Source organism: Trachymyrmex cornetzi, unplaced genomic scaffold, assembly GCF_001594075.2.
Source record: "Trachymyrmex cornetzi isolate Tcor2-1 unplaced genomic scaffold, Tcor1.1 scaffold121, whole genome shotgun sequence".
Classification (NCBI taxonomy): domain Eukaryota; kingdom Metazoa; phylum Arthropoda; class Insecta; order Hymenoptera; family Formicidae; genus Trachymyrmex; species Trachymyrmex cornetzi.
The window spans coordinates 1,224,617-1,356,958 of NW_017295773.1; the positions used below are offsets into that span (position 1 = coordinate 1,224,617).

The 132,342-nt window shown below is 35.3% G+C and overlaps 7 protein-coding genes across 12 annotated transcripts in view; 4 read left to right on the forward strand and 3 right to left on the reverse strand.

Annotated features, from left to right (window-relative positions):
• The first annotated feature begins 3,526 nt into the window (after positions 1-3,526).
• Positions 3,527-8,977, forward strand: LOC108767357 (uncharacterized). Of its 2 annotated transcripts, XM_018517215.1 has the most exons (7): positions 3,527-3,721; positions 3,856-3,980; positions 4,521-4,910; positions 5,805-6,785; positions 7,267-7,886; positions 7,971-8,515; positions 8,711-8,977. In XM_018517215.1, exons 2-7 carry the CDS (start codon positions 3,919-3,921, stop codon positions 8,918-8,920), a joined length of 2,808 nt encoding a protein of 935 aa, XP_018372717.1. In that variant the 5' UTR covers positions 3,527-3,721; positions 3,856-3,918; the 3' UTR covers positions 8,921-8,977. The 2 variants fall into 2 exon arrangements, with proteins under 2 accessions (XP_018372717.1, XP_018372709.1); XM_018517207.1 differs by having other exon boundaries at positions 7,267-8,515.
• Positions 8,978-25,874: 16,897 nt separating this feature from the next.
• On the reverse strand, positions 25,875-27,574 carry LOC108767512 (zinc finger protein 813). Its single transcript, XM_018517428.1, has one exon. The coding sequence runs from the start codon at positions 27,339-27,341 to the stop codon at positions 25,875-25,877; it is 1,467 nt and encodes a 488-aa protein (XP_018372930.1). The 5' UTR covers positions 27,342-27,574.
• Positions 27,575-43,447: 15,873 nt separating this feature from the next.
• On the reverse strand, positions 43,448-49,479 carry Art3 (arginine methyltransferase 3). The gene is given in 8 exon segments (XM_018517252.1): positions 43,448-44,451; positions 45,181-45,540; positions 46,501-46,727; positions 46,806-46,987; positions 47,564-47,722; positions 47,796-47,971; positions 48,194-48,520; positions 49,393-49,479. Coding segments are annotated over 8 exon segments (1,554 nt in total). The 5' UTR covers positions 49,406-49,479; the 3' UTR covers positions 43,448-44,341.
• Positions 49,480-50,029: 550 nt separating this feature from the next.
• DNApol-eta (DNA polymerase eta) lies at positions 50,030-53,712 on the forward strand. 3 transcript variants are annotated; one of them, XM_018517662.1, is made up of 8 exons: positions 50,030-50,160; positions 50,279-50,419; positions 50,657-50,791; positions 50,987-51,195; positions 51,279-51,442; positions 51,536-51,759; positions 51,866-51,989; positions 52,081-53,712. In XM_018517662.1, the coding sequence occupies exons 1-8, from the start codon at positions 50,147-50,149 to the stop codon at positions 53,521-53,523; spliced, it is 2,454 nt and encodes an 817-aa protein (XP_018373164.1). In that variant the 5' UTR covers positions 50,030-50,146; the 3' UTR covers positions 53,524-53,712. The 3 variants fall into 3 exon arrangements, with proteins under 3 accessions (XP_018373164.1, XP_018373155.1, XP_018373169.1); XM_018517653.1 differs by having other exon boundaries at positions 50,095-50,160; positions 51,276-51,442; XM_018517667.1 differs by lacking the exon at positions 50,030-50,160 and adding an exon at positions 50,187-50,204 and having other exon boundaries at positions 51,276-51,442.
• Positions 53,713-55,133: 1,421 nt separating this feature from the next.
• On the forward strand, positions 55,134-120,228 carry LOC108767665 (SLIT-ROBO Rho GTPase-activating protein 1). Its single transcript, XM_018517644.1, is given in 14 exon segments — positions 55,134-55,642; positions 92,097-92,280; positions 97,829-97,994; positions 99,694-99,921; positions 107,116-107,244; positions 107,831-108,052; positions 109,243-109,518; positions 110,215-110,810; positions 110,889-111,110; positions 111,295-111,365; positions 111,455-111,635; positions 113,531-113,813; positions 117,993-119,088; positions 119,091-120,228. Coding segments are annotated over 14 exon segments (3,945 nt in total). The 5' UTR covers positions 55,134-55,563; the 3' UTR covers positions 119,303-120,228.
• Positions 120,229-126,381: 6,153 nt separating this feature from the next.
• LOC108767439 (bolA-like protein 3) lies at positions 126,382-128,985 on the reverse strand. Of its 2 annotated transcripts, none has more exons than XM_018517347.1 (4): positions 128,758-128,985; positions 127,599-127,786; positions 126,762-126,850; positions 126,382-126,651 (listed from the first exon to the last, which is right to left on the reverse strand). In XM_018517347.1, exons 2-4 carry the CDS (start codon positions 127,777-127,779, stop codon positions 126,586-126,588), a joined length of 336 nt encoding a protein of 111 aa, XP_018372849.1. In that variant the 5' UTR covers positions 127,780-127,786; positions 128,758-128,985; the 3' UTR covers positions 126,382-126,585. The 2 variants fall into 2 exon arrangements, with proteins under 2 accessions (XP_018372849.1, XP_018372856.1); XM_018517354.1 differs by having other exon boundaries at positions 126,385-126,651; positions 127,599-127,725.
• Positions 128,986-129,386: 401 nt separating this feature from the next.
• Positions 129,387-132,342, forward strand: part of LOC108767821 (Kip1 ubiquitination-promoting complex subunit 1) — a 10,615-nt gene continuing 7,659 nt past the window's right edge. The window contains exons 1-2 of one of the 2 annotated variants that reach the window (XM_018517898.1): positions 129,387-129,753; positions 131,359-131,684. In XM_018517898.1, coding sequence (XP_018373400.1) covers positions 129,650-129,753; positions 131,359-131,684 — 430 coding nt within the window. In that variant the 5' untranslated portion in view covers positions 129,387-129,649. The remainder of the gene's footprint in view (positions 129,754-131,358; positions 131,685-132,342) is intronic. The other variant, XM_018517890.1, reaches the window with a different exon arrangement.

Below are 132,342 nucleotides of genomic sequence, written 5' to 3' on the forward strand. Positions count from 1 at the left end.
ATTATTTTTGTATATTCCATCCTTTTGTGGAAAAAGCTATGTAGATATGCGCAAAATTTCAATACGCAAATTTATACGCACGTATACACTCAATATACACTGCTGACTAAAAGTTTAAAATTATTAATTGAAAATGTCTACTGTATAAAATAAAATTAAATCAAATTTATGCATTCTGATTTTATTATTTTACTCATTGTAACTTTTATATAATAAAATAAAAATTCATGTAAAATGTTTGTAAGTTCTGTAAAAAATATTTTTCATCAAATTCTTTACAAGAAAAGCAATACAAAATTTATCTTTTTTTTTTTTTTTTTTTAAAGTAATCACTCTTCTTTTAATCACTTTTATTACTGATTTAAAATCTACCTATTGACATTAATATAGCAGAGATTTTCAAGAGTAGTCTTAAAGATGTCCAAAAGATGGTCTACGTCTTAGGATATCTCTTGAATAAAGGTGTTGTGTGGATAGCTACAAGTTTTTTTTTACCGAATAGACTTCCACCTTAATGTATTCGATGAATATTCAATTATTCGAATAAATAAACGAATAATGAATATAAGAATTAGAGAATTTTTTTTATGAATCTCCTCGGGAAACGCAGCGACCTTTAAAAACGTCCGCAGGGGAATGGCGGACGCGGAAAACCAGATCTGAAACAATTGTCGCGTGTACAACCTTTGACTGTAACCCAGATTGCACTAATCGAACGCGATCTGCACACACGCGCGCACACCGGTATTTACGTTAGTAATTTCATCGCTCGCGCGATCAATTATCGTGAGATGCGTTTATGCGCACGCTTCTTTCGCGTATACGTATTTTTGCGTGCTCGCGTCTTGACTCTCCTATTATAGATATAAGCAATCAACTGGGTATTGTTTATCGGCGGAATGAACACTCGAGATTGCTGTGAATTCACTGCATTCAAATTTCGGTGAAATCAAAGTCAAAGATAGATTTCATTTATACGAGAAAAATTTCATACAAAATCACAACAATAGGGGTAATTTTGGGATCTCTCTCTATGAAAGTATTATACATACACTTCAACACATAAGTAAAGTTATAACTTACAAATGAAATTATTTTTATTTATAGCCATTAAACAATTTGCAAAAGTGAATTTGCATTTGAAGTTAAATTTACAGAAGCTTAAATTCTTATTTATGTAATATTTGCATTTGTCAATTTATATATAATGTACAATTTTTCTAATTAAATTATTTTATCGATGTATGTTTTGAACGTAAAAATATAAATGTTATAGGTATATGCATACGATATTACCATCATGTTATATATATTATATGAAATATACTATTATTATTGTAATTTCCCATCTAATATATAGATATAAAGAAAGGCTAGATGTATATATGTATAGATTCAAAAATAATTTTTTGTTACCATCAAAATAATTATGTAGAACGTTTAAACGTCGATGACAATATGGAATAAAATTTTAACATTCTATAGCAACTGGTTTAAGTGTTCTACATAATTCTTTTGATGGTCTACACAAAATATTATTTTCAGATCTGTATCTAGCTAAAGTTTTAGATATTTTAGCAAAACCGTTCTTTCTGTTGTGTATATTTACACAATTAGAGATAAAAGTATTGATTTCTGTAAACGCTCAATTTTATATATTTTTATTATAAATTATGTAATTCTTACATGTACTATTTATGTAATTTTATATATAAAATTTAATATACTTTCTTTACAGTGTAGGAAACAAAACCGAGTAAAATAGTATTTAGCGGTTAAAAGGATCCCATCGACACAAATTATCCTCATCGTACGTATAATCGAGAGAAAGCGAGTTATTTTAAGCTGAAAGAGATCGAGAGAATCATACGACTCTCCTCCCGTCGATCGATTTTCTTGTGGCTTTAACTTTCAAAGACGTCTCGACAAGCATTCGGAATTTTGATAGTAACGATCTCTCGATCTCTCGATCTCTCTCGAGGGTGGACGCGGGCATGCAACAAGTGCTCGGAAGAGGAGGCGAAACGCGGTTAAAAGTGAGAAAGGAGGGTGGCAGTAACAAGAGTCGGAGGGCAAGGGCGGGCAGGGTGGCGAAGCGACGAACTTGACACGAAAGCGACCGAACCACGCGAATGTACCCTAATGTGACGAAAGGTCTCTCGGAATATCCGCAGCAGGCACACCGACGAATTGCACACCGTCCGATTAAATCTTACACGCGGGTGAATTTGATCGTGGCGTCGCGTCGGTTGTTCGTATTCTTATTAATCTTTGTAAAGTTTTACAGTATTGTGATTAATTTTTTTACATCATTATATTTTTCAGCTCGCGGCGCATTAAATTAAATTAAATAACGAGTCAAACTTTCGAGATACGTTATAAATATTATAGGTGTCACACACGTTTAGCATAGGTATCTTTTATCAGAGATACCGCTAACGCAGCATTCAAAATAAAAAGTAAAGTTTTCAATTCTTTATCTTTTTTATAGTTTTAAAAGTGAAGTTGTAGGTTGACCGTAACATTGTGCATTGACCTACGACTACGATTCACGTTTCACGACTTAGTTATGACCATCTTCGTGCTGAAGCCCTAATTAATGACTTTGAATAGACGATACCTTGCTATCTATATAGGCAATGTGTCACGGGTGTCACGGTCTATATCTATTTTATCAAAGCGATACAGAGAAGAGATATAAGGAAAGTTATATTTAATATGTACCGCGATATATTTTTAATAGGCAAGTTACTTCAAAAAAATTTATAATCTATAAAAATATTAATTTTTAAGAATCCTAATCTTATAACAGTTGTTTGGATCGAACATAGAAAACAGATGATAGATTATTAGATTTTTTAACTATAAACTTTCTCCAATATTCTGAAAAGTTTTCAGCTTGTGCTTGAAGCGCCTAGAAGCTGTGAGCAATAATAATGTGTCATACATAGAGGAGGAGGCAGTCTTTATTAAATGCGTAGGCTAATTAGCTCGGCTGTATAATGAAACATTCCTTTGCACATGACTTAACACTACGATGATCGTAGATGGTTGCACAGAGAATTTTATAGCAATCTACACGCTTACTCTGCCACGGGGCGTCCCTTTCAATCGCATTTTAACGAAACATTCGATTTCACTATTGGTCAAAATTTAACTCTTTTCTTTTTTCATGAAAGAAGAAGCATCAGGATTTCAATAGAGAAAATAAACTATTCGATTTTTTTAAACTTATATTTTATTTTGTTTTTATTTTTATTTTTCTTTTTTTAAGTAAATATATCGATGCCTCTTTTAGATAAATTATTTACAACACTCTTAACAACCTACGCATATTGAAAAGCATATGCATGTATATTACGCATAATTAAACGTAACAACGTAATTTTGTCAAAACTTGCGCAGTTTCCCTTTCACGTCCCTTCGCCAAATCCCATTCCAAAACTCAGTATCACGAAATTCGTGCTGGGACAAATGAATGGGCGGCCGATAGGTATGGGAAACGCTAACTTTCGTGCAACGATCTCGTGCTTGTGTAAAAACTAACCTACTGATATGTCAAATCGAATTACCTTATATGTATTTACTCGACGATTAAAAACTCCAAACGTATCTTCACATCGATCGAATTATAATGATGTCTAAAGTGACATTAAATTGTGTTACGTTTCAGAAGATGTAGATAAAATTGTAGATAAAATTAAATAGAGTTCATGAGAAGGTTATTACATTTTTATTAGATTTCTTACCTCAGTATATTTCCACAAATGTAATAAGTACTAAGTAATCGCGTTTGTATCGAATCTGTATTTTTGATTTTATTTCTGATATTTGGAGTATTATTATATCTTTTAGTGACAGAAACAAATCATTAAAGATCGCATACACGTACACTCATACATTTGTGACTCTACTATCATGGATTTTGGGGATATTAAAAGTGAATATTCATCTTCGAATCTCTTCAACGTCGTACGTATGTAAGTTTATCAATGTCTTAATTAATCGTAAGTACTAACTGTTGAAAACTAATGATCTAAAGAAATTAGACAAAAATTCAAACATGTTTTGTTTATTATATGTATATATAAAATATATATTTTATTATATAAATATGTATAAAATATATATATTACAAATGAGAAAGCCCATAGCTGTATACTGATTTAGAAATCTAACAATTTGAGGATCCAAGAATCCCGATATCTAAAAATTTACGCGTTTGCAAATGTGCAGATGCAAATGTCCGAAACGTCATATATCTATTATTAATACTGGATTAATTCTATCTATATCATCTATTACATTTACACTAATTCTGAAAATCTGAAACTTTAACGTTTTGTGCATTTTGCGCTTTAATCTTCCAAAGCCTGTGTCACGCTACGCATGGGAGATTAAAAGTTCCGAATTGACGATTAGAATTTTATCAGTTTTATCATTTTATAAGTAATTTTAAATGTAACGCATCTCTGCGATCAGTAATTAATTATGAAAGTTGCATTCACATTATCTCGCAGACGCGAGAATGGTTTCTCTCAAGACACGCAGCATCGACAATGTAAATCGCCGCGTAAGAGGCTCAAAATAGCGCGAACATTAGCATCACTTGTGATTGACCAGCTGAAGAGTGTTTTTTGGTGTCCTGGCGATTTTCTATCATACATTCGAATGCGTCAAAACTGGCGTCCAGAATTCTTGATGCTGTATCTTTACGATAATCAATGTAGTTGTAACGACAAATGCGACTCGGTATTACGATATGATAAAAGAAATTTGGTCCCGGAAGTCCCAAAGATCTATTCCATTGGTTTGCATTGTGGCGCGAGAAATTTGGGTAACAACGATTATCTCTCAAGCTCGTGTGACACGATAAGGAACTTGAAGAAACGTTTCAATATTGATCGCAGGTAGTAACATTTCTTGAAGTATTTCATATCAATTTGACACTTGAAAATAGAGGAAACAAAACATTTTCAAATATAATTAGATTTAGAATATTTAGATACACCGCCGGCCTAAAGTTTGAAATCCATTGATTGAAAATGTCCACTATATGAAATAAAATCAAACTTATGCATTATAATTTAACATATTTTTATTACTTTATTCATTATTTCATTTTGAAATAATAGATAGTATAAAATGATAGTTTAAAAGATTCACAGAAAATATTTTTTGCAAAAGAAATTTTTTATAAGGAAAATACTAAAGAATATTAAGTTCTTTTTTATCAAAGTATTTATCACTTAATCTGACTGCAAGTTCATTAATTTATTTAGTTGGTTTATTTTTTCTAACAGGAGACTCTTTCAATTATTCTTTTATAAAACAGTCCCTAGCCCTGTTTTGAAAAAAAAAAAAAAAAAAAAAAAAAAAAGATTTTATGATCGTAGTCCATTTCCTCGAAATTAAATATAATGTTATGTCAATCACGATTGTACTAAATATAATGCCTATTTATTTTCAAATTAAAAAAAAATATTAAGTGGAGCACAAATCGAACTTTTAAGTAGTCTTTTACTGGAATATTCTTAAACTTTACATTTATGTAGTTTCAAACTTTTGCTCGACAACATATGTATATATAATATATTTCAAGTGTTTCAAGAGAAAGCATCGACTTTATACATATTTTAATCGTTGCAAACATAGCTGTTATTGCATAAGTTATATCTAAAAGTAATCCTATTACCTAAAAAGATTTTGACTTATATTACATTATAAACTCTATAATTTTATCGTTAAACGCTATTATTTTCACATTGGAAAATGAAAGAACCATATTTTTGTAATAATTTCAGACCTACGATCACATCCAAAAATTGGGTCACACAATCAGCTCCAACATCAAGCTTATCGATAGATGCAATGTCTCTTAAAGCGCATACAGATCGCCAGACAATGATAATCGATTGTACAGAATCGATGGAGATCATCCGTAAATATAATCAAACCCAAGATAGTAATCATAATTCTCATTATAGTCAATTATATAAACATGTTGAAGAGAAAAAAAACACATCAGACATTTTGCGGAATGATCGTGCCATTGACGATCACTCTTTTATATCCGATGGCTCTAAGGACTCTTCTGTGAGAAAAGATTACTGCAATTATGATAGTTCTCGTATGACTAGAGACGCGCAAATTCAAACCTCGAACAAAAAGAATATGCGACGAAGAAAAATTAAGAGAAAATCGAAGCCGGCTACTGAAAGAATCTCTCATCGCAAACATTGCAATAACGAGCCGCGGATTGTCACGGATTTTCGCATTGATTCGCATAGTTCAAGCAGACAAAGCCACCACGACGAGCCGTGGCTGCGCGTTCGAGTTCTGGAGAACAAGCGCGCCGAGTATATCAATAAATTCACGGCCGTGAATCGGCAGATAGAGGAGATAACGGCAACCCTACGGGATACCTGCTGCAGTGGCGAGAGCTCGCGAAATAATCTGGAGAATTGTGACGAATACTTTTCATCGATATCCGACGACGCGAAAGTAAATTGGAGTGGCGTCGAAAACAAGTCGACAATTGTAAGAGAAACAAATACGTCGAAAGAAAAGAATGGTCTGGTAAACATTAAAAGGATCATCGGAGAATTGAAAAGTGACACAAGTAAAAATGTGTCCGAGATTTTGCACGTTAATAGCCTTAATAATAAAACAGTCTTCTCTGCAAAGGACGCTATTTCTTCTTCGAGAAATCCAAACGATTCTTTCGGACGTGACATTGTTCGAGCGATGGAGACAATTTATTCTTCAAACAGGATTTCTATACAGTAAAAAATATTTGTGTTAAAACTGGTCCTCGTTAAAATTTTGGAGTTGAACTTTTAACATATCTCCGAGTGTTAATTTAACATAATATGATTATATGATTAGTTATTTAAATAGGTTTGTGTTAAATTAATATTTAAAACTTCTTAGTCATTAAAACAACGCAATTTATAAGTGAACAAATAACATAAAAATAATCTAGTTTTAAAACGTAATTCTTAGATATATGAATAAAAAATGTATGCGTTAATTTGATTATATTGTGAATGTTAATTTTATTGAAGAAACATACTTCCGTAATTTGTTTCTAAATTTGAATCAAAATGTTACATGTTTTTTTTTGTATTAATTTTTATATAATGTTTGTGTTACACGCTAGCATGTTTATCTTTTGTTAAATTAACACAAAAATTTGATTGGACTGTTTGGGACGAATGAATGTGTAAAATTTAACACACAACAAAAAATTTTTCAACTGTGCAGGAACAAGACGAAGGCGAAATGTCATTTCATCAAACAACTGTCCCTCGATCTAGATGTAATAAAGAACGAGAACGATGAGTTTCAGGAATTCTCTATCAAAAATGAATCCTTTGATAAAGTTTATCTGAAAAATAATTTTACAATCTTAAATAGCGATACGCACAAGAAAGATTTAACTGAAAGTCCCGTCGATTTGAAAGAATCGAGATATTATGAGAAGACCTTTGAGGAGAAGGTAGGCGAGGTAGCCATTCTGAAGGACATCAAGAGAAGGATCGACAGAGACTTCGATGATCCCCCAGGCGAGAGGAGCGAGAACGACACGGAGGATTTTTTCACCGTTTCCCGGAAAAGCAGTAATTTCGATCGTGACAACGTCAACGATGTGCCCTCAGATGTGAGGGCAACAATAATCGAGAAAACCAAATCTACGCCGTTGATCGTCGCGACGAGTCTTGAGCCGACCGAGATACAAATTCACAGCTCGATGTCAGTTGATGCTATGAGCGAGTGCTCGAACAAGAACTCTGCCCTTTCCAAGTACTTCTCCTGCACGCAAATTCCGAGCCTGGTTTCGTTAACGGAGAACGAGGACGAGCTCGCTGTCAAGGCTGACGATAGTATGACTGAGTCGCATTCGAACAACCATTATTACAATTCGCATTCGAACTTTAGTCTGAATAATTATTCGCTCTCCAACTTAGATTGCTCCAGTCTCGATTGTTCCAGCTTCGAATATATCTCGCGTTACGATCCATCCGCGCAGTACATCACTCCAAATAAATCTTTAATTGGAATGGTAAACAAGTCGGACGACACGTTTGAGATATCTGAGGATCGCGAGAGTGTCGCGAAGAATAGAATTTGTAATTGGGAACATCCTCCTCTTGAGGAGAGCGGAGAGAAAGAATGGCAAACTAGGAAACAGTATACGGCCGATTCCACGTTTGAGACGTCCAAGTCTTCGAGGTACGTCGGTTCGATAGACTCGGGCGTATTCAGCTCGTCCCTAATCGATCTTTATCCGGCCGAGAAGTCCTTTTACGCCGGCAAATCGGAGTTTGAAGAGAAACGCCGCGCCGAGAAACTCGATGGACCGTCGACTGTCGTTGATTCCGGCTCGGATAGTAGTTGTACCGATGACACGCTCGATCGGAAGGTGAACGACGTTGTTAGAGACCTTACGAAGAATCTGATACTTTGCGAGAGGAGGGCGAAAATGAAACTGAGAGCGAGAGACACGCGTTACGTATGTATAAATTTTGTAAAGAAATTTTGTTATATACCATAATCACTGATTTTCTAATGGTCCAAACTATAGCCTTTCGTCATATTATTAGTAGGCGATTTTATATTTTACGATTAAAATCCGTGCGTTTAATATGTGTGATCAGGATTTGTAAGTGCGCGCCTTTAATCTAATTCGCGGTAACGTTTCCCCTAGACTCAAGACATCCTGTCGCGTGCTTACAAATTTAGCAGAAACCTCTACGACACTTGCTGCGACTTCTTCAACTCATCTCAGTCGTCCACCGAAGACGAGAAAATCATCAGTATCTCCACGCCGTCACTCTTATCTTTATCGGATTCCGAAATTGAAGATTATCAATCGAAACGTCAACGTGTCTGTCGTTCAAATTCAATTCAAATATAAACCTATAATTGAGACAAAAAGTCAAAAAACCGCGTATTTGTTTATATTACTATTGTATAATTCCATTTAGTAAACATTGACGTTTGACGTATTTCCTAGCTCGTTTATCTGTCGTAAATAATGATAAGAATAATTATAATTATGTTTATTATTACTGATAATAATAATAATATTAATTTTAATTGTTCATAAACATGAATATTATACTCAACGACACTTTAAATAAAATATCGTTTTTCTATCGTTAGACTATCGTAAAGAAAAATCTTTATATATGTATAATCATATATAAAATTATACATATATAAAATATGTTCATGTATGTATTTATTTTCTTTTTCTTGTATAATTTCTATCGATATACATAGGAAAAATAAGAAGAGAAATAATTGAAAAATAATTATATATTATTATACAGGCAATTTTTTTTTTCAAATTTTACTTTTCAGAAACTATTTTTTTAAAAACAATTACTAAAATACTTTATGTGTACAATTAGATACATATACTTATATTTAATTATTTATAGATTTTTTTACCGTGGATAATCGTATAATTTCTCGATAAAATGTAATAATTAAAATAAGTATCGAGCATTTAACATAGCTTTATCAGTAGGTATATGAATTAACGCAGTAGAATGCAATTCGATCGTATTATTAAAAAATAAATCATTGTTCTCCTTCGATCGATGTAGCACGATGATAAACTTACGAGCACGACAATCGGGTACCAGTTGATCGCAGCTCGTCTCGACACGTTCGTCGAGAGCAGTTCGACCACATCATTAGACGATACTGACCGTTTCCGCGTTGCGGTTTCCTTTGAAGGGGATTGGAAACGCGCGCGGCACGATGCGACGCGGCGAAGACCGGTGCGAGCCACCCGAGCGGAAATACATAAACGAGCGAACGGAGTCGTTTCGCACAACCGTCCATCCGCGACTGTCAGAGAGGAGGTCTCTCTCTCTTCTCTTACGTAAACGGTCCAGCTGGAAAACGAGAGGAAATGTCCGGATAAACGAGCGTCGCGAGAGAAAGCGGACTCGATCAAAAAGACGCGTCCCGGGACGGAGTCTGCGTTTGATACCTCGGAAATGGGCAATTTCGCATCAGCCTGGACAAGCGAGTTTGACAGTGGAGATACGGGATATTGCGGGAAGAGCGCGCGCGGCTAAAATCCGCGTATTGTTCCATACGTGACACGATAAACTCTTAGAATTGCTGCCATATTCTCTTTCCTCTCGATCCTCTCTATAAAAAATTCTACAATATGTTCTAATAATTTGACTTTTTTATCTTTTTCACTGACTCCACTATATATATATTATTTTAATTTACGAGACAAGTTTTCATCTTAATGTTTGGCGCATCATCTATTTTATTCTATATAATACAATATAATTTTAATCTATGAGTTTTAATTTTATCATCTTATTCTTTGATTTGCATTGGCTTATCAACTTGCAAATTCTTCTCATATTCGACTGTGATTGATTAATTGTTCACAGCTCAAGACCCTACGACCGCTATCTGTTGTAGACCGTGCGTAAAGGCCCATCTATCGTATAATGTCTATCGTAAGCTCTTTACAATGATCGTAAGGGCTGCCGCAGATAAAAAACTTGAGACAGTAAGACGTAAGCAGTAAGGAATTCAACATGTTGGATCGACATTTATCATTTAAATTATGATTATATATAATTTACAACCATAAGAAACTATTCCCTTCAGCGGACTCCCTCGATCCCAATTAGAAGTCACAAATCAGGTCCACTTTCGTCTCATGGAGTTCGGACTCCTCTCCTACTTCATAGTATCTTCGTAGTAGTAACCGTGACAATCACTTTCTTGCGGATCTTTCCTCGGATCTTATCGTCGAGATTTTGGATACGGAATTTAATCGTCCACGACCCCATGTATAGAACTGAGAATGCGGTGCTCGCGTCGAATTATCGCAGAGTACAGGCAAGGATATGTGTCCCACATTGCACGGATTCGAGATTATCACCAGGTGATACTTATTTTCTCCTTTGTGCGAGCCTTCGTGACGGCGCGGCGTATCAAAGAACTCTTGGGGAATTATAGGTATCGCGAGCTACCGAGTATAAGATGCTTTCCCGCGGCTGATCCTCCGTCATCGTGAATGAAAAGGAATTGCGGATTGAGAAGTGCGTCTCTCCGTTCTCTCTCTCTTTCTCTCTCTCTCTCTCTCTCTCTCAATTCCGTTAGGAAAGTAATTATGCTCCTTTCGTTTGTGAATTTAAAGAGAAGAACATTCCTTGCTGAAAATTTGGATAAAAATTCTTCCGAGTGTCCTCAGAGAAAAATTTAGTGCTGGCAACTATATGAATGACAATGATGCAAGTTTTATATTATATTATGTATAATTAATGTACGAGGGCTCTCTCTCTAAATATACTTGAAAATAAGACTGGCTCTGGTTCTCTTTCCACGAGGTATTTATTATATGTAGCAATATATCTGCATAGGTGTTTATGAACGACATACATTAACGTGTCTGAATTTGTAGTTAGACCGCCGTAGTCTTCAGCATTCTGTTACAGTGAGTGGAAAGGCCGCGACACAGACTTTTGCATAACGCATAACCCATATAATGCATAAGTGAATCAATCAATCAGAGTTCTTTTCCTTCCATTTTACGGAAAGACATAATTTTGATTGGCTGATTCTCTTATGCATTATGTGTTATGCAAAAGTCTGTACTGTGGCCAAAACTTTCACTGTAAAAGCACCTCGTACATGTCATCATAGTGAATGAGGTTGATGTTTCTATGAAAATACGGAAGAGATATGTGGTTGAACTTTGCATTAAGTTTGATAAGAGCGGCAATAAAACTTTGGAAATGTTACAACGTGCGTATATAGTAATAAAACGTTCAGTGCTATAGTGCATTTTGGTGATGGAAGCACTTTAAGAATGGCAACACGCGAGGGAATGATGAAGTGTGATCGGGGAAACTATTCACAGTGGTTATGAATTACACATATCGACATTGCCAAGGCTAACATTTAATAAGCTATTACTAATAGCTTATTAGTAATAGCCTATTAGTAATAAATTAGTAATAAATTAGTAATAAATTACTAATAGCCTAGTAATAAATCGGAAATCAGAAGCTAGAGAAATTAACTAATCATAATTAATTATTCTTCTCCCACTCGATTGTGATTGGTCAATTTCTAGCTTCTGACTTCTGATTTATTACTAATGTCTTATATATAGAATGTGTGTTAAGCGGGGAACACACAGTTTTACATAACGCATAAATATGATAGCATGTAATGTCACAAAAAATTTCTACCAATATATACTATTTAGAGATAAAATGTTAGATCTATATCGCATCTCCACATTTACTATGTATACACATTCAACGAATTGTTAGAGCAAAATGATCAACCTACCGGGGTTGCCGAAGGGTCAGGGTGATGAGCGGATACATCTTCTAGGGTCGGTTCAGGGCAATTTTCGTCTCAGGAAACGATTATGCATTAACACCAGTCTGACAAAATAATACATCAAAATTGCCCTCTGCGCTATTAATTCTAATTGTATTACGCTGTTACGTGTTACTAATTTTATTTTTGTAGACTAATCTTTTCTAATATTGAGAGAAGAGAGAAAAGCGGTTATACAATTATCATAATTTAACTATATTACTTTGTAATTACATTTTTGGTGTTAATATATTTATAGTTGAGGAGATATACTGCATTACGATTATTGCAATTATATTATGCATTAACTATATCACAAAAGTGATCATTTCTTTATTTTTTACACATTTATTATTATTGTTATCATGTAAGCATTGTAAACGAATATTAAGAAAATAGTGAAATTCATTATATTTGCAATTACATTTACTACATAAAAATGTTTATTTTATTTCCCATATCTTGATATTTTTGTATATTAATATTTGAAATGATCATATTTTAGAATACAATTTTTTAATATTTGGTAAAACTTTTTTTCTATGTATTTTTATAACCTTTCCAATAATTTCTTAATCGAAAATAATGATCTTCTGTGTAATATAATATTAATTTATTGAATCGGAATAAAAATTCATAGCGCTACTTCATCTATATTATGTCCTCTGTATATTATGTCATCTGTATATATGAGAGCCCACAAAGTGAGACAAAAACCCATTTTGTCCATCTCTAATTTTCTATATGTAAAAATTACTATTACTCATAGAAATTTAAAAGACATAGTGATCTTTTTTTCGAAAATAGAGATTTTAAGACGTAGGTAGAAACTTCAAAACCTTCCTTTAAATTTAAATTTTGCTCATTTTAACAAAATTACAGCTGCTTCAATTTTTAAGTTCGTAGCACTTGTACAAACTTTTCTTCCAACTCAATATTAATTAATTAAGGTAACAGATTATATGACAAAAAAGCAAATGCTTTGGATCGTTATACTACATTCAATTGTAGAGCCAGAAACACATAAAAAAATGTAAGACGCGAGTAAGCAGTAAGCGAATCGACCGATTACAATAGAGAGATAAGATTATGTTGCCTTACATTCTCTATTACAATTAGTCTATTCGCTTACTGCTTACAGGTCTTACCGCCTTACGTTTTTTTATGTGTTTCTGGCTTTACTTTCGGTATGAAATCGGTCGTGTGGGAAGGAGCACGTTGTTCGTGCAATATTGTGTACAAAAGTATCGGGCAGCAGGAGATGGACAAACAGAAAACGATGCTTTTACCACTCGGTAAACAACCGCCGCTCTCTAGCTCACATCGCCGCATCAACATCGTTCTAATCAGGGGTGGGTTAAAATATATGGCACCATTGCGTTTAAAAAAGTATCCCTTTTATTTATCATGACGTACTATATCCAAAAAATGCCTAACGCATTGCTCTCTTATAATTTACTCTTTATTTAGCATTTTTATTTATCTCCTCCATATATTATACTAAATATCACTTTAATCGTGACATATCTTTTGATAAAAATAGACTTTGATTTTCATAGAAAAAGTTTCTCGAATGTAAGAAATTACAAAAAAAAAATTATATCTAATATGATTTCGAATTTTTATATTTGTCATCCGGGGCACCAAAACTGATTGTTTCTATCCTGATTTTGATCTCTTAAACGACAAGTATCTCGAGGATAATAACGATGAAAGCTTCGGTGAGGCACGTCTCGCGGCGGGCCTTTCCCCACCGGCGACGTCCGGATATCTCGAAAGAGAAATTTCCGTCTCGAATGCGATCAATTTCCGTCCGAGAACACAAAATGTCCGGTGTCTCGAAAGGAACATTTTTATTTCAATACTTTCCAACAGATATATATATATGTCTGTTTAATAAACCGAAAATAATGCGTAAACAATAGTTTCAAATTATTCAAGTTCTAAATTCCAATTATCAGCAAGTAATAAATCAAAGCGATAACTTTGATACCTAATTTATCAAACTATCACATACTAAGAGAAAAATGTTTGATAACTATAATTGTATGGTAAAATATATATAGTTAATAGCTTCATTAATAATTATATTTATATAGTTAAAAAAAATATTATATGTGTATTTGACACTAAAAAGGACTCTCTATAATATAAATTATATCTATAGTTAAATTATATTAGAGTTGCAACCATTATAGGTAAACAAAAAAGAGCGGCGGTTTTAAGCTGGTTAATTAAGATTTTATTTAGAGAGCTATTTTCTTATTGAATTAAGATAAAAGAATAAGAGCAGAGGAACTCTCAATGAAAATATGAACTGCGCCCCAAAATTTATTTCGCAAAAGGATGTGTTCTTTGAAGGCTCTTGGTATCGGCATACTTTATCATTGTGTCAACGTAGACCGGCATCTTCCCCATTGGGTTGATCGTACAAAATGTTTGATGTCACGGAGATTACGGGGGTGGTAAGCGTACACATCAGCGTCGACGGCACGCCGTAGTTAAGGGCGTTTCGTGGTGATCCTTTCCTCCCGGACAAATATAAGGGTCGTCTTCTCGGGGGCTCGCAAGAATGTGTCAGGGCCTAGGGCCGCGGCAGTCGCTGGCATCAAACAATTATATGATTCACGCCGATTTTCTCGATTCCCCTCCACGGGTCCAGCGTGAAGCGGCAAGCAATTTCCGTTCTGCCTCTAATATAATTCGTCGTTGGCTCGCTCTGTTATATAGAATGTGCGAAATCACGTCGAAATGATTATTATTGATGGTGATATTTTCGGCTTTGAGGTTGATGGCGATTTTTTCCTCATGGAAAATTAATCTGTCGCAATTTCTCCTAATTCAATTACAATACTGGGTAAAAGTTTGAGATTGCATAAAGTTTATAATCTTCCAGTGAAAAACTTAAAAGTTCAATTCATGTTTTACTCAATATTTTTCTCGAAATTGAAAGTGAAAATGGGCACTGTATTTAGCACAATTGTGATTAATATAATATTGTTTAATTTCAAGAAAATGGATCAAAAGAAATTGTAGCTAGATTTTCTAAATTAGTTTTAAAAAAATGATTAAATGTAATGATGGTTTACACTACTTTGACGAAAAAGATGTAATATTCTTTAATGCTTTTTTTACGTAAAAAAAGCGTAAAAATATTTTTTGTAGAACTTTAAAACATTTTCTATATATATATATGTTTCGATGTTTTATTTTTTATTTTATTATAAAACAATGAGTGAAGTAGTAAAAATGTTACTGTTAAATTATAATATTTATGTTTGATTTTATTTTATACAGTAGTACAGTTTTTAATCAATATAGTCACAAACTTGGTCGGCAGTTTGATAACCATTAAGATTCCGTTATATGTGAATACCTACCTAAACTTTTTTTAAGTATGCATTCACTTTTTTATTACGTTTAATTATCAACAGCCGCAAAAAATTCATATTTTAAGACATTTCGAAAATGATGCTTATAATTCAATTAAAGTTTTGAGTTTTTATTGAGAAATTGACATGAGCTAGTGTTTTGAGAGCGCCATCGCAGACATAATACCCTCGAGCTTCTCTCTACATCACGCTGTATCGCATATGTTGTCGCCGTTGGCTAGTTAAAAATCATTCTGCATATAAATTCCAAAATTTAAAGGAATTTGTCAATAAAATGAATGAATGGATAAAAGCGTATCAAAAATTCTCTGACGAAATGACTGATCTTTCTTCGTATCATTCAAACGGAGGGGATCCTGCCTTGGACTAGATTTTAAATTAATCCATTAAATCCCAAAAGACTATTCAAGAGCAAACTTGGTTAGAAAGACTAAAGAATTTGATATAAGAAGAATCATTCTACATATCCTACAGCGTGATACTTTTAGAGATCTTACTTGAACTATAAAAGAAAGAAGGAGCTTTTTTTCAAACCTATCGAATATATGCTCTATAGACGTACACTCATACAGACGCACTTAAGACGCCGAAGGGAGATGTCTCACGGGAAAAGCGATTCTGAAAATTCTTGGAGGACACGTCGATGTAGAGGCTGCACTCGAGGCTGTCCCTACCACGCTCGCAACTCCCGTCTCGACCTGGGAAAATTCTATTTCGCCGAGGCGAATAGCAAAGCGAAGATGACAAAGTCAAGGAGGAAAATTGCGAAATTGCTTCCTGCAAGCGCGGGACTTGAACCCACCGCGCGTCCGATTCTTCGCTCGATTCGACGATATGTACTATCCTTGAAATATTCGGTACATCGGTCGGTTTCGGTGCCAAGTTGTCAGCGCGCGCCAGCGTAAAGTAAGAAAGAGCACAAGTAAAAAGGATTTGAGAGAGAGGGAGAGAGAGAAGAAGTAAATAGATCCCGCCGTACCTTTGTAGATGTTGCGTTCTTCTAGAACATCGGCACGATGTCTTTTTTTCGGACCCCGGATATATCTCTGCCGCCAGTAAATGCACTGCCAATTGAATTTCTAGTTGACGCAACGTTATGGTGAGAAATAGAGTAAAGAAAAAGAGAAAAAAGACAAAAAAAGGGGGAAAAAGAAATCTAAGAATTTATCATCAGACTTTGATTTTTCATTGTAGAATTTATTTATATAATAGTCGCTTCTTATCTCTGTGATATCCCAATTGTCTGCAGAAATTAACGATATTTTTATCATAGCACACGCATTTCACGTTGTGTGTATCCTACGTTGTACCTATATATATATATATATATATATATATATATATTCCACGTTGCAAAATATATTAAATCTATAAATGAAGATTAGAATACAAGACACAAGACTTAAATAAAGTTTTTGTTTCTTCCCCTTTAAAGTATATATATACAAGTTGTCCCAAAATTCGTGACTCACAATACTACAGCAAGAAAGTTCTCAAAAAGTTGAGTAAAAATGTAAATTTTTATTTTTTTAGCTGTAGCTTTCAAGATAATAAGGAGTTTAAATATAGTAAATTAAGGAGCAGATTTTCAAAATGCATTTTGTCCAAAATTTATAATTTTCAGAAAACAAGAAAAAAACTGCGCACCTTACAGAAAATAACAATTTGCCATTAAGATGTGAAATATTCAACAAAATTGTGCTAAACAGTTGCTACAAATATTAAACAAATACATCGTGTTCATCTCTAGTTGAAGATTAAAGGATATAATGCACTTCGAATATCAAGATTTTTTTCAACATATAAATTGATAGTGTAGAAATGCTTTCAAAACATCACGGTAGCTTAAAATATCCTTGAGTCTCTCAACACTATGCCATTCTTTAACTCAATTATGCATCTTTAACTAAAAAAATAAAATTTTGGACAAAATGCATTTTGGAAGTCTGCTCAATTATAGATGTTTAGATGATTATTTGTGAGTATTTAGTAAACGTGCTGAAGTACGCACGCGAGACTCGTAGACAGGTGGCCATCTAAACGTATGTATATCTCTAATTAACCAAACTCTTATACATCTCAAAAACTATTGCTTAAAATAAAAATTTACAAATAATCTTTTTACTTAATTTTTCGATAACTATTTCGCTATAATATTTTGAGTAACGAATTTAAAAATAGCGTATGTAAAAAAAATATATTCTACATAAGAAATTTGGTAGTATTTATTTTTTAATATATTATTTTAATATTGTATATCCCATATTTTGAATATCTCTGATCTCAACTTGTCGAGATATGTACTTAATTCTTTAAACTTGATGGGCTAACAACTATAAGTCACATTCGACTTGCAGTAAGAATTCGTACGTCAAAGACGATAGAACCTATTAGCGAACAGTTGCGGAGGATTTTGAGAAGAAATCAGCTTCTTACGTTTAAAGCTCTCTCTCTCTCTCTCTCTCTCTCTCTCTCTCTCTCTCTCTCTCTCTCCCATGGGGGTCGCGACACGTCTCTTTATTCGGACGACATACAAAGGTTTCGCGAAGATTACGGAACCGCCGATCCTTCCCTCCCTCTCCTTCGTTGTATGGATTTTACGAAGGGGCATTATGGCGACACATAGTGAAGTAATATGGAAGGGCATCTCATCCCTGGACAATACAGCGCCTGAGAATCCTTGAAGCTTTTTTCTCTCTTCCTTTGTCACTTTCTCTCTTTCTCTCTGTCTTTCTCGCTCTCTCTCATTTTTGAAAAGAAGACATACGTGTCAAAGTTCACCCCACAAAAATAATAACTTTTAAGTAGTTAAATAGTGAGGAAGAGTAATAAAAGGTATTGAAATTGTAGTGCTACGTGCCAGAGAGAAAGTATTAGAATTAATGTTAAAAAGACAAATTTAAAATGAGTTTTTGGAAAATAATGATACTATAACAAGAACATACTAATTGGATTTTAAAAGAGTAGTATAGTAGTCGTGTGAAACAGTGATCCAAACCATTATCGACGAATGGAAAGTGATAGTTAATGAAGGAAAAATGGTAGGGATAATTTTTTTGGCGTCGGTAGTCATGATTACACAGTGATCGAGAGAGAGACCCATTCTCTTTCTTCTCTCTCTCTCTCTCTCTCTCTCTCTCTCTCTATCTCTCTCTATCTCTGTGTTTTCCTCCCCCTCGATCTACTGTGTAATCATGATTACCAACGCCACAGAAAGCCCATTGAAGTAACAAATAAAATTTAAGAACCAGTTAAAAAATAAAGAAGACTAAACGATCAAGCTTGGATTTTTAATGCTGGAATAATTCCGTGTGAATTTATATACATATATACCACAAAACCAATCTTGAAAACTGTGCATTGAATTTATTTTCAGACTTGAAATGCAATCCTAACAGAACAGATTAGTAATATATCACAAATTAAATTAACAAGCAATTTAATAATAACTACTAAACATATCCACTTTACAAATTTCTTCAAACGGTCGAGCTTCAAACTGTCACAACACGCGGAATCTCGAAGTTGCTTCATGTGTGTGTTTTTGTTTAAATTTTAAATAGTCTGTTCTAAATCTCACCGAAATATCGAGGTCGTAAAAGTTGATTTGATGAAGCCAGCGTCAATACTTTGCTTTTTTTCGGCCCAATAGATACCTGACCACACACACACAACACACACACACACAACACAACACACACACACACACACACACACATGAAATCCAAATTTGAAATCCGTAATTTTAAAATTGAAATCCATAATTTCAAAAATGAAAACAATCGTAGGAACTCACTACATCTTCATAAAATTCCTCATAAAATATACATGTCGATACTCATTGATTGAAGTTTTACGTGCTACAAGAATTTGAAATCTGACCGATTGAAAGTGGAGCAAAAGATGGATATTTTTAGTTATGATTATTTTCTTTATTGTAATTGATCAATTCAATAAAACGAATATACATTCTATACTGTATTTTATTTTAGATATGAAATAAATCCCCATTTTTCTTAATAACAAAATTTATTATGGCACAATAAATCGTAAGTATAAAATTGATAACGGCGTGCCGGCTGTAATGTAAAACAAATAATAATATAAAACAAAATTATCCCGATTTGCGGACGGCATGGCTTATAAAATTGATTTACCGTGAAAGATTGAAAAATTCCTCGAAAAATTCTTTCTTCGCAGAATTATGAAAAAAGATATGAGTATTACTGTTATCTTTATTATATTGAAATTATAATATTGCTTTGAGTTATTATTATTATTATATCATTAGCATAATTATTTTCAAAATTTTCATGTGTATATATTCATTAAAAGACCAGATATTATGAGTATTGGGTATAGAAAAAAGTAATTCATTTCCTGAGAGACATGTATTTCAGAAGTCAAGACGCGTTATTTACAAGTATAGACAGCGTAACACATCCGTAAATTAATCTAATGCAAAGCAGTCGGATGCAATACAAATAACGCAAGTTTGAGATTTACCGTGAGATTTTTATCCGACGAATACAATAATATCATACATTTATACATACATATACACGCATACGTGCGTTCATTTTATATACAATTTCAAAAAACGCTCGAGTAAGTGTAACGCCTTAAACATTTATGTGATCTACTCTTTCACCGCTCTCGATAATACATCGTACTGCGCGTCCGAATAATAATTATATATATATACATATAACGTATACGACATGTATTTAATATTATATATATTTTAACAGATTAGATAGGTCGGTAAGCTGTGCTTTTACGTAATTCTATATCTAGGTTTCTACATTGCGAGTAGATTTCCATTCCATTGCAATTGAAATACGAAGCGATGGGAACTCCAGGCTGATCGTGCATTAATTTATAACATTGGAATTTAAAACTAAAATTGCATTCTGCCCGAAATTAAAACTAATTGTTCGTGTCTACATTGTTTCACGCGATTCTTTAGCGATTTACAGTGATCGGAAACATTGTGAAAAAAATGGCGCTAGCGATATTTTATTAAAAAATTTTTTTTAATATTAATTTAATAATTAAGATTTTAAAAAACGCGAGATTCCTTAAGTCAACAATAATTAAATAAAAGCCATTTAAATGGGCAATAGTAAGATCTGTTAATTATTTAAGCGCAACACTTACAGCACTGATTCCTAATTGCCCATTTGAACTTTTTATTTAATTATTAGCGATATTTAATTCGCAAGCAAGAGAGCAAAGCTTTTCTCAGAATGTTTATAATTATCTAGATTCTCTCTTAAATCTTATGTATACTTATTGCAACTAACTTAACTTCAATTTGTATTACAATTGACTAAAAATTATGCTTATTATTATTTGAACATTTGCACTGCTTTGTATCTATCGTTGCACCTATAAAGGTTCGCCTTATAAATCATGATTAGAAAGTACTCTTCCGCTCTGAATTAGCAGAACGAACGACATAACAAGAAACTTAAAATAGTTTGAATTAAAGACTGTATATAGACGAATAAAATGCATTATTGCTATAACTAATAAGAATATCTTACACGATTAAAAATTAAAGTAGGTCTCGATTAACTATGTATATGGTCGTATCTCTAGCAGGGCTTTGCTCTTATAATTAGAGTCGCAACATTTAATTGTCATTAGCATAAACGCGTTCAATAACTTTTGAGAGTCCGCTGCTAATACTATTATATTATTAGATATAACTATAGATCGGTCATCCGTATAGCTAAAGAAAATGGATAGTTTGATCTTTAGAGAAAGATATATAATATTATAGTATTCCCCCTCGTCAATTGCTCGCATGCGTATTTAGTATGTTTAGTATAGTTTTATTTATATATTACGTTTATATATCTAGCTAATATCTCAGTGTACAAATTTAAGAGCAAAGCATTCATCATCAATGTTTGCTAAGATAAAATAAAAGGATAGAAGAAGGATTATGAAATGAGAAAGGAAAATCAAAAGAAGAAGAAACTTAATTGCTAATTAATGTCTGCTTTCATCAATGTAGATTAACTTCAATCTTAAATTTAATTTACTCTTCATTTTTTCTTAGTTTTAAAAAATCCGGTATTAAAGTTAATCTACATTAGTAGAAATGGACACAAGGGATTTTATATAGGATGTCCCAGACTATCCGTGGTATCCATTTAAAAACAAAGGAAGAGGTTTCTTTAAAAAATCTAATAAATCGAGTACGCTTTAATATGATGATATCAATGGTGATATTTTCACATTCCGATTCCGAACAAAAATGGGCTAATACCGGAAATTGAGTTATTTTAATGGAACGTGGCATTTTTTTATTGCAGATTTACGTTCTATGCGAAAAAAATAAGAAACTTTTGTCTGAAAATGTCTCTATTAATCTTGAAATGATCTTGAAAGTAAATAATAAAAAAATAAACTTTAATTACTCTTGATGTAACACATAACCGCAAGTCAACGTGCAATAACCACGTATAAGTATCACATATAATGTAATATAATTTATGGATCTGAAATTTTTGATAAAAATTACTTCTCTTATTTTTAAATGACGCGAGTGGTCTCGGACACCCTGTATATAGGCTGAAATACTTTTGTAAAGTCTTTGTGCTTAAATTTTCATAACCTTCTTTAAAAATATGATAAACATGATAATCTGTAAAAGAAAAAATGTTAGACTTGCAATTTAAAAAAGTTTAAATATTATAAGTGATTCATCTATGAAAATTTTCTTGATGGATAAATTCTTGGTCTACTGTGTTTACCAATTTTGAATCCGTTAGATTTTTTCTTGAGATATTAACGTAAATCGATTACAAAATATATTTATAAAATTTTGGAATCACCTCAATTTGTGTAAGTAGTGGTGATGTAAAAAATAATATCTAATCCCAAGAATAAATGTATGTAATAATTAATTCTTTCAATTATTCTTTCAGGTCAATTTTATTATATATAAAACGAAATATTTTAAAACCGCACAAGGACTTTATAATTACTTTGTATATCTATCTCTACTATTTAATCTTTGGTTGTCTTATAACTAGCTGTATGTACGATCTCCAAGATCAATATGCAATGTACAATATTAATTAATTATTAACTCAGTACGTTCAAGAACAACCTGTGCCAACTTTTTCATTATGACGTCTTTTAGAGATCTTTTAAACATATATGCCTAAAAGATATTTTTATGACGTCTTTGCATGTTATCTGAGAAGTTATTTCAAAATATTCATCATTGGGCAGAAGTCATAAGCGTATCCGAGATTTTTTTCAAAAAACTTGCGAAAATTTTTCTTATGTACCTGTCGGACACTATATCGGACACTATCAAAATTCTAACTAACAAAAGTTCCAGAAATTTCTTATATGGTTGTAACGGAAAGAAACAATATTTTATATGATAAAAGAAAATATTATTTTTAGAATTAAAAGAAAAATTATATATTTTTATAATTAAAAATGAAAAAATTAATAACAAATTTCGGATTGAACCCTTCAAACTTTCCCTTTGGATACGCCCATGCCATTCTAATAACCTCATTTGTAATATTTAAAAGAAATTGAAAAGATAAATATAAAATTAACTGCTCCCAAGACCATAATTATAATAAATGATAAATAATATATAAAATTATAACTCTATAAAAAAAAATAAAATCATAAATAACTATTTATATTATACAAATCTACGTAATTGTAATTTATTTTAATTAAATTATGAATGAATAAACAAATTACAAGAAAATTAAAGGCCTCGGTTAAATGTCCTGTTGAAATTAACTTCTCTCTTTAAAGAGCGTAACAGATAGATTTAAACGCGAATGAATCTGTTCACCAACTTAACGTCAGACAAATTGAGATCGTTATATCAGATAGTCTATCACTTAGCTTAATCGCGTCTCGCTATATATACATCGCGCATGCTATATATATACATATCTACATCACATAAAAGATCGCTTCTGTCTATTGCCTGTTCGCGATTAAACATCGTCGAAATTTTACAGAAATTTACAAAGAATGTATACCCTCACTAAAACCTGCTTCTAATTACATGACACAGTCTATGACTAGAATTAATTATTTGAGTAATTGGAGATGACTAGAGAGATCTTTGGATTCTACAATTACTATATCTCTTTGGCAATAGTGTACTCGATAAATCCAATCTACGTTTACACGCATATCAGCTCTACTCAATCGTAAAATAATGCGACGCTTGTATTTAGCACATATAGCAATTAATTTTTTTAAATATTGTACTAAATATTTAAAACTGTATTATTTTGGAATTGTAAACAGTGCTCATCAGATTTTGCTAAAGATTGCTAAGAATATACATATATATTCGGGATATACATATACATGCCAGAATATATAATGAAACGAAAAAATAATGAAGAATGAATTTTATCAACGATACTTAATTTTTTTCCATTGTCTATAGATATTATATGATATGATTGATGACACACAATTTGTATTTGTTTCGGACAATGGTGATGTGCAACCCTGTTTTTCCCGGTGAATGTTATGAGTGAAATTTAATAACAATCTCATATCGGTATAAGAGTAACTCCAGACAAAGCAAAGCGTGCGAACGAACAAATTCGCTTCAATGTATATATACATATATAATCAAAAATCAAACATTGATAAATATATTCTGATTTTTTTCATCAAAGAAGAAATGTTCTTTACGCTTGTTCATAATTATCGTAAATGTTTGTTCGTAATTGTTCGCTTTTATTAGGTTAGTCTGGAGTCACTCTTAGAAAAAATTATTTATGATAAAATTAGCTATTCTTTTTTGAGATTTAGTTTGAAGACTTTTTGATAGTATAATGCCATGTATACATTAGTAATCTAATGGAGACTGCATTAATTTTATCGATCGAATAGGATCTCTTTACATATAGCGATCGTAATGCAGAGAATTGTGCGTTTGCTCTCTGTATGAAAAACTTAAATTCAAATAGGGCCAGAAATATCCGATTGTTATTTAACCGCTATCTCAGAAGACAATAACAAATCCCCAAGATACTTCCCAGGACAACCCGTGTAATAGGCCGTTTAAAACTGGCGTGTAAATTGTTCCATATATCTGTGCAAACTAGAAATGACGCACACCACAGATATATGTATACATAGAAAGGAGCTAATCATCCTCTAATAAGAAATTTCTTATCAGAGGATGGTTGGCTTCTTTCTACATACATGAATGGATTGAAAAGAAATCTTATTAGCAATATTTACTAATTTCTTCGAATTACTACTTTCTTTAGTATTACTAGCTCATCTTCTTTAAAATTACAATAAATAGTGTCACCTTTGTACATGCAAAGACTAGAAATAGTGCCATCTTTGTACATATAGGAATTAAAAATACTGTATAGTTAGTAATGACAATAATGTTATAGATTATACACATTAAAGAGACACTCAATTTTTTAGCCATACTTAATTTAAAGCTATTTCATTTTTAATCTTCTCGTATTGCTCCGCGTTCAAAGTTTTTTCAATTCCAACTTCTCTAATTCACACATTTTGTTTTTATCTTTATTTAATTTAAACTTTGCATTGTTATTATATACGGAAAAGAAATTTTAAAAATGAAAGTCAATATTATATAATTGTGACAACAAATAATTAACAAAATAAAACGAACTAAAGTAAGATGAGATAAAACAGCAAAAATAAAATAAAATAAAACAAACAAAAAGTTATGATAAAATAAACGGTAACGAGATAAAATATAATAAAATCATAAAACGATAATAACAAGTAAAAATCAAGTGTCCCTTCTTTAACAACAATAACAATAATGCTCTTGCTCTTTCATATTAATTTTCGATTGTTTTTCTTTTCTTATTTCTTCCCTTAAGGATAGGAGAATTTAATCATAACCCCATAAAATGAGTGACTAAGATCTCTCTTAGAAAAAGCGTACTGAGCATTTTGATTGTATACTCATTACGAAAACTGCCGAATCAAGAATGAGAACGAAAAAAATGTCATCGTTTCTTACAAATCGAGGCCGAATCTCCAGTAGAGCCCAGGTCGTCTCGGCAGAGGTCTCGCCGGAAATTGGTGTCAAGTCATCTCGTTGGTCAACTGGCTGGTCGGAACTGTCTGGACGATGTCGGATTTACCGATGACTTCCTGACTGTCGACTCCGACGTTGTTGTTATTATTATTGCTGACGTTGTTATTGGTCTCAGGATGTTGAGTGGCGAGATGTTTGCGCAGGGCAGCTTGCCTCGTGAACTTGGCCTCGCATCTGGTGCACGGGATCTCAGCGTTGTTCCCCGACGACGTAGACGACGACGTAGATGACGACGTAGTGGAACTGTCAGTGTTGGGTAGTCTGGGTTTATGCCAACGTCGATGAGACGCTAAATTAGCCGGGCAGGAAAACCGCTTGTCGCATTCGGGACAACGATACTCCACGTGGGCGATTCGGGAGCATCGGTGTTGCGCCAACTGGAAGGCGTCCTCGTGCAGCTGCCGACAGAGCTTACACTGATACGGTCCGAGCCGATTTTCGATCTTGGCTAACTCGGCGCGCGCCTCCTCCGTGACCTCGACAATGTTGAAGGCGGGATCGATGTCGCCGGTCACCACCGCCTCGTCCGGACCCAAGATGACGGTGCCCGATACCGGGCTGCTGGTGTCCTCGTCGAATTTGAGCCGCCTGGCGTGTTTCTTCTTGGGCCTCTGGGCGACGGTTTTCTCGTTGCTAAGGGTCGTCTGCTTTGGGGTCGATAAGGAAGAGTGCCCGTTGGCGGACACCCCCGAGGACGATAAGATGAGATCTTCCTCTCGGACTCTTCTCCTAGGACACTGAGGCGGTGATGGTGTACTAGGCGGGGTCATTGGCGCGTGCACACTTTGAAGATGTTGCTGCGGTGTTAAAAGCAATTGCTGGTGATAACTCTGCATCGATTGCAAGTGCGTTGGACTTGCCAAAAGGAGCTTCTGATTATGCAGGTGATACTTTGAGGCGAGTTCACTTCCGGGATATGGCGGCAATCGAGTAGTTTCTTCGGGAAAATGAAACTTGTCGACAATCGAATCGTGAAAGCGAGGCGATTCCTTATTAAGGATCAATCGTTCGTACTGATGGCTCTGATGGCTCTGATGGCTCTGCGCCGAGGAGCTTCGTAAGGCGTCCAAATCGTCGACGATCAGCTGTTGATCCTCCTCGCTATCTCTGCGAGCTTGTTCTTCGGGACGAGCTTGGACTTCCTCGCGGATCCTGAGATCTTTCTCGACACCCACTTCGATCATCTCTTCTGTCTTCGGGGTATTCGGCGTCGGTGGCGGCTTCAAGGACAGATCCAACGGACACGGCGTCGAAGATCTCGAGGACTCCCAGGATAATGATGCATGATGTTCAGTTGGTGGGATTCGTGAGTAAATCGGCGAGGATGGATCCTCCATTGGGATATGCCACGTGGTCGCCGGCGCAGCGTAAGTAGGATGAATTTCTTCGCTGTAATAGCTCATGTAATTAAGACCCGGAGCCAAAAAGGCCCGCGGTAAAGCGCCGTGTAGCATCTTTACCTACTTCTTTCTTATCCGCCCGCTGGATTTTCTTCAAAACTCGCGCTGCGCCTTTCGTTTCTCGCTTTGCGTTTCCATGTCGAGCGGCAGATTTCGCACGACACGTTGCCGAGGGAAGTTTAAAAACGACCAACTGTCACGAGAGGACACTCTCACTGGGGCAAGAAATACTGGACTTTCGACAACAGGGATACCCTCTTAAAGTCTCTGGATAATACGACGTACGTCTTCCCTCGGCTGTCGGGCGTCGTGTGGCAGAATCCGCTTCTGCTGCGTCTCGTTTATGCCCGTACGCTCCGCCCGGGCAGCCACCGCTCGTTGGACACTCATTGGTCGACGCGTTTCCACCCTCTCTCTGTTCCCTCACCAAACGCATGCGTGCTCGTCCGAACTCCGAATGCGTGACGCGCCTCTCGGCGCGGGTAAACGCTACCGAGCAGCTGGTGGGGTGGAGAGTTGCTCGTCTGGCTGACTGCTCGCTAAAGTCTACTTGCGAAGCGAGTAGAATTTTCAAGGAGATTATAAGTGATATGATTTTATAGCATCGATATGTTAGTGCTGCAATTATATCTGTTCGTGTGATATTAATCAATCTTACTGTCCTTTACAGATAATTAATGAATTATAATGATGGAATAATTGTGTAACTTTTCTACGTAGCTATCTCGAGTGCGAGCTTCTCTGATGCCAGTTCTCTAATGAATAGAAAAATACGTAATAATTAATCAGTCATTTCATTATTCTTCGAGTTGTTCGAGTTGTTTATATGAAAAAAATGTCATTATATCATTGAGACGAACAAATTGATTAGAATAATTTTTTTAATTACAAGATATTAATAAAAAAGGCATAGTTGGAATGTATAAAGTATTTATAGAATCGTCAAAACGGTCAAAATAGCTGTTATTTAGAACACATTTTTAAGATTTCTCTCCTATGACTTTTGTTACAATATGTAAAAGCTTAAATTATTTTCTCTCTTTATTTTCTCTTTTTTCAGAGATACGCGACAGAAAAATTTGTGTTAAGTTTAATACTTCATATATCCTAAATGGTCCAATCCAACTTTTATGTTAATTTAACACAAAATAAATATGTTATTACAGATTGCGGGAGCATTTCTTATTAATGAAATTAACATTTAATATATATGTAATAATATTATGTTAAATTAAATAAGTACACATACATTCATCTTTGATTCATTTATCTTAGAATTATCGGAAAATATTTAAACTCTTTTAATATGTCAAAGCAATATATATATATTTAAATAATATAGTACAAAATTATCTCTGCAATCAGTTTAGTGCGATATTGGAAATTAGGTTTGTGCCGTACTAGAGGTGCCATTCAGTCACTTGAATCTTTTTTTTTTTTTTTTTTGACAAATCACTAAAACATTACTTATTATCTTCCAAAATGAATCATTATAATCACTTTTCTTCTCGGGGATCAATTATGTAACTTTTTCTTTATAAAGGGCGCCGCGGAAACGTAAAAAGTGAAACTTTTTGTATGTATTTGTGTGTGTGTGTACGTACACAAAAATTTTCACTTTTCACTTTTCGCTCTACAGAAGAAGTTACATGATCAATACCCTGTAGCTGACTTGAAATTTGTAAAATAAAAGTGTTCTATTCTTTGGGTACTTTCCAATTGCTTTACACATCTTGAGTGCATTCGGAGAGACGCTATCGGCGCTATGAATGCAAGCGCTACCAATGCTGTTCGTAGAGTCAATAACGCGATAGAGTTACTAATGTTAGCAAGCTTTATAAATAACAAATGTAGTATCGGTAGTATTCGTCAAGTTAGTAAAATAGAGCGTAAGATGACATTTTATAAAAGAGTAGAATATACTTCTAAAATATATTTCTTGTAATATAAATAATTTATTTATACGCATTATTTTTAGAATTTGATCTGTAAATTACGATGCTGAAAAATATTTTATTTCTTAACAAAACATATAAATGATATCATTAATGATGTAAAGATTAAAAATATTGACATCTTGAACGTTTCGATTCTCTTTGGAATCTTCATCAGCAAATTTCTTAACCAAATAAAACTTCAACGATCGTCCGATATAGAGTCACTCGCAGGTTGCCAAAACTGTAGTGTTATCCACAGTTTTGGCAACCTGCGAGTGACTCTACATCGGACGATCGTTGAAGTTTTATTTGGTTAAGAAATTTGCTGATGAAGATTCCAAAGAGAATCGAAACGTTCGAGATGTCAATATTTTAAATAAAGATGAGATCAACACATCATATGAAGTAACAAATTTTATTTGTGAAGATTTATTGCGCACCTTCGCTCGCTGACTCTCATTAGTTCACATTTAGGTTATTTTTTGTTATTTTAAGAAGAGAGAATCCTTGTTTAAGATATTTATTAATAATTCACATATTTTCAATGTTTATAAATAATTTAACCCTTTTAATTACATATTAATAATTGTTGTGGCAGTAACCTCGTAACCTTAAAAAAATTAAATTATTTATTAGCACTGAAAATATGTAAACCGATTTGCACTCAATTTTACTAATTGTAATCATCGACACAACACTACGTAACTACCTAGTAGCCCTCGGGCTGAGTACGGATGTGTAGTGTTGTGACAATGATTACGGCAATTGTTGCAATTGAGTGAGGTGAATTTTTATCTACACAGTCTTTGTCACAAGAAAGAGGCACAACTGCACGAGGTTGATAGATGTTTTTTATTATCGCATCCCAGATTTCATGATAGGAATATTAGATTCATTGTTAATACGTTACTTGACAATTCTTTAAATTTTATTTTTGAAACTATAAATATAAGATTAAAAGTTCGTTTTAACAAACAGACGAAGGCACAATGTGTATCCACAGATTCTCCACAAGAGGAGTTTCCCCCATCGTGGTTTTTATTACCTTATGTTACTTTAATTTCTGATAAATTTAAGGGCATTACCAAAAATTTGAATATGAAATTGACATTTTTTTATAACATGAATAAACTCGAGAGAAATGAAGACAATTTTGACAAAAAAAAATAAGATGAGATCACTTTAAAACAATTGTAAAAATGGACGAAAGCTATAATCCTTATCCCCCTTGACTGTCAATAAATAGATAGATATACCTATAGATAAACATTTATTTCTTGTTTTATGCCCGTATCAGACATTAATGGTTGCCCGGTTCTACTTCAACCAATCACGATGTAGCGAGTCCATCGTAATTGATTGAAGTAGAACTGGGCAACCATCAATCGTAATCGTCAACCCGTAGTCTGATACTCCTTTTACACGGCTTTGAAAGGGGGTTTTACATCGATTTGATATAGACTTGCTTAACATATAAAATTGGTATAACTATTTAATCTAACAAAAGATTTTAGTTGCTTATACTTAGATTTATGTTTCGCTTTATACAAATATTCCTATAGTATTGAGTTATTCTTGTGCTATTTTTGATCTCTATACTATACAGTTTGTCGCTAAATGTTCCAATATTTCAGCTTCGCTATGGCACAGCCTACAAATATTTTTATCCTATTCGCACCAAAATTTATTAAATATAATTCTTCATTTCCACACCTAAATGTCGCGATAATTTTTGAAAATGTTTATGTTCTTGCTTTCTTAGGTGTCTATAGTATTCCTATCGTAAATTTTTAACTTCTATTCCCTTCCGTTCTTGCGAAAATACATTTCCCCCTTTTTGACTCCTATTTATTTTTCTTATTCTCCATTTCCTAAGGCATTCTTTTATTATGATCCGATTCTGTTCTTTCTTCTATAACTAACCTATCAATTTTTTCTCTTCTATATTTCCTATTGCATAATCAATTATTGAGTTCCCTCTTGCTTTTATATACGTAAATTCTTTGTTCTTGTATAATTGTTCCTGTATCTCCTATTCTAGCATTAAAATCTTCCCTTGTTAAAAGATTCTCTTCATTATCTTTGGCTACTAACGTTCTAATCTCTTTCATAATTTCAGTTATTTCTTGCTTACTATCGTTAATCTTTTCCTTTAATTACCATCTTCACTTGTACTCCTTCCATCTTTTTATTTCTTTCTTGCCCTTGTTCTCTTCCTTAATATTCTTCCTTACTTCTATAATGATTTCTCCCATTTCACTTTCTTAATTTCTCTCTCTCTCTCTCTCTCTCTCTCTCTCTCTCTCCCTCCCCTTCCATGTTTTACATATTTCCTTGGATACGTTTAATAATGAAACGTACCTGTCTATTACCTTCTCATAAAGCGTCCAATATCGTATCTATGATACAAGTTCAATATATTGCTACGTTGATGATCAATCATTCAGTCGGCTCGGATAAGTCCGTTATTATCGAGGCAACTCCCTTCAGTCGTGTCTGAAAGAAGCGCGACATATTACGTATTACGCTTAAAGAATCGTCCCTCGTGACATTAAATTTAGCCACCGCGCGACATTCCGCATACGTTTTTTTCATTGGCAGCTCTATAGAAACGAGCGGATCTTGCGGATGTCGTGGGCGATGAGACACGTTGATAACCGGGCATTACGTGCGCGGACAAAATGATATGTTTCACACGTGCAATAGAAATGGATGGTAGCACACCTGCCGAACCGAGGCGATACCTTGGCTGTAAGCGCCACATTCCCGCGACAGGATGACGACGACGACGATGATGATGATGATGATGATGATGATGATGATGACGATTATGACGACGCGGCGATCGATCGATCCCCGGATTCCGCGGAGAAACAATTCGTCGATCTTGCCTCCGCGTTCCTAGAACTTGTGGACTTACACAGTGCGGTTGGAATAAGTTTTTCGATAAAATTTATATAAAATAAAGGACATGTGTGGTAGAGAGAAAAACATTTCCAATATTTTTTTGTTCAAAATAGGGTCCTTCATCGCGCTCTGCTCTCATTTTTCAATCTTTACATCATTATTGAAACGATTACAAAACTGTTCTTTTGTTATCGTCTTCAATTGATCAATGGATCAAGCAGCAGCTTGAATTTCTGGAATATCTTCGAATGGCTCAAAGATATATCGTTTATATTATATAAAAAAGTTAATATTGATATAATTTGTAAGCAAACTGTAAAAGCATATTTTTTCAAATCAAAATTAACATTTATGGTATGTTAAATTAACATAATATTTAAAGAGGAGTACTCAACGGCGATGCAAAGATTGAAAACAAGCGGTACATATTGATTGTAAATTTTAGTAAAAAATGTTCAAAGTATTTTCCTAACGTTTTTTTTTATACAATCATTGTTTTATACAATCTTTATCTAAAAATTTATGAACTATACTGCAATGTAATTTTGGATTTGAATATACATATCGATTAACGATTAACGTTTCTTCTTCCAAATATCACCTTTTTTCCTAATAGCCTCACAAAGACATTATGATGTCATTTTAAAATAATATTCTTTGTTATTACTGTCTTGCTTTTTGTGGAACAAATTCATGAACGACACTTGACAAAAATGATCATTTTAAGATGCACTAAGCATAATGTAAAGTCGAGCAAAATATGATAACTACATGGAATAGACTGATACAGATTTCACACTACGAAGTTTACAAACCTTACCGTTAGAACGTGGACAGACATTCATTGGTATGTTATTTGAAAAGCTTAGGAATTTCCGTAGATATACATATCTTCGAATATTATACAATACATGAGCGTGTTCCACTTGACGTGAGCATCATTTGTCCTTGTTTAACATTTGATAAAGAACAAGGATGAGATAATTCCAATTTTTAAAACGTTGCGAGTGAAACATAACTCAGGTAATCATATACTGTGTTTAATTTAAAGTTCAAACTATACAAATCGATTGTGTTCTGGAAAAAGGAAAAGATAAAGCTAAAACACTCTCAGTTTTCAATCGCACTTCTTTACAATTTGCATGATGGATGAACAATGTAAAACTCTCGTACTGTAGCAAATCCCTTTTTTTTTAAGTACCTATAAACTGACACTTTCTTCGTCTTTTAACAGAAGATTCTAGCAGAGTAACTTTTCACCAGAGAATTACGTTTATCATTAAGAATAATTGATATTTGTCCTTTTTTGGATGCATTACAATGCAACATTTTTAATTAAAAATAAACTGTCTTTCTCTTTTCACGCAAAACTTTTTCTCCTCGAAATTTGTGATTAGACACACGAGGAAAAGTATTGAAATATAATTTAAAAACGAGAAAGAGAAGAGTTTCATTTCCCTTTAATTTTTCGACCAACAGATCACAAGACGTCCGTCCTGAGAAGAGACGTCTCTCGCGAGAAACGCAGCAGCGTCGTAATCCGTTGATCTTCTTACGTAATTAACAGACCGCGGCCACGTTCGCCGATTAATCGCCATAAATATTTCCGCGATGCTGATGGACGTGACCGACGTTGCGTCGATCTGAGTCCGTGATATGCATTCGTGTGCGTGGCACGTACGGGCGTATATGTGTATATATGTACGGAGGTCGGACCGACGCCGACGCCGACGCCGGCGCGACGGTCGATCTGCACCCCCGAGAGATTCACCAAGACCGTGGACAATCACGCCTGTAATTGGACGAGTGGAGCCGGCGAGAACGGCACTCGAGATGATGCCGTTTTCGCTCTCTCGAAGACGAGGAACTGATTGACATCCTACCGGTGGTTGTCGTCCGTCATTATCCTCCGATATCGCACAACTTTCGACAAATTCGAAAATTCGGCAGAAATCATTGTGAAGCGTATATAATTGAGACCTCGTTAACAAAAATAATTGAAAAAGGCAACATTTTATTTTTATGGACGTGTTATTCTTTCGTGTAACTTCTAAAATAACTTTATGGTATACTTATTTTCAGTAACGAAGGGAAAACGATGTTACATTTTTACACCATCACTACAGATCTCATGTTGAACTAGTCAATTAGTGACTAAGACAATTGGATGCCACAGTTAGTATAGTAACGAGTAACGGTAATGATTTACTTTCATATTAAAGTAACTTTCCCTAAGGCTAAACTTATAATTTTATAAAATTTCTTAAGCCTCCAGACCAAAAAAAACTGTCGGAAACACGTGTTGAATTCAATTTTAAATCCAAGAAATTGTATATTTGCAAATAATATTTGCAACTAAAAAATGTGGCTGTCGATGACAATATTATAAATAAAGATCAAGAGAACGTCGATGACTAGTGTCGTCATTGATTATACATGGACGCACATACACGTGTATACATACATAATATATTGTTTCCGTAAAACTCAATTTTAGCGTTACTCAGAATCTAATTCTGTAGGATGTGAACGTGTCGAGTGTTAAATCTATTCGGAATATTTATTTTACGTCAATTTCTTTATCCTTTCACTCTCCTTATTCTTGTTTTATATATGTGACTTTGTTCACAACAAGTACAACATATCTTAAAACGGATCAATTTGATCAGGGTTATTTTGCTATTTTCCTTTGATTTAATCTTTAACGTTACTTTCACATTAAATTTGAAGAAGACAAAATTAAATTTGCAAATAAATATTACAAAACACGATTTTGTATCAGAATCGAGATAAACCAAAACATTAAATAACTTTTAAATCGATAAGAGAACTGTGCTCAAATTTTATATAGATGCTCACGTATATAATAAAATAATAGAACAAACTATGAAATTTTTATATTTTTAGTATTGTTTTTAGATGTGACGCATACATCTTTAAATACTTTTTTCGTTTTTAATTAGTTAGTCATAGCCGCCACAGCGGCTTTTGAAATATCGAGTCTTTAACCCTACAACTGTAGTTTCAATGTTAGAAATAAGAAATAATAAGCAAGTCGAGTAAGTAGGATAGATAATGTAAGATTACGACATTTTTTAAGTTAATCGACGGTATATATTTAAAAAATGCAAGCCGTTGTGATCAACTAAGCGAAAACGATAAAAGAGAAACTGAGCAAACAAGTTATTTGTTGTCATTTTGACATATGATGATGTCATGGGTGAAACATCAGGTTAAGCTTAATTACAAGTTAATGAAAAACCTTTTTAGTAAGTCTTAAAACCGCAAAGGAAATCAACGACTTCATAGTCGATTATTCTGCTCGCGTTCGACTGTGATTGACCAATATCTTATGACTTAAAGTTAATTGCTATATATCTATTGTGTTTTTCAGGACTAAAAGATTCTATTTTAAATAAAATAATGTTTAAAATAGTTTTCTGACGTATTCTTTCTTTTGTATGATTCTTGTTTCAAAATGTATGAACTGCATTGTAAGTCTATAGTGAAATTTGTTAGAGAGACGGAGTCGATATATATCCTTAATACTTGCAGCTTTCCATATTCGCCGATTGATTAGTTATTATTTTCGATCTCTTCGATTCTAGCTGTTTCTCTCTCCCTGTATTTTTGCATTCGGCACAGTTATATTATTACACCGATCCGAGAAGGGGAAATATTGCAACACGCATCCGGAAATCCGTTCGCGGTACATTTGCCCCGTGTAATCTCTCTCTCTCTCTCTCTCTCTCTCTCTCTCTCTCACTCTCTCTACGGGCGTAAAATTTCAACGCGTATCCCGGCGTAATCATTCCGCCGGGCGAACGAAAACAAGTGGCAAATGGTCCATTATTATTCGCCAAACGTTATTCGAACTAAATACGGACGGATGTAAAATATAGGCATTAACGCGAGAGCCGAGCCGGGCGAGCCTGCAGCAGTCGGTGCGGATTTACCATGATTATTTGATATCGATGGCGAAACATTTTGCCACGTGTTGCGCTACCGCGTATGATGTACAGAATGCGTTTCGCGGAACGTATATATATGTATATATATACATATATATATGTATATATATATATACATACACAATATATATGTATATAGATTTTATATATACATGTATATGTATATGAAAATACTCGTGCGATGCATCGTTCGGATTACCCACAGGACGGGCGACATTAGATACACGTTTGCGCTTTTCGGCCGCGGAATTGTACAGTGAGCTAATGCATTATGTCCGGGGGCAACAGCGATCGTGCGCGACTGTTAAATTGTAAAAGAATTTTGTTAATGCATATTATTTCATATTGGCAGGAAGAATTACACGATTCGAGATCGAGAAAGAAGTAGTAGACGTCCGTGCAGGATCTAAGCTTTTGAGCTTTCAATATGTTAAAAATATTTTACACGCACACAACACAACACAATACATATACATGCATATGAGTGGAAAATGCCAAATTCGGTCAAGACAGTTCTTCAAGCTTAATAATATTTCTTGTTTATACAATATTCTTACAATTACGACCACTTACAACTAAATAACAAATTGCAACATCATTAGCAAATTGTTATTATAAAAAGTAATTGTAAAAGTAACGGAATAGTAACTCTTCCATTCCCAGCTGCAATTTATACAATTAATTTATACAATTTCCATGCATTTCAAGCAAACTGTGAGCCGATTTGTTGTATAAAAAATTTTAATAACTGATAGATCTAGTTGATTTTCTCCAAGTTATGTATAATCTCTTTTGCGAATTTAAAAAAACTACGAGAAAAAATCTCAACTTACAAGTCTCGATGGTCAATATTATATGAGTATGGTGCGCGATTGTGTATGCGACTAATCAAATTTCAAAATGTAAATATAATTATATACAGTTGCCAGTTGGAAAATTTATATATTAAATTTAATACATTTCACGTATTCTCCATACGGTCCACCCAAATTTTAATGTTAATTTAACATAGGATGAATCATGATGCCAGAAAATAATATATAAGTATTATGTAAAAAAATTAATATAAAAAATGTAATATTGCCTCATTTTGTAATCAAGTTATGAAAGCATATTTTTCAATAAAATTAATATTTGTGTTAAATTAACACATTTTGTTTATTTATCTCAGAATTTACGTTTTAAAATACATTATTTGTTAATTGTTAATTTACTCATAAATTATGTTACTTTAACACTCGGATATATTAAAAATTCAATACAAAATTTTTATGAGATTTTAAAGATGTATCAGGAGTAAAGTCTCTGCAAAAAGTGACTTATTGAAATAATTTTTTATCCGATTTCTAAATTGTCGCTAAATAATTTTTTCGTTACTTTCACGGACAAATAGGTATAATATTACAAAATCATATTTTTTCACAATTTTTTCATTTTGTTTAAACATACGTGTAATAATCTTTAAACACAAATACAAAATGTTTTTATATTGTGCATTTACAATTACTTGCGAATTTTATCACAAATCTCAATCTCGACTAAGATTCTCTTTAGTTTGTTGGCCTTTGAACATGTCGTCGTAATGGTCATTATAATGATTTCTTCTCTTTTCTGTTTTTATTATCTCTCCTATAAAAGGTTCTCTTTTTAAAGAATTTGAAGATTTGTAAACATAAACTTTATGAAATCCCTCTCCACGAGAATATCCATATTATATAGTAGACATTAAATTTCAAAATTTGAATCCGCAACGTGCCATTAAAGGCAAATGCGTATTGTCGTTTCGATTCTGACAAGGTAGACAAGGCTAAACTGTTGTACGATATTATTATATAGAGACATTTCCCGATATCGTGCACCGGCGACGCGGCGTCGATCTCCCGAACGAAGGAAGAGGCAAGATCTCCCAGCAGCCGTTACGGAAACGCGGCAGAGGGATCTCCTAAATATCTCGCAAAAGCGGAACGCTCTAGTGCCTCTTTCGCGCCGCGTCGAAGAGAGAGATATACATAGTACACGGCTTCCAGGACGAGCGAGTAAGCTTTTTGCCTACGCGGATGTAGGCGAGTGTACTCTCGTCCGCTGGTATGGAGGGAACGGGAGGTGGCTCTGCATATTTCATGCGATTTTAATGTGTCTCCGCTGGCGCTCCGTTCGACGAACACCCGGTAGAACCCTGGGAAGGAGAGAGAGAGAGAGAAATGAGGATGGAAGAAAGAGAGAGCGTGTGCCACCACGTTGCACGGGGCAGGAGTGACTGCTGTGATGCTCTAATCGGCTTACGCAACAAGCCACCCTTATCCCCGGCCTCGGTCGCTCTCTGTCGTTTCCACCCCCTCCTCCATATTCTGCCCCGCTTCCCCGGGCCTTCTATACCGAGGCTCCTTATCCGCACACCGGGCCCTAAACGACAGCTATTACTTTGCGGTTGCCTCACTCCCGTATATCCTTCAAGGACTTGAACAGTTCCCAATGACGAAGTGGCCGACGACGAGGGGTGCAGGGAGCCATCCCTCTGGGTTTTCCGCGGATGGAAGTTCAATTAAAAAGTAGCCTTTCACATCGACAAAGTTGCGAGGTTCGCCTCGGAAGGTAATGCTGGACGCATATAGATTTGGCGATATACACATATAACAAAATTAATACTTGCGTTGTTGCATATTCTGCTTAGGAGATTTTTCTTTGTATCGCGAAGAACGTTCCTGACTGGACCAACTATAATATTTTCGACTCCCGGCCGAGGTAATATTATATTTTTCGCAATAAGAATTAATTATTAATTACAGATTTTTAATATGCCATTCAACATTATTAAGATCGTTGATGCGAATAAGCATGTTAAATTTGTTAAATTGCTAGTCAATTTAACTCGTGATATTACTGCGGTAGTAGAGTTAGTAGAGTTTTGTTTCAAGACCGAAAAATCAGTTCTAAGGACTACATACGTAGTATATAAATTTATATAAGAATCATACAAACATTAAGATCCAGCTAGACTGTTTAAGGCTTTGATTTCTATAGTTTGTGTTATCACGGTCCTATAATATATGATATTGTAAACAAATATATAAAATCGGGCTCGAAAGAATCAGTGAAAAATATTAAAAAAAGCCCATCAGAACCTACATTTTTTTGGTTGTTCGGATGCACAGAAAACTCTTTATTTTCGTGTGAATGTAACAAAACGGTTCTGAATGAATCATGAAAGAAACGTTTCGACCCTTCAATTCGGGTCCTTATCAATATATAAAATCTAAATCGAAATTACGTAAGTAACGCAAATTCCACGATGGTGATTCCCGACAATATAGCTTGTTCTTTTTTATCCAAATGCCAACTTAGCTATGTAATGGATAGCCACATGATTATCAGAAATATTAACTTATACAATAATAATATAAAAACTTACATAATCCAAGTCATATACATTGGCCTTGGTTAATGTGTTGGCAGACTTATTTTTAAGTGCATGTTGAAATGTCGTCTTTCACAAAATATTTACTACAAATTATATAAATATGAAACATTTATTAGTGATATCACATTCCATGTTAACCATACCACCTTCCAAAAACAGAGGGAAATTATTGGCTAACCTAATATTATACATAAAGATTTACGTAATATTTTTTAATGAAAGTAAGAAAAAATAAAAAAAGTATATCAGTAGATAAAACTAATGTGATTTTAGTTTCTTGCTGCTCGGCCTTAAAAATCTTCTCAGATGACTATAATTCTTGGATTAATATCGAGATGTATTTGATTTATATATCTTAAATATATAAAATATTTATAGAATTAACCGTGGTACACGTTTCAACGATAATTTTCTGATCGACATATTCCGGGAAAATCGTCCAGTTTAATTTTAAGCTATTCTACTCATCTCCTAATCAAGTCAGCTTACTATCGATAGACTGGCTTCTTCATAGCTCGCGGTTATGACTCGCTAAAGTAATAATAACGTTATGTCAATGTTATAATTTCCAATTCATGTCCATTTCTATCAATATAGAGGGGGATTAACTTTAACTTACTCTTTATCTTTTTTGAGTTCTAAAAATTAGAAAAAGATAAAGAGACCAATTGAATCAAGTTTAAAATTAATCTACATTAGTGAAAATGGATATCAACAATGTAACTGGTACGTACAACATGTATTATATTACATATGTACTGTTGAGTGGGAAATTATAATATTGATGTAATATTAGGATATTGGTTACTTTGTGTTTAGTGAAGATCTTTCGATCTACGCGCGGAGAGAGAGAGAGAGAGAAGGGAAAAAAGCAGATTCGTAACAACAGAATAGCTTAGAATTAAATTGGACGATTTTCCCGGAATTATATCCCGACGATCGGAAATTTATCGTTGAAACACGATTAATTCTATAAATACCAAAGCATTTTATATATTTTAAGTATATATACATAAATGAAATACATCTCGATATTAATCCGAGATTAGTTATCTGGGATGATTTTTATATTCTAATAGTGAGAAAATAAAATCTGCATGTCAGTTTTTTCTCTGTCTATACTTACTTTTGCACTTCTCCTCAGTTAGAAAGTATTGAGTCTGGCGTAGAGGTATAGGAGATTATACAGGCGCGAGAGAATGCCGTAACGCTACACGGTTAAAACGAATACTTTTACAGAGGAAGATTTCTGAACGTGAACATCACGCGTGTGCAATGTCCGCCCTGCCCTACCTTCCGTGAGTGTTTGCGAGGGGATTCGCGCTCGGTCGCCCTAGGCCAGAACGTGCATTATTGGATAGAGTTACGTTAAACATGTACGCGCGCCACGCGCTTCCTCTCGCCACCGACGCCGGTATCCTCGCGGCTCGTCGAGCGCGTTATTCGCACCGCCGGAATATCGGATGAACGTGGACGAGTTTGCTGCCGACAAACATATGGTTATATGTAACATGTCATGTCGTCGTCGCCATTCGACAGCGAACGTCCGTGTATATCTCTATACACCTAACCGACGGCATGCCTCATCTCTCGTAATTACAATTGTACAGGATATACATGGTATTAAACGCGAGCGCATTTGATAACGCACTTTCCTTCGGCAGGTTATATGATAAGTACCAGCGACCGATCGTTTACTCCTTCGCTTCGCGATAAAAGAATTTAACGGAATGTCAATTTATTCGTAGAGATCTAGTTTGATCCCATCTCGGAAAAATCTTTTCATCGTTCATTTACTTAAAGTCGTAAAAATATAACTGGTATAGATTGATAAATTGTAAGTAAATTATTAAAAATTATAAAATTTACCGTTCAAAGCATTTCAACGTGCACTTTTTGCATTTTTTATTTTTAAAAGTTGTGACTACGATAACTTAAAAAAAATATGGCTTATTCAAAAAATTGGAAATTTTTAAGCATCACTTTTAATTAGGATATTTCGCATTTTGATTCAAGGAGACTTTTTTCATAACATTCATTAAGATCAAGGCATTGGAAGTTGTTTATCTTAGATTTTCATCTTTGAAAACAACTAAAAATTCATTCTTTAAATTCCATATATAATTATAAACTATATCTAATATTTTATATTTTATATATTTAATGCACTATGTATATACTTGATATTTCAAATTCTATATAGGTACATACTTGAAGGAACAAGGACGACGCATATATATGTATGCATCAATAATTTAACAAAAATAAGATTCTAAAGATTTATTTCAATTTGCATACATTTCAAAAGACCATTGACGTTTTTAATTATTCAGCAATTACACATGTGCGGGTCAAATTGGATCGAAATTTGCTATTCAGCAGATTGTACTTATACAGGGTACATTCCGATATTTATTATCAGTGCTGAAACTACACAGTATATGTTACGTACGCTACAGATTTTCGGCACTAACAGTGAATATCGGAACGCACCCTCAAAGCATAATATTGTATAGGTTGTTTTTATGCACTCTCTCAACTGATGCACACAGTGCAATAAGTTGAAGTAAAACAAACGCGTAAATTTGTTTCACTTCACTTATTGCACCGTGTGCAGGGTGCACCAGTTCAGAGAGTGTAGGAATAAAAAAAAACAGACCTTATATGTATGTGCGTATGTATATACGTACATACATTTCATCTTCGTGTGCAATGCAGACAACTGCAGAGGATATCGATTCGTCGCTCTCTCGATGAGCACACTATAAGCTAATTTTTTGTCGTATCACAGAATTGTATTAGTCGTTTGGTTGCAATTTAAATTCGGTAGAGCAAGAACGATCTCTAGGTTATTCAATAATTCGATGCGTAATCTTGTACGCACGAAAAGTGGCAGGAGAATTCGCACAATATTAATATCGGACGATCCAAGTGTTATATCTGTCGACGGCATCATTCCGTCGACGAGATATTAACAAACTCTATTTATAGAGAAAAATTCTAGCGGAAGCAATAAGAAAACTTCTTCAAGAAAGTTTTCGCCAAATGAATCACCAAATATTCCTTACAGTAATTCCATAAAAAATTGAATCCGGGCGAATTCACGTGTCCGGCGATTCTACGCGTCGTTGTCTGTGTACTAATTATGAGCTCTGCGGAAACTTTAAATTCTCTCTTCTCTTCCATCTCTGACGTTATACACGCTCGCGCAGCCAGCGTAATATAATGACTATAAGATTAAAATTCTATTGTTCATGCAAAAATTCTTAAAATTGATTTCATAAGTTTATAATTGGTTTAGTAATGTACAAAGTACTCCGAAAATCGTGGTACAATCGGGAAAGAAGCGATTCCTGATATAAAAGTAAGTCGAAAATATAAAATAAAACTTTTTATAGATATTTTCAATAATAAATTTTTCAAAATAAATACATTATTAAAATTTACTGTTTATTATTTTAAATTATTGCAAATTTCCAGAGTGACAGAAATAACGCTGAATAGTCAGATTGGATGAACCAAGCAGATTATATCAGCGCAGCGGTACACGCTCTATACAATAATTTTATTGGCTTACTTTTACATGAGAAATCACCGCCTTTCCTGTTGTGTCACGATTTCTGGAACACTCTGTGTATACGAATAGCTAAAAAGGCACAAATGTAAATGTAGCTATTAGATCAATAATTATTCTGTAATTATCACAAATATTTAAGAAAATTCTATATCTCACTTGCGAAAGAGAGAAAAAGTATTATATATATAATATATATATTAATATTATTATAGGTGTATTAATATATATTTTATGTATAAGTATCAATATAGTAATTTATGTATGTATGTACAATTCCAGCATAAAAATGAAGACCTAGAGTTCCGAAACACTTAAATTAGATTTCCGTTTAAGGGGATTCTAAAGCCGTCTATATTATCGACGTCTTCTCTCTCTCCTCTCTCTCTCTCTCTCTCTCTCTCTCTCTCTCTCTCTCTCTCTCCCCCTCCCCTCTTCTGTGTTTAGTTCTCATGTGGTGATTGAGTTAACCATCGATTAACGTTAATCAGGGTTGATGAAAGAGGCTCTAAGTTTTACGTCTTAAGTATTTTTATGTGCCAGGGCGATCAAGGCCTTTAAACAATTTTATAGTCAGGGCCTAAAAGGTTGCAACACTTTTTTCAATGGGTTTCGGAATGCAGTCTACTCACTGAGCGATTGGTTCTTATTCATGGATCGAAATAAATGAGAACCAATCGCTCGATGAATAGACTGCATTCTAAAATCCATTAAAAAAAAGTGTTGCAACCTTTTAGGCCCTGACTATACAACTCACACCGACGACGGTACTGACGCATGTGGATTACAAACATTTGGAATGTTATAACTTTCTCTTCGCACAGATGTTAGCTTCACGTTTGATACATGAATAGTATAAGCAATTCCACTTTCATGTATATATATGTTTTAAGAAGCTGTACAATCTGTACTTACGAAATAGTAGTCCACAGACTAGTAGTTTGTACGGAGAAACAACGTCAAGTTCTTAGAATTGGACATAGACGTCTAATTAAAACGTTACTATAATACAAAAATTTATGCGTATATGTGCGTGAAATACAACTAATCGTCTTTAGGATTCCCTTAAGTAAACGGACACTACAGATTCTATATATTATAGATTCAAATTGGAAACGGTAAGAGAGATAAAGCTTAAGCGAATATTTGTGGAAAAGAACGTTCAACGAAATTCAAAGCATGACAATGCGACAGCTTCCTGTTGGCACATGCGACTATCAGTCCCTTGGAACAAGCATATTTAACGTTTAATCCAGAAAATACGTCTGAGAGAAATTTTTGATGTGAATAACGACCATTAAGCCTCGGATGTCCTTACAGTGTCTTCGACAGATCAACGTGCCGTTTATAACTTCACCTATAAGAGAAAGTATAAATATACAGATATTATATTTTAACTATAATAACTGCGTATTGTGTGCATTTCGTTTCGAAATGTACTTTAAAATATCATCTGTATTTGCGTCAATTTATTTTTCTTTCCAAGAAACTTGATAAGATAACATAAAAAATTAAGTGACAATTGCATTATACGTTTCTTAATATTCTCGAAAAATAGTAAAAATTATTAGGAGAACATGTTTTCATAGAAAGGTATAAGAGATTACGCGAATAAAATCCAATTCAAATATTTCACAGTCCTCTAGATAAAGTAATTATCTATCTTATCAACAATCGGAAAAATGATTAATTATTTTACTCGAGAAGAGCATTTGAATTGAACTTAAATAGTGCTATTTTGCGACTTTTTGTATAAATATGCACTTCTATAATAATTCGGAAGATCTTTCAAAAATATAGTGAAAAGATAATGTTTCGTTTGATCTAATTATCTTGAAGAAAAATCAATATAGACATTAAAACGTTATTTGAAATAAAATATCTCTTACACAATACAATTATCATAACAAAATAATATAAAATATACAATTAAATTGTAAAATTACAATTAATATCATAATTATAAAATTTTATTTTAAATGATATTTTAAAATGACATTCACACAGAACAAAATATTATAATTACAATATTAACTATATATATATATATTAATTTATAATTGTATTAAATAAACATATAACTTACCTTCAGTTATACTAATGGGTTCGCTTAAAGAAAATACCGTCTGTTTCCAATGTGTCGGAGTAGAATAGGGACCTGTACTGAAATGAACCGGATTGTCGAGATCGAAGAAAATGTCGAAATAACCAATTATCGCGGTTAATGATCCTGTTTTCTTCACATTCAATGTGAAAGGAGACGAAAAATTGACGCAATCCGTAGTGACTTTATACAAGTCGAAGGCTTGGATCTCGGCGACGCTCGTTATCAAGTCATCGACATTACAGATCTCTATACTGGGTTCACGCAACGCTTCCGCTTTCATACAGCTCATTTTAAAACCATATACGTTTGACCAATAGTCAACCAAGTCAATATATCTCTCTACACAAAAACAACAGTAATCTATGTAGAATAGCTTACAAACAATTGAATAATATATGATTATGCAATAATCATTTAAGGTCCGTATTTATAGTCGTTTCCCAAATCTCATCTCAAGAGCGTATCAAGTGAAATACTCGGAATGAAATTTTCTGTCTCGAGATACGAACGATACAATAGTCATATTTTAATTAGAAATCAATTAAAACTATATTAATCTGAGAAGCATACGATTCTCAAACATGTGAGACTTTAACTTCAGAGATACAAGATATTGAATAAAGCTATGTTTTGTGCTTTACTGTTAAAAATTTTACGAAATTTTATATACTTTTAAGTTACACAATTTGAATTTAATTTCATTAAATTTAATGTACACGTTCATTATATTTAAGTATCTACTGTAACTTAATTAATTTTCAGTTCAATCATTCATTTAATTTCGTTCAATCATATTTTTAATTTCGTTCATAACCACTAGCTTCATTTACATGTAAAGGAAGCTCGTGGTTACATTTCTAACAATGTTGTTCGAAATAACCTTTTTCAAAATCAAATTATTGACATGTTAGGTTAATGACACATGAATTTCAAGGTCTTAAATCGCGAAAATTCAAGTTATATCTCAAAACACAAATTTCATCTCAGTTCCTCGCTTGAATCGCCATTACTAATGTGAAGTTATTAATAGGGCCCGGATGTTCGACTCACTAGCACGCAGTGGTGCTCCGCGCGCGACCCGGGATCGCGCCCGAACATCCTAGTTATTAATATCAAATCAACTTTCGATATTCATCTATTAAACTGTTTCACATCTCAGGATCAGTTTCAGATGTTCTTCAGTAGAAACACGACTATAAGTACGAGCTTAATAAACTATTTTTTAAATACGCGCGAGATCTCGTATTATATGGAGTATAACTAATATTATTGTAGTAAGAATTACACTGTAACACATACTTGTGTCACCACTTCCCACAATACTAATTGTACATCTGTTTGGAAGAATTGTTCCACCAGGCGTCAAATAATGGTCCCTAGCATAAATAACTGTGTCCAGCATTCCTTCAAACAAGAGAAAATATCCCATCCACTCGGATATTATTGCATCCACTTTGTCTACCCCTATACTAATATCCTCCAGACGACCCCTTTTTAAAGTGATTATATCACTGAGGTTGTTCTCTCTAAAATCAATTAATATATTTTATTATTACATTTTCCTCATATGGAATCTAAATGAAAATAAGAGCTATCTAATTTGCAATATAATCTTTCAATATATCACATCAGACTGATCGACACTGATAACTTTACTGCAACCAGATTTTGCCGCAAACATCGACAGGATACCAGTTCCGCAACCAACGTCCAACATTATACAATCATGGAATTTGTTAGAATTTGTTAATAATGCATCACGATAGCTCTCCGTTCGTTTTTTATCCTAATAAAATATATTTCACTATCACTTTTTCATAGATAAATATTATTAATTTAAAAGAACTTTGAAGAAATGTAACCTCAGTCAGAGTTTGATAAATTTACGAGAGTAAGGAATAACAAATAAAGAATAAAAAACCTTAAAAAAAATCTCTTTAAAAGAGAAAAAATATACACCACAAGTGCATAAAAAAAGCACTTAAATTGAATATCACATTCCTTTTAATAAAAAAAGAAATAAATGCAATTAACCAAATATTTCATAACGTAAGACACATAAGATAGATCGAAAGTGACTAAAATGGTCAACTGGATAAATAACGCCATTTAGCAACAATCCTAGAATATCAGACAGATTCAAAGATATATCCTAAGAATTACAAATGGACATCTTTAAAACCTCAGATTAGAATGTTTTTGGCAATATTTAGGACATTTTTACGCGCTCATTTGCTCCTCCAAACATTCTGAAATTTTCATCTTAGTATATTGTCCTAAATATATCCCATATATGTCCCTAAATATTCGTGGATACGGTCAGAATCATCCTGAGAATGTCTTGTACTATTAGAGAACTTACATTCAACATTTCGTGATGTATAGCAAAGTGACTGTATGTATTGAAATAGCCTTCATCGACGTTAGAATTATGAGCATTAACCTGTGCATTCTTTTCTCTTTCGTCCAAATCATCACCTAGTATTAACTTCTGAGCCTTCTCTTTCATCTCCTCCATTTGCTGAAAAAGCAATTTTTTTTCATTACCATTATGCCACGTATGGAAATATGTGTAATAATTATAACAACTATACCTGCTTTATTAGAAAACACGTTGTCTCACTTTCCTTCAGCTGAGATTTGAGCGACCTGATAATTCTTTTCATATCTTCATACTGTGCCTCTGATAAAGTCACACTGTTGTCACTTTGCATCTGTTTTACACCTCTTTCTTCACTTACATCCTTAATTTTGATAAGATCTTCAATGTCTGCATTATATTAAATAATAAAATTTGCAACTCAGTGCATAATCTGCATAACACAATACAATATTTGTAATTCTGAGCATTGACTCAAGTGTGGCAGTGTATCTTTTTCTATTTCCAAAAAAAAAAAGGAAGGCAATAGGCATGAACGCCAAGCCCAGAATTATAAATTTTGGAAAATATAATGCCATCAATAAAATAATGGCCTTGGTTCTGTATACTTGCCATACATTAGCCATGGATCATCTTCCACAACAGGACGTAGATACTCATCTTTTTCCCAAACCTCTACGTCTAATGTATTCAGTTGTTCTGGTAAAATCTCATTGCGACGAACAAAATTGATTAATTTGATATACGAGTAAGTGTCGTGAATATGTTTCTTTATAAAATCACAGAAGTCAAACTTGTGAAAGATTTCAATATGGTCCAATGCAGAGGGAAATCCATTAATATTTTCCATACAAAACAGGCACAAAATGTTATAGTAATCTTCACTATTTTCCTCCCAATCATCTCCACTGTCGCTGTCACTTGACATGTCATTATGTCCTAAGCCAAAGAAGTAAATAGGTAAGGTGAAGGAGATGTTCTTCCTCACCGATTTCGATGAAATTAGGTGATAAAATTCATTCGATGTGTTTTTTCATAGCTTTAAAAATAAAAATTCTCTCTCTGCTTAAAAAATTGCTTCAAACACTGCCTATGCAGAGAATTTGTATGTTTAAAGCAATGAATTTGTGTTTGTAAAGCAGTTTTCTATTAAGATTTTAAGGGAGGAGTATTCTAAATAATTACTCAAATTTTTTACTATTGCACTTGATTTGTTTGATTATTCTTATTCGATTTAAATTTCGCGTGCCCATTTATTATTACAGGAAAAGTACCTACTAAAACACATGCGCATGAAGTCACAGAGTATGAAAATATGATCGCAGCGCATGCTTGCACTTACAGTACAACTTTATAGCTGACAGATTTCCTAACCTCAATAGTCGTCAACTTTAATGTTTAATATCTCGATTCGCAGGACAGAGTAACACCTTTTTCTGTCAGATTTTTTCATTTCGTGCAAAAACGCGTCGAATAAGCCTAATTTCATCGAAATCGGTGAGGAAACCCGTCTCCTTCACAATTACCGTAAAATATAGTCAATTATAAATAAACAGCGTACATATGTGATTAATATAATAGCGTGTAAAAATAAAATAAATCTTTTTTTCTGTTTCACAATCAGACACCAATAAGAAGTATCAGGAGTCAGGAGACACGGCAGTGTCTCTGTCTCGGCATTAATAGTATTTACACCGCATAAATTAACTGCTTGATTTTTTTTGCCGATTGCTACGCAAACAGACTAAACATGCGATTATTGCCTGTCGCTTTGCCATTCATTGTGTGAGATTTTCAGTAATCTATTTTACCCAATTTTGCCATGATAAGCCTCGTCTTCCTAAACGATGTTAACCACAAAATTGACGCAGTCTCGTAACGTTCCAAGTTAAATCGAGCACGTGTCAACAACTGACGTAGAGTACGTAGACTTGAGCGGCTTAAGCCGAGATCAGCCGAGGCGAGATGGTGGAAGTCATGGGGCATGTGGTGCATCCAGAAGCACGACCGGTCACTGATGAGTGCTCAGCTCAGTGAGCTCTTGCATCTGATTGGCATATTTCATTAGATCTAAAAATATAGACCGACAGGTACAAGAGTTGATCTAAGTTTTATAAATGTACCCATGCACATGCATATGGCACATAACTAACTCATAAAACTATATTGTAGCATTTGTAGCCACTACTATTATACGCAGGAAAGTGTATTTGGACCTAAATTTAATTAGTTGTTTTCAGTATGCTATCAGAGAGAAGCTTGAGAGAGGATATGTGAGGACTTTTTTCCTGCAACCGCAAAATGCACGGCAGCGCACTACTGCCCTGTGAAGAAGTGGATGTAAGCTAGACAGGCAACAATATCTATTTCTTTTTGCCATTGTTAATGGAAAGAAATCGCTGAAATCGTTCAAATCTTTATTAATTTGATAGATTTTAATTATTTCAGCGATTTATTTCCACCAGAGGAGCATCGCAAAAATGGATATTGTGTAGTTTACATCCACTTCTTCAGAGGGCAGTAGTGCGCGGAGGCATTTTACGATTACAGAAAAAAAAGGTCCTCATGTCCTCTCTCAGGTTTCTCTCTGATTTAAGCAAAGCAATCGTTCGTGTAGATCGGTGTATGCAGAACGTTTACTTTTAATTAACCTTATGCTGATCAATCTCATGTGAATTAGTCTCATAAATATTTTAGCGAAATGGCGAATTCGAATAACAGGATCGTTGTTCTGATTGACATGGATTGCTTCTTCTGTCAGGTGGAAATCAAGTTGCAACCGCAACATGAAGGAAAACCACTTGCTGTTGTCCAATATAATCAGTGGGAGATGGGCGGGTAAGCGGAATTTATTAATTTTATCTAGTTTTCACTCACACCGTTTTCAAATTAAACTTCAAGGTAATTGTTTCGAATATGCCTCCCCTGAAAACTTGATAAAAATGTACTCCTTTCTGTCTTCTTTAGCTCCAAAAGATTTATCGTAGGTTCATTTCAATTCTTTTGTATAAAAGCGTTATATTTATTGACTTTAGGACCATACGATTATATCGGTAATATTTGATATGATTGCAGGATAATAGCAGTTAATTATGAGGCACGGAATTTTGGTGTAACTAGGCATATGAGAGGTAAAGAAGCTAAAGAGAAGTGTCCGGATATAGTTCTAGTCAGTGTACCATGCCTTCGTGGAAAAGCAGATACATCTAGGTAATAGTTTGCAGTTGGAATAGATTTTTATGGACATAATATGTTAATTGTTTGTATTTCATAACTCAATTTATTTAATATTTTTTCTTATTTTGAGAGACATCAAGTTCTTCTCAAAGTCTTAATATACATATAATTAAAAATTATTCGGTACATGATTGATTTAATTAATTTAATAATTTGTGTCACACACAGATATAGAAAAGCCGGTCGCGAGGTTATCCAAGTTATAAAAAAGCATTGTAATGTAACGGAGCGTGCTAGTGTTGATGAGGCATATCTTGACATTACGGATATTGTTGATAAGAGATTAGCTGCATCTAAAGTTTCTCCAAAACAACTGATATCATTTCTTGCAAATACATATGTCGTAGGATATTCGGAAATTAATAAAAATGACGAAGGTAATGTAAAAGTTACTCCTGACACTTGAAGTGAATGATTTAGATGTTACGCGTATCAAACAAATATATCATCATTCCAGAAGAGAGGTGTAAAGGGCTACAGACTTGGATACTAGACTCTTTTAAAGAACTGCACAATGATCAAGCTCAGAGACTCGCCGTAGCTGGCATAATAGTTGAGGAGATAAGAGATAGTATATATAGAGAAACCGGATTCAAATGTTCTGCTGGAATTTCACAGAACAAGGCTAATACTCTTTTTACATTCTCTGTATTTTGTTGTGCGCCATATTTTAATGATTTGCATATTAATCGAAAATGTTCTGATCAACTTGTATAGATATTAGCAAAACTAGCATGTGGATTACATAAACCAAATCGCCAAACAATTTTACCTGAAACAGCTGTTTCAAGCTTGTACTCGACGCTTCCAGTGAAAAAGGTCCGAAATCTCGGTGGAAAGTTTGGCGATGTTGTGGTCGATTCTCTTGGTTGTAAAGTTATGGGAGATCTATTGCAATATTCTTTGGAACAATTAAAAAAGCATTTTGACGAAAAGACAGGGTAAATATGAAGCTTTTTTTTGCGTAAGCAAAGTTTCAACAATAATAACTTATGATTCGTCATTTCTAACATATAATATATAATTCTCGTAATTTTAATTCTTCAGATTTTGGCTGTATAATATTGCTCGAGGTATAGATGACGAGCCTGTCACCAATAGACTATTGGCAAAGTCCATCGGGGCGTGTAAAAAATTTCCTGGGAAGCAAGCTATTACTTCATTAGAAGTGGTAAAATCATCAAAATATAATTTCTAATATTACATAAAGGATTTATAAATAGTTTATCGGATTGCACGACAACTATGTATTTCATGTTTAGTTGAAGCACTGGGCCGGGGATCTGGCAGCGGAAGTGTGCGAACGGCTTGAAGAGGATTTTGAGGAGAACCAACGACGTGCTACACTACTCGTAATCTCTTATCATTATTATCACAACAGAAGTACCATATCCCAAACGCGTTCGCTTGCGTTAAACTCGTACAAACCAGAGAAAATGGCGAATCAATGCGTGGACATTATCACCAAGTCCACCCAGTACCCAGTGGCATTCATGGGAATTTCTGTTACTAAATTTGTACCATCGAAAGAGAGCGGTAGCTTCTTAAAATTCTTTAAAAATATCAAACCGAAAGACGAGGAAGTCGTTATTTTAAATTCACATAGACATACGATGAACTCGATGTCCAATTTAGAAGCGAAAGAAAAGACGCCTTCCAATAGCAAAGAAGTTTATTCATTGGAAAGTAAAAGACAGAAGTCTCAGAAAGTCAAAGAATCAATCGCAAAAACTAATGAAGGGATGATGAAGGGAAGCAAAAGAATCATTAACTTAAATACGAGCGCTGAGGATTCGCCTACATCAAAAAGAGTTTCCAAGCTAATCCAAGTGTGCAACGAGCGCGACAAGACCAGAACAAAGAATAAACGTCTACCAGGTATGGTAATAAATAATAATGACTTTCAAAATTCCTTCTTTATGAACGTATACAAGACAGAGGAGAAAAAATGTTATAGTAATGTTGACGAAAGCACCAATACTATGGAAGAATCGAAATGTAGAAAACGATTGATTGTGTCTAATGCGAGTGAAAAAGGTGCGAATGATGAGAATATCGATGATTACAACATAGATTTACGCAGACAAGTAAATGTTTATGAAACACCTTCCACAAGGCATATACATATGCATGTAAATAGCATGAATAATGAAGAGCTTACAGAGGAGAATAACAAAAGGACTTGTGCACAAGATCCTTTGATGCAACTACGAGAAATATTTCCAGACTTGGACGATATAGATCCAGACATCCTATCTCTGTTGCCAGCCGATTTGCAGGAGGAAGCAAAATTGTATATGAAATCGCGAGGTAAGAAACAGGAGAATGTTAAGATCGCTTGGGAGTTGCCGAAAACGGGAAGAGGAAGATCCAGCAAGGCCACACTCGCTGGCAAGAGCGACAAGAGGCGTAGTCCCCTGTATAATTTCCTGATCAAGACCAACTCGGACAAGTATAATGTGCCTCTAGAGCGATGTGCTGAGTGCGATCAAATGATACCTATAACAAAGTTCAGCGAACATGTAGATTTCCACGTCGCACAAAACTTATATCAGAAGATTAATAAGCCGACATCGAGCGAGAATGGAAACGCAAAAAGGAGACTTGAGGATAATGAAGTTAATGTCTTCACGAAGCGTTTTCAGACGTCAAATGTTTGTGAACCTAATAAGGATTTTCGATCGGCAACTACGTCCCTCTCATGACTGTGAATCCAGTGTGTTTTTCGATATTTTATCACCAACAATAATACCACTCTGATGATAGTTTATCTCTTATTAATCGCGATCGCGATGACATTGTGTATCCATTGTAATTACAGACAAAATTGTAGGCTAAATATTGTATATTTGTATATATCATATAACTGCAAAAATGTACAATCTAATTTAAAGGCAGAAAATCCGTTATATATAATTAGTTGACACAGAAATTTCTGAGACTGAGTTTCAAACAAAAAAATATTTTGATACTGTTTTGATATCTGCCTTATGTCTTTAATTAAAAAAAAAAGTATATTAATATATATATATATAAAATTTATGAAAATAATTGATAAAAATGTTATTACGATATACAATCTTTTACTTAATCAGAATAGATCTTTTATTATTGAGAACATTGATTATAATATATAATTAAAAAAATATATGTATATATATTTTTAATTGGTCTTTACCCGACACCCTGTGTCTGCGCGTGGGCGTGTACGTAAATTGTGTTTTCTAATCAATGTGGCAAGAATATGATTATAACTAATAAAAACTAAACGGTTTTTTCTTCATTTATTTTACAATAGAAATTCGGCCATTTTTGACATTACATTTGTTCTCAAATGACAAGGATCTTGTCGGTAACAAACATGTGACAGATTCGTCAAATAATAAACTCCGCGCGATCTTGGGCCGGTATTCATAGTCAAATCTTATATTGAAGATTGTCCTAAGTACAGTTTTAAAATGTTACGAACCAATCAGAGGGCTGTATTAGCATCTTAAGACATTACTTGAGACAATCTTAAAATAAGAACCGACTATGAATGCCAGTTTTAATTAATATATCGAGATATAGCGAAGATAGTTCCATGACCATGAAATGAATTTTCTGCAATCGCTCGCATGCCCACGGTTTAGTACGATGTTCTTCAACGGATGGCGCCAGTGATTCCATCGGTCACTCGAGCGGAGCAATTATTTTATTGGTTGCCAGGCAACGACAGCGAGACGCGACTCGCGCGTTCTATCCGAGCACGACGATGTCGTTCGAGCGGCAGGCACCGGTGCGGTGGCGGCAGTGGTGGAGAGCTTTCGAAGTTGACTTTAATATATGTTCGTCGTCCAAGAATATCCACGCCGCGACTGCCTCGAGGACAGCCAAGGCGGCGAACCGACACCGATAGGCAGACATTACGCGGCGAGTAGCCGTTCAAGTAACGTACTTGGCGTGCTTGTGCCTCATCGCGATCGACCTCGGTCAGTCGAATTGAACGTAACGTCTCGATCGGGCGCCTGCCAAGCTGCCAGCTGCCTAGCCAAGTAGCTAAGTGGCCACAGGTTCGATTAACTCGGTTTCGGAGTAATCGCAGATCGGTAATCGCTTCCGCTTCGCCGATTGCTCGCGCAGCGCTACGCGGCGAATAAACGCGACTCGCGAGTGCACGTTCGAAGAATCGGATTCTATACATCCATACGAAAACGGCTGCATTTTACTTGGCTCTTTTCTCCTATTTAACGGCCGACTGACAGATCGGCCGTTCACCGCGTAAACCGGTTCCGGCCCGACGCGACGCGACGCGACGCACAGGCACGGCTGTGTGGAGGAGCGCCTCGTGCGGCTCGTGCCTCGTGTGAGTCGTGTGCTCGCGCTCTCGGGAGAACACTCTGCTGAACAGTCTGAACGTGGCGAGTCTCTCTCTCTCTCTCTCTCTCTCTCTCACGCGCGCGCGTTTCGCATCTACCTTCAGTTTGACTTCCGTTTGCCGTTCGCGCGCGGCAATAGAAAGACACGCAACTGGCAGCGTGCGCGCGTAGGGTAGCGTCGCGTCGCGTCGCATGTCGACATTGTCGACGTGTCGTATATAAGCAAGTGCGTGTGAGTGCGTACGGTGCACGCGAGCGCACGCGAGCGGGCGCGTTTGGCCGTTTGCCCGTGAGAAAGAGAAAGAGAAAGCCGGAGGCCGAGGAAATCAAGGTCCGCACACAAGCACGTAAGCACATAAGCACATTGCCGTCGCCGTCGCCGGGATCATGGACGAGGAGGAGATCGACGGCGTCAAGTCACCCATCAAGCGGCTTGGTTCCACGCGGAAGCTACTCGTCTTCAACAGTGAGCTTTCTTTCAATACCTCTTTTTTTCTTTGTTTTTTGCGTCTGTACTTATCAAGTATGTGCGAGATGTGAATTTCGATAGTTTCGCTCTTATCAGGTACTTTCCTAAAATAAACATTTTCCAATAATCGATCATTACCGTATTAAAAAGCTATAACGCTCTCGCGAGAGTAGTCATAGGGTACTGCAGCTTTTCTCAAATATCGACGAATTTTCGAGTCGCGGTAAATCCTGTCGGGACATAAAAGAATTGTTCTTTTATACACTTAAACGATCTTGAATATCGTTGAAACCGTGTTGAAACACCTCGTCGCACTTTGAAAGTATTACATTATTGTGAAAAAAGGGACATCGGCGTGTACAAAGTTGTTCAATCGAAATAATGCTAAGTAGGGAACATGTCTGTGATATTCTTTTTTTTACAAAATTGTCTAAGAATATTTAATTCTTTGCGATTCTACGTTGAGTTGGATTCGAACGCAAATCGATCGCAAGTTTGTTGCGGCAGCAACAACTGAAGCGTAAATTTTAAAATTGTACTTGCAATCGATTTGCGACTAAAGTACTTTTGGTATACACGGTACGATGTCAAGTTGAATCCTGTTACCTGCGTTTTTCAATTGTACTTCCGGTTTAACGTAGAACCAGGGTAAGATGCGGTAGCCTACTGCATAATTTTCTTCAAGTATTCGAGTTTGGAAATCGATTTCTTTCGAGTATATCTCGAAATATGGTGAAAGTTATGAAAATGAACAAATATTTACTAGGATATTTATAATTTTATTTATTATTATCTAGTGAATTTATACATTTTTGTAATTTTAACCTACCAGTTTCAAGATACACAATCGACGCCCTGAACGCGATTGTAATCGGCTATGTTTTTAGTAGATTACTAAATATGCAGGTACGTAACAAAATCAAACTTGGTCGCATTTATATTTTTCATTTTTTCTTTCTGTTGTATTATTATTGAAACTGACAATGAGATATGCTGTCTCGCTGCAAGAAGCAAACTTTTATCAGTGTTATTATGTGTGCATTATGTGTATTACATTATTGCTTATAATAAATTGTTTTGTTTCTTGAGGGTGGGTGAGACACTAGTTGTTAAGCCTGTTCTATACAATGTGCTTTCTGTTTCCTGTTTCTTGCTTTTTGCTATTTTTTACATCTTGTTTCTTCGCTTCTATCCGGTTTTTTGTTTTACATCGCCTGAGATAAAAGTTAACGAACTTTGAAAGAAACAAGAAATACAATTGTCGATAAAACGGTTGCAAAGGAGAAAAAAGCAAAAGATAAAAAACAAGAAATGGAAAACGAAGAGCACATTGTAAAATAGGCTTTGGAAAAAACTGAAGGAAAAACAAACGAGCAATCTATAATTTTTTTTTACAGTTAAATTATTCCTTGAAACTTTGTATTGCTATAATGACTTTATCGATTTTTATACTTGATTCACTGATTTATGGCTAGAGAAATTAATGGATTAAGCTGTACCGCTTTATTGTATTATGTATGTACGAGGACTGTCCGGAAAGTATCCGACTTGTAGCAGGAAAAAGAGATTAATTTTAATCAACAACTATATAATGTCCTCTTCGAAGTACTCCTCTTTGGAAACCACAATCTTCTTCTAATGACCCTCCCACTTCCGAAAGCATTCCTTAAAGTCAGCTTTCGGAATAGCCAACAGCTGCCTCGTCGTATTTCCTTTTATGTCCTCTATACGTCCTCAAATCTTTTTCCTTTTAAAACATTTTTTACTTTGGGGAACAGCTAAAAGTTCTATATGGAGCTACGTCAGGACTATACGGACTATTGACGAAATTACATGATGTCGTGTTTATTCATCAGGAATTATTGGACAAGAATGCAATGAATGGGTAGGTGCTTTTTGTCGTGGTGAAATATCCAGTCACCACTTTTCCACAACTTGGGCCGTTTTCTTCTCACTGCATCACGTAACCGCTTTAGAACTTCTAGGTAATACTCCTTGTTTAACGTCTGATCTTTTGGATCGTATTCATATGTCTTCCTGGCCGAAGAAAATGGTGACACACTGCTCCGACTCTTTAATCTGTCTATTACTCATAAATTTGTTTCTATAAATTTTACGAATTACACCGATGATTTCAAAACAAGAATTGCCAAGTTTTTGGCAAAATTTAATGCACACTCTTTGCTCACGATACGTTTAGTCATTATATGGAATGTGATGGTTTACACAACTCTAGCGCTAAATATTTCTGAAATATTTATAAAAAGATTTCCTAAAATATAAAAAAAGAAACATTTTAATAGTACTCTGGAATATTTCGAAATATTTACGAAATGTAAAAGCAACATTCAAAGACTGGTTAAAAATTCTACTTATACGAAGATTATTCGAAAAGTTTTCGAAAAGGCCAGACATCAGTAAAATGACCACACATATTAAATCGCTATAATTTTAGATAAATTTGATCCTGCACAGGGCTGCTGTTAAAATTTCAGATAGATGCGTTCATTAGATTCTCTGTTTCGGTCGTGTAAATGTAAAGCAACCAACTTTTTTTCGTTTCGCGAAAAACGTCAAGTTGGCATTCCATACTTTTAATTTTTTTTGCATATTTTTCTTTTTTGCATATATATTTTGTTAACATGGAAGAGCGAGATAAAAAGTCCGTGCGCATAATTTGAACTGTAAAGAAGTTGCACGTTTTATTAGTAGTATCGTGAACATGTTGTTATTGTCGCTGGCAGAACATGGTGAGAGGTGATCAAGTACAGATAGTTGCAGTACTATTGGAATGTCGGTCCATACCGAAGGCTGCAATGTGCAGCAGGCACACCTAGTCGAATCGTTCTCGGATCATACGTTGATTCAAACTCGGCTCGGGTGACCGCAAAATTTGCTCCCCTGAATAAATTAATTAGAACAACAGAGAGATTAATGTAGATTTTTCACCTGGAATGCACTATGCAATCTCAATCTTTTATACAATTTTAAAATTTCTGTTACCCTGTTCAAGTTATCTCACTGTAAACTAACTGTTACGTAAGTGTGTTACATTATTATAATTACAAAATATTAAGTATTATAATATCCATGTTATAGTACTATTAATTAGTGTCTACTGACATCATGAGACTAATCATAAGCATATAACTTTCTGACGCGTTGCGTCAGAAAAGAAGCAGGGAGTTACGTTGGAATAAATTTTAAAAAACGAACATTTAATTATTCAAGCATGTTGGAAGGATCCTCCTTAATTACACTTTCACACGTTCCTTTTTGAATCTCCCTTTTGTAGCATTTTCTCCATCTCAGTTCTTTCAATATCTTATTCCTTTCGTAAATTTTTTTTAATTTTTCATGTCATTTAACATTTCTGTTGCAGCTTCCTCGTGGCACGTGTAATAAACGGTGCGTTTCTTCGGAAACATTTCCGGATTTTGCTCGAAATTTGTATAAATACGGTCAGGGTAGTAAGATACGTTGCAATACGTGCCCAATTCTCGCCACGTTTATCGGTCTGTCGAGCTCATCTCGTAAGACTAGCGTCTAACAAGCCGATAAGCTGAATTAACCACGATTAACGCACGAGGGATGCGGGCAAATACCGCCCCAGAAAGTGGATTGCCTCGCGTCGCGTCTATCAGCCGCGCGATTTACGCACTAGGTGTGACACAAATCACTATGTGGTTTCGCAGAGTATTGTGGTTATGAAGGCCTCGTCGACGTTAGACGCGTGTTAAACGTGACACGAGATGCCGATTGTATTCGCAACGATCTCACTTGATCTCACTGTCGGTCTCGCCGGTCTCGCCGGTCTCGCGTCCGTCAAGTCGAGCATGCATATTATCGCCACTTCGTTTGTCGCTCAATCCGCACTTTTATTTTGCTCGTGCCACGAAAGAACTGCAGCAAAGGCAAAGTCGTTCGCTACAAATTGATAAGATTTTACCTGTGTAAAATGCACATGCACATACACATATTTGTCTGTGGGATAAAGAAAAATTTTTAATACTTCTCACAATACTAAATTTTTTAATTTTTTTATCCTAGTAATAGAACGTGTGCGTGTATCTTATGTAAATCATCGCTGCCGCTGCGATACCTTTTCGTGTACATCGACATCTTTCATTGATAGTGCGTGCGTGCGTGCGTGCATTCGTGTTTGTTGTGTGCACAAGGCGGCGCACGTAGAACACTGAACGGCCACCGTCCGCCATAATATCGATCTCGTTATCCAGTCAGTTGTGTGTACGCGCCGCTGATTATGCATATTATATATCTCCCGCACGGTATCACAAGTCCTCACAGTACAGACTATAGAGTAGACCTCTTGTAGGAGACGAATTTCTTTATGCTGAAATTATGGCTAAAATATGTTGCATGAATAGCGTTTTAATTGTGACATTCATAATCAGGAAAATCACCTGAAGACTCGTACAGTAATTTTTTTTTAAGGCAAAATAAAAATCTGTTCTGATATCTAACCCGATGTGTACTGTAGTGTAGTTGGGGCGCATGTAATTTTATTTATTGTAATTTTTCAATAACCAATTTTCAAAATTCGGCTCTGTACGAGCTTTTCCAACAATATAAGAAAGAATTCCCACAAAAGGTTTCATATGGAAATATTATTTTTTGGAGAAAAAACCAGCATAACACTAAACTAGACCTGCATTTACATCTAAATTTTTTTATGTTGAAACTATGGCTAAAATGTTACATGAAGCGCGTTTTAATTGAGCTTTACAAAGTTCGCCGGACCAAATCAGCAGAATTAAATCGGACCTATCGGAATTTTTAGTATTCATTTTGTACTAAATTGCACCATTAATGATAATTTTGTACCATGTGCCATTTCAAAAAATATCGTGGTGGTGCTAGCTCAATATTAAGTTGGCAGGACCAATTCAAAATAAAAGAAAAACGCAAAAATAATATCAGAAATCAATAGGATTGAATTTGTACTATTTTATACTAGCAAAAACAATTCTATATTATGTGTCATTTCCAAGAAAACAGTGGCGCTGCTAGTTTAATATTTAAGCTGGCAGGACCATAAAAAAAAAACAGGGGCAAAAATTAATACAACTGAATTTGTACTGTTGAATGTAAGTTAATATTTTATATGTTTTCTCCTTAAAATGACTTTATTAGTATATACTTAACAATCTATGAGGCATTCTGCGTCGAATCGGGCACCTTTGAAACATTGTCATTATACATACATTTTTTAATAATTTTTTTAAATTTATTATTTTCATATAAATAAATCATTTTCCATTTTTATCAACATTTTTCATCAACTCATTAATTAAAAAATTTTGTAGAAATATCATTATTCTTTGGACGACGATCTAAAAATAAGAAACGCTTGAAAAAAAAAAAACAGTTTTCTACAGTTTCTCCATTCGTGCACCATAAATACATTAGACAGCCTCGTATATATTGACTCCATTCTCGAGGCGATTCCATCGACAACGGATTCGTTTAAAAGCGTGCGTACCAAAATATTTTCTCAAGCAAACAAACATCAAAGTTTGCTATTATTTTAGGGCACATGCACGTATGTTGCGTCGCGGATTATACGGGTATTCCTTACTCTGTGGATTTTTATATTTAATCTTGAATGGGAATTTTGAATCAACAATTTTTTTCTGTGCGACATGTGACTTCAAGACGTTATTAAATATGAAAAACCTGATTTTTGTTAAGAAATCGTATTTTATCAATACGTATCTTTGCATTATTTCGGAAACACATTCTGTAATAATCTATATGCCTTTTTTTCCGCGACACACGTGGAAAAAAGTAGAAGACGCCGACGACGACGCGGCGTTTCCTGTCCTTGGGTATTTTTACAAACGGCAACAGCGGTTGTTTTCTCGAGAGTTAAAAGGGGCGGGTCTTTCGTTTAAACACGTGCATCCCTTATGGTCAGGCGCGTGTACTCAAATGTACGCCTTATACACGAATAAAGCAGAAACTGCGATGTGTAATATCGCGTTTTTTACATCAAAGAGAGAACCACTCTAATATAACTACGGGGAACCTTAATAAACAAAAGATTTTCCGCCTCCCGGTGCACTACTTATTTTCGCGCACGAGATCGAGAGGCATCGAATTTCACACTTTTGCTCCTCACATCTGCGATCACGTAAAAACGCATTGATCAGTCACTTTCTTTTGCGTTATCATGCGTTATCATGATTAAAATCGATTTTACGAATAATGATGATTTCATCTTGGCATCATTACGCGTAAAACAGAATTATTTTATCATGTATCGTTTTAATTCGTATAATTATTCCTCTCTCTCTGTGTGTGTGTGTGTGTGTGTTCTTTGAATCATTCTTAAATTTTTTTAATTTTAGCCACTTGAGATTATTTTTATTTATAACAGCGCATCTTAGCAATGAGAAATAAAATTAGTCACAGTTTCCTTTATTAAAATCGAAAATTTATTTTTTTTTTATTTCTCCTTACTTTTTTTTAGAAAATATTTAGTAAAACTATATACATAATAATAACAAAGAATTGTAATCAATAATATACAATAAAATATGTAGTTAATAATAGTTAAAAACTTCTAATTAGAGTGTAAAAATCAGTCCAATTGGAAACATATAAATCTAGCGCAAAAAAAATGAACAGTTTTCGTGTTCGATTTACCTACAGTCGCTGGCATCTCATTATAAAATTATAGTGTTTTGAAAAGGTTCCAACAAGAATTATAAGAAAATGAAAGAAAAAGTGGGGGTTAGGTCTCACTTCAAAAATTCGAGTTGACTTTGCCCTACCTTGGCGACGCCACCCAAAGTCAAACCGATGAAGCCAGCGGCTAGGTCTTTTTAAACTCTACACAACTTTTATCCAAAACATTTTTTTATAAAACTTATAGGGCCCTTAAAAATAATTACGGATATAGTACACACAAAATAGTGCAAAAGTAGAAAACGAAGGCCACTAATTTTGAAAAAAAAAGACATGAAAATTGCCATTTAATTGTTACCTCCGTTCTATGGCACAAACATCAGATATTAAATTATTACGACGTTAAAGTTTACGAGAGTGTACCAATATCATTTGGAGTTGACCTATTCACAGAGTATCCTCGAAAATCTCGTTACTTCTGGGAACAATCGGGGTCACCCGCTCGTTCGGAGTTCCGCACTTCCGGGATTTGAAAATTTAGGGCGCCTATCGGCCGACTGGCGCCGATTTGGCACACTTTCCCGACCCGTCGCAATGTATTTCGCGAAGTGCCTCATGCGCGCTGTGTTTCGCACTGAGCGAACCCTCCAGCCATAAATTCTGATCTCTTGCCCTCTAGGGAGCGGATCTTCGCCCGAATCCTAACCCGCACAACCCTCGTTATTGCAATTTTTATCCCATGGCATGATTTTTATCCCGCACTTCGAACAGGAAGTTTTAGCATCCTCCAAATTTTTTCTGTCTCCTCATATCTATACATATTTGCGTTTCTTTCCTCCTTTTCCCTTGAATTTTTCCCTGCAATCTCAATTATCCTGTTCGAAGATTCTAACTCGCACACGTCGTGATCTTCATTCCGCGCGACATTCTCTGAACAGGTCCAAGAGATGTTTGTATTCTATATACGTATTCTTAATTCTTATTCCCCTTTACTCGGAATTATTCTGGCATTCTCTGTCCCCGTCCACTGCTTTTGGAATCCTAAATTGGACAGAAATTTTCATAATAATTTTAGTTATATACCGCTTGTCTTAATATTCTTCCGGCGTCTTTCCGGCGTCCTCAAATGGTAGCGTCTTTGTCTTTGTCTTCTTCCACGGACTGTATATATGCGACTTCGTGATACAGGTATAGCACGTGTTTCTTTGGCTTTCTTCTCTTTCTCCTCTCTTTCGTCGGTCGAACGACGTACTGCTGCCGAGTGCCACGCCCTGGATGTGAGAAAGGCATAAAATTTTCTTATCTTAGCTAGATCATACAGAAGATCATCATTACTACGTGAAATATAAAATAAGATTCGAAGTACTGCCGAGTTCGTTCGTCGCTCTCGTGACACATAAATATCCAGATTGCCATGATATAATACGAGTATAAGCAGGTTCATTAATTAGTAAATTACTTAAAAATATATTAATGTCATGCATATCTGATAATTACACCACTTCTCCCTCCAATTTCTCTCTTCTCGACGAGAGTAGATAATGTGCACATTATGAACGGGGAACATTACAACCGCTGCTCGGCTGCTCGTTTTCTGTCCGGCTACAGTGCATTTTACGCCTTATCAAATCGACTGTCTCGCAAATCAGCTCTTGTCAGCTTCTTTCTCGACACTACTGACGATGGCATAATCGACTAACACAGTATATTCTTTGTTTAAAGAAATCTCGTCCGCTAAGGCTGGACAAAAAACGTCTCGACAACTGACGAGGTCAATTGTGAATAGAAGTGCTTTTACAGGATAGGCACAGATGCTGCCAGATGTTCCGCTAGAAATCGTAGTGTGAAAGACAAATCATATATTATGCTTCAAGAAATAAAATTTCCTTGCGGTACAAATATGTTACCATCTCTCTATTAAAATGAAATTCTTCAAACAATGGAAGTCAAACCTGCAATGCTACAGGGATATTCTGTAAAACGCATGAGGCTTCACAGACTGAGATTTATTTTGGAGTGCTCTTTCTCGCATGAATCTCATCTGCGAAGCACGTATACATGTCAAGTTCGACGTGACAGCAGAAAAGAAAGGGAGACAAGGACGAGATAAATGAGGAGGGCGAAGGTCCTATTTGAATGTACAAGAAAATTATTGCTACTCTTTCACACCCGGCAGGAATGATGATGCGCCCTGGCTGCTGCAGCTGTCGCCATCAGCACAGTTATCGCACGTGCTGCATCTCGATAAAACGCCGAATTTTCATCTGCGCATTCCTGTGTACGCACACACGGGGATGCGTATCGCAAAGTGAAACGAGTAATCTGTCGTAAATAATTTAATTTGCTGTTCTCCGCTCACATGCATGTGCAGCTGTTCGTGATAACGGCTTATTGAATAATTCCGTGCAAGAAATAATGATAAAGTGAAACAGCAGGTGGCGGACGGCGGTGAGAGTTGAAATAAATGCAGAACAGAACGCGATGAATTAATTAATGGAAATCGAATATCGAGATTCGATAAATATATTGTACAGAGACCCCCGCTCCGATGACCTTGACTTTGACATATATTAATATTACCAAGGTCATAACTCTGAGTGATCTCTGATAAGTTTAGCCATTGCTCGTTACTCGTTACAAAACAAAATTGTTAACAAAATAATTTTTATAAAAGAATTTTTGAATATAAGGTATATATGTACTTTATGTATATACTCTGTCAGGAGACATGGTAGTGTCTCGCGCTAAGACACGCGCCGCGACGTATCAGCGCGAGACTGGGCCGTGTACTTCACGCGAACCGCTGAGATTTTCCAGACCGCGATTATGGAATTTCAATAAGGATTGACCCGATCAAGTTCCAAGTAGATTTAATCGATAGCTTCCGTCCGAAATATATGTAATGAAAGTGTCTTTTTATTTTTTTTTCTCTGCGTGCTCTACGACCGATGATATTGCGATGCAAAGTTTTGATATGTACGACTTTCGCAATTTCTTTTTAAGAAAAGTCATTACCGTCGGACATGCAAATTAAATAATTTTATAGGATTCGAAAGAGAGAATGTGTAAGAGTTAACGCGAGTGTTGGTTGTGTAAAAAGAAGTTAATATAGATTCACATTACATTTAATATGTAAAGATGTGAGTAATGATATTTTCGTAAGTTTTATTTCCTAAATTTACATTTAAAAAATGCGTAAATATTTAATATCTTTCGGATTTAAATTTTGGGAATCTAATTTGCGAATTATACGTTTATATATTAATGTAATGTTAATTTGAATGAGTGCGAATGTATCTCGGCATATTGTACTTTAATATTTTTTATGTACGGAAATACCGGGTATATCTGTATCAAAATAAAGCGTTACAAATTTTTATCGCGGAAACACGGTATTATTGAGAAAAATTGTGTTCAGACAAAAGTTTTAGGGTTCAAAAAGATCTCTATTTACTGATCCTATATCAGTTTGACTTTGAGTGGCGTCGCCAAGGTCAGGTCAAGATCACGTCAATTTTTTTAAATGGGGAACACCCTACTTCTAATTCCAGAATCTAATAGTCGAGATGTCGAGAGCTTTCCAAAACACTATAATAACATTATTTTTTATCGAGCACTTTTCGAGTTATGATGCTTGAAAGTTACAGTATTTACCAGTACCACCCTTTCGGAACTCTATCCCGTTCTTCTTCCCTCTTCGATAATATAATTAATATTTCCCTGCTCGCTCAATGAGCATTATAGTTCAAGTTAAATTCTCAAGTGTGTTGTGTTCGACTGCGCTAATAGAAAATAAGGCGATGCACCCCAGAGCGAGTAAGTTTGGTCGTTTGTTTTAATCTGATTCGAGAGGCACAATAAAAAGGGTATTGCGCGTAAGAAGGGAGCCACGCCATGTCGCGTTGGAACATTGCGCTCGCATTTGTGTATCGTCGTTAGATTAAACGGCTCATATTTATCGTCTTATTGAGTCGTAAATTCCGATCCGTAAATGCACACATCAAGCTGTAATATAATCGACGGAACCGTTCGTTAATTGAGATAAATTAATTGAGATAAATCACCGTTGAGTGAACGAGAGAACTCCAAGGAGTGTAGTCCGGAATCGTTCTAACCGAAATAATACACCGGCTTACAAAGCGCGACAGTTGTGCTCGGGAAAATTATAGGGAGTATAAAGATTATAAGGAAATTGTACCACAAATGCAGAGAGTTCCCTCCAAGCATTTTGAAGTATTACATTGTGTATAATTACAATATCATATATAATTATTTAGTACAATTATTACGATTTATTTTTAAAACAGTGTAAATCTCATTTTGAAATACAGTGAATTTGGATTAAAACATGGATGCAAATTGTTCGCTCAACAATCTACTATTTATTTTTTGGAGAACTCAAGAATTTTCTTTTATGAAAAACATGTTGGTTTAAATGCATATACATGTAACGTGATGATAATTCTACCATTATGTTCGATGACAACGACATGCTCTGGATCCTAAATTTTTACCCTGGTATATCATGACGTTTGTCGTGGATGGTTATGGATAGTGCGGTATTTTGAAAAGCACCGAGAGCTTGACTAGAATCAGGGGAATTTTGTCATCCGATATTTCCGGGAGGAGTTGACTGAGAGATGATGTGAAGTCACGTGAACGCGGGTGGTCAGTAAGACTGACTGCAATAGTGAAGAACACTTTGGTGTGTGTGTGTGTGTGTGGAAAGAGAGTTAAGCATGCCGTTTCCGTTTGTGATCGTATACGTCGTGGGCGTACACGAAAACTAAAATCAGTCCGGAAATCTGTGCCGGAAATAGCCGGTTGGCGCCTCACGGTCTTTTACGTGGGTAGGCCGCGACGACGTGGGTAACAAAGGTCGTATGGAGAAGTTTACAGCCGCGAGAACGACGCCTATTGAATCTCGAACGTTTGCGTCTCTAATGGAGATTTAATCATGCCCTCGCCTCGAAATAACGTCTCGCGCAACCGACACCGCGAACCGTAATTTTAGATCATTGTTCCGCCTTTATCTCGCAATCGCGTTCAAGGTTGCCAAGGTTGGAGTAATCTCGCGTTGAAAGGCACATTGACGCGTAACATATCGAGTAGAATGGAAGGAGGATATTGATCAGAAATAAGAAATTCTTCAGGATAAACTCAATACGAATGTAACATGTGTATGTTTATACAACGATATGTTTTAAATATCGCAGACTAGTTCGTCTGGCCTTATTCATCTTCACTGAAGTTTTTCTAAAAGACATCTTTATTTTTTTTTTTTTTTTTTTTTTTTTTTTTTTTTTATTAAATATATACCGCAAAAGAGTGATACTTTTTCCGAATAACTTGTTACGCTTTTAAGACGTTTTGACGATAAATTATAATATATATACAAATATAATATGTAATAGCTGTAATACAAATGCAATTCGCGCAAACGAAGTTGATAATTCAGAAAGAGTCCAGAGTTTATTGGAATCTCTTGCATTAACGCAATTAAGGGTCGAAAAAATTTACGGTCGATACCGAAGGAACATGAAAAGCACATTTGGTAAGATGACCCTTAATGTCATTAAAGTGGTCGATGAAGGACTTGGACACTTGTTACCCAAGCCAAAGGGTTAAGTCTTAAATTGATGTAGAATAACCAGCGATTAATGATCCATAGATACGTAAATGAATCAATAAAAAATCTGTACAATGAAAGTAAATGAAATAAGTAAATAGATAAAATTCATACATTTTGCAGGACTTACTCACATATTAAATATATGGGTGATGCTTCCAGGTGGCGCACAGGATGGATAACACGAAATTTACCATTTAAAAACATTAGATAATTGAAAAAATATCTATTCCTGTTTCCCCAATATTTGCTTGTTATATTAGATTTTATTAAATACTTGCTTATTTAATTTTTAATTTATTATTTTATTATTTAATTTGTTGTAAGTATTTTATCAGAAATTTTTCTTACATTCCAATATACACTGTGAGTGTCACTGAGAATCTATAATATCTAAGTATATGACATGATACAACATACATTTTTAGTATGTAATCGATGCCTAATCATTAAATGTATGTCTGCTACGTTGGTTTCACCATTTTCATAGGTGTAAGTTACAAATTTCACAGTTAATGCAACCAGAAAAATTATATTTTGTTAACAAACAAGAATTGACAAAATAACATGGCCAATGATTAGTAAAAATTTGGACATGACTTGATTTCTTTCGCTTATATCACACAAAGGTACACTGTGAAAAGAAGTGTTTAATTTTAAGATATTAAAATGTTGTATTATTTTCTCCGTTTTTAAACACTGATGTTTTATTTATTGAAAATGTTTAAAACTAAAACATCTTTAATGTTTCATTTTTAGGAGATCCTAAATCTTGTATTATCGACTAAACCATATAATTTTTGTGTAACAACTTTTTCCTTCTTTACAAATTCGAAAATTCTTTTCCTGGATTAAAGTATACGTATTAATACGTGTCTGTGAGGTGGAGTTTAGACCGAGAATGTCAAAAAATGTTAAAATTGAGACCTTTACCGTTCCTTAGTTCAATATGGCGCTCTAGAGCTGTCCCATCGTTACGACATTTGCTTTGTATAAAAGAGTTGTGCAATCTGTACTTACGAAATAACAGTCCACAGATAAGTAGTTTGCACGAAGAAACAACGTGGAGTTGATAGAATTGGACTTGTAATTAAAACGTTATACATTTATATATAAAATTTATGTGTATGTGTAGCACGCGTGAATGAGATTTTGATGTAGTAGTATGTAGTATCAATGAGTATGTAGTGTCAAATTGTCTGCGTATAAGTTCTACTTACACTTTGACTAATTGTTTTTAAGGTCCCTTTAAGTGTTTAAAAAACGGAGGCAGGAATAATAATATCTTACAATTAAACACTTATTTTTTAAGTGTAGGGCTTATAAATAATGAAGTTTCTGATCATCTCCAAAGAACAAATCTGTTTGATGTTATTATGAGATTTCCACTTGGGAATGTTTCCTTGTTCGAATTTAAAGATCAAAGTTCTGTACGATGCAAACAAACGATGAAAAAAGTCAGTATTAATAATTGCAATAATTCTTTATGTGTGTTTGCGAGAAAATTTTTATACGCGCGGTCTTTATTCATTCTGATTTCGTTACGGTGAATGCATCGCGCATCACGTTACAGCGAATCGCGTTACGTGTGCAATGCATATAAAAACCGGCAGCAACGGTGGCGTCGATGCACAACGCGGACACGCGCACTTCGCTCTTTCACAGACCAGAGAGTCACAGTCACGGTCACGCTTCAAGGGTTGGACACTCGATACAGGGTGGGTACGGTGGGAGCGTAACGTTGGCGAGCTTGAATGAGAGAGAGAGAGAGAGAGAGATGAGGTCTTTGGATAGAGTAGTACCCATTGATCCCTGTACCTATCTACCTTTCCATCGCCGTTTCCGTCCTTTGCAATCTCTTTTTTTTCTCTGCAATTTCGGCATTAAGTGCTTGTGCCGATATTTGCATGTTTTATTATTATTGTATATTATTTGCAGTTTCATATCCGTCGTCACAAACAACAATTTTCTCTATAATATAGATTTACTCTTCAAAATCATTTGTTTTTCTCGTCACAGTCCCGTATTGTTATGTCCCGGTTAAATTACTTCCTTTCACTTAATCGTTATTTGTTCCTAGGGCGTACTTTCCGGAGTATATACTAAACATCTATTCTATTCTGTTCTTTCTCTCTCTCTCTCTCTCTCTCTCTCTCTCAATAAATAGCGATATTTATATCTATCTACCTCTCTTTTTTTATACGGCATTATTCCTTCTTGTGCCTTGCTGCAGATGATGGACAATCGGGGAGATTCTATCCTGTACCGTGCACCTGGACATCAATATACCAAGTTTCTCCGAGTTTCGTTTCCTCGATTCGACATTTTTTCTGCCTAAAAACCGGCAGTCTCTCGCGCCTCCAAGTAGAACGTAGAAAGTGCCGGTCAGCCAGTCGATGCTGAAAAGCGCGAATCGCAAACGATTTCTCCGCTACCGGCACCTCGCCAGTACGTTGATAGTAGTAGACATAGCTCGAAGGAGGAATTAGCTCCAAAAAGACCGGCCGAGAAATTATTGAGAGAGAGAGAGAGGGAATAAAAACTTACGCGTGTTGCGTGTGTCTAGATTTAATAAAGTTGATATAATTATTATATATAAGGGGCTATGAGAGCCTAGCAGGATGACATATGCTAATTACTCTTCGATTATTATATAGTTAATGAGACAGTGTATGACACATTGTAATATTATTAGTCAACTGAGATGAAAATCTACAATTAAAAATCTACGAGTGGAGAAACGTTGTTGAAAAATCCAAGTACTATAACACACCATCAGGATAGATTGTTCGTTAAGTAAAGTTAGCCAGTTTGCTAATCAAACTGTTTTGTTCATTCACGCACAATAATAGAAGAATAATTAACGCATGTCATCCTGCTAGGCTCTTTATTTAATTATATTAATTTCAATTATTTCTAATAGAGTCGTTACATATATCTAATACTGATTGTTAATAAAGTTGACTTAATAAAATTGTAGGTCGCGTATTGTGCAAAAGTTGCGAACTTACGAGCGAGAATTAAACGGAAAATTGTAGATTATTTCGAGTTTCACGAGAGAGGAGCAAAGTTTATTGATTTGTCGCTATTGCAAAGATTTATTAATGAGCCGAACAAGTGCGAGGATATTCGGCGAAAATATTATTTCCGGCAACAGCAACTTGGTCGCCACTGGTATGCAGTGCAATCAAAGTACGTAACAAATGTGACGTATATCTTATCTTTACCACACGACTCGGCAAATATTTATCGTGCCAAGAGTAGTAGCCCAAGTATCGAGAATGAGGAATCATACTATTTAGTTTCCGCGTGCTATTTTGCGTTGCGACCGGCCAAACTGAAAGTTGGAACAAGTCGCGGAAAATCGTTTAGCTTCTCATCGCGCATCAAGTCCAATATAGACGTCGTTAATCGCAAGATGGACAATCAATTATTTCTAACACATATTTCTAACACATAATCTCGAATAATGTCAAGCTTTCACAGATTAGGGCAATTAAAGTTAAAAGTGAAATGTGGCAAGTGTAAACAATCGAACGTCTTGTCGAACAAGACGTGTTCAGGACATTCCTCTCGTAGCATCTGTGCAGGGTTCGCGATGCGGCGGCAGATTCCGCGAGGAAGAAGTGGTGATGGAGGAGAATCCTCCGCCACACATCCTTCAGTACGCGGAGGGGGTGAGCGAGCGAGAGAATCGCAGAGGAACCGGTGTGCCACACAGGTGATGTATATGGGGTTTCGGCGAGGGGATCGGGGGAAGGTAAGAAGGAGGAGAGAACGGGCGAGCAAGTAGCGTTGCGCGGGAGGAGAGCTCGCAACTAGCGGAACGGAGTGGAATGACGAACCAGCGGGCTGAGCGGGCAAAGAAGAGAGAGAACGTGCGAGTGAGCGAGCGAGCGAGCGAGCGGGGAGTACGGGAACCAGAAAGGAGAGCGGAAGGAGGAGAGAGCCGTGTGAGAGAGACCGAGAGGGAAAATCCGGTTGCCTGGCGACGAGCCATCTAGTTCGATCCCAGCCAGCCATCCGACCAGCCACCCTCCTCTGGTCTCTCCTCGTCATCGTTGTCGTGGTCGTCGTCGTTGTCGCAAGAGCGACGATAGAGCGCCGTGCCGAGAGAAACGCCGTGTTCCGTTCGTTTCTATTCCGTTTTATTCTGTCGCCGGCTCCGGTTTTCTTCCCGAGAGCTGAGAGTCGCCATCGGAAGAGAGAGAAAAAAAAATATATATATATATATGTATATATAGTGAGAGAGAGAGAGAGGGAGAAAGAGAGAGAGGGAGAAAGAGAAGGGATTCTTCTCCCTCTATCTCTCTTAGGGATTTTCTCGCCGTTGGTCGCGTGGGATGCACTCGGTACGCGAGATCACGGATACCATTGTTAGCGCCTCCGTTTCCGATCCACGGCGAGCTCTGGAAGAGTCAGAAAAACTCTCTCTTTCTCCGCGTTGTGAAACGTCGTGAGCACGGGGCAATTCGATATTCTGGACGTGGTGGTCGTGCGTCGTCGGTGTGTAAATTTCCGACGCAGCGACATTTCCATAGGACGTTTCGCGTCGAGAATTATCCGATTGATCTCTTCTGTGGTGCGCGCGAGTGTGTGTGTGTGCTTTATCGGTGTCTGTCTGTCACCTCGACGTGACAACGTGGGAAATTGTGAGTATTGTGAGTACGCCCTCGCTCCTTCTCTCTCTCTCTCTCTCTCTCTCTCTCTCTCTCTCTCGCCTTTCCCTCCGGCGAGAGGGAAAGAAAGAGGGATCGTGGTGGCAAGTGCGTTTCCCAAGGACGTCGTCCTAGCGCATCTCTCTGGGCTGCGCGCACAGGTGGTGTCCTTCGCCTGTCGTAACAAAGCGAGAGGAACTGCGCCTGGCGTCGTTTTTGCCACAACAAAATTATAACAGCAATATTCTCGCACGGAGAAGAATGGACAGGAATCGTGGTGCGTTCTCCGGTCACGAATGATTTTCTCCCGAGAAGTAAAGGCAAAACGAAATTTATCTACTCGGAATGAAAACGTATAACATAAGTGTTGTGTAAAATTAAGACCAATATAAATGTCTAGCAACATTTATAACGTCGAGAGCATTATATCAAATTGTGTAACTAGATATGCCATTTCGTCTCACTAATTAGTCCAATTTTCATAGGCTAAGGATTGCCACAGCTTATAAAAGGAAAGAGAATAAGATATTCAATAAAGAACAAAATAAAATTGATAATTACCAAGATATCTAAATCAATTACAGAAATACGAGGCAAAGCAGGGGGATTGATTGATAAAAGGGAAGCAAAAGGTTAAGACGTCATCATTGCTTGTGGGATTAATCCGTAGAGAGAAATTAAGGATAGGAAGAACGAGGAAGAGATACGAAAGAAATATATCGGAATTATAGGAAGAGTTCACGAAGGTAATCTTTCCTCGTGAAATCGACGATTCGATTAAAGTGCGCGAGGGACAATAAGAAGTGGAAACGAGGAAGATGAGTCTGGATCATCGAGGTTCGCGGGATCGTGCAGGCAGGATCGTCTTGAGAATGACAGCGATGGAGGTGGCCTTCGATAGAACGGCGTCGTACGGTTCAACGACTTAGAGCTGTGTTTATAGAGCTCTACGACTTACGCACGAGATTCGCGTTTAATTGACCGCCCCTTTCCGGTACGTGGCGTAATACGTCGCCGGATATCGGACATCGATGGCGATATAAAACTTACCTTGACTGAACAACGAAGAGGTCACACCTGCCTCTTACCATGTAAATCCGGAAACGAATCGAAATAAAAGAGAATACTTCTTGTCGCGGGAAATTGAATTTATAGCGAATACGATCCTTTGAATGATATGGCGACTTCTACAGCAGAATCCATGACAGAGCGACGACTATCCATCGAAATCTACATTATTCGAAATTAAAATGCGAGATTTGCCGTTGACTGGCCGCGCATTTGTGTGCCGCCACGATTCACGATAAAAATCTCGTAGGTGCGTAATCTAGATTAAGTGCGCTCCGTCTATCGTGACAAGAAGAGAAAAGAGACTGCCTCATCTTCGGAAGAGAGTCGACGCACTCTGGAAAATCGATTTCTTTCTCACGGACAGAAGTCTGCGAAATTTACGGCATCATGTTTCAATGCATCATCCAGCAGAGGAACGGTTGGATTCATCCCTACACTCCCGACACCAAAGACGTTTTCCCAGGTACTACAAAACGAAATCTCTCTTAATATAAATAAGTCTTACAGATCACATTCAATTTTACAAGTCTAGAGGCTATAACAGAAATCAGGAAATACGACTTAAGTTTTGAAGAAAAGGTATATTAACTAAAAGTGATGAATCAAAATTTTATATATATAATTATTATAGCACTGTTTAGTTAAATATTTAATCTTTGAATATATTAACGTAATAAGATAATTGCTATATGGTCATATATAAATACATTATGTGCCAAATATTGCGTATTTACATTTACATTTTACACTTTCTTATACATATATCTACATTATTCAAGTGTATTACAATTTTTTAAGATGTTTATTGATATCTGTATAATTGATTCGTGATATTTTGCAATCCCAGTTTAGGATTGCGTTTCAAGACCGAAAATTATGTCAACGTGCAAATTTACAGAATTGGATATAAATTCACATTCGCGCGAAATATCGTGTAAGCATCAAGATCCCGATTGAAGCTTTCTTGTTACTTGATTGATTTTTTATTCATTTGCTGCCTAATGACATTTATTGTTATTTTAGAGTGTTTTTTGTTAAAATATAATATTTTCCTTAGAGCTATTTAATCCGAGTAAAATTTCTTTTTATATTTGAAATTATAAAAAACGAATTGTATATATATTTTACAAGAAGGAATTTTGTATCACTAGAAATGAAATTTTTTACTGCAAGTCTTTTTATAAAGAATTATCAGAACGTGTCACACAGAGAGAGCCTTATACACATAAATTGAAGGAATAGTGATGATTATTTTCGACTAAAGGCTATACAAAATCACTTTTATACTATGCGTAATGTCATTACAATTATACAATGCGAGAGATTCTACAAAAGGATATTCAACAAATTGCAGAGTGGGGATGCGGGCATTCGTTATAGCTTTAGAATTTCTGACAGCGAGTGGAATACGCGAGGGAGCGTATGACGCATAGAAAAACGCTGCAAGTTAGAAGATAACTCGCGCACGAGACGAGATAACTACCGTGGTCAGAGTAGCTAGCAAAGCGGAAAAAAAAGGGGGAAAAAATATGCTTGAGTACAGGGAACGTCGGTATGAAGAGCCCCGCGATAAAAAGAGTTTCACAATGTCCAGTCACCGATAGCTAATTTCACCGATAATTACCGGTTAGTAATCGGTAAACGCCAACAGACTCATGTTTGTTGTCGTTGACGAAAAACGCGAAGGTTCAAACAGTCGGACAGGACAACTACACTCGCGATCCCAATTAAAATGCAGACGGATCATGAGTTTCTCGATAAGACGCTTTCAAGCTTTTCGTTTCGCGTTCAATTAACATTCCATTACTTTCAGTATCGGCGATATTTAATACACTCAAATCCGATAAATAATTAGATAAACAATTGTGCGCGAAGAAGCGAATATCAAAATGCTGCTTTAATTCTTTCGATGGAGAGTTCTCTGGAAGCACGCGTCAAGGATTCTTTATTTTTATATTTTAAAATACATCGCAAAAGCATGGTTCTAATATTATTTGAGTTTATCCCGATGCCGTATGTAATTTTACAATTTTACAATTTTACAATCGATTTTACAGTAAATTTAGAGTCGCGATTTTCTTAATAAAACTGCCGATGTATGTATATCGCTAATTTGCTAAAACAATTAACGATATAATTTGCAAATTGTCACTTTAGTTTCTTGCAAAAAAAATGGGAAAATAAAAACATGAAAAAGGAAATATAAAATATATTATTGAAAAAAGAATACATTTTTATTCCTTTACAATTAATTGTTATATCAAAATTTTTATAATTCCAAAATATTCAAATTTATGTTTTGGCTAATTTAGTTTCTTCTTAATTATGTCATTGCAAATGAGCGATATATTTCGCTTGAGACTCTTAATAGAAACTTGATTGTATTGGATGAACAATGCGTGTTACAGAATTAGACAAAAGTCGTATATCGGTACACAAATTGGTAGTGCTGCTTTTTTACGCCTAAAAGTGTTATATACGATACATATTAAAAAAAGCAGTGCCGCATGTTTGTGTTTAGCCGCTCGTGTCTAGCCGCTGTATTGTTTACTATTCTTTTACTATTCACTGCTGCGTTTTTCAACGGTGCACGCATACGATACCGAGTACGATACAAAAGGGACGCGGAACATTTCGGTCGATAAACGTGCGTGCACAACGAAACTCGACGCCAAAACAGGAAGCCGTTAAATTGACACGTCGACGAGGAGGAGGGAGGTGCGTGTGTGCGGCGGGTTCCGTCGCGTTTCCTCCACGGCTGCGTGTATGCGTGTGCAACGATGCGACACATACATTAATTATACATACGCTTGTATAAAGGATTATACTGGCGCTTCTAGCTCTTAATTTTCAGGAAAGACGGAACAAGTACAAAAATTATATTACACTACTTTATTAACTGCAAGAGTCACCGTGAGAGAGACTTTTTCATACAAAATTATAAATCTCTTTCCTAAACGGATTTTTTTCAAATCTTTAAAAAACGAAAATGGATTTATAAACTATCAATTAAATTTAATCTTAATATAATCCTTAATTTGATTTCCTTCTATTTTCCTTTTTGTTCTTATTGTAAAAATTTTTTGTGTATACAGATAATGCGTGTCCTCGACTTGAAAGAGATAAAAATAAATGATTATCTTAAATTTTTGCGATAATCTTTAGCATTATCTTTCAAATATTCGAATCAGTGCATGATTACAATAAGCCAGCTTATATATTTTGGAATCTTTAAAATTTTCATGGAATTGTGGCGACTCGCCACTAGAGGTCCACGGGACTCACTCGGTTCGCGTAAGCACCGCGCGAATTCCCTTTAAATAGAATATCAGTCTGGATTCATTCCAGGCGTCTAAGGCAAGTCCTACACTACATCGCCTTACTGATGAGTCTAGTAGTGTGGGACCAGGACGAAACGCTGCGGCCGACCATAAAGCTTCGAGTCAGGCCTCCTTAGTGGACATTTCCACAGAATAATAAGACAATAAATAAACAAGAGCAATAATAAAATTTTTTTATTCATATTAGATTTATTTAAATGCATAAAATTAAATGAATCTGAATTAATTAATAAGGTCAAAATACTTGATCGACATGCGAGAGAAATAATTTGAACAGAAGGTTTGAAAGAGGGGGGAGGGGGGAGGGAGGGGAGAGAGAGAGAGAGAGAGAGAGAGAGAGAGTCCGTGCAATTTGCTGCGAGAAATATCTGCAGCGGTGCCTATGCATGCGTGCATTATCATAACGTCGCGCCGCCAGGTGCATTCGACGATGTACGATGCCGATGCCCGATGTTTGCGATCGGGCAAATCGTTGATGTGTGTCGGCCGACGTGTATGTACCTGTTCGCGCGATATATAAATAGACTGACGCGACGCGTAGTGGTGACGCAATGTGAAATTTGCTCATCTAACTCCGTCGTCAAACTTCTCATTCGATTTCATATTCATATTCATCTAGTAGCGTCACGTACAGCAGTAAAGTAGGTACATTAAAGCAATTAGTCTCTACGCTAATTTTTGTGTCTTAAAACATTTCTATACTCTTAAAAAATATTGGTGTGGATTTAATACTATACGGTTGTTTATAATTTTCACCGTGTTGGTATTAATATTAACACTATCATGGTATAAATTTAAAACTCATGTTGTTACCTTTTTAAAAAAAATTAAGGAGACGGTAAGCATATACGTGTTTCTCGAATAGAATCTAAGTGATACGTTACGTATCTTTTTATTATTCCAACTCAGGTAGCAGTAGTATTAATTCTTTTTCAAAGAGATTTGTATTGAAAGTCCTCTTATATTCCAACCAAAGTAATGATAGCTTTAATTCTCTGCTAAAAGTTATTACTTCTCGAAAAAAAAAAAAACTATTGTACAATTAAAGATTAGAACCTAAATGATACAGTCTTGACTAACCAAGTGAAATTTTATCAAATTAAAAAATAAAACCTAACATAAGTGGTACTGTTTTTGTTACTCAAGTCTAATGATATGTATCATTCGTATAAAAGATTTGATGTCAACAACTGGTGCCAAGTTAGATTCTATACCAACTACACCAAATTAAATAAAGAATATAATCCAAGTCTTCTATCTTTAACTTTTTTAAATTCTTTTTATATAAAATTTTTATCGCAATTCATTCAAAGACATTTTCTCATCTAGCCAAAGTAGTAGTTATTTAATTCTCCTTCAAAACGTGATTCAAAACGTTACAAAATTGCGTTACCTTGTCCATTGAAGTGATATCACAAAAAATTAAACTAAAAAATTTAAGTATAAACACTTGGCGCTGCTTTAGAAGAATTTATTTGAATAGAAGGTAAATATGCCAATCAGGGGAGACTGCTTCGATGAATATCCTTAATCTTGATATACGTTGTCAGAGTCATGACCCTGAGTGACCTCCAAGAGGTTTTAGCTGTCACTCGTTATTCGTTAAAAAGTTATTAACCAAACAAGTTTAAGAAATAACGTCTTATATTTCTGTTATATACAATATTAAGAACTATCCTCTCTACTAAGGGATTTTCTACGCAAAGCGAATTGCACCTCACCTCTCCCTCTATACTTATAAAGGACGCACGACTTCCACGCGAAGAGAGGTCCATTCCATTTCCCCTCTGTCTAGGGGCGTACGATTAACTTAAAAGAAATGATAACTTTGACACACCCAGTATGTACATTTGTGGTAATTCTCAGTGTTGATTTCCGATTGGCCCGAGCGTGAAGGTTGTTAACAAAAATAGTTCACGATGCGAAATCGTCAACACAAAAGCCAAGATTTCATCTGTAAATCAACGTGATCGTTCATCGTTTTCCCAGTCAAGAGTTAAAATTTAAATGATCGTCTCACTTTCTTTCAATATCGCCGAATCAACAGCAATTGCTTGGTTGATGTTTCTCTTTTTCTGCTCACGAAACACTTGTGCAAATAATCCGTTTTACTTGTAGTTTTAATTGTTTTTTTATTTTTATTTTTTTATGCTTTTCTTTGTTGTAATACTCCTGACTTGTGCATCATTAATCAATTTCTTAATAGATATTCTTTAATTGATGAATGTTAAATATATAATATAAACTTTAAAAAAGAGTGAATGGGACAGATTTAGTCTAATGTATGTAAAATGTAGTAAAATATAGTAAATGGAAAACTTTTCCAAGATTTTTAAAGCGCATTGTTGAGAATTATGTCAGTCATGGGACATATTTTAAGGAGCGCTTATGCACGATGCCGGAAACGGAAGATTTTGCGTCGCAGAATTTTATGTTGCAGAGTTCGACGCTATTCGTCAGTCGACTGTTTCTTGCGGGCACACACGGTCGCATAATCTTTTTTTCCCCGAGCATTCCCACTAATTGCTTCGTGTGCAATTGTGTCGAGTTTGAAAGCGACATTGGCGGCGCGACAAATCGAATTCGTTTGCGATCTTTAGTCGCGCACGGCAGAACTACGCGTTTGGCTCAACCGCTTAAATGCGGCGCCAATTAGGAGAATTTCAGTTTCAGAGCGAGAGAAAGTATTTTGCTAATTATTTTCCAATTTTGCTGAGAGAGGGGGGAGAGAGACGGGGGAATATCGTCATAAATGTGTGAATCAAAGAACGATCTTATCTAATTAAATCAACCAATAGGAAGTATAGGAATTAAAGGCTCATAACGATCGAAGTCGGATTTTTAATGCTTAAATAATTCAATGTGAATTTGTATATGTTATACATCATATACTTACGTGTATATACGAGTATGTATATCATATTTGTAATCATTTTGAACTGTGCGCCGAAATTTTATTGGACTTAAAAACGCAGCTAAATTACTAAAATAATATCACAATTAAATTTTGATACTCAATAGGCATCTATTAAAGAAATCTTAATATGATGGAAATCTGTAAAGAAATTTATTTATTGCAAAAAATATTCGACCGGGAATCAAACTCGGATTCTCTATAGCATTCCGTGCGAGTGTCTTAAGCTTTTAGATCACATATATCGCAAAAAATAAATTTAAAACAGGAGTTTGTTTTTCTTTTAAAAGTAGTATCCGAAGAATTGTGAGTGACACTTTCACTGATTTATACTCACACACTTGATCGATATCTGAGCCGAAAATCACAAAAATGATTTTATACGAACAACTATTTACGAACGATTCTATCGATTTATTAATTAGTACCGGTTAATTATTTATCTCGAAATTACTCGAGAGAGAGATTATCTGTTTTGAACAAATATAAAGATACAAATTTAGTTTTATAGCAAAAATATTTTTAACTATTCTCGTATGAAAATATTGGTTTGATATTTAAAAAAAAGAAAACGGTCGGCAATCACCTCTGATGATAAGATTTGCATTTGTACCGCCTTCTTCAATGTTTCAGAAAAAAGCTGAACATAAGCCTTTTTTTGAAGAACGCGTAGACTGTACCGGAAACATGCATCGTAAAGTGCATTACGGAAGTTGCTTCATAGGCCTTTTCAATGTTTATGGCTCACAAAAATAGATGGACAAAGATAAAAATTCGCAGAAAACATAATTGAAAAAATAAAACTTAAACTTCTCTTGAAACGTCAATTTAAAAGGATTTTTTTACTGCGGAATGTGTATGGACGGGAGATATGTTAAGTATGTAACAAGTGCGTAACGCTATACATGCGACATATTGTGAATTATTCATAGCTGACATCTGTGATGAATGAATAAAATATATGCATTAGCGAGCGATAGAAAACAACTTTTTAACAACATATTGAAATGTTTCAGAGTTTACATACAGAAAAGCTTAAAAGAATCCTAAAGTCGTCTGTTTTATCGACTGAATGCGATTATTTTTCAACATTATTTTTTCTAATTGTCTATACGTATAGATAGGTTTAAAAATTCTTTTCTACAATTCAAGTACAAACAATAACACGGTCGACTAAAAAAGACCGTTTAATTGTATGTTAAAAACAAAGAAAGTTGGAAAATTACAATTTTGTTATCAGCTTTTAACGTTGATTCGTAACATTTGCTTGATATAAAAGTCTAGTAAAAGTTTCGATCAGGGAACCCTGCTTTGGTGTGACCTTGAGTTATGACTTAAGTTATTAAGATCATGATGCTGAGTGATCTCCGATAGGTTTTAGTCACCGCTCGATATTTGTTCAAAAATTAAAGTCTCCAGGCAGAGGGAGGGGGGGGGGGGATGAAGGGGACCAGGTAGACCGACTAGGGGGGTAGGACTTTCCACGTAAAACGAGGAAAAAGTTTTCAACTACGGGAATTCCCGCAAAACAGGAAAATTGGATGCCCTTAGACCCTTGGGGGGGATAGACTCGCTTCGTGTGGAAAATCGACGCCTCTAAGTAGAGAGTTGGATCTCGCTTTGCGTGAAAAGTCGCAATTTCGCAAGGAGGGGAGGATTTAGGATAGCATTTAGAATAACATTGTGTAGCAGAAGTAAGACGTTTTTAAGACTATTTTTGTTAACAATTTTTTAACGAGCGACAGCTAAAATCTGTCATAGGTCACTTCGCATCATGACCTTGATAACGTATATCAAGGTGAAAATTATTTTAATTCGATATAAACAAGAGTCTGCTACTTTGATTTGTGCAAATTATTAGGAGTCTTATGATTTAATCAAGTGTGGGAATAAGTTTATATAGTAGTTGGTGGATCTTCGAGTTAAGATTATGTGCTAATCATTAACGTATGTAACAACGAGAAAGGGGCAGGAAGTCGGAGAAATATTACGCGCTTAGGCGCCACATTCATTCGTATTCGGAATTTATCACGGTCACGAATACGTACAATGATGTGGAATATACGGCTTATGAATTTAATTATTCAGCACATTGCCATTTGAATTTAATTTTTGTGGTTCATATAACGTCCAATCCTTGCTTGAGCCTTTTATTTACCCATCGGTACTGCCATTATATAATCACTTTTCCAAGAAAATTCAATTTTCGACATAGTATATATAGGTAGTCGATTCATAAGTACCCGCCCGTATTATTTTAATCATATTTTCTGTATGAATTGAATGGATGCATATTTCCATTGGCTTCGTCATTAGTAGTTATTATTTCTCAATGTCGCTTTCGCCGGATTTCTCGATTATTATTTTGAGTGATACGTTGTGAGAGAGATCGTTATAATCTAGGCCGATAAGAGATAAAAATGTATACGAAATGAAAATTTCGTATTTTTATATTTTGCTCTCCCGAAAAAGTCATTTGCGGCTCACGACGTGTGTTAATCGGTGTAAAGCGAAGGCAATTACAAGTCGTTATATGTGACAATTTTATTCTCAAGATTGCAAGTCCTTTAACGTATAGCTTTATTCTGTAAAGTACATGCCATATTTCTATTCAATGACAACGCTATCATCATCATTATTATTATTATTATTATTATTATCGAAGATTGTTTCGCATCGTTGCGCCGATTATGTACCTCAGCCTCAGTTATTGATTACTCGTTATTATGGTGGATTATACAGGAACGTTTGCTACCTATATTCCTTTATTCTTTCTCAAAACAAAATGTCAGTTATCAACCTAACATTTTGTTGCCTAGAAAAAGATAACGTTCGGGACTATCTTCTAGGTGTACTTCTAATTTTGTTTCTTTAGTCGTGAAAACTAACTCTCGATTCGAAGTTAAGGAGGGCAATGTCAAGGGCAGGGCCCTTTGAGACGTCTCGCCATGCCTGTTTTCCGCTCGCGCCTGCCCAACTGCACACTTCTCGAGGCGTGTGTGCGTGAAAGAGATACAGGGAGAGATAGAGAGGGAGAGAGAAGCGTGTGTGGGCCCCGGGAACGGTGGTAATTGTGGTTAATTTAACGACGGTCAAAGCAGTCACTGCCTGTCCTTATAGGCCAGTTTATGCGGTCGAGTCCCGAGCTCAGGCTGCATAATCGTTCGCGCGCAAAATCTCGCTCTCGTCGAAATCAGAAAACCGTGATTTCTCTGCCGTGATTTACTATAATTCGATGAGTCTACATTTGGAGACGATAAGTGCGTGTGCATTTGGCAAAATTAATTTAATCAATTAATCAAGATTTGAGGTAGTTGTTCGTGAAAGTTAATTTGGAGAACGATAAAATATTGCCTGTAAGATGAAATATAGACGTAGTAGAGGAAAAATGAATTCTCCAAAGTTTGATAATCGAGCAAAAAGTTTTCTGGAGTCTGTAAATAATGTGAAAAATTATTGGATTCAGTTATTTTAATTTTTTGTGCGTTTACCAAGTTTGTTCAGACTAAATGCATAGAGAGAATTAATTAAATACGCAGAAAATTAATTTTTACAACGTGTAACAAAATAATGTAAAATTGCTAATTACTTAAAAAAAATAACGCAAAAGTTTTTATTTATTAAAATCCATAAATAATAATGAAAATTTTCAATATTTTTATTTTCGATGTTCTAAACATAGCACGAGAAATTAAAGCATAAAATAAATCAACACACACACATCACAAAAAAATTGATTAGCATGAGTGTAAAATGATTATAAAACGGCCTTCCTATATATCGATACTCTCCGATCGAGCCTCGACTCGTCTCGGATTTCTTTCCTCACGATCGGTTATCAGTAACGGTAATCGTTTCATACCGATCGCATTTCGCGTAATCGACGCCGCTTAACACCTGCGGCCGCTGTTAAGAAATCGATTGCAATATGTCCGATTTTTGCCAACAGACGCAATCTGAACAACATTTTAGTCTTATTTTATCTTGTGGAAATCGTTTTCGAATAATAGTTGCAGAACCGAAAGATTATGGCCTGATCTATCTGTGATCAACGTGGAAAAATCGATTGGACTCGATCTGGTGAACGTGAAATAATATTTCGATGATAATTGCTCACGAATACATGATTGCTATCTGATTAATTACCATATTCTCTCTGGAAAGATGAAGATGTCTGCTGAGATCGACGCGAGGCTGAACGATTCTACTGTCACGTTGTTTTCTTTGACCTTACTTTCAACACATTCTCCTATCTTGAATGATTTTTCCATTATTAAAATCACACAAATTATATTTTTTTCATACGCTGATGTACGACAAGTGAGGCGAAGCAAATTAGTGGAGAGAATTGATCGAGCAAGTAAGATACAGTCCGATTGATTGGGTGTCGACGGATCGTCCGGCTCGAATTTTTAGCATTGAAAGTAATTAACGGATGTCGAGTGCGCGATACGCGATGTAATCAAATAATGGAAAGAAGGCGTGTCGCCCTTCCCGTCGGAATGTGAAATTATTCCCTCTTCCTGCCTTCGCTCGCTCGCGCGATCGCACGATTCCCAACTCGACAACTATTATATACATTATATAATCTACATGGCAAAAAACATCATGTATTTGTCTTGAAACAATCCACTCACGTTCTTGTTAATGTTTGTGTTGAATCTTTTAACATATATTCGAGTGTTAATTTAACATAACGTGATAATATTTATCTACGCGCTGCTGATGTCAGTGTTACGTTTTTGGTGTTAATTTTTTTAAGCACTACACCGAGAAAAATGTACAGTATTATACACTAGAATTCTAATAAACTTTATGGAAAAAAAATTATCAAGTTCAAATAGGGATACGTGCCTACTTATGTAAAATTTTCTTTACATTTCTGGTAAATGAGATTGTCGTATGATAATCATTCTTACTTTATCGACTACAATTTTTTCTTTAGCATTGACAAAATTTACTTTACTGCATAGTAAAACATGTATATGTATAAAAGTTCTGAGAGTCGTTTGTGCTCGTCAATCTTGAAAATAGTACGATTTACTTTACTGTAAGTATAATTTACTTTACTCTGAAAGTATGGTATGATTTATCTTACTATAAGATAATAATTACTTGAAATGATGTACTATAATCATTATGTACTTTTTATCTGAAATCTCCAGTAAAAAAGTTTTACTTTTTTAGGCAAATAAAATTTATCACAAATTCGGTAAAAATAGCCAGAATATTTTTACTAGTCTCGTAGGGTATCCATCTCTCAATTGTTTTTCTCCGCGTATTTGTATTACTTTCTAACGTAATTATCTTATGTTTAATTGATATAAAAATTTGGATGAATTGTTCGGGACACGTAAAATGTATTAAATTTTTCAACTATATATATTATGGTTTCTTTAAATTTCTTTTAATTTCGTTTAAACCAATTCCGTACTTTTTTTCTGTATGCTACAGCTGTTTCAAAAATTTTTATATGGAAAGATTAAGTAATTGTTTGTTAAATACACCGATTAGTTTAAAAATGAATTTTAAGCGATCTCTTGTCAAATTTTTTACATCTTTTATTTCTTCAAATGTATTACGTAAATCTCATTCAATTGAATCACGTTGCTTTGCATCGGAGAAATTGAGCAACAATTTTGCGAAATTCATATGGAATTTACTTATAATCTTTCGAATTTGTCATCGTCGCGATCGATATCTCAAATGATTTTACGATCGTCATCAGCTATTGAATTCATTTTAGTCGATAATATAGGCTACAAAAGTGATAATATTCAGGATCGACCGCTGCAAGTTCACACACGTCTTTGAATTAACCGTCAATTCACCGGGCAATCGTGTCGCCGTGCGCTCTCATAAATATTCAATCACGTAACTGGAGTGATCTAACTGATGATACGGGGTCGATTAGGTGTGTGCGAAGCGAAGGAACGTGGTGATAAAAATAGTTGTCCGACATTATCGAGGCTTTGCGCGACGTGCTTCTCCGGAGCCAGATATACGGACGACGTGTGTTAAACTCCGATAACAATCACTTAAGCGGAACTATAGCGCGTTGTATCAACAGAGTTCTTTCACTGGACATAAACGATAAATGGCGAACTTTCTCGCTCGAGCCACTCGATATTCCCGCGATCGTTTTATCGCCTGCACTCTCGTTTTGTTGAACAAACGAATCGGGTTATAAGCACTTTCCCTCTTTTTTCTAAAAAAAAAATATCGGCAAACGTCGAATTTATCTACCGCCTTACCAAGTTCCGAAACAAAAAAATATTCTTAACCAGATTTTCAAATGCCAAAGGACTGAAAAACTTTGTTCAGCAAAAGGAACACTTATATTGGCAGACACAGTAATATTTTAAATTAAAAAATATTTTTAGAATATCAAAACTGTGATTAAGTATTTTAGAAATATCAAAAATATATGTAACAAAATATTTACTACAAAATATTAAAAAAAAAAAAAAGAAATTCCAAGGAGGAGGGGCATGGCCCCCTTCCCGTGGATCCGCCAGTGATACATATCGGTTACTGTAATCGGATTTGCTTAGAACGTTGACCTAAATATAGATTGATATGCTCGAGGTTTTCACATTATAAAAGTAAGAGCATCGATGTTTTCAGATATTTCTAATTCTTAATTTGAATGCATAAGTTTAAAATTGTGTAACGGCAGTATTCATAATCATAATATTATTCACCCATAAATATAGACATTGCAAAAATGATTTCGAGAAGGAACTTTGGTTACATATGGTTACTACGTACGTGCGATATCTCCCCAATATGCTTATTAACATTGTGAAGAAGTAAATTAATTTTTAACTGGCATATTCCACGAATCGCGATTGAAAAGAGTAAACGATAAAGAATCAAGTGAAAGACAGCGTGAAAAATATCGTATTCTAATGACATCACCAATCTCCGCCACGTTGAAAGCAACGTTTTTATAGAATACGTAATGCATTTGATAGATAACTATTCACGCTAGCGCTCTTCGTCCATCACGTATCACTCAAGTGCAAGTGCAAGTATAAGCACAAGTATGTGAATAGTACTAAATCGTAAGAGTAAAATTCATCCTAGAGCATTCCCCAGATGAGATCTAACCGTCGCTCATTTAGAAAGCCGCGGTACGTTCTGGAGAAAAGGTCGCGTGATACACATATACTATATACCGGGCGGCCACGAGGAAACATCACGGACGGCACAGGCTATATACGTATACGTGTGTGAGTGCATGTTCGTGCTTAACGTGCTCGTTGCTGCATGTGCACGTGCGAGAGACAGTGGCACGAAGAGTCCCGTCGTCGTCGTTGTGAACGTGGGTGAACGAGAAACTACAACTATATATACGACGATAACAACAGGCTAACCGAGGCTCTTACTCGATAATAAATAACGTGAAGAGAAGAAATGTTCAAACTTGCCGGACGCCACGAGTGGGAGGCCTGGACAAAAGGTAAATTCAGCGAGCATGTGTGTGTAGGCGGTAAGAAAGATGAAAGGGGTAATCTTGTCCTGCGAGAGTATACGGGGTGGCTCACAAAAAAGTGAAGGAATCGCTGGTGATTGATAAGGGGGCAATATCTGCAATATTGCATGGGCGATATTGAGCGAAACAGAATCAAGAGAAACGTGCGAAGGGTTAGAAGATCAAATTTTTATGTAATAATATTTTGTTTGTAATATTTTCAGAGTCCCTCTCTTTAATAAGTTTTTTTGTATTGAATTCGTGCAGGCTGAAATGTTAGGCGTTGCTCTTTACGTTTGCCCGTTCTTTAGTTTTATTTTTATGACATTGGTGAAACTGCGATCAGACTCACAAAGTTGTGGGGATCAAACGACAAAATATTATTATAAAAAGTAAAGTCAGAATCAGATTTCTTAAATTTTGTATCTCTCGTAAAACATTATTTCACATTTAAATTTTTTATATGAATCTGTGATTAACTTAAGCCACTTTCGTTTGTAACATCTTTACGTTAAAATTACTAAAATTGGAGTTAAATGTATATAGAACTGTCAATCGTTTCCAACATAAAATCTTACATCTATGAGATTTCTCGGCAGATTCCAATACACATTTGTGAATCTTCCTTTTCTAGACAAAAAATCATTTTTGTCATTTTTCTAAACAAGAACATAAAAATTTTAATAAAGTGCTTCAATGACTATTCTCCAAATAAAAAAGAGAAGTTAGAAGAAATGTTAAACCTATATTCATTACGTTTGCACACATCGAAACAAATCTACGGTTACGTATCCAATTTCCTTACAAAGAAACAATAAATCCTCCTTTATATTTTCTCCTTTCTAGCAGTTGATATTTCAAGTTTTTATAGATCCTCCCTCCTTTAATGATAAACCTCTTTTACCTTAACAATAAAAAGTAAGTAGTTTGTAAATTTATCATCCACACCCATTCCATTCAATGCTTGTTACAGTTATAGGTGAAAAAAACTCTCTCTCTCTCTCTCTCCTTTTTACCTGTTCACAATTACAAAGAGACAGTAATTGAATTTATAAAACCTGTTATGCGGGAATGTGACAATCTTACTGTTTCTTGTATTTCACTAAGGATGCCCCCAAATGTGGCTGAAACGTTCGATGTTAAAGCAAGTCAAATACAGTTTTTATTTATAAAAATTTATGTAAAATTTGCTTCCAATTATTCAGTCTGCCGTACTCTTATTTGCCCTAATTTCTGATTAATTAACTTTTAATTTTGAGAGTCTTTTAATCAGTTTTTTATATATGTATTAAATGAAATACTGTTAAAAATTTTTATATAAACTAGATCTCTTAAATTATTTTCTTAGGAAATAGATATCATATTTTAATGGGTCTATAATTAAATTCCAAACGTTTATATTTAAAAAAAAAGGACATATAAAGATTACTATACAAATTTTATATGTAAAAATTATTGCACAATAATTGAATAAACAATTTTAAAATTATTAGCCGCTTTCAGCGCAGAACGTTTATTTTACAATTGTTGGAAGTTTTTTCGCATTGATTGGATTATACTTTCAAGTTTAGAGTTAAATAATCCTATCTTGGCAAGCTGCAGAACTTCTATCAGTTGCAAAATAAACATTTTGCTGAACGCAGTCACTGTAACTATAAAATAGTTTATTTAACAATACATACATTAAATTGAGAAAAATACTAAATAATTAATAAATATTTTTATTGCATAGTAAAACATATCGATATTATAATTCAATATACAATAATAGACTCAATAGTAAAGCAATATTGAAAGATAAGAATTAGTTCCGTGCGATAAGCAACGGCGCTTCGTGATGCATTGCGAGGAGATCCGCTCGATAGCCGTAACATTGTAAACGGGATTGCATCCAGCTGCCCGATATACAGTTATGTTTTCTCACATGTGTGTACCGTATGCACTGCTCTATAACAGATTCTCGCGCGGCGCGGCAATAATTAAATCGTGACTCGCGGCGTGTCATCGCGAGAGATTCTGTTATGCATACACATACCTTGGCATTAATCTTGACGGTGCTGTTGAATGTTCGCCCTTTCACTTATCACGTGCGATGTGCGTATGCATGAAATTGTGAAAAAATTACGATCGTGTACGAGTGTACTCGCATATATACGAGTCTCCGCGCTCTCATCATGAGATCTGAATAGTATATATCGTTGTGGCGAGCTACGTTCGCGTATGTCAAGCAAAGCGTATACATGCATAAGTAAAAACGCCATTGAATTCGGATCTCTTGAAAATTTTTCCGTTTTTATTTGATTGGTAACTTTTTGAATGACTGCATCACCTACAAATGATGCAGTTTATTGAGTTCCTTCATCGTACATGCTAGGCATCTGCTATGGGCTCCTTTACTTTAATCAGTCCCAAGTATCATAATCTACTCCATATAGTAGCAGGATTACAATATTTTTCAAAGCTTCAACATTTATAACTGGCATTATTTCTATTTCTTCTCTATATTCTTCTAGTCTGTTCTTTTCATGCACATGCCTCTAGATCTCTTACGTCAGCTATGGTGCCGGTAGATTTCTAAAAAGGAGAACACCTTGTGCTTAGGAGCATGCTTGTTGATTGATTTTGTATTAGTATCTTAAGACATTACTTAAGAAGATTTTAAAATAAGAACCGACTATGAATACTGGCCTATAGCCCAAAATAAGTCAAGGAAGATGCTAAAACTTGAGGGAGAAGAGGAGAGAGAGAGAGAGAGAGAGAGAGAGAGAGAGAGAGAGAGAGAGAGAGAGAGAGAGAAAATTGCTTCTACTCGTACCGATAATGGATTATGCGAACAATGTATTCGACCGTAATCACTCCGTGTCATTTATATTATCGGAGGCAAAGGAAGTTTCAGAACGGAAACGAGATACGCGCATGCGCGCGGTCGCGACAATAAATCATGCGGTACGCGAACATGAGACTCTCATCTAGTTTACATCGTGCATTTGATACTGGTAATAATTTTGTATTGAATTATCTTAATTTCAGTGATACGTATAAACACATATGTATATGATATGTGTATTTAATTATTTTGATGCGTATTGTATCATTTTAGTACATTTTTTTTTAAATACATTGCTGAAATTAACATAATTTAATAAAAAGTTACTTATAGTTAATACGCGTATCAAGTGCTTGGTGTGTAAAAGGGGCCTCTCTCCTCATTCTAGCAAAGTCTGACAAAGCCTATACAGAACGATAGATTGTTTCGCGTTACATATGATCGTTTATTTTTAGCAGTTGTCTTGTGAAGCTGAGATGTCGTTCCTCTTTCTTGTCATTGTCTTGCGGATAACATTAATGAAATACGGATTACTGTGGGGGAGAGAGAGTGTGTGTCGGAAGTCTCTGATGCGATCGTATCGAAGTCCTTCCTCACGACACCCGTCATTCCTAAGACGATTATTATTCCGAGCAGTGTCCGCCTCTTTGTCATTGTTATCGATGCAGGAATAAAATGATTTTGACGTGGAGTATTGCTACGATAAAGTTAAAAAAACGGAAAACAGAATTCGATCAAAATTTATATCTTAAAGTGGTTTAATTATATATTAATTTCTCTAAGCATCTATAAGCGTTAATAATGTTTATTAAGTCTGCATCCATACCACTGATCCTTTGAGCCGAGATGGAAATGAAAGAATTCCTGCAATATGATTAAAAAATGGCTGTTACCTTAATTTAACCATAATTTAACTATACGTAATTTTTTATTCTAATTATATAATTTTTTAATCTTGCAAATAGGAGCTCTGCATGCAACTATATCGTGAAAATAATTATTTTGTTTTTTTTTCACTAGTAGAACTACACTATATGTAGAGAGAGAGAGAACGAATAATTGTAGCAACTATAAATTTGGTATAATTTGAAATTATAATATCTGTAATTAGTTTTATAGAATAATAGCAACTATTATGGTACTCTCAGCACTATAAAAATATAGTTACAGCAATAATATTTGTATATTATTAATTTATAACGAAATATAATAGCGACTTAACTACATTAAGTAATTACTTAGACCTTATATACGGTGAACGTTAAAGTCACGTTATCCTTTTCTTATTTAGTTGTTAAGAAGAATATAACCTGACCTTAGCGTTCATCGTATTTGGATAAACGTTATTGCAAAAACTCCCTGTTATTGCATTAAAAGTACGCTTACTTATTTATGCAGCATTTAATAAAAAATTATGAATTTAATAATGTGTATCGTCCAAATATTCATGTTAATAATTTCAAATTTTTATTAATTGTCGATAAAAAAAATATCGTTCTTTAATTATCCCTGGACCTTCCCCTCCCCCTTCCGAACCCCATTGATAGACACGAAAATTTGCTCAGTGCCGGTCGTCTTTAATAGTATTTCTTTTGTGGGTATTGGTTTCGAAAACGATCCTGAAAACTATAAAAACTCGCGCGGAAGTCCTTTCCTTTTAATCTCCGGAAATTTATGATCTTCGAAGTATTAACAGCCCGATATCAGTTTTAACTTTGAGAAGACCAAAATTTATCTACCAGAAGACTCGTAAGCTCGATGGCGATTAATTTCCGGGGATTATGTTAAGGGTCTTCGAGCGTGTACCTCAAGACACCCGAAAAGCGTGATCATGATCAGAATATACGAGCACTGACGAGGTTTTGTTTTTTCTCTGCTTGCAGATATACGGTTACAGCTGAACGAGCAATTGAGATGTCTCGACGTAAGAATGGAGGCACAAGTCGCCCTTGTGGTCGAGCTCCAGGATTTCTTTCGCAAAAGGGCGGAACTGGAACTAGACTACAGCAAGTCTCTCGACAAGATGGCTAGGAGCATACAGTTGAGGCATAAGGAGCAGAAACAAAAGTACGATAAGTATATCATGTCTATCAATTCTATATTTTATTATACGTATACTTTTTTACATTTTTCATTATAAAAAAAAACATTTGATGAGAAGGAATGCATAAGTCACAGAAAAATTCGGCTAAAACATACAATTTCACCATCTTAGAAACATCGGCGCAAATGTGTAAGATTATGCGTAAATTTGTATTTATAGTGCGTCAAAATAATCTATTATTATTTATAATTGACATTTTTATTGTAAGAAAATTACCAGCTTAGGAGAAAAGTTGAAATGATTAATAATAATTTTAAATAGTTTATATCTCCCTTTTTTTTTTTACTAAAAATGCGATAGAACTAAATTACAACGTAGACGTTTGTTAACTGGATATAAAGGAAAATGACGAAAAGGAAAAATAATTCTACTGTAGATTACAACATTAAATAATTAATGTTACGCATGCGTCAATTAATTGTAATTCAGGCTCGTGTACCACGTGTTGCACGATGCAATGAAACGACGACGCGTATAACATTAGATACATTTGCGCTTACATTTGCAATTACATTACACATTGCGCAACGCGAATTGTTTCGCGATTATATCACGTAAATTTTGATTGAGCTTGCGATTATATATTTGAGATATAAATCTTGATCATGTATGATTATACATTTACAGTCATGAAATGTATGATAAATTGGCGCGGAGATCGATCTAGATACCTTATGTATACCTATTGCAAAACTGTTCCTACACTAAAATCAACAATGATCTCAAACATTTTATTGTATACTTAATTCCGAGAAATTGTATTTCTTCTTCTTAAGAGTTAATATTGTATTCATTAATGTTTGCGGAAGATAGAAATCCATATTATTTTTAAAACTAAATAGCAGCACTAGGACGAATAGTCTGTAGGATATCCTACAAACATCCCTTGGTTATATCCAGAGGATATCCCCAGAACGTCCCTCGGATAAAGTGTAATAGTTATATACGTATAATTAAAAATATTTATTATTAAGTGTACAACAGCTTTAATATGCATTAGTGCGACTGATTTCGCTATTATATAAGAAATGGACTGTGATTTACGTTCGCGATACGGCGTTCATTCTTTAGCAGCTGCGTGCGCAGTCCTTGTATACGCGTGCGATTCGCTACCCGCTCGCTGTCCACCCGGCGCGGTGCAGTTTCAGTGCGTTCCGCGTTTTTGGCTCACAGCGCTCGTAAGCATCATTTGTCTTTGTTTAATGCTTGATAGAAAGCAAGAATGAAGTGATGAAAGTTTACAGCGTGTGAGCGTGAAAACAGAAACGCACCCCATACTCGTATATATGATCACTGACTTTAAGGATTGTCACTTTCGGAAACAAGACTTAAGGTGGCCATAATACCGAGCACTGTGGCACCAGTGTATAGCACATACAATTAGCGAACAGGTCTAAACAGATTCGATAAACTTAAAGAGTCGCGGGGCAGTTGAACATAAAGAGTGAAGTAGTGTCATTAGTATTTAGTAAAATATACGTGTGATACTGCACGTAGACTGCGTCTTACTTAACGCTGTTAAAAGTTATAACGCATCCTCTTGCATAATTATTAAAGGTACAGACTATTATTTCAATCAATATAATTTATATCGGATTATGACATTATAATGACGCCGATAAAATAAACGTGTGATACATAAACTGCGTTTCATTTAATGCTGTTAAAAATTATAATCAACTAATTTTTATGTATAACGCATCCTTGTATAAATACAGATAATTAAAGTATGACTTTTTTCAATATATGATTGTATTGGATTTTGTCCTTTGTGCTGTCTTGTTTGGAGAGACATTCCATAATATGAAAACAATTTTATGTATCGCAAATATTTTTCCTTAAACACTATATCATTGTAAGAAAATTAAACTCTAATTACGGGTTCTTATTTAATTTGGAGAAGATTCTTGTAGCATATAAAATCGCATATAAAATCGTCGATATGACGAAGAGTTTAAAGCCACAGGCTTGGTCGTAAATATTAAGTGCCTTCAATTTATTGCATCTTCTTGGGGGGAAAAAAATGGTAATAAAACTAAATCAAATTAAAACTATTAAAATTAACATGTTTGTAGAAATAAATATTTTTTTCGCTAAAACTGTTAAAAAAATTTTTTGTATGTTAAATATAAACCATGTAAGTCAATTTGTGGGGATGTTTGATACTTGTGGTCAAGGCTGCATTTCATTGTTACGTTATAGTATCAGAAAAGTATTAATTAATGAATAAGAGAGCGTATGGTTTTAATAGAGATTTATGAATTCCTCTGCGCGTATCTCTCTCATGACGATTTATATTTCTTGTATACTGTGCAATTGATATTTTCCGCGTTCCACTTTTGCGACGGACAGACAGACGGATGGACGACGGAAAAGTAGATGGCTTCTCATTTTTTCGCGTCCTACACGCGCGTGCACATCTGCTGGCACCGTTCCCGCATTTACGACATGCCCCAGTTCCTTCTCGTCATTCAACCCTGAACGCGGGGCGCCCCTTTTATGCAGCGTATTCAACGTCCACAAAAGGGATGCCTCTCGCGCTGTACATGGTTATACACGGGTAAAATGTAATCCGTAACCACGACGACACACTCTCGTTTCCCACTTGCACATTTCCCTCATTTCGCTCCAGGAGATATTGCGAATCGATAGTTCTCTCCGTTGCGAAGGCGCATCCGGGATTACGTCGTCATATTTGTTTACCCTTTCCCAAGAAATATAATTATCGTAAAGTAAGTTTTATGGTCGATAACCGGATAACCTCTTTTCAGCTGGCCTACTTGTAGTTTTAAAAATATTGTCCGTAAATGTTTATAAAATTATCTTCTATGTGCTTGTGTAACTTACTATATACACATCAAAGAATTATGCATACTGTTATATTACAAAACAGATGTAGGAAATCTGTTTGTAATGTCAAAATAATTTCAAAATAATTTATTCCACAATTTTTGGCCATATTATTAAATGCGTAGATTTTTCGTTACATTCATCTTGTGTCGAAATGATAACTATTTTTATTTTTAAATAAAAATAGAATGACAGCTATATTTATATTTAGTATTTACATACATAAAATAAGGTTTTCTTTTTTGTTTGGACATTCTCAATTACATATAAAAACACGATTTTATTCTACATCAAATATTTATTTATTTTTGTAAAACAAAATGATACATATCGTTCATTTGTTGCAATAACGACGCAACTAAAAAAAATTGCAATTTTTTAATTGCTTGCAGAAAAAGAATGAAAACATACTTTTAAAACAATATTTTTTATTTCTTCCAAAGTCAGTTATATTACACCAAAAATGCATTTCAAAATTAAAAGTGTAGGAAAATAAAGAAAACCGGCTATTTAAAAATATACATAGGCGACCGGAATAAGTATGACAAGAGTCAGTGGAGTATCGTTGGCGTAGCACACTGAGTGCTAGGTTTGAGAAAACGAGAGATCTCGACGAGTTCTTCAAATCTCAATAGGCTCCGTTAATTTTCCCGCTGATCCCTACAACACAATATATTACAAAATTTTAATGATTAAAAACATTCAAACTTATTTTCTGGAAAACTTCACATATCCAATTCTACAAATCACGCCCAAAATCTTTTTCAGCTTTGAAATGGGTGTATGAAATTGACACCTTTAGGTTTCAAAATCGTAGTTCTTTTAAGAATTCTAGATTATTTAGAACAAAAAAAAAAGAGTTTCTCTAAAATAATTTTTGGAGAGAATTCCGTTGATTAAAACAATAAAAATAGACTGCGAAAAATGGGCGTTCTAACTTCACACCCAACATTAGCACCGAATAGCTTGATGCCTCTTAACAAATACTAGAATTTCTGATATAAAAAAATTATTTACTTCTTTAAAAAAATAAAATTGTTAAAAAATTAATATCAAACCTGAATGAATAGAATATCTGATTTCTTTCGATGAATTCTAAAGTGCCCGGTAAATAACAAATATCAAATTTCTATAATTATTTAAAAAATCGCCATTCAGAGTTACAAAAAATCATTAGCAGTGGTAAATCTTTGACGTCAAATAATTTCTTAATTATTAACCGGATCGTTTTCTATATTTATTATAGTTTCTTGCAGTGCTCTTAGAGTATTATCTAGAACTATCATCAGAGAGAGAGAGAGAGAGAGAGAGAGAGAGAATTACTGGAACTTTAAAAAATTATTTCGTTGGGACTTAATTTACTTGAATTTCGCGTAAATCGGGACTATAGTTTGTTAATTACAGATTTCATCATTACAATTTATAATAATATTCATGCTTTTTAAAAGTTTTATTTAATTTTTGCATGCCGTTAGTTTATAGTATTTTTTATTAAATAATTAAATTGATATATACATATAAAAATTAATAAATTGTAATATTTAGGCGTTTTTCTTGTATTTTAAAGCTTTTTGCTTTACTTATTGTTAGAATATCAATTTGGATAAAACAGGAAGATAAAAATCGCTAAATTGAAAATGGAGTATAAAATAATTGTTCGATTTTATTTGAAATTATTATACAACTATATAACTAAATATTAATGCTATTAACTTATTATTTCAATATTCTTAGTAAATATAACATACACTTATGTTTTTTTTAGAGCTGTAGTAGTTTTGACGACAGTTCTAGATAGTACTCTAAGAATTCTACAAGAAATTGTTATGGTAAGAAACGATCGGATCGGTAATTAAGAAGTTATTCAACCTCGAAAATGCGACTCGCGCAAATTTGACTACGCTCCGACGAAATCTTTTTAATATTTTATGTCCAATTTTTATACTAATGTTATGCAATGTGTAAATTGAAGTTTACTATGACAGATAACAAACAAAACAAAATTTCTATAATAGAAACAGAATAAATAATGTGCGCTTTCCTTAGTATCGTTTCTACAGTTGTTTATATGTACAGATTTATATGTTTTCATGAATGTTGTAAGTTAAAATGCATTCATTTTATATACAACTTTTCCTTTACGACTATTTTCTTTAGATCTCAATCGATTAAGTACAACACTGATAAATAGATTTATAACACAAGACAAATATGTTCTTTAAAAATCAATTAATGATTAAAAAAATATAATGTGTCTAATAATGTGACCAGAGATTATACATATAATGTCAAAATAATCTTAGATTTATAAAGTAGGGTGATTTTAGGCAATTTGCTTATTTAATATAAATATTATTTTAAATATCTTCAATCTAAGGATATGTGTGCGTGCGTGGGTGCGTGGGTGCGTGTGTGCACTGTATATAGCGCATTTGAGCTGCATGAACGAGCAAGTGGAACGATCGCTATTACGTATGCAAACATTGAAAATGTAAGGACGGAACGATATAGTCATTCGCAAGACAACGCGAACGCGACGGTTTATCGGCTCGTTAGCGCAGTCAATTTAATTGCCAATGTAATTACGTCGATATACACGCGTGCAGAACATGTACGTCCGCCGTCGATTCCATATCGCCTCTTATCTATCGTTTTCTGCAGGCGGGAACAATGGCCCCTATTCTCCAGCTACGCCTGCTGGCAGCAGCTCGTAAACGAGACCAAGTCCCTCAGCAGGGACCATGCCGCCCTGTCTGAGGTCTACAGCACCCACCTCGTGGGCCGTCTCAATCAGGTGATGGAGGACGTGCAGCGAATTTACAAGCGTGTGAGTGTCATACGCCACGCGGTACACGATGCCGCCGCCCGTATCAGTAGCTGATTTAAGTCGGGATCGCGCAATTGCATCACCGCGCGCCTAACTTTGAGAAGTTCGATTGCTCTATTGTCTCGTCGAATTAATTACTTCAAATGTCTCCATTCCGCCGTAGCCGCGTCGGACCATCCACATCGCGACCTTTCGTTACAACTCGATGGCATCGATATGCCGGGTGCTAGAAACAAAAACGAATGCTAATTCTATTATGACGAAATTCTCGACGTTGCCTCTCACGTTCTCTTACAATTATACGCATATTCATTTTTACTTTTGCAATTATATTCTCAAACCTTTTTTTACTGCACTCTTCTTACATAAAGTAATCCTTAAGTATTCTAAAAGATTTAAGAGGTGATTCCTTACGGCTTACATTAATTCAAGATTTTCATATGGTTATAGGTGTGTTTAAGGAGCTCACTGTCAGCGCTATTCAGTAGCTGTTCGGGCAGGCATATGTAGATAGTACTGTAAACACTGTTATAACATTAACGAGCTTGTGTAAGGTAAAGGCAATATGCTAAGAATTACTTGAAAAAATTACAGATTATTCTAAATTGTATTTAAAAGTAATACAAAAAAATTAAAGACAGTTTACCATCTGGATTAAAAGTTATTTCAATAAAAAGTAATGTTTTTTTAATTTACACTCTAATAGTAATATATGGAAATGTATTGTAAAATAATGATAAGCATCTCAATTTTTTAATATACGTACTTTATGAATTCAGAAATATTTATGTAAAGTCACATTGAGATATTGCAGACATTAGTTGTCCAGTAAGTAAACGAAATATTTATTTGTTATAAACTAATTGGCGAATCTCAATGAAACTTTTTTTGCACAAGTTATTTTTAACACTTAAAGTACTTATAGGAATGTCGCGGAGTGGAGAAATGAAACTTCTAACCTAGATTTTTTCATTGCACGGGAGTTCTCGCACTTAAAGTACTTATATAATACAAAAAAAATTTAGATTTATTATTATTTAAAAAATTTTTGTTTATAACAGTGAAAATAATAACAGATAAAATAAATAATCGATAAAAATGTTGCTTAATAAAAACAGAATGTTGTAAGCACAACTTTTTCACGTGTATATAATTTGTTTAAGGTGTAAATATTAATATATGTGTTTATGTAATTATATGTGTGAAATCATCTCTTACAATCTTGCAGAATAAACATTAATAAGTGAAAATTGATCAGAAAGAAATGTTTAATACAAATAAATCAAAACAAGGCCTGTGTATTCATATTCAGTTAAAGTAAGTCTTGGTGCTTGATAATATTTTTGTGTGAATTTTTACGGTTTCCAGTTCAAGCAAGCAAACGCCGATTAATTATTTATTTTATGCGTGGCCTGTAGTGTGCTTAAACTAGGAATTGTAAAAATTCACACAAAAATGTTATCAGGCACATCAAAATTCGCTTTGACCGAATATAGTCTTCTTTATTTATATCTTTAAAATACTTAAGAATCACTCTCTATGTCTCGTAAATTTATTTACACATGTTTTTGTACAATCGTAAATTCTTTCGAAAAAAGAAATGTTGCATTTAATTCCAATTAAATTCATGTTGTGAAGAGATCATACACTCTGTATGTTTTTAATCACAATTACATCTTTTTGATATCTGTTACCGCAGTGTCGCGAGATCGGCTATGAGACGCACGAGGAGATACTTCGAGTATTGCACGAGCTACACACGACAATGAAGACTTACCAAGCCTATCAGGCTGAGTCCAGACAGGCGGAGACGAAGCTCCGCGTCGCTGAGCAACAACGCAACAAACTCGAGGTGGCGAACGCGGACAGTCGTGAGAAACTTGCACGCAGCAAGAAATACAAGCTCATCGAGAAGGAAGTTAACAAGGTAGGTTTGTATAAAATAGAAGCTCGTAGAGCTCGTTTTTCAGTAAGAGTATAATACTCATATCGACGCTTAATCTTCGCGAAAATGGAAGCGGTTTAAGTTCTTCTATCTAGTCGCTCCAACCATTTGCGTCGAACTGTCTTAACAAATTGAATCTTGCGCGGTGAAGGAAAATTGTACATAGCATTTTAAGTTCTTTCTTGTATTTTATTTTATCTGCAGGATAAATGTATTTTTTTTAAATCTGCAAAGTTATTTTTTGTAGCACAAATTAGCACAAAATCGATGCGATTTATATCTTTTACTCCCCCCCCCCCCCCCCCTCCCTTTTTTTTCTTATAGTCCTCCTAGTTTGATGTTAAGCTAGCAGCGTCACGCATTTCTTCTAAATGGCATGTAGTACAAAATTGTTCTTTGAAGTACAAATTATAGCACACAAAATAAGCACTAAATAGTTGAAAAAGTTTTTTTCGATTCTGCTCATTTGGTCTTGCTAGCTTGACAGAGGTCAAATTTGATATAGTATGTTCATTAATTTTAAAATTACAATACATCAGTTTGAAGTAAAAAATTATCGATTTTACGCAAAGAAATTTTTAATCCTCTGTCTGTAGTCTGGGTTTCTTTAGCATAAGACATACACTCAAATTTTTCCGAAATAAAGGAGAATGAAATCCCTCTTCTAAAATATCTTGTAATATTTTGTAACGATCTTGTAATATCCATTTAGTAATGTAAAATAGAAATATGGAAAAATAATCCTGAATTTTTCAACATTTTTGAAAATCTTTAAAAACTTGATCTAGATAAAAAAATATTCAAATTGCAGATGGAGGGAGCAAAAATATGATTACAGAGAATTAACGGAGCAAAAAATATTAATTTTTGAAATTTTAGGAAATCTGTGATTTATACTTTCCTCTCAATTATTCATGAATGAAGATCTCTTGGAATTTCTGCTTCAGATCATTCAGAGTTGACACAATCGGTTTTTGTAATGTCTCATTTATAATTTTGAAGTTAATGGACATATGTATCTACAGAGAGTGTCCGACAATGACCGCATAATTTCCCGTGGGCAGATAGAGCAGACTAAACGTGAGTTGAAAAATAAAGGGCCGCTTAATAATATATATCTCACATTCGTAGCGAGTTTTATTAAAACTGTCAAGAGGAGTAAAATCCGAGTATATTTGAGCTCCTCAATCATGAGCTCAACAAAATTTGACCAACACAATCCAACAATTCTAAATAAAAATTTCACGCAAGTGGTATTTAAAATAATGAAAATATTTACATTTTTTAATTCAACATGCACGTATTTTTCATACGGTCGTGGTGACGTGTAGATATTGCCCTCGATCGTACGCGATTTATCCAGCCTCTTCCGGGAGCCAGCGTATCCACTGGCCGTGGATAAATCTGGCATATTGCGATTTTGCCTGCGTTCTTTAGATTTTGGCACCGAGATATGACGACCGCAGCAACGTGTTATGAGACGCAGTCGATCGAGAAATTATTTGTTGACGATCATCTTGCCGCGCGCTACTTTTCCTCTTACTTCCTTCGCCAATCATCTGGTAAGACTGGCATCTGATGCAGCGAAACGGTTGTTGATTCTGATGAAAGATTTAACGGTGATTTTATGCCAAAGACGCAACGATTTATCACGACGATTGCCGGCGAACACTTTTCATAACAACGATGAATATATCGATGCGGATTCGACGTGCGTCTTTATCGTTATCAGTCATTACGCCTGTCATTACCAACTGTTCGCCAAGTCACAACGGGAAGTATGCTTCGATACATGCTTGCCATTGTATGATGATTCGTAAATATGCCCCGGGATAGCTCTTCCGGAAAGTTAGAATTAATAATTTTGCTGCAGACATTGTTGAAGACACATTGTTAGTCTGTAGACATAGTTAAAGAACATTGCTAATCAAGATATTTATACTTTCCAATGAATGAATCTTATTTAATTTCGACAATTCGTCGTTTCCAGCAGAAAATCCGTAATTTGTGAGAATTTTTAAATGATTATTTTTTTGTCAACAGTGATATAAGAATTATTATAATATTATCACTGCGCTTTTCGCGTCAATATAAATATTTGATTCTCGCCGATGCTGTTTCATACGTATCGTCAAACAGAAATATCTGTTGTACGAAACACTCGATACTTAAAGTGTGGATCGACGGAAACATTTAGGCGGAAGATTGAAACGCGAACGAATACGTCGCAATACGTCGCGTCGTTGGATAGACGATATCCAGGCCAGCCGCAGGATGTCCGAATTAGGCATCTGCGTCATCATCAGTCTCAACAATTGTTCCGCTTTTTGTCCACCGACTATCTCGTTCGTGGAATTGAACGAATAACCACCTCGAATCTTGAGCGCTATATTTTTGTTCTTTCGGTTCTTTGAAAACTCGTTTTTAGAATCGCAATTCGAATTTGTGTAACAAGAATGGCGTGCAAATAATGGTCGTATTAGAATGAAAAGACAAAAAAGAAAAATTTTCGAAAATTTTTCGCGCGTTATCCATTCGAATTAATAAAGAATTCCGTACAAATTATATGGTTTCAGTCAAATTGGCTGAATTGTTGACATGCAATATTTCTTGTCATTTTGAACGAAGCAAGTTTCAATGAGCATAGCTTAACTCGATGAGCCGATTCCGTGCTATATGTTATAGGCCCTAGAAGGTCCTGTATTATAATATGTAAAAGTATAGCTTTTTCGACAGTATTTGTGGCTCCACGGTTCACTCCTGCGCCTGTGCATGTGTATGTGTATAATTATACATGGATATAAAAAATAATACGTAAAATAATATATAAAATATAATAAAATAAAAAAATAAAATATAGTAAAGATAACGAGTTCATCATCTTTACTATGTACATGTATAATCACACACATACACAGCGCACGCGTATCGAGTGTACACACACACACACACACACACCAGAGAGGATTTGGAATCATTAAATTCCACGAGAGTGAACCGTGGGAGTCATATATGCTGTCGAAAAGCCTATAGTTTTACATGTTATAATTGGACCTTCTAAGGCCTATAACATGGAAACGGCTCATAGGATCAACTTGTGTGCATTGAGACGTTAAAAATGACGAGAACTACACATATTAAAAATTTAGCCAATTCGACTGAAACCATTTGTCCATACGATTTGTGCAGGGTCCTTTGTAATATTCCCAAAATAATTCCTGCAAGTATGAAATTATGAGATTAATTCTTGATTAATTTCTTGTAAATTGTTTGCGCAAAACTTTTTTAACTTCGAGATTCTTCATATTACAAAATTTTCTTATTAAAACTTTCAAGTATACTTTGCGAGACTGAGAAGGTTCAATGTTTCAAAGTTAGTCATTTTATTGATATTCAGGAAAATTTTTGAAATTGTATTTTTAAAAATTATTTTTTTTCTAAATAAAAATTTATTTATTCTTCGATTATTTTTCTTAACAATGCAAAATATTGATAATTAGTTAGCAATAAGTACACACATCCGTGTACATTCACGTACATTCTCGTGTTTACAAATTTTTATTAAAAAGCTCAAGATAATCATAGAAGACAATACACACGGTAGAAGAGAATAGCTCATTTAACATTATACTAAAGCAAACCTTCTCTTTACTATTTTATAGATTTCGCTGTTCCAATTGTAGAAAAGAATAGATGTAGTCTTATGTCTTCTATTAACTTTGTGTATAATAATTTATCGTGTTGCTTTTATTTCAATTTATTTAAAAATTGCATTAAGAATTTTTCTATATTTTTACCTGGGCCTATATTCTGTAACTGTTTTACACGACTACCGAGAGTTGTCGGTATTGTTGCGCAGCTTTTTCACCATATAAAATATCTGCACAACGACACCAACAAATGTCGATATAGGTGTGTAAAACAGTTACAGAATAGCGCCCCTGGGATATAAAGATACCTGGAAAATCTGGAGAATTTTGTTTCTGCAGTGAATTTTTTAAGTAAGATTTAAATAAACATTCTGACTCATTGTTAATCTTTTTTTTTTTAGCAGGCAAGCGTATTTATACGTCGAAAGATTTGAGTAAAAATGTTAGGAAGGCATTTGTCCGTCCATATTTCTGCTCCGTGATAAATGCGTTTGTGTCTACGCATATTTTACGGGGCCATATGTTTCACCGTTTTCTTCGCATGTGTTAAAGATCCCTGGGGATACAAAGCATTTCTACAGCTTTCTTACACCCGAAATCATTTGCGGAGTGAATCGAAAGAGAGACATCTGAAATCTGTGACATAGGAAATGAGACATAGGAAATCTGTATCTCTCTCTTCGTGTTTTTTTCTTTTTTTCCCTATCTCTTTCCAATTTGAGCAAACGCCGACCGAGAATTTAGGATCGTCTTGTCAGTGGGCTTTTTTGTCGAGCGCATATAACTCGATGGAAAAATAAATAGCAGTCCCCCTCGAGCAGTTATACATAAGTGCGATAAGACAAAGCGGTCTTGATGCGATGCGAAAGGGATACTTGAGAGACGTGAGAGAAGTGTAGGAGACCAAGCGCGGGGCTAGGAGACAAAAAAGAGAGCAAGAAAGAAAGAAACCAACAACACGTGTAACATTGACTCCTCGTTGGCATAGTCGTTGAACTCGATCGTCACCACTTGCATTTTAAAAGAGTATAAATCTTGTTTATTAAATTTACGTAATATCTAAGAAACCTAAAAAAATTTAAATATTTCAGAGAGTTTCTTTTTTATCTTTGAAAATGAGGGATTTTCATGAAATTTTATAGTTACGACTGAAGGAAATTTTTAGAATTTGATTTTTTTTTAAATTTAAATCCTGTCTTTGTCTAACATGATTACGATGCTTCTTTTTAAATTAATTTTCTCTAAATTAACGATTAAATTATTTCAAAAGCAAGAGTCAGAGGAAGCCTCAAGCGATTAAAATCATGTAACAACGACTTATATTTTGTCAAATGGTGCCGCCGCGAGCCGACATCATAATATATTGATTTTAGATTCGATTTCGCATGGGCAAAAATTTTCTTCTACCATTTTTTAAAGATATTCCTGAATAAAAAGTTATGCATGGAGAATCCCGCGCAAGGGAATTGTTGCCACTTTAGTATTATAAGGAGCGAATAATTAGTCCGCAATTGACTTTTATCTTGTACGATCGATAGTTTTAGTTTTAGTACGGGCATTTGAATGGTATAGCCTTTTCCGTAGATGCTCATAAGTTCAACTTTCTATTATAAGTTCCAAATTAGACTTTAGAAAAAGGAGTCAAATATCTCAGCAAATTATACAAACTCTTAATTGTTATAACTATCCTACAACTCAAGCTGACAAGAGTTGACCAGTTTGTACCACTGAACAGTAAAGGTAATTAAAATATACATTTAGCTGTCGCTGACGAAGAGTGTGACAATAGCATTGATTACTTCAAATCCTATTAGTTTTATATTTATTAGGAGGATTTCTAAAATAACTTATGCCCCAAAAAAGCTCTATAAAGCTAACAGAGATCCAAATCAAATCGGAACTATCGGAATATTTAGTACTTGCATATTTTGTACTAAATTGTACCATTAATGATGATTTTGTACTGTGTACCCTTTCGAAAAAAATCGTGGCGCTGCTAGCTTAATATTAAGTTTGCAGAATCAATTAAAAAAGAAAAAAGAAAAATAATAACAGATATCAATATGATTGAATTTGTACTAATTTGCATTAGCAAAAACAATTTTATATTATTTGTTATTTCCAAGCAAACTGTGACTCTCTCTGCTAGCTTATTACGAAGGCTATCCAGAAAGTAAGTTCCGTTTTTAAATTTTGCCGTCGCGGTGGTGCGGTCGCGATGGTACGCATGCATGCCGAGTTTATTGATTCGTTGGCAAGGAATTGACGCAATTTTCAATTATTGGTTCAGTGCATACGGATTGTAATGTGTGTTTGTAATGTTTAAACACAAATCGCGACGCCCGCCGCTTGCAGTGAAATACGGTATATGATCCATTTCTTAAATGCGAGGAACATTAATGCAGCTGAAATTCACCGTCAAATTTGCGAAATGTATGGAGAACATGCGATGAGTGATTCAATGGTACGGAGATGGGTACGATTTTTCAATGAAGGATGCGAAAATGTGCACGACGAACGGAGCGGGCGATCGTCTCTGGTTAATGACGACGAATAAAACCTAAGTGTCCAACCCAATTAATAGTAGTTTTAATTTTTCTTCACGGATATTCTTTATTCTTATTGAAGATCTTCTTATTGCAACCCAAGTAATGGCAGCTTTAATTCTCTGTTAAAAATTATTATTCCTCGAAAAAAATTTAAATTCTAATGTACCAAATGAAAAATTAAAACCCAAACGCTACAATCTTAACTAACTAAGTTAAATTCTATCAAATTAAACAATAAAACCCAAGTGATACTGTCTTTGTTATTTATTTAACTCTAATGATATGTATCATTCATAAAAAAGATTTGATATCAACAATTGACGCCAAGTTAAATCCCATCACCGAATTAAATAAATAATATTAACTCTAACGATGTGTATCATTCGTATAAAAGATTTGATATCAACAATTGGTGCCAAGTTAAATAAAATAAAGAATACAATCTATAATTACGTTGTCCATTCAAGTGTTATCACAAAAAGTTAAAGAAGTAAACACTTGGCGCTGCTAAATCACGGTATAACATAATGCTAAAAACATGAATGTAATATTTAAAATAAGAAGAATGAGAAACATTTCCATGAGAGTAAAAGTATTCAGCGTAGGTATATATTCGATTGGGTTAAACAGTCGTATAAATTACGAAAGCTGTGCAAGCTATTAAGTTCAAGTCTAAGAAAAATAAACTTGGATGAAGTACCATTGAAAGCACAAGACGCATGAAAGCTACTTGAGTGATATTATTTATTGGCAGAACGAAGATCTTAATTGTAATAATATGAGCAGCGATAACGTGAACAATCCTTGGGGAGAAAAGCGAGACAAGAAAGTTTATTCCGAGGAATAAGCGGAGTCAATTAATACGCTAGTCGGCGCCGTCGATTAATGAAATTAATTAGGCTTGCCTTAGTTTCTCCACAGTCGCTCTCCACAGTAAGACACATTATCATCTTTAATTCGAAATATTTCCTTTTCAGAGGAAGAGCAAGTATCAGGAGGCGAAACTAAAGGCGCTCAAAGCGAGAAACGAGTACATCCTATGCCTGGAGGCTTCAAACACGACGATACACAAGTATTTCGTCGATGACTTGTCCGATCTCATTGACGTAAGTTATTCATCCATGCTCGGGTTCGCACGTGCACTCTATTGATCCCGCGACCAATGGCCACGTTTTCATCAATCTCTATAATCGGTGCACTAATATACACTCGTCACATCGTAAGACTAATATCACGTTCATCTGTTTTTTGCTGTACGACAAGCTTTTCGAGCCTATTGATTGGCTGTAGGACAAAGAGGTTCTCGGATCTCTCTGTCCTACAGTCAATCAACAGGCTTGAAAAATCTTATTGTATTGACACATGAAATAACGTGACGATATATAAATCGTTCGGACTGAATTATACTCTGTCATTTAACAAATCATTATCCAGTGATTTATCTAATAGAAAATACAAAAATAACTGGGAAAGATAAAATAGCAAAACGTAAAAATGATCATAAAGAAGATCTAAAAACTTTGAAGAAGTTAGATTCAATTTATTGTCTAACTTCTACGTTTCTTGATACTGGGCCTCTATTGAGACTGAAATCCTAAACTCAAAAAGAACTTCTACTTTTAATCATTAATGTAATTTATGTTGGATTAAGAGATAAATAAAGATTAAATATGTATTTGTTTTCACCCTTAGTGCATGGATTTTGGATTCCACAATTGCATAGCAAGGGCACTGTTGATGCACTGTAGCGCGGAAGAGGGTAGGCAGCGTTCCCTGCAATCTGGCGCCGAACAATTAGCTGCGTTTGTCGGCGCACTCGACTCTCGAGCGGATAAGCAGAGATTTATGGAATCTCATCACGCGGCCTTCATGATTCCCAAAAAGTTTGAATTCCAAGGACAGCGTGGAGATGAGGTATGAAAAAGAATGAGACAGACGGAAAGAGAGAGAGAGAGAGAGGGGGGGGGGGAGAAATCAATATTTATTTAGTGCTCTTGGACAAAGTCCTCTCAAGCGCTTAAACTTCTACAAAAAATTATTACAATAAGTAATATGTGATAAAAGAAAAAGCAAACCGATAGTGTACAAATGCCTGTATTTATAGTCATGCCTTATATATTTAAGGCTTTCTTATCTTCAGACGCTTTACGAATTATTTTATTGGCTACTGAGCATCTAAAGATAAATTTAAGGAAGCCTTAAATATAAGATCCGACCATGAATATGGACAAAAGAGTGTGAATATGAGTGAGTGAGAGTGAGAGGAGAGAGAGAGAGAGAGAGAGAGAGAGAGAATGTAAATTGTATATATAAAAAATTTTTGTCGCACAAGATTCGACATACAAAAATAAGGAATAAACAGAGTAAGTGGTAATGAATTACAAATACACATATAGTTAAAAATAGGATTAGAATAACAAATTTACAGCGAAGAGCGCATTATGTAATATCGCCGCCCGTCTACGCCGATCCGGTTATAACGGAACAGATAATAGCCCCCTAGAGAGATCATGTGGCTGGAAATAGCCGGTTTTAGCCAGGTTTTAGAAAGACTGATGACATGATATCCCGAGTTTGTGAAATATGATTTGAATTCATCAAAGTGTACGAACAGTGATTGATAGTACGTGATGTATGCAAATGTATTCCTTAATATAGTTATTCATAGTTTACACTTTTTAAGTGTTCCGAGATTTGCTGACGGAGGATGTGACATTTCATACTATCCAAGGGGTTGAACACTCACTCGACCTTGGATAAATTATTACCGCTTTTATTTTTCCCTGCTTTTTTTTTAATTTTGGGGAATTTGTATCAGATATCCGAGAAAATATCCAAAATTCGGCCGGATAATTGCCCTACCGGATGTTCGACTGGATATAGGATATTCGGTGTCACGTACTTCTCGGATATCCGATAACCGATATCCGGTAATTTTACGATTCGATGCATTCCTAATTTTAATGATATAATAGTTAATAATACAATTACGAAAGCACGAGAAAGAGAATGAATTTTAAAAATTATGGAAAATATTCTGATTTTTCGAAATTTTTTCATAGCCATTGTCGGTTGCGATTCATCAATCTGTTTCTTCCCGATAGACGCCCGAACCCGAATTACAAAAGATGCTGCACTCTGAAATGGAGCAACGACTGCAGCAACTACAACAGAGGGTGACGTCGTTGCGAACTGAGTCAGAGGAAGTGTGGAAGACTTTGGAGACGGCGGAAGCGAGCCTGCTTGAAATGTTGACCGCTAAAGATTATGATTGCTCGAGATATTTCGGCGAGAACGCCGTATCTACGTCCAGGCCGCCGGAGACGCTGCAAATCAAGTTACGAGCTGACAGACAAGAGACTGAAGAATTCTACCTCACGGTGAGTTTAGGAAGACGCACGATCGTGTGCGGTCAAAATATTGAACATCGCATTAACATTCGAAAGATAAAGGAAACGCGATAGGACAAATAGAAATTATCTTTCGAAATAAAAATGCGGTTTTTCATCTATATTATAGAATTTTCAAAAAAGAAATTAAACCATTGAACGCGCGTATGATATTATTATTCAATTTCTTTTATCTGTAGACACTATATATATAAAGACTGACAGAATTATTGGCATGCAGAATTAGACTTTACATTCTGCTTTAAAAAAAACATTAACATACAAAAATATAATAATGCATAATATACTATTCAACAAAATTAAAACACTACTTAAAATTAGAACTAGGAAAGAACAAAAATTCAAAGTTACACATCTTTTTCTTTTTTTTTAACGCGTTTTTAAACATTGCTCTACAATAATTTTTCGCGAAAATACGTAACTTTGAATTTGGTTTTTTTAGCGTTAATTTTAAGTGACGCTTTAACATTTTGTGTAGTATAATAATATAATAAATATAAAATGATAAATTGGGTGCATTCAGAACGACAATCGCTCATGTTATGCAACATAAAGTAACTGATACAATAAACATTCTGGTAAATTCTGCCAGTTACAAGAATCGTCTTCGACATGACAGAAAAAATGCGATTCACAAAAATCATGTTATCCTTCATGTTGATGTAGAAATTTAGGGAGTATCTTCTTGGGACATCGAGAATAGCCAGGTTAGACGCGAAACAGGAATATATTCGACAGAGCCTGCTGGATGGCTCAAATGCTAGCCCGAACCCGTCGATTTCCACGACAAAGCAGAAGCAAGCACGCCGCAAACGAATCGGTCGTCTGCAGATGAACGGTCAACCGAAGCTGTTTGGCGGTTCGCTCGAGGAGTATCTGGAGAGCACGAATCAGGAGATACCGCTGATCATGAAGAGTTGCATCCGCGTGATTAATCTATATGGCTTGCACCATCAGGGTATCTTCCGTGTGTCGGGCTCGCAGGTAGAGATCAACAATTTCCGCGAATGGTTCGAGCGTGGCGAGGATCCACTTGCGGATGTTACTGATGCTTCGGACATCAATAGTGTCGCCGGGGTGTTAAAGCTCTATCTGAGGGAGTTGCGCGAGCCCCTCTTTCCTATCATCTATTTTGAGCATCTGATGGAGTTGGCGCAACTCGAATCGAAACAGGACTTTGTTAACAAAATGAAGGAGATGATAGCGAGTCTGCCACGGCCAGTTGTAATCGTCATGCGATATCTTTTTGCCTTTCTCAACCAGTGAGTATTATCGCTTTGTGAAAAATTCACGTGTAAAGTTGTGCTAGATTTAAAATTGCCTGGTCTATGTTTAAACAGCCTGTCGGAATTCTCGGACGAGAACATGATGGATCCGTACAACTTGGCTATCTGCTTTGGCCCAACCTTGGTGCCCGTTCCGGAAGACAAGGATCAGGTCCAATATCAGAATCAGGTCAACGAGCTTATCAAGAACATCATCACATTTTGCGAGGAAATCTTCCCGGAGGACATCGGGGGCACTCAGTATGAAAAATACATCAGCAGAGAGCCCGACGACGTGTAAGTACAAATAAGTTGATCTATTTATCGAATATTGTGTTAAGACAATTAACACTTAACATATATGTATAATATAAACATTGTAAATGAATCTAATTGTAAAAAATGTCGCAACTTTTTATCAATTTTAGGTATTTCTTGTATTTAAAAAATTTTTTTATTATTGACATAATTCGTAATTTAGGGATGTGGGAGATTCACCAACGGATCAAGTACAGGAAGACATGGACTCGGAAGTTTACCCATCCGAAGATGGTAATGCAATTTTTTTCGAAGATGTAAGATATCGTTAAATTAAAAATATTTTGTGTAAAGTGTAATATATTCTATTTTCTATCTATTAGAATCAGAGAATCTCGAAGCTACGGCGCAGTTTGACTTCAATGCAAGATCAGAGAGAGAGCTGAGCTTCAAGAAGGGTGACACCTTGACGCTATACACGCAGGTCAGCAATGATTGGTGGCGAGGCGCTCTAGCTGGCAGAGAGGGACTGATTCCAGACAAATATATTATGCTCAAGATAAAGTTAGTAATATTATATTAATTATTATGAATTTTATTTTAATGCTTAATAAGAAAAGACTCTGCGCACCTCTTATGGAAAATTGTTTCCCGGTAGAATTTATTCAAACTTTGAAATTTTATATTTCACGAAACTATCGCCGCGCCGGTCCCATCGAAAAATTTTAATGGGCTTTGGAAACTATACACTAAGAGAAAAGTGTTTAGTACTTGTGACTATAATTGCAAAATAATTAGATTAGAAACTCCATTTTTATACTGCTATAACGTTTGTAATATTTGTAATAATAATTATTTTTATATGGTTCTATATACAAAAAAAGTATATAATTGATATCAAAAGTATAATTCATTTCGATATCAACTATATATTAATGTATATATATGTGTGTGCGTGTGTAGATTTTAATGTCCTCCAGCATTATTAATTCTAGAAAGCCGGACTTATTTTTAGTTATGTCCCGGCCACACCAGGGTCTGTGAATCTCTGCAACTTTGTTACGCTATATCTCTGGACTGAATACGTATTTCTTAGCTCAAAACGTGTAAAATTTATACCCCGAAATCATACAATGGCAGATAAATATGAATCAAATAAATAATATTTTATTTTTAATTAATTACAATGCTACAAAGAAATTTTATTGGAAAAATTCGCAAAAAATGACTACTTTGGATTTAAAAAATTCTCAAATTTTTAAATTTAATGTTCAAGTAAAAACCCGTAGGATTTTTTAATTGACCCTTTGGACTAACAAAAAAAAAATAGTACGATATGAATCGCTCAAAAAAGTATAATTATTTGAACTATCAAAAATCGACCGAAACTCAGTAAACATATATTTAATAAAAAAATAAAGGAATATACCCAGAACGCCGAAAACTTACAAGCTAATCACATGTGGGTCCCAAGTACCCTCTTTGAACTTTCGTGCATTCTTACATCGAGAATAACGCAAAAAAAATACCCTTGCAGGTTTATCATATCTATGAACAGTTAAAACTTTTTTCAGTCTCAATCCGGGTCTTCAAATTATATTATAAAAAAGTTACAGCAATGTAAAAAATCGCATAGGGAACGTTGTACCCATGTTCGGCTTGCTAGGGTTAAGATCGTTCTAAAATTCTCTTATGCATTTTAGAACGATCTTAAAACGATCTTAACCCTAGCAAGCCGAACATGGGTACAACATACTCTATGCGATTTTGTACATTGCTGTAACTTTTTTATAATATAATTTGAAGACCCGGATTGAGGCTGAAAAAAGTTTTAACTGTTCATAGTCAATTTAATTCATGATATTATTGCGGTAGTTCAATAGAGTTTGCGTTTCAAGTGAAAAATCATTTCGACGCGCAGTTTAAAGAACTATATACATAGTATATAAATTCACACAGAATTATACAAGCACCTTAGATCTAGCTAGACCGTTAAAGGTATTTATTTCCTATTGATTGTGTTCTCACATGTACGGTCCTAACAGATTTATTATTGTATAAATATAAATATTATTACTAATATTATAGCAGTAATAATTATAAAAATGGAGCGCCTTATATTTATCCTACTATACAATTATGACCACAAATATTAAAAACTTTTCTGTCAGTGCAATTTAATCTCCAGTCTCTATACGCGCGACATTGAATATTGACAATTTTCAAAATGTTCAGAAGCAAAAATTATTGTGTTCACAGTTCTCTGCAAGTTTCAATAAACCATATGACTCATTACTAATCGGGAGACAATTTCTTATAAAATATATGTGAAGTCTTTGTCAAAATCGTAATTTACATTAAATTATTATTTAAGTAAATTTACTATTTTATTTATGCCTTAAATTCGAATTTATTATTTGATCAGTTTTAATCTCGTTTTATTTCTGTATTTTTTTCAGGGATGAGGAGCGTGAGAAGGAACTTTTAAAATCATCCAGCGAGGAATCTATGCGTAGAAGAGCGTCCAGCTCGGCGGACAGCGTATTGTCGAGCAATAATTCGCCGCTGATGGGCCCGTCGGCGAATCCGAGCACCTGGTCGTCTGGTGCAGCGTCCGACATGTCATCATCCGCCACGACGAACATAATAACGGACAATAGTAACGCCAGCGGTATTATTGCGTCCGTGGTGACGAATGTGCCCTGCATCTCGTCATCGGCGCAGCCGATCATCAGTCGAGAGGTATTAGAAACTACTGTTTAGTAGGTGATCTGACTCAATCTATGTGCCCGATTCTCTCTCCTCCTTGTATTCGCTTTTTAGCGTGTATTTGTCGCACTGGTACTATACCGACGCACCGACGCGACGCAGAGTTTTATCGTCTCTCTGTACTCTTCACGACGCGCACTCAGGTGCATGGCTGTTCGAGAGCTATAAAATATCTTTTTTTTTTTCATCTATTATATTCTCGAGCGAACGAAATCGCCATTTGCACAACACAGATTGACAACACTCTCTTGCCTTGCACTGCATTTGTATGATATCATCAGATCCTCGTATCGTTTCGTTGTATAATCCGCGCGGATTTATTCTCTCATAATCAAATGTTAAGTACCTTTCGTTCTCCATGAAAAAGTTTTCGAAAAAAAAGTTTAGTGGCTGAATAAATTCGAGGGTTAATTCAACAAGTTGTCGTTTGTCACGAAATGTATGCGATCGTTGCTGTGATTTTGAGATATAGTATAAGTATCGGAAAGAGTTTCGCGGGCAGAACCGACAACGCAGTGATGCAGAATTGGGGAAAACGACGAGACGTAGGAGAGCACTTTGCTCTTATAGAGACGTTTTATTTTTTAAGTTAACTTCACAGTTTGGTATAGCACACACGAGCACTTGTAGAGGACTTTTATACGAATATTTGTACGATACATCTGTAAATAAAATATAAATACACATGTTTACTTTGTGCTGCATGTCCTCGCCTTGTGGTTGTTCTTGTCTTGTTCGCCACCTGTTGTCTTGTCCTTCATTGCACCGTTTTTTTATTATGTGCGTATGTATGTTTTGATTTTTCTTCCTTACGTTTTTTCCTTTTTTGTTAACGATTGTTTTAACGATTGGGATGGTTGATGTGTTTCCAGATATACGTTTAGTCTCTTGGTCCTTTAGTTGGCGAGAAAAGCCGTGCTGTTTTCACGCGCCGCACACATGTACGCAGAACGAAACGTGGACTAAAAACTGTTCGATAAAACTGATCGCCAGTGTTGTTAGTTGTGTGACTAGTTATTTTTATTATTGTCGTGTTGTGTCGTTAAGCTCGCGTGATTAAGATTTCGACAATAGAACGAAGCTTCGTTTTCTTTCTTTCAAAAATATTTTTTTTCTTTGTCGAGTTTTGTGAGAGTTTTTTAAAGTTTCTTCGTAGAGCGAATTTTTCCTCATTGATTTGTAGACGAGATGAAAAAATGTCGCTCGTGCGGGGGGCCTGCTTGTTTCCAGCGGATATCTTTTCGGCTTCCGAGGTGAGTAAAGAGAGTAATCTCATTCATTGCAATAGTTTTATATAGCCACTATTAACTCATCCGGGAAATAAAAAGAAAGAAAGAGAGGTAAGCTATTTCATCGTTTATTACGACGGTATGTGTACCCGCTTATGTCTATCTCATTGTCAGTTTTACGAGCAGTTTTTAATCTTGCCCTCTCCTCAAGTGGTATTGTCCTGCCTGCGTGCGTGCGTGCGTGCGTGCGTGCGTGCGTGTACTTTATCCCTTTATATTTGTCCGTCGATTTGCATGTAACCGATTAGCAATAATATCTCGAAATTTCAATTTTACAGATGCTATTCCAAATCGATCGTGTGTCGAAAGAATACTTTCAAAGAATGTTTAAAAAGGGACGGGAAGTTTGTATGATTAAATTGGAAGAAACATTTGTGAATTTCTTTCAAGGAAATGAATAAAAGAGAGGACAAAGTTTTCGTTCGAGCTATTATTTATTGCTTGCAGGGTGTTCTCGGGTTAAACCGCCAAACTTAAAATACGAATTTAGAATTTTAAAACAAACAAAATTTTCTTTGGAAATTTGTTCATAAGTATCTCTTGTGATTTTATTTTCTCTGAAGCAAAAAGTGGATGAAATATCCGTTAATGATTTTTAATTATTAAAGCAGATAATGCAAGCGTGCGAAGAAATTACAAACGTACATTGTTAGTCAGCTTCTTGTTTTACCAGGTAGGTGCAATATTTATCTCAGGGTTGGAGTTTATTCATCATTTTGAATAAAACATTCAATAATTGTATTTTGATTATTGTAAAGCAGTAAGAGAAATAAATCTAAATTACATATTCATTCCTATAGTTTTGTAACTTAAGAAGTCTCTTAAATGATGTCTCTTAAACGAAACGTTTGCGAGCAAACTTCCAGAGGAAACTTTTGTTTGTTTTGAGATCTTAAGCCTATTCTACAATGTGCTTTTTATTTTCTGCTTTTTGCTATTTTTTACATGTTGTCTTTTTGCTTCTTATCCGGTTTTTTTGTTTTATATCGCCCGAGATAAAAGTTAACGAATTTCGAAAGAAACAGGAAACATGTATCAAGCGATGCAATTGTCGATAAAACGTTTATAAAGGGGAAAAAACGAGAGGTAAAAAGCAAGAAACAAGAAACAAAGAACACATTGTAGAATAGATGAATGTTTAAATTCATATTCTAAATTTGGCAGTTTAACCTGGAAACAGATAGCGTGTTCATGATGAAGAATTTAGTCACTATTTCTGGACTTTAAAAAAGCAATTTCTTATTTTCTAATCTAGTTTTTCTGAAACGTTTTGTTATAAATTGAATCTAAAATAGAAGATATTAGAAAAATATTATTATAAAATAGTAATAATATAAATAATGAAGAAGATAATAGAAAAATATTATTATAAAATAGTAATAATATAAATAATGTTAATTTTTACGCGAAAATGTTTTATATTTATGTTGTTATCATTTTGTAAATTTTTCTAATGGTTTATTTTGTAAAGTGCAAAGTGTCTTGAGGAAAACTAGATCAGAAAATAATAAATTGCTTCCTTAGAAAATATTTTGGCAAAACGATGTGTACTCTAAATTCTCGGGCTCGTTTTGAATGTAACACACATATAGCGATTAGCGAATTCGATAGAATGCATTCAATGCGCACTGGTACACATTAAAGTCGTCGTACACAGATTGACATAAAAATGTGTGTTTAATATAAATATAAATACAAAAATGAATTATATATACCATGAAATCTTTGATACATTTTATTGTGTTGTTAAATAAAATTTGGTAAAAAAATCTGTTGTATTTTATAATTCGAAATATTTGCCGTTTACTTTTACACAGATTAAATCAGTGTACAATGGTTTTAATATACACTATTGCACACGAGTGCGTCCAATCGAATTTCCTAATAAAAAAACTTTTATATTTTTAATAAGTTTTGTTACACAATTAACTTAATTTTCTATATCTGAAATATAGTAATAAATAACAGAGAATTATGTCGATTTATTCTTGTCCCTGAAATAAATTGACAAATTTCATCTTCAACTTAATCATATTATATAAAGTCCATCCTTAATATTTTAATTACTAGATGGAAATTTTTTGAAACTAATTTATTTTATTAATATACTTTGTTTAATTACACAATCAGCACCCCTCTCATTCGGTATTTACATATATATTTCACGTTGTCGTTATGTCGTGCAGTTGTAAACTATACACGAATTATTTCACTTGCCCCAATTTTTATCTATATATACGTTGTTACATGAAAAATTATCTGCAGGGTGTCCCACTACCATTGGATGGCCTTTCTAGAAATTCTTACAAATTCGTCGTTGACGATCTTTATAAAATTTTAATAATTACGAACGTTATTTGCTACTTTATCTATGTTTGTAATATTAAATATGTCAGCAACTAAATTGTAATTTAAATTGTAATTTAAATTTTAGTCTAGGCAAAAAATTTATTTAAAAATGAATACAAAATAGGACTCCATCGCCTGTTTCGCTGATTCATTTTAAAAGATGGACAAAGTTTTGATCATTAACATGTTTTAAAATTATGATGACATTTCAGTATTGAAAAAGCAGGTATAAATTCTTTTATCTCTGTGATTGAAAGATACATCTATGGGTGGCGAGACTCCCTGAAAAGAAGGAAGGAGACGTACGTGATTCGATAATAATTCGACAATAATTCGTATCTCGTTACAGCGCGCACGATCGCTGATAGATCAAGACGACGTTGTATCTGCGTATTTCCCGCAATAGTAAACAAGACCCGTCTGTCGGCTTCGCTCAGGCAACATATACCCATTTAGCCCCTCGCTTAGCGCGCACTTCGAGTCTCGCTACGATTGTTCCCGTGACTGTTTGCAGGCTGACACCGTGATTCCGTTGAGGCCAGTCAGAGCGTCTTCCCCTACGGAAAACGAGATGCATTCGGAGCAGCAACATAGGAACAACGCGGACGGCGTTCTCCAGATCTCTCTGGAGAACAATGTCGACAGCATCGACGGCGGTAGCGCGAACTGTGCTCAGCAACAACGAGGCGGAAACAGCAATGAGGAAGTTACGAGCGAGGATCTGAGTAGCAATGTGCTAACGGCAATGTTGTCGCTGGATGGTATCGTGACGAAACGCGGCGCCGGCCGAAAACAGCAGTATTGGAAGTCGCAGAGCGTCGGCGAGAGCTTAATGGTGCAGCAGCATCAGCAGCTGTTGCAGCTGTCGCACACAAACTCTTTGCCGACCTCGACAACGATCGTCACAATAGCGGCGATGCCGACGACTACGACGACGACAACAACAACAACGACAACAACAACAACAACAACAACAACAACTACTACGACGACGACAACGATGACCATCGTGATGCAGGACGATGAGTTGCACCAGGAGTCGCAGCAGCAGCAGCAGCAGACAACAACCAATTTCTCAGTAAATCGCGAACTTTGGCAGCGTCGCGCCACCTCGCAGACGCAGTCGACTCCCAAATCATCGTCCTACTCCCGCACGTCTCAGGAGTTCCGCGAGATGCGACAGAAACACACACCTGATCTGGTGATGGATCTGCCGTTGTCGGCGCAGGACCCAGTCGGTAAAAAGTCTGCGTCGTCCAGCAGTCTGAGCAGTTCGGACGAGGAGACGACAATGCCGTTGTCTCTGCTAGCGCCGCAGCAGCAGACACCACCCACCCGATCGGAGGCGGCCACGTCGCCGACCGGCGGTCCGGAGTCGCCGGACATGAGTACCGCCGCTGAGCGCTTTGCCAAACAGAATCAGTGCACCCTGAAGAAAAACACGAAGACTGCGAATTCGGAGAACGCCATCGCCGCGACCGGCAATAACAAGTTGAAGCGAATCGAGGTGGAGCATGACGGAACGGGTGTCGACGCGGAGAACGACGAGATTGTTCGGTCGACCAGCTCGAATCAGATCGTCGTTGACGGCGGCGGCGGCGGCGGCAGCGGCAACCACCACGTTCCACCCCTAAAATCGTTGCCAAATTCGCCGACATGCACCTGACCGGCGGCAGCCAGGTGGTCTCGTCGTTTAAGCCACAGGTTAAGGTCAAGCCGACGATCCTGCGCAAACCGGTGTTGCCGTTCCCGCATCCGCACATGAGCCCCGAACTTGCGCGCAAGATCGAGAAACAAGCGCATAGTGCAGAACAGGCCAATTAAGATCGTCATTGTAATAGACCTGAGCGGAGCTCTTCGGGGGAGGGCTCACGCTAACCATTCGCGATCGACGCGCGTTTGGCGTTCTGGACCGGAACGCAGGCCGGCGACGTGTCCGGCCTGTCTTCCGATTTGCCTCTTTTGAGTCGCCGCCGATGAAAGTGATACCAAGTCGATCGGCGATATCGCGTACGTTTTAAGGAGATGCATCTAGTAAATCAATTAATGATAATATGACACCAATGTTGTAATTTCTTACTATAGGGAATGTATAACTATTACGTACAACGTGTGTAATATGATGTTCACATCGTTGAGTGGAAAATTATAATATTGATGCAATGTTATTGTTAGTATTTACTGGGGCAAGTACATCTCCCAGTCTGTAAGATCCGCTCGAATCGCGGTCGCTCTCGGATGATGTTGACAATAACCGTTTTCCCTCTCGCACTCGTGAATCATCGGAGGAGACGCGATAACGAAACGGAAACCCGAGTCGTCGCTGCACCCGGACGTCAAAAGCCGATCGTAACCGTGTATCGAGATAATTCCCGAGGTCTCACCGATTTCGGAGACGTGCGCGTGTTGTAAATTTAAAACGATATACGAAAACGCGACCAACCTAACCCATCGACCAGTTACTCCGCCCAGTCGCGAGGACTTGTATCGTATTAATTATTGTGCCCGAGAAGAAAGGAATGTCGCCGCGAGATAGCGACGCGGAAGCTAAATTGGTGATCGCGCGCGACTGCGCTGGATCTGGCGCGTGTTGGAGCCAAGACCACGGTGCTATCCTCGCGGAGGCGAGTTTATTTTTTCTACAGATGTTTTCCATTTTCGCTAATTTTTTTACAAAGTGATCCGCGCGAAGCGATCTTTCTAGTCATCGAGCGAAGATAAGAATAAAAGAGAAAAAAAATAAAATGAGAGAGAGAGAGAGAAAGAGAGCGAGAGCGAGAGAGAAATAAATGTGAGAGTGTGAGAGAAAAGGAGCAAGAAAGATGTTTAACGTCGAAGAACGTGAGTTTGTAAAGTTGGACGACGGTATAATTTATTTTTTAGCGCGTTGTGCCCGATATGTACGCCAATGATGAATTTTCCTGCTATTGTCACTATACACTTGACGAGCACTGTCGCGAGCCGCGGCTAGCGCGTTCAATGGTTCCTTTATGTGTGAGCGAGTGTCAGTATGAAAAGAGAGAAGAAAGAAAGAGAGAGAAGAAGTGGAGACCTATACAGCACAGATTTCCAAGGGACGTCTTACCGCGATGTCGAGAGGACGTTCTGGGATCGTTTTTAGAATGTCCCAGGGATATTCTCAGGACATTCCTCGGATAAAACGTAAGGAAGAACGTGCGTGCTGCTCGGTAATCTTCTCATCTTCCCAAGACATCTTCCTGGTCATGGGTCCAGGTCTATTTTTTCTCGCGTCGTAGAGCGGAAGTGAGAGTGAGAGTGAAAGAGGAAAGAGTCCCCGCGACTTTATCGATAGGTTTATTGTAATAGGATACATTGTACTACTATGTATACCGCGTGCCGATCTTAATTATAGGTACTAACTAATCCAAACAGCGATGTTCGATATATTCGAGATAAAGACAACAGAGAGAGAAGAAGGAGGAAGGATCTAGGTGATTTATGGCGACAACGACGACGATGACGCGAATATTTGCCGATTGACGCGGCGTCGTCGAGCTGTCGTCGTTTACTGTCGTTTATTACACTTCCGATACCAACGAGACAAGACGGGAGGAAAGAAGGAAAAGAAAATTATAAAAGGAACACACTCTTCACAACTTACCTCGATGTTATTCCCACATCGTCATCTCTCCAAGGAGAAGAGAAAGAAGAAACTTATATTCGTGATTTAACGATTATCGTATACACGTACATGACGTCAACACGCAGAAAAATGTATACCGTGTAATCGCGTATTCGCGAAAGAAATCCGTTCGCTCGGCAGGATTCGCGCGAATTTCAAAGGTCGCGTGTTTAAACACGCGCGACGCTTCCTCATTTTATGTGTATATCGACTAAATGTTTAGCACGCGTTAAGTGGTTCTGGCGTCGCCAGCGTTGTCGCTATCCTTATCACGGATCGATATCTTAGCACTTACGATTGTGACCCTATACATTCGTGGAGGACGTTGCCGAATAATCCTCGCCTTTAATTATTCCGTCAATACAGACTTTGAGTTGACAATTTTCACCAATGTAAATTAATTTTAAGGTCTATTTTTTATTCCTACACTAGACTGCACTAGAACTCTCTCGCTTTCGTCAAATATTAAATATGTACTTATCTCACTTTAAGTTCCAAAAGGATACACTAATTCAGCCACAAAAAACGGACCCTTGGTCTCAGTTTAACTTACTTTTTATTCTTTTCTAATTCCAATTAATAAATTAAACCGAGGTTAAAGTAAACTTACATTGGTAGAAATGGACATTAACCTTTCAGAATTGACGTCAAAATCTCCAAGGCCCAAGGAAACTGGGCCTAACAGTTACTATAACATTGGATCTATGAGATCCATTTAATATATGTTAATTAAAAGGCACTAATTAATTTCGAGGAACCAAAATGACATAATTCGTATAAAATAAAGTGACTATTAGTTTATTAAGTTTATTTTAATAAGAACAATCCAAATTTTTACAGATGTAACATAAAGAAAATTAAATTGTTTTATGTAAAATAGTGTAATTGCTACAATAATAGATACAAGAATTAAGAATCGATAGTAAATTCAAATAATAATGTAATTTTTATTTCAATATTATTCCACAAAAGAAAGTTGAATTATTTTTATTTATCAGAATCTTTATTATCCAATAGAATGGATCCAATTAGATCCACGTCAGCTTTGAAAGATTAACAGACTTTTCTCCGATAGTGCCTCAATAGATACTTTTTGTAATCCAAAGTATTCGGGAAACGCGCAATTCGCTCAAAATCACGAAGCGAATAACAAAAATAATTTGTAATTTAGAATTCGCGAGAAATATTCTATTTTTAGTAATGCGCATTTGAAACATCTGCGGTTATGAAAAAATCGATGTTGATACAAAGTAAATCTGTCGTTGGGATTAATGTCGGCACGTCGAGGATTTTACCATATATTGAATGATTCGGAAAGAAAGTCCGAGCACGCGATAGCACTGGCTGAGACGTGAGAATCGTTTAACATTGCAGGCGCTATACCCACCGCACCTATGAAATACCAAAGCGAAAAGAGAATACGACGCCCCTCGTCCACGTTAACTCGTACCGTAATTTGTGATTATCAATCCTCACACGGTCTTTCCGATTTTTAAATGCTGCCCCATCGTTCTCTCTTTTTCTTTTGTTTTTATTGTCTTATATCCACAGATTGCGTATTTTTGTAATCTCTCCATTTCTTTTTTTTATACGGCGCCGATTACACGCCGCACGATAACGATTTTTAACGAATCTGTAAACGTAATTTAATAACAACATACATATGTATAATTTAGTGTAGCCATGTTTTATCAGTGGATGATCTAAGAGGAGCGCATAATATCTTAATCGATCGTTTCTCCCATTAAGGCTAATGACACATATGGATATCATAATAAACGAAACTTACAGGCTATACTATATTATACCAGCAAACGAGGTTTATTCGTCCGACTACATCGGCAAATTCCTCCGCATCCATCCCAATTTGCGCTTTGACGCTTTCAGGTAACATCACGATTTTCAACAATTTTCGATTTTCGTTCCGGATTTAAAATATTTTATTCTTATTTTATTCTTTATATTATTGAAACATAATATAAAGAATAAAAGTTTTATTCTTTATATTAATAATTGCAGAGAAAAAATTGTGATTTTTTTTTTGCAATATATAGGATATTACAGCTTTACAAGTATGTATATTTATTTATGGGACATTTATGTAATAAAAAATCATGAATTTAATAATGCATGAGCCAAATATTTATGTTAATAATAGCAAATTTATATCAATTGTCGGTAATGTCAGCCTTCTTGAATTAGAGCCCCTCCGGGCTCTTGGAGCCCTTTTTATACCACCGAAAATTTGCCCAGGGTTGACGGTTTTTAATAATATCTCATCGGTGGTATAACGGAGATAAACATATATTTAAAAATGTCGAAGATTACCCAGACAGCACAGAATATTTATGATAAATATTCATAAACATTTATTATTATTTATTTTTGAATTAAAATCACCTAATTATTTGTCAGAGAGAGAGAGAGAGAGAGAGAGAGAGAGGAGGAGGAGAGAAACAGTCATAATTTATTACCAACGAAAAGAATAACTTCTTAAAAAGATCATTTTTATTTTAATAAATAATCCATTCCTTTATCTTTTACATTTCTTTATATACATATGTTTATTTCCGTTATGTTATATGTGTACTTATTTGCGCAATATATAATTTTATACGCAACAGGAAAAAAATGCAGTGTAAACATAAACGGAGATACAATTCATGCATTTCTGCAAGAATATATAATTTATACGCAACAGGAAAAATATGCAATAAATTTCCACACAGTTTTTCAGCGATTCTCATTTCAAGCGCGCGCGCACTTTGAACGTTACCGACACAGCGTCGATAAGTCAAGCCACTACTATGACCCAGCGAATTAATGCTCCGCATTGTACTATAGTTATTAGCTTGCTGCGGTGGTCATGATTTTATCGACAGGGTCAGAAAATGGATGTAGCCACGTAGTATTCAAACCGAAAACGGACGTATTGGCGGTAGTGTACGTACGTATGATTTTCAAATAGAAAAATAGAAAAAGTTACATGATCTAGAGAAAAAATAACATGATCGATATTCTCATGATTAAACAAGCGATTAAATAAGGATGCTTTTATTCTCGCGATTAAACAAGGATGCTGATGACCATCTCTAGAATTCATGGAGTATGTAGAGACCAGGAGACCGAACTGACATCAAAGACATAGAGAATGGACTGCGCGATCCGTATCTAAGTAGTGTATCAAATGTGGTCGACAATAATGAGAGAGAGGGACCGTGGAAGACGGTCAATCTTCCTCTCATTCTCTCTCCCATTACACCATTGAATGGAAAGAGATAGAAATTGCCGTCTGCCACAGTCCTTCTCTCTCATCCTTATCGACCATTTTGACACACGGATTGCGTAGACCATTCTCTATGACTTTGACTGACATATACTACGTTTACACGGCACTGCACGGCACGCTTTACACCGAAGTTATAACATCGATGTTACGAAACTGACCAATCACAGTCATTCCATTCTTCAGAGGAACAGCTATGATTGGCCAGTTTCATAACATCGATGTTATAACTTCAGCGTAAGTCCGGATCTACAATAGGTGTTTTATGCCTTATGCTGTAAGAAATTGACCAATTACAGTCGAATCCGAGAAGAATAAGCGACTGTGATTCGCCCATTTCTTATGGCTTAAGGCTTAAAACCCTATTGTAGATCCGGGGTAAAGCGTACCGTGTAAACGTAGTAATAGACGAGATTCTCAAAAAGCGTGTTCAAAAGTGATCATCTGAATTAGTTCGATCTAGATGTCGCTTTCGTTTCACGACCGAAATCGTTCTAGCAGTTTGCATGGTATGCCAATTTTACATGAAGAATGCTTCATTCTTCACGCAGTTTTAATGACAATTTATGTGAATTTACGTCTTCCTCTTATTGTCAGAACATGATGTCAAAGAATAACATCTCTATTCTTAGATTATGTGTGTTCGGTTGTGTATGCGTAAGCGTATATGAGAGTTTTGCGATTCGGACGCCGCCTACCGAGAACCATCAATACCCATTCAGAAACCTGATTTTGACCACACTTTCCAAACCCTAGTTCGGTCGGGGCTCCGCACAATAAAAGGAACAGGGAATAGAGAATAAGAATTTCAACCTATCAGAAATCATGTATTGTGAAATACGTAGTGTGTATAAGGCGTCGTCTACAATACACGGAGTAAGAAGAGTAAGAAATTGACCAATCACAGTCGATTATTCTTCTCACATTCGACTGTGATTGGTCAATTTCTTACTCTCACTTCTTACTCCGTGTATTGTAGACGGGCCTTAAGGATAAGATGATACACGGCAGAGAATGGCTGCGTTCAGCAGAGAAAGCAGCTTTGCAACTGTTGTAAAATTCTTGAATATGATTGGTTTATACATTTAGATCCAATGAGGAACTAAGGGCAATCACATTGAAGAATTTTACAACAATTGCAAAGCTGCTTTCTCTGCTGAATGCAGCCATTCAAGGGAGAGTGGAACGGATAGCGTTTCTCTTCTCTGATTGTTTCCGCTATTTATAGCTCAACTTCCGCAAATGTGCATGTGTGCATGTACGTATATGTGCATACACACAAATTAGTGCGGTACAGTGCAGTGTATTAATTCGTTGAGTCATAGTAGCGGCCCGACTTATCGAAAATAAGAAAATGCAGTACTAAAAAGTTGATAAAAAATTCTTAGAGTTCTATGAGAAGAAAATAAATGATTTTTGTCTCTTGCAGTTTTCCTGTAAAAAACTTTTCGAGGAGCACCCGAGTGGGAATCCGAACGCAGCCCTGGCTATCTCGTTTTTTGTTTCTTTCTATTCGCTTGTGCATTCGTAAGGCCGTAGCACAAACTCTTATGCACTATGCGTTATGCACAAGTCTGTGCTGTGGCCTTTAGCTGGCTTCCCTACTCTATATATACAACCTCTTTGTTTGCGACACGACAAAACAATTAGATGAGCGTATGCAAGACAAAAAACGGAATAACATAAGGATTAAGTGAGAAGTGATAGGCTTTCGTTCGTAATTGGGCGTGATCGAAAATGGGTAGACACCGATACAATAGTAACATAATTTTCGCCAAATTGACTTTCTGCATAATGAATATAAATTTTTCTTTCATTAATAAAATTTCTACTTTTATCTCAATTATTTTTTTTTCTAAAATTTGTTTTACATTTGTTCATATAATTTACATCCTATAAAATATACATAACGTTATCTATATTTTATACAAGATCTTCAGATATTGATGAAGATTCGAGCTAATAATGGACCGATTATACAACAAATTGTCTTGAATATGTGACGAAAATCTAGAATTATCTTTAATATCATCGAAAATTTGAAAATTCTTGATTATCTTGAACAAACTTTTAAAAACTCTTGAAATAGATATTAAGACGTCCATTATTAGATTCATTAAAATCGATATTGGTTATTCCTTCTGTAAAATTAATTTAACAACAGTCCAAAAATAACATTTATGTTTGTGGGATACTCGTACGTATTCGGAGACCATGCATATCTTTGATTTCTTCCTTAAGAACCTTAAGCAATAAAATAGATTAATTATACTACACACACTCCCTAACAAAATGATACAACCACTCTCATTTTCATATATTCTTCGGTTAAAAAAAATCAAAGGACACTTTACCTTATTAATAATTTGATGTTGCTTTACAGTATTTAGTCCTTTGAATTCTGAGGCAACGACATTTATGTCAAACATAGCACCGCATCCTCCTAAAGTAAAATTGCTGTTATATCAATGTATCGCTAAGGATATATCCACACAAACTTGCATAGCCGCATAAAGAAAATATACATAAAGAAAATTATCCAATTGCAGTTCTCTTTTAAAGTCGTACATAAAATGTGATTGGATAATTTTCTTTATGTATATGTTTATGCGGCTATGCAAGTTTGTGTGGATATACCCTAAGTATATTTTTTACGAGCCATGGTACACATAAAAACTTGAGTAGTCAAACGTAAGCAATAAACGAATTGACCAATCACAGTAGAATCCGTAAAACTACAACGTAAGCAATAACCAATCCAACATGTTGATTTCTTTACTGCTTACGTCTTAAGCAGCAACTAATCAGTTGAAGTTTGTCTTATGGATAAGGGAGCGTTTATATTGGCCGTAACACCGTATGCCATATGCCGTAATCTGTAAGAATTAACTAATCACAGTCAAGTATTCCCCTCTCATTCGACGGTAAGAAGGGAATAGTCGAAGGTGATTGGTCAATTTTTACAGATTACGGCATACGGTTACGGCCAATATAAACGTTCCCTTTAATTTACTATTTATATTTCCGTCAAATTACGTAAATCTAAAGCAATATCCCGATTGGCTCATCAGCTTAAGTTTATGTCTTACGGTCTTTTGCACTGTTGCGGAATTTTGTGCGCGGCAGCTCTTTAAGACACATCGGGAGTAAGCTGATTTTCCGGTATAATAAGGCGTAAAGTAAGTCCGTACCTGATACATCGGTAACTTCAATCAATTGAGCTTGCGGAAACCTGTTCCTCAGGATGGATATCATTTTCTCTTCGGCATGCTTACCCGCAAGTATACCATTGGATCCATTCCACAGTCGAGATAGCAGCTGCAACAATTTGGTTTCATTCATCTTTCTCATTGCAGTTCTTGTTAGTCTCATCGTTTATCTATAGTATGCAAAATATTGCTCAAGAGAGATTAAATTTGAGCAAAGAAATGAATCTTATTAAATTCTAACAAGCTTACTTATCTTTCTTATTTACAAAAAGTGTAGAAAGACGTAGGTGAAAAGATTATAATGTGTATATTTTTTTCTTTTATTTATAGAAATACTATTTGTAAATTTATTAACTTAAAGATTATATGTAATATTTAAATTCAGATTTATATTATATACACAAAGAAAAACAAAACACACAGCATGTGTGAATAAGTAGTAATACATATTGTATATTCAGGATAGATTATTTAAACTAATGCACGCAAATATCTCAAAAAGGAGAAATTTTTTTCAAAAAGTCTTTCAAACAAAAGTTTTATAGTTTCAAGGGGGAAAGAAGATGATGACCTGAATCGATCTCTTGAAGAGACATCCTTAAAGTCAGGTCAATGTTATATAATTTCTTTTTTAATGGAAACCCCATTTTTTATTTCATATGTAGCTTACCTCAAGAGCTTTCCAAAACATTATAATAAAGTATTCTTTTATTAAGTATATTTCAAATTGTGAGGTTTGTTTTTGAAGCAGAGAAATTGCATTTTTAAAGTAGAGAATTTGTTATAAAGCAGAGAATTTGTTTCTAAAGCAAAGAATATGTGTTTTAAAGCAGACGTTCTACACGAAGCGAGTTCCAGACCACGCTCCCTTAGCGCATGAAAAGTTGGATCTCTTTAGGTAGAGGAAGTATGGAGTGGACTGGAATGGACCTTGCTTCGCATAGAGTCATTATGCAAGGAAGGGAAGATTGAAAGTTGCAATACCGCCAGCATTAACATTACCTCTAAAGTAGCTGACCGACGGCTAAAAAATTTTTTTAATTTTACATAAAAAATTCATTTTTACATTAAAATGAAAATAAGAGAAATCTCTAATGGCTTTGATCTTGACAGACGTTATCGAGACACCACGTGGGCTTACCGACACACTGCGTGAAGTTGATGTAAACACACGTTGGAACATAATCAGACGAGTCGTGGACGTTTCTCGTCGCGTTACTTATTTTTCTTCGAAACTCAATTGTCCTCTCCAGATCTCTATCCTATCGAGAATGGTCGTGAAAATTGATGGTAAATACCAATAATGACCGATAAATATATATTGCGAGGAGCCGGTAAAGGTAGGCGATATTAGGCAGCAAGCACCGACTGCGACTGCGGATTATGGACGTTTCCATTGAGAGCGTTAAGGCCCGTCTACAATACACGGAGTAAGAAGTAAGAGTAAGAAATTGACCAATCACAGTCGAATGTGAGAAGAATAATCGACTGTGATTGGTCAATTTCTTACTCTTACTTCTTACTCCGTGCATTGTAGACGGGCCTTTAGGCGTTGTGACTAGACAGAAATTGATGTTCAAGTGAAATGATATGATTGGTAGGCGCAAGTTACGCTTACACAAGTTACGCCGCATGTGACGGCACCCTAAAGATGAAACTTGAAAAGTTTCAGGTGAAATTTCATGATTGACCCCCAGACATTCTGTATAGGGATTTTAGACGTGGCGATGTTGACGCCTTCGACGGACGTACTCACAATTTGCATAAAATCGAAACTCCCGACTCTCTTCGCGACTCGCGAGGGCTGTTGTCTATCGATTATTTTATCGCCGTTTGTCGCTGTCGACGGCGTCGACGCTGTCCATCGATCGACACGCGACGCGACTCGCTAGAGACGTAGCGGTTCTGCGTTTGGGAGTATAGTGTGAGATTAGGGCGCGGAATCGCTCGTGTAAGATCGGCGATGTTGCCTCGCGGTACGGTTTAACCTATCTAACATCTTGCTCATTGAATGTAAATTCGCAGTAGCGGCGATGGACGCGGACAAAGTTCTGTATAGAATCTTCGGAGCGAGCCCTTTCAACGTCGAGCGTACCGCCGCCGGTAGATCTAAAGACGATCATCTCGGACAATCTAGGTGAGAGTTAAGTCCTTAATCTGAGCAGAAGCTGGGTTCTTATTGAACGTATATCTTTACGTCGATTTTTGTACAACGGCTTTAAAGTGCACTGAGTGCGCACTAGTTTTGCCAATAAAAAACGCTATTGGTTTCCGCTGTTAATAGATGATAGAGAAATTATTTTTGACAATTACAAAAAGTCTACTAATTCTGGTAGATACTTGAATGTCAATTCAAATCATCCTACAGAACACAAAAAAGGTGTAGTAATCAGACTAGTTAAACAGAATTCTATTCCTTGCCTATCCTAAATTTCATATATATATATATAATCCTTGAAAATGGAATTCCTATTTTCAATAATCAATAATAGGATAAAAGCTTTATCTTTCAAAAATAATTTTGATAATATCAAGGAACGTATAGGGTCAGCTCGGATTCCATAGAAATTACAAAAAATATTTCATTAGTTCTTAATAAAATATCAGAAACATTCAAAACTATTATACAATAATTTGATTTCAAAATTATCCACAAATCTATGAATTGTTTGAATACTTTTATTAAAAACAATCAAAGATAAAATTAAAAAAGAAGATCACTCAAATGTGTATAAAATAAATTGTCTCGACTGCAACTCTTCATATGTAGGACAGACAAAAAGGAAATTAAAGACTCGTTTAAAAGAACACAATAATGACATAAAAAAACCAAGTAATGCCATGTCTGTTATCTCATATCACAGACTAGTTCACGATCATAGGATTGATTGGGAGAACACAAAAATTTTAGATTCCAAACAATCATATCATAAAAGAATGGTCTCCGAGATGATACATATCAAAAGACAAAAAATGTGTTTGAATAAACAGAGCGATATAGAACGCTTTTCTGACATCTATCAATTATCGAAAAAAGCCCCTCTACTCACCAATAAACTATTCTCCTCTACTTTTCTTCTCTCTCCTTTCCCTACATAATGTATAAAGACTGTCGCAAGATACGGCCATCACATTTTGTCAAGAATAGTTCTTAATAAAGTTTTTCAAAAGTTGTCAATTTACATTAAAAACTCCGAATTATACTGGCGAGGACTTTTGTCACAAAATACGTGGTAAGCTAATTCGACTATAAATCTAAACCGATTCTTATTATTGACAATTATATAAAAAAAGTAATATAAACTTTCGTTCTCTTTTAAATCTAACTAGAATCTGGAAATTCTGTATTTTTCACACCAAGTCTCACAAAGTTTTAAGTAACAAGGAATTTATATCGTAATAAAATTTTGTTTCAATTTATCTATGATAAAAAAAGAAGTAAAATTGAAACTGCAGAAAACCCTATTGTAGATAAGATCTGAAAGTCCATGTACATATCTGCTTTAAATACCCTAGCTTTACAATTTTTTATTTTTATTTCATATTATGTCGCAAAAAGTACTTGACAGTGCAGCTGAAAAAAGCTGAGATATGTATCAAAATGAAATAGGACGTAATACACTTAAATGTGCTATATTTTTATATTTTCCTGTTATACTTTTATATTTTGTACCTTTTAAATTTTACTAGTAATGCGACATTCTCTATCAATTATTACAATTGTTGCCATATTTTGTTTTAGATCATTTCAGAATTTGAATTGGGTAAACGAGCATATTAGAAAATCTCTCTTGAATCTGTATATTGATATGTGGAATTCCGAGGACAATAGAGAAGGGCGTATAGGTCCTCATTTCGTTAGATTCGACATATCCATACAACATGGTCTCTGCATTATCTCCCCTGACAGATTGAGTGTCAATTCGCAGAGTAGCTTCAGCACAATACGAGCCAATACAGGAGTGTTCAAGGGAAAATGGATGTATGAGGTACAACTTGGATCCAAAGGAGTGATGCAAGTTGGATGGGGCACTGCTCAATGTAAATTTAATCAACAGTACGGAGTTGGTGCGTTGAAACACTGCTGCAAAAACTGCAACAATATTTGCCATATTTTTGCAATAATTTTCTGCTATCTTCTTACTAGTGTCTACAGACTCTATGACCGGTATTCATAGTCGGATCTTATATTTAAAGACCATTCTACATTGGTCGTATCGTAGCGTCGGAAGCGTCGTAAGCATCATACAACTTTAAAATTGAAGCATCGGAGTGGCTGAAGCAACAAGCTTGTGATTTGCGACGTCTACGATACGACCAATGTAGAATGGCCTTACAACCGTCTTAAGTGCAGTCTTAAGGGTCCCCTACATAGAAGACGTAGACGATTGTGGAGTCTTAAGTTGTAGGAAACTGACCAATTCTAATCGAATATTCCCTTTAAATTTGATTATGATTGGTTGGTTTCCTATGACTTAAGACTCCACGACCGTCTATGACTTCTATGTAGAGGACCCTTTAAGATGTCACGAACCAATCAGAGAGCTGCGTTAACATCTTAAGATATTACTTAAGACGGTTTTAGAGTAAGAACGGACTATAAATTTCACCGTATAACAGAATTTAGCCATGAGCAATTTTGTCAAAATACGAAGCAAAAAGGTATATACACACATTCTCTCTCTCTCTCTCTCTCTCTCTCTCTCTCTCTCTCTCTCTCTCTCTC

Coding starts and splice junctions, on each gene's coding strand:
- LOC108767439 (XM_018517347.1), bottom strand. CDS start 127,779: ATGAGACTAACAAGAACTGCAATGAGAAAGATGAATGAAACCAAATTG. Junction 126,851..127,598: donor TGAAGTTACCGATGTATCAG/GTACGGACTTAC, acceptor ATTTTACTTTAG/GAGGATGCGGTGCTATGTTT. Junction 126,652..126,761: donor AACATCAAATTATTAATAAG/GTAAAGTGTCCT, acceptor TTATTGCTTAAG/GTTCTTAAGGAAGAAATCAA.
- LOC108767512 (XM_018517428.1), bottom strand. CDS start 27,341: ATGCTACACGGCGCTTTACCGCGGGCCTTTTTGGCTCCGGGTCTTAAT.
- LOC108767357 (XM_018517207.1), top strand. CDS start 3,919: ATGGATTTTGGGGATATTAAAAGTGAATATTCATCTTCGAATCTCTTC. Junction 6,786..7,266: donor TCAAACAGGATTTCTATACA/GTAAAAAATATT, acceptor TCAACTGTGCAG/GAACAAGACGAAGGCGAAAT. Junction 8,516..8,710: donor GAGCGAGAGACACGCGTTAC/GTATGTATAAAT, acceptor CGTTTCCCCTAG/ACTCAAGACATCCTGTCGCG.
- DNApol-eta (XM_018517653.1), top strand. Junction 50,420..50,656: donor AATCAGTGGGAGATGGGCGG/GTAAGCGGAATT, acceptor ATATGATTGCAG/GATAATAGCAGTTAATTATG. Junction 50,792..50,986: donor GGAAAAGCAGATACATCTAG/GTAATAGTTTGC, acceptor TGTCACACACAG/ATATAGAAAAGCCGGTCGCG.